At 34.4% G+C, this 121,896-nt stretch overlaps 1 protein-coding gene and 2 long non-coding RNA genes across 3 annotated transcripts in view; all 3 read left to right on the top strand.

Moving 5' to 3' along the window:
• Positions 1 to 574: 574 nt before the first annotated feature.
• LOC138706745 (uncharacterized) lies at positions 575 to 13,217 on the top strand. Its single transcript, XR_011334068.1, has 3 exons — positions 575 to 731; positions 8,643 to 8,716; positions 13,128 to 13,217. It is a non-coding gene; the product is annotated as an uncharacterized lncRNA (long non-coding RNA).
• A 12,786-nt stretch (positions 13,218 to 26,003) lies between these two features.
• Positions 26,004 to 59,359, top strand: LOC138705622 (trypsin-7-like). The gene is made up of 3 exons (XM_069834223.1): positions 26,004 to 26,019; positions 29,646 to 29,839; positions 57,658 to 59,359. The coding sequence occupies exons 1-3, from the start codon at positions 26,004 to 26,006 to the stop codon at positions 57,802 to 57,804; spliced, it is 357 nt and encodes a 118-aa protein (XP_069690324.1). The 3' UTR covers positions 57,805 to 59,359.
• Positions 59,360 to 87,263: 27,904 nt separating this feature from the next.
• Positions 87,264 to 121,896, top strand: part of LOC138705706 (uncharacterized) — a 347,007-nt gene continuing 312,374 nt past the window's right edge. Inside the window, exon 1 of the long non-coding RNA XR_011333736.1 lies at positions 87,264 to 88,155. This is a non-coding gene — a long non-coding RNA (uncharacterized lncRNA). The remainder of the gene's footprint in view (positions 88,156 to 121,896) is intronic.

Below are 121,896 nucleotides of genomic sequence, written 5' to 3'. Positions count from 1 at the left end.
TATTATTATTATTATTATTATTACAGAAGAGAAAGACGACCACATGAAAGAAAAAATTAATTCAGTAGTTTTTCCAAAATATGTTACGAAATGTTTCATATAAAATAATTTTTATCTCGAAAAGGAAGCAAAAACAAGAAAAATTCTATTAAATTTTTGTTAGGATTACCTCAAAGAATAACCCCTTGAAATTAATGATATTACTTATGGATCGCTCTGTAAACCCATAGAAAGGACTTACAATAAACAGTGAAACAAAATTTGTTACGTCAGTGGGAGACTCAGTGGTGATCTCAAAGGCGATAACTTGTAGAATCAGAACGCAATTTAAGCATTCATATTAGGACTATTTGTCCCCAATAAAACAAAAACTGATTTATCCTGCATGTATTGGAGAGAGTACACCGCACTTTGTTCGCTGCAAAGTGTTTGATCCGATTGCAGTATTTGAATCGCTTCGTTCGATGTTTGGGAATCACCGTGTTACGTAATTTTTGGAATTTTTCCCCCAGCTGGGCTTCACGGTGAGAGATCTCAGGTTCAATTTGGGCCATAAAACTGTTTACAGAGTCCTTGGGGCACGGAAGGCAGTGTGACGTAACTCGGGAGTAGACCCCAGGTCCTCAGGAAGCTTGCGGCTAGTTAGCTGCAAATTATCCGGAAAGCCAGAGCGGAGCGAGGCCTCGCCATGGACACATCCGCCTGGACCATCCTCTGGGTCACCCTGCAAGGTAGGCCATGACTGTCGCCATGGATACAGCAGTCTCTTGTTTCTGGAAATAAATTAAACAGTGCCGTGTAAATGTTATACCACGCATAGTTAAGAAAAGCTGCTTTGTGTTAATTTAACAGTGGATCTTGTAGCATGCATTTCTTGTACTTATAGAAATTAAACAGAAATCAGGCAATATCTTTATTATTAAAAACGTTAGAATGTTATGCTCTCAATTTTAACGTATATGTACTCCTATCTTTCTATTTATATGGATACCTATGCATTATTGAGTTTGGCATGTAAAAAATCTTAAAATCTCTCACAGGCCTATTTATATAAAATGCTACCACCATCAGACAATATGTTATAAAGTTGTATACTTTGTTTTAAGAATAATAGATTTTTTAGGCTTCATGAATGGAAATTGAACATGATGTCTGGTAGCGTGCCCGTGGTAATCTTTATGTAAGGAATCGGAAATTAATTTCTTGTATCATATAACAAGCACCATAAATGTACAAAGATGGAATGCATTCTAATAAACAATGGCTTACAGTGTGCTACTTCTGAAATTCTAACAACCTTCTTTTCTCATATAAAATTTCATTAAAGCGGGTACAATTTTTCCAGAATCAAATATAATTTAAATGATAACGGAATATTGCATATACATTTTAACCGACATATTTTGTACAAGCTTCAAGAACGTATAGTTGTTTGGTAACTTACTGGATAACTCTTTAATATGTTTGTTCTAGTTTAAACTTACTATCAAAAGTAAGACCAACTTCTTTCATTCCCCATTAGACAAATTGTTGTGATGATACAAACATTTTTGAAATCTTGACAGAAGACATATTTATTTATTTATTTGTTTAACCAGGTAGAGATAAGGCCATCAGGCCTTCTCTTCCCCTCTGCCAGGGGATTACAACTACAATATTAAGAATACAATTACAATTAATATTAAATGTACAAATACAATAAAAATCAAAGTACTAAAAGATTAACTGATTAATAAAAGCTAGACAGTTTATTGTAAAAGTTAAGAAGAGAGAAGCATTTCTTTTATTAACTAAGTAAAAATTAAACCTACTCTACGCAGTAAGAAAATGCTTAATAAGTTTGCATTTGAACGCTACTAAATTCCGACAGTCTCTGATGTCACATTCCTTGTGAAAACGGACAGAAAAAAATTTTACATTGAAGTAATATACTGGGGCATTCGAAAATTAACGCCAACATAGTTACTGTTTCACACTAAATTTATTTAGATTACTTTTGGCATTACATACTTCAAATATAGTCTGTTGGCATGTCAACAATATGTTGCGAAATTCTTAAAAGACGGTGGACTCCATCTGCAGCATCATTTCTGGATATCTCTCTCACTGATCGATCTAAAGCTCTTCGGATGTCAACTCTTGATTGAAAGCGAATGCCTCGCTACCACCCATCTTGCAATAGTTCAGTATGGTAGGACTTGTCTACCACAGGCTTCTTGTAATGCCCTAATCAGAGTGCTGCATTGGAGTTAAATCGCTCGCTTGAACTCGGTCGAATGTCGCATCCTCGAGTGAGATAAGATAGGTCGTGATACGCTCGTAATAAATAGAACTTCAGTACAAGGTCATCTCACCGACAAGTCTTATCTTGTATGGAAGGCGACAGACAAGATACACATATGTTTTGCTCACACGGTAAAAATAAGGCTTTATTTTCTGCGTTTATGACAAACGTTTAATGGAACAGTCAATGGAACGTACCAAAACAGGAACATGAAGTTATAAATAAAATAGTATGAAAAACTTCGATATACAGTTATTATTGCTAATTAATAATTATTCATTGTTTGATTTACCACATAATATGATAGATCCATACATAGTGTTCCGCCTATATACTGCGACAATGTAGAAACGTTTTACAAAATATTATTGATATAGCAGTAGATTAATAACAATATTAGTACAGAGATAACGTCACAGAAAATATAATAAAACGAATAATCATACTGCACAACTGTTACAGATGCAAAGATTGATACACTAATTATTACAGATTATTATTATTATTATTATTATTATTATTATTATTATTATTATTATTATTATTATTATTATTAAAACAAAGTAGTGTAGAAAGTAGACAGATATATACGCCTACACCTCTGTAAAATAATGTAATTGATAAAAGAGTTCTATTCAGTCAATACTTAACTTATGTTAAGTATTGACTGAATAGAACTCTTTTATCAATTAACATTGTACTTAACGGAACCAATATGCCTTTAAAATTAATGTAACTAATATTTTTGTTAAGTGCATTTTATGAGTTTTACTGGTGTTCCTATCCTTTTTGTGAAATAGTCCTCAAGAAAGCCATTCTGGGCTCCTCTCGCAGCTGTACAATTTATCATTAGTCTCTGACACCCTCGTGGTATCACCTGTGATAAGCTCCTTTGCCTGAACCCTCGATTGAACTCTTGACCTTACGGTTTGTTTCTACAAACTGGAATATCTGCTTCTGTTTATAGCTCAATAAATCATGTTATAAGTGGAGAGGCAGTAACCCCCACCCCTGACACATTATTCCAGAGCACAATTGTTATCAATGGCCTCCTGCAAATTGCCAAGGAGGGCGAGCGCAAGTTGCCCCGTAATCCAGTTAGTGTTTTGAAACTGGGGGTTAATTAATGCCCTGGTAAACAGAAGCTGAATTTACTGAGAATATTGCTTGTAAATTGACTGTTTGTGTGGTCAACGCCTTAGAACACCTGCTGATTTACTGTGCGTCCCACTACATCACAGTGTGCCTACCTGCGTTACGAGCAAGGAGTTCAATTCGGCATTTAAACTACAATTAACTGTCTACCATACTATATGGATGTAACTTCAAATACGTGAAATTCTAACCTGAATCACCGTGAAGAACTTGTGTAGCTAGCTTAAGGCAATAAAAATTAATGAGTGAATAATTAAATGGATAAATGAATGAATGATTGAATTAATAAATAGATAGATAAATAAATGCATAATTAAATAAAAATAAATAAGTAGATAAATAAATAAATGAAAAAAATAAACAAGTAGATAAGTAGTAGCAGTAGCTAGGACAGGAGATAATGGGGTAGGGTGGGCAGTTTCTTTCTCCCTCCATTGCATATATCGCTGCACAGATACATGTTCCACTAATTAGACTTCAGACGTAGGCTATACAAACAATTAGAAAAAAGTTTTGTTGCACAGATAAGTACTTTATAAGTCCCAGAAAGGAGGCAGTGCGCATGATCAAAGGACAAGCGCCCTGGTTCATAAGAGAAGGACTAGTTGTTGAAGTAATACAATTAGTTTTGTTTCCTTGTACTGTATGTCCGATCATACGCACTGTCTCCTTTCTGGGATTTATAAAGTACGTATCTGTGTGACAAATCTTTTTTATAACACTGTACATATCAGCCAGCGCCTCAGTTAGAAGTTCTACATAAATCGATAAATAAATAACAAACGATTGAATGAATAAATAAATCAGCAAATAAATAAATCAGAAAATAAATAAATAAATAAACAAATAAACAAATAAATAAATAAATGATTGAATGAATGAATGAGTAAATAAATAAATAAATCCGAAAATAAAAATTAAATAAATAAGCCAATAAATTAATTACAAATCAGGAAATAAATAAATAAATAAGTAAATAAATAAATAAATAAATAAATAAATAAATAAATAAATAAATAAATAAATAAATAAATAAATAAGCAAAAAAGCAAATAAATTAGTAAATAAATGAATTAATTAAGTTAGTAAACAAAAATAAACAAATAGACAAGTTAATTAATTAGCAAATCAGCAAATAAATAAATCACAAAATAAATAAATAAATTAAGTTAATAAACTTAATTAAATAAATAGGCAAATTAATTAATTAGCAAATCAGCAAATAAATAAATCACAAAATAAATAAATAATTAAATAAATAAATAAGCAAATTAATTAATTAATAAATCAGCAAATAAATATGTATTTAAATAAATATGTAAATTAATTAATTAGTAAATTAGCAAATAAATAAATAAATAAATTCGCAAATTAATTAATTAGTAAATCAGCAAATAAATAAATAGGTAAATTAATTAATTAGAAAAGCAGCAAATAAATAAATAAATAGGTAAATTAATTAATTAGTAAATCAGCAAATAAATAAATAAATAGGCAAATTAATTAATTAGTAAATCAGCAAATAAATAAATAGGTTAATTAATTAATTACTAAATCAATAAATAAATAAATAAATAGGCAAATTAATTAATTAGTAAATCAGCAAATAAATAAATAAATAGGCAAATTAATTAATTAGTAAATCAGCAAATAAATAAATAGGTTAATTAATTAATTACTAAATCAATAAATAAATAAATAAATAGGCAAATTAATTAATTAGTAAATCAGCAAATAAATAAATAAATAGGTAAATTAATTAATTAGTAAATCAACAAATAAATAAATAAATAGGCAAATTAATTAATTAGTAAATCAGCAAATAAATAAATAAATAGGATAATTAATTAATTAGTAAATCAACAAATAAATAAATAAATAAATAGGCAAATTAATTAATTAGTAAATCAGCAAATAAATAGGTAAATTAATTAATTAGTAAATCAACAAATAAATAGATAAATAAATAGGCTAATTAATTAATTAATAAATCAGGAAATAAATTAATAAATAATTAAATAAATAAATAGGCAAATTATTGAATTAGTAAATCATAAAATAAATAAATAAGCAAATAAATAAATAACTCATTACTCTATATACAAAGAAATTAATACAATCCTACAATGTGTAAAAAATATACTATGAGATGAGCTAATTATTGAATTAATTAAACCAGTGCTAAACTAAGTGTTATTATAGTAGCCACGTTCAATTAGTAGGCTAGTGGTGTCAAAGAGGACGGAAGCTTTGTAGTTTCAATAATTTTAATTATGTCGCTGTCCATTGTCGTCGTCAAGTCTTTTGAAGGCCGCTTCAATACTCCAAGCGGAGTTGCAAATTTTAGCAGTGTGTCTTGTTCTAGTTCACAGTGAAAATTAATTATATTACAGTTCAGTGTATAATAGAAATGTGGAGGCCGTGGGAAGCGAGTGAAGTGTCGGGACCGATACCCATGAACGTCAATAACGACGATGGTAATAATAATAATAATAATAATAATAATAATAATAATAATAATAATAATAATTATTATATATCAGAGTTAAACAACAATTCAAATTCAAAAGCTAGACCAAAATTATGTAAGCAGTGTCAAACGTTTGTGTGCAATGCTCACACGTATGTTCTGAAAAACAATTTAGGTCGAGGAAAAATTTCGGAGACATCTAAAATTCTTAAATTAAATAGAAATACTGTAAATAAAATTGTAAAATAGGGTCCTAAGACACCTAAAAAGGTGGACGCAAAGTCACAAAATTTAATAAAGTACGTGGTTTTACGTGTGATTACATTCGCCGTGAAATATATAGTTCTGACAATAAGGGCCAATCCTTAACAATAAAACAATTATTACAAAAAGTCAAACTTTCCGGATTTCCTTATGGAGAAACATTTAATTATTTCTTTAAATAATTAATTTAAAATAAATAATCTAAATAATATAAATAATCTTCAAATTAACTCATGCTTTGAGCAATTAAGCCTAGCCCATATCCATGTTATATTAATATATAGCAGCAACAAACAAGACGTGACAACGTCGCATTTTCATTTTATTATCGGTACATGCAATAAAGACCTACAAATCTTAAAAGGAATGCCGCTGCCTAATAATTGAACGAGGCAACAATACAGATAAAGTCTCTGGAAACAATGTCCGAATATACAGAGTGTTTCAAAAATACGGGGCATAATTTCAGGTATGTATTTCCCACATGTAGACAATCAAAATAGTTCATTACAACATGTGTCCGGAAATGCTTTATTTCCGAGTTATGGCCTTCACAACATTGAAATTCACCGGAACGTTTTTCTTTCCGCAGGTCGTTGCCGTCAAAGGCGACATTAAGAGGGCACTCTGACAGTTCATTCCGAGGCGAAGGTTACATTCAGTGTTGTGTAGGCGTTAGACTGTGCGACATGTCTTCAAATCAAGAGCTGGCAGAGATACACTTCATGTACGGTAAGGCGGACGGCAATGCTGCGCTGGCTCGTCGTTTGTACCAGGAGAGGTACCCACAGCGACAATGTCCAGATCGGAAGACATTTGTACGTCTCCATTACCGTCTGTGCGAGTATGGAAAATTTAACTCTCCTGGTCTGGGAAGGGGACGACCAAGATCTGCAACTCCAGAAGTACAGGAGGAGATTCTGGAGGCTGTGAACATGACTCCTTCTATCAGCACACGAAGGGTAGCGTTGCAAGTCAATGTTCCTCATACGACTGTCTGGAGATTGTTGAAAGAGTATCAATTGTATCCTTATCATTTGCAACGTGTACAGGCAGATTACCCTGCACGAGTTAGGTTCTGTCAGTGGTTCTTGCAGCAGTGTGGTGTAAATCCGAACTTTCCTGCCTTAGTATTATTTACAGATGAAGCACAGTTCACACGAGATGGCATAACAAATTTCCACAATCAGCATGTATGGGCGTATGCAACTGTTCTATCTCATCACCAGGTGCGGTTCTCCCTCAACATGTGAGCCGGTATCATTGGTGATCGATTAGTTGGACCCCATGTACTTGTAAACAGACTTACGGGGCAGGCGTACACAAACTTCCTGGAAAACACCATACCTCATGTTTTAGAAGACACTCCACTGATCAATCGTCAACACATTCACTTCTTGCATGATGGCGCTCCTGCACACTTCAGTCGTACGGCTCGCCGGTACTTGGATCGAAGGTTTCCTGATCGATGCGATGGATAGGTAGAGGTGGCCCAATTGCTTGGCCTCCACGCTCACCTGATCTGAACCCTCTCGATTTCTACTTGTGGGGCCATTTAAAATCATTGGTTTATTCGTCTCCGGTGCCTGATTTGGAATCCCTTCGGAATCGAATTGTGGCATGTTCTGAGGACATACGCAATACTCCTGGAGTTTGGGATCGTGTTCGCAGGTCAATGAGACATCGATGTGAGGTCTGTATTCAAGCAGGAGGTGGACATTTTGAACACCTTCTGTAATGACAACGACCTGCGGAAAGAAAAACGTTCCGGTGAATTTCAATGTTATGAAGGCCATAACTCGGAAATGAAGCATTTCCGGACACATGTTGTAATGAACTATTTTGATTGTCTACATGTGGGAAATACATACCTGAAATTATGCCCCGTATTTTTTTATATATTAGATGGAAAGATTAAGTTAGTCTATTCATATTTAGCCTATACATGACTATTTTCTAATCTACTCTTTATTTCGTTCCCATAACAACCCAAACGATAACTTTATCTTTAGCCTAGCAGAAAATCGAACGTTTTAATTGAATATTAACCAGTTCAATTGACAGTCTCCTTGACAACCAGTACACTACCAGCAATAAAGTTCACAGTCACTCATTTGTTACTCTTCACAACCAACACATTAATAACAGTAAGCCTACAATTCAAAATTATATTTTCCCTACATACTCTGGTTTAGGTACTGGTGTTCCGCAACACGAGAGTAAATCGATTTCATTGTCTTGTGGAAAATATCAACCTTGGCAGCGCGTGGTACGCTGAACTTTCTGTTGACTCTCCCGTACCACGGCTTATGTAACCGTTGTTGTACAGAATGATGGCAAATGCATCTTGTCGCATATTTTTGTTTCTAAATGCTGTGCTTGATGCTATGTTACAATCATTATATTGTGTCCACTGGTACCTGTAAGTACGTAATGATCAAACCAAACTTACTTCGTTTTTTGTTTCAGTTGTGAATGGAAAGGTCTCCGATCCAAGAATCGTAGGTGGAGAAGATGTAGCTATAGAGAAAGTTCCATATCAGGTGTGTACCATTATTACGTATACAGGGACCGTAATGAGGCGCTGAAACTGAATATACAGGGTGTTAAAAACATTCTGCAGTATATTTTGAGAGATTCAAAACAAGAAAACAAAAACTCTAATAGTCATGGGCCCTAATGTCCACCGCTGTGGAGTAACTGTTAGCACGCCTCACCATAAAACGAGCGGGCCCGGGTTCAAATCCCGGTTGGGACAAGTTACCTGGTTGACGTTTTTCCCTCAAGCGATTAAGAGCAAATGCTGTGCAACTTTCGGCGCTGACCCTGGACTCATTTCAACTCACTCAGATGCTAAACAAACATGGCAGTTGATACAACATCGTAAAATAACCAATGGGGCCTAAAATTACATTTTGTATGGAACAAGGGCTTTGAAAATGATATTACAAGAACAGTATAACGTCTAATGTGAGTTTTTTTTTGTTTCTTATTGGGTGTACAGTATTATATCGGAAATGCAGTAAACGAAGGGTAGCAGAGTGTGATTCCTAACATTTAGGGCGGAAGGATGCGTTGTAATGTATGGAAATCACATTGAGCGTCTGCTATGTTGTTGATGAACAAGTATTTACATGTCGGAAGATATTAAGTTTTGGACCCATGTTTACTGGAGTCTTTTTCTTGTTTTGATTAATGCTACCACCTCTCAGCATACAGAATGATTTATTGATTTATTTATTCATTCATTCATTCATTCATTCATTCATTTATTGATTCATTGATTTATTCATTCATTGATTCATTCATTTATTCATTTATTGATTGATTGATTCGTTCATTTATTCATTCATTCGTTCATTTATTCATTCATTCATTTATTCATTTATTCATTCATTCATTTGTTCATTTATTCATTGATTGATTGATTCATTCATTTATTCATTCATTTATTGATTGATTCATTCATTCATTAATTTATTCATTCAGTCATTAATTAATTAATTCATTCATTCATTTAATCATTGATTGATTGATTCATTCATTCATGCATTCACTCATTCATTCATTAATTCATCTATTGATTGATTCATTCATTTATTCATTCATTCATTCATGTATCTATTTATTTATTCATTCATTCATTCATTCATGTATTTATTTATTTATTCATTCATTCATGTATTTATTTATTTATTCATTCATTCATGTATTTATTTATTTATTCATTTATTCATTCATGTATTTATTTATTTATTCATTCATTCATGTATTCATTCATTCATGTATTTATTTATTTATTCATTCATGTATTTATTTATTTATTCATTCATTCATGTATTCATTCATTCATGTATTTATTTATTCATTCATTCATGTATTTATTTATACATTCATTCATTCATGTATTTATTTATTCATTCATTCATGTATTTATTTATTTATTCATTTATTCATTCATGTATTTATTTATTTATTCATTCATTCATGTATTCATTCATTCATGTATTTATTCATTTATTCATTCATTCATGTATTTATTTATTTATTCATTCATTCATGTATTTATTTATTTATTTATTCATTCATTCATGTATTTATTTATTTATTCATTTATTCATTCATGTATTTATTTATTTATATTGTGACGCCCACGTGAGATTCGATCTCACGATCAACGGAGGAGAGGCTAAGTCGGCCTTGTGTTGGGCGGGGTGCGCGCGCATCTGCCTCCTGGGGCATGGCTACGCGCGGTGAAGGAGGGGAGCAGCAGCGTGCGAGATGATTCGAGAATGGAGACACGCGTCGAAATATCGCGAACTATCCAGAACTCGTACTTTCTCGCAACGATAGTTTAGCTATAAAAGAAGAAACGCGAGCGAACTTGAGCAGTTTTCAGTTTATTCAGCCATTCAGTGAGTAAGCCAGAGCAAGCAAGCCAGTTCGACTCGAGTGTGCGTCCACAACTGTGTCAGCATCCGAAGGCCTGAGTTCGAGTGCAGTGGACCGCAGTTGGAGGGACCTGAGTTCGAGTACAGTGAACTGTCTCTGAAGGTCTGTGGTTCGAGATACTGTGAACTCGAGTGACTGAGCTACAGCGTTGCCAACCTGAACACGAGCGATTCGGCTACAAACATCCCGAAATTCAGCTACAAAGACTGAAATTAAGCTACGCTCAAAACTTGAAGAATTTGCGTATGTGTTGTTCAATGTGCTGCGTTTAACGATTGTTTCATTGCCCATTATACTAATTTAATAAAAATAATTCCAAAGAGCTACGAATACAATTATTATTATTATTATTATTATTATTATTATTATTATTATTATTATTATTAATGGGGTTATTAATGTTAATATTTATAATAATCATTATTATTTCTTACAAACCGAAAAATCAATACATAGGCCTAAGCATCAACACACTTCTATAGGTTTGGTAAAGAGTTGCTCAACCCAATCTACAAACCATGCACCAATATAAAAAAGGGAAAGTATCTCACCTAATGAAATCTAGTCGATCCTTCTGATAACACCAGCTAAAATTTTAACTGTAAATATGTACCTATAAATACGTAGACAAATATTTTTAAACACATGGACACTGTGTTTTGGACAAAGTGTCGCAGCAAGTGGACAATGGGATAGATATGCGTGGGAAGGTCAGTTTTTTAAATCTAAGAGGTTTAAGTTTCTTTTTATTTGAAGTCGGAGTACGGTTAATTTTGCGGAGTAGGCGACCCCTAATAAAAACTCTGTTGTGTGCCGGGAAGTTCACAAACAGAGGAACTGTCAGGTTTACTTTTGTTAGGTAGGCGACCCCTAATAAACCGCCTGACGGGTGTCTGCAAATTCACGAGTATAGAAATTGTGAGTTAGGTAATAGGCGCTATTCACATAATAGGAGAATAAAACTGAAAATAGCACTGCTATCCTTGCCATAAATGCGGGTCGCATTGTTCAGAATTCAGTCTGTGACACAAAGTTTCTATTGTATTTTTTTTCATGGAGTGCAGTTTCGTAGAAAGGACTTTGCCGACAGACCTTCTACTGCCCCCTACTAATTGGTTGTCATAAATAAATGTCTTCCTTACTGTGACGGAAATCTTGTCTTCTCCTGTCAGTAACCAATCACAAACCTTGTTCAGAAGAATTGACAGACTCCCGTCTAATCCACGTGGCGGCAGAGTTGCCGCGTCTTTTCCGAATTCCAAGAATCCCGTCGAGGGTCACCAGGATTGTGGCAACTGTGCAATGTTGGGACGAGGGGACAGGATGGAATTGTCAGAGGTGATTATGTAGGAAGCTATAAATCTGTAAGTGGGTGTTCAAAGGAACCACCAACCTGCACTCCTTGAAATAAAATAAGGTATACCGGTATGTTTTCGTAATTTTAATGACGAAGTGAGGAAATTCTGGTGGGTATTAGTATGACAAAATAAATTTGTTAAAAGAAAGTATTTACACATAAAATGTAAGTATTCACAGATGGTCGCTCCATCGAATCTCAATTCGGCTACATTTTGACATTCGGCTACGATCATTCTGCTACAAGCTACATGACTAAAAATTAAGCTACGTTTAGCCGAATTCGGCCACGGTTGGCAACGCTGCTGAGCTAGAAGAACTGTGAACTGAGAACTGATAGTTCTGATTTGTAAATAGTGCTTTGTAAATATTAGTTATGATTAACAGTTCATTGTTGTTCGTAATAGTCCAAGTAAATTGTCATTGTCGTCGGTGGAGTGCTATAACGAATACTGTGTTGAGTGAAAATCCAATTGTTGACGAGAGCGTTTAAGGCGAATTGTAGAAAGGAATTATTGTTGGAAGAATAAAATCCTATTGTTGAGTTGAAATAAAATTTACAATATTCAAATAGCTCTTAATGAATTATTGCCCTACTTAGGACAGTATACATAAATATGTTTTGTTTCCTAATTCAGTATCATATGTGATTATGTACCCAAGTCTAGTATAAATACTTCTTATACAAATTCATGTACATCTACTTAACTTAATGGGAACTTGGCAAGCATAAACCTAAATTTAGTCGATACATTCTTACTAAATGTATTAAAGTTTAATTAGTAAGAACTCGTCAAATCTAGTACTCAATATAGCCTACATATTCTTTAACTTTCTTTTTAAGCTGAGATAATTTTGATATTGTTTTATTTTTATTGATGAGCAGTTGACATTTTGAACCAGTATATAATATTAACATAATGCCATATTTAGTTGAATTTGGTGTTATGAGTTTTATGTTTTTTTTTTCTAGTACAGTAATTTTGAATTTCAGTGTTGAGTTCAAATTTCAAGTTAAAGCACCCTGTATATTCTGCTACTTAAATTACAAGATAATATAATTGTGCAAATAAATCCCTAACATAGTGTTCCTTTATACAGAGTCTTCTCTATTGCAGCAGTCACTTTGTGTGTTTTCATTCACAGGTGTCGATTCGTGTGGCTGGATCGCATTATTGTGGGGCATCCATTCTTAATAGGAACTACATTCTGACAGCGGCACATTGCGCGCAGTAAGTCTGAACACATACTAATGATAAGTGATTAGGGGCACGCATTTCAAACCTACGCAATTCTTAACAACTGTTTCAACTTTTAATTTATCGTTTATTTTATTTTCGAGATGCTTTTAGTATATCAACAGTTATACTACCGGCTGTTCTTTAGACTATCATTTTGAGAGAGGAACAGAGGTTAAGGATGTTCGAGAATAAGGTGCTTAGGAAAATATTTGGGGGTAAGAGGGATGAAGTTACAGGAGAATGGAGAAAGTTACACAACGTAGAACTGCACGCATTGTATTCTTCACCTGACATAATTAGGAACATTAAATCCAAACGTTTGAGATGGGTAGGGCATGTAGCACTTATGGGCGAATACAGAAATGCATATAGAGTGTTAGTTGGGAGGCCAGAGGGAAAAAGACCTTTGGGGAAGCCGAGACGTAGATGGGAAGATAATATTAAAATGGATTTGAGGGAGGTGGGATATAATGATAGAGAATGGATTAATCGTGCTCAGGATAGGGACCAATGGCGGGCTTATGTGAGGGCGGCAATGAATTTCCGGGTTCCTTAAAAGCCAGTAAGCAAGTACTGAAACACCCTGTGTGAAAACAAAAATCTCGTTGCCACACCAAGTGGTTAGCCTTTTTTTTTTTAGTTTGTTGACAATAACAGCGATCATGTATTAGGGCCTTTTCAGAAAGTATTTTGTATATATATATATATATATATATATATATATATATATATTATAATAAACTTTATATTAACCGCCTCCTCGGTCTAGTGCTAGTATTTAGCTTCGCTGGCCGTGGATCGCATGGACACGCGTTCGATACCCTGCTCTGCTATGAATTTAGGGCTGGTTTGGAAAGGAACACGTGTAATCGTGATATTGCAAAATCTGGCTCTTGGATAGGCCTATGATGTGGTGCTCAACATCTCACATTAAGGACTTCGATGTTTCAGACACCGAATCTATTCCTGAGGAACTTCCCTCATTTTATGGTACACCCTGTACATATATTTGTTTTATAAAGATTACATAGTTTGTAATAATTTGATATATTTCTGTATGCGTAGATTGATGTTTTATGTTACTGTTTGTCTTTCCTAGGCAGTCCCAGATCTTGTACAGTGTGTACGCCGGTACAAATGACCTCGAGGCTATGAGGATACCACACGTGGTGATGAGGAAGATAGTTCATGAGAACTACCACACCACCTCTAACGGGGCTCCTGTGAACGATATCGCCGTTTTCAGGGTAGGTTGACAAAAGAATTACCATCAGTTGTTAATTTATGCCATTTAACGTAGGTGTCCCTGATATGGCCATGCTAAGGTTTGAGAATTTTTCTAGCCGCCATTTTGAAAAAAATATATATACCACTTTTTTCTTACTCGTTCTCAGTCTAATGGACTTTCTTAAAACAATTTCCTTTCCCCATAAAAATAGCTTTAATTGTCCAAAAAGTCCCAAATTCCAAAAGTCTACCTAGCGGCCATATCAGGAACATGTGCACATGATATGGCCACCCTTGCTCCATGTTCTACAAATCGTGATTGTTTTCAGGTTGATAGCGTAGTTGTGCTAAAATTAAATAATTTTGGTGTAAAATGAATTAACATGACACTTAATAATCTTTTTTTTTATAATTCAAAAGTGTGCTCAAAACAGGTTTTTCCATAAAAAATGAAGTTGTTTTTCTTAAAATACAAAATTTTTGCTTAATCCCAGCTATAAGGCATGTGAATTTGTCAGATGAAAAATAAAAGTGGAATGAACTTGATATGGCCATATCAGGAGCAGGTAAGCTTTCACGAAAATCGTTTGATTATGAAAAATTCGTAAAAGATACGCCATCAACTACAACACCAATCAACAGATCATTAAAAACTGAATGGAGTACGATGGTTTTCATGAAACAAGTCTTTGAAAAAACATGCATAAAACAAAGGAGACTTACCAGAGAAAAATAAGAAGAGGTCACATGAAAACCGCAAAACAGGCAACTGACGCCATATTGCTCAACCTGACTGGATGGAAAACGACCAAGTGACATACCAGGATGCCCTTTCACTGGATGCTGCTGCAATTTAGCGGATTTTTTGGTTAATTAACTCACAATAGGGGGGTGGCCATATCAGGAACATGGCCATAACAGGAGCACCCGCCTTATATAAGAAACATTTATATAGGTCTACACGGTGAGTGGGACGAATAATTCTGGATGCCTCTACTAGGAATATGATTGTTTCAAGTGCCATAAAAATCCACAACTTTACTTCCATAGACTCAACTCTGGTTGAGACATAGGTTTTTGGGTAGGACCGTGTCATCTGTCGGATGATAGATAATAACAAGCTCCTTTCACAATCACACGAGGGCCAAAATATGTAAATTTATGAAGAATGAGTATTAAAATTAACATCTGTATTCTCGTGAAATTAAAAAGGATACAATTTTAGTACCATCGGAAGTTATGTTCCATCATAAAGACGAAAAAAAAAATAATACACTGAGAAAATAAAAATTAAACAAAATGTTCACTCAATATCCAATTCGTTTTCCATTAAATAATAAAACTAGATGACATGCATATTGTGGTTAAATATATAATTTATCAGAACCCATTTTCCAAGGCAAAAAAAGGAAAACAGTTATCCAAAGGCTTCATTGTATCAAAATGTTTGAGTGAAGGATGTTGCCTTTTCTTAACGCTATTCAAGATATCCATACGTGAGGCATTAAATATCTGGAGAAGAAAATATTCCCAAATGGGAGAGAATTTAGATTGCAAATAATAAATGATTCAAGTACTCTATCTATACCCCAGAGCTTTCCCACAACAGCGTGCGTGCGTGCGTGCGTGTATGCGCGTGCGTGTGCGTGCGTGCGTGCGCGTGCGTGTGTGTATGCGCGTGTGTGTGTGTGCGTGCGTGCGTGTGTGTTTTTAAAGTGACTATTACATTTTTACTACGTCATACTACTTTTGACCGATAAAACGGTACGAAAGGGTGTGTTTCAACCAATCATGGATGTTTATCGCTACAATTTTATCACTTTCCTAGAATTTTAGATTATAAATTTATTTTAAAGTTTTCAATCATATGATTTATCATTTTTTGCAAAATTATTATTTGCTAATACATCTTACAGATGAAAATTTATTAACGTTTTCGCCTGTACGGCATCATCAGATATTCAAAATGTTACAACATGATACCTTATTGGCGAAAACGTTCATAAATTTTCATCTGTAAGATGTATTAGCAAATAATAATTTTGCAAAAAAAAATGATAAATTATATGATTGAAAACTTTAAAATAAATTTATAATCTTGAACTGATTTATCTGGAAAAAAAATGAATTGTAAGATTCCTAGAATTTGTTTTTATCATTTCCTTAGCATTTGTTTCTTTGTTTGCCAACATTTCAAACTGCAAATTTATTTACGGGACTATAAACATGTTTTGCGATCGTCATTTTTTTTCCGCATAGATAGGCAACTAAAAATGGCGGCTCCGTTCAAACGATTTGGTGAAGCTAGCGTTAGTGAAATATAATTTCAGTAAGCCAATTAATATTTTATTGTATTAGAGTACTTTATTTCTTCTAATCTCTACATACTTTCTTCTAATCGTGTAATAGTCAATTAAATCCCACTCGAGTTTTGATTTTCTCTAGATAAATCAACACCTCTAGTGAGATTACTGTTGATAAAAACATTGCTCTGTGTACCATTGGGAGTAATATGAAAAGTACCAATATATATTAATTTTGTTGGTATAAGGCAGTGATGTCAAAGCAAACGCATTTTCTGACCTTGACGTCGTGCGCGGGCATCAAGCGCTAAGTATGGAAAGAGGAAGGGTTGTGTAATGAATAAGCAACCTGTTGGATTAAGAAAACAGTGGTGCACAAACTTCAAAAGGAACGTGAAATTTTATGTCGCTATTTTTATATGGCTTCTTTCTGTTTAATATTATCTATATTGTCTGTAAAACAAAAGTACTAACACTGATTTCTTAATATCGCACTTGTGTTTTAAATCTTAATAACATAATAGAGAGTTAAGAAGGAATATTCACTTAAATTCCATAGTAGTATAATATTATACTGTATTAAGTGGATGAAACACATCATTCATAAAGAAAGTGATATTCTGAAGAAAGAGATTGAGTATGACATGATAAGTTGGAATTTATATTGATGGTATCTTTAGTCTTATAAAAGTAATCAATAAACTAATCAAAACAATATTACAGTACAAAGCAAAGTTACCTAGGTACTGTATCTGTTTTAAGTGTAACTAATATTACATAACAAAACTCTTATCGCATTATGCTTTTAAGGTGATATTTGTGAGCAACTTCCTATTATCAGAATATTAAATTATTTTCTCGAAATCTGCTGAATCTATAGAGCTGACATTTTTACAACACATGGGCACGTATCTTTTGCTTATGATGTAACAGTAGTTGCTTTGTTAATTCATTTCCTTACAAACAATTTCCATGCGAATATTTTCACAATTTTCAATACACTATCTTCAGTAATACGTATATACGGTATATTAGATTTACGAAAACATTCTGTGAGGGTACTAAATAAATAGGCCTATGCCTGAAAATTTCACTTTCCTATACGAAAAGTTGAGAAAACATTTCTTTTGAATAAAAAATATCAAACTTGTGAAAAATGAGCATTAAAATTAAAACTTACATTCTTATAATGCACTTATACTTCTCAGGCAAATCTAAAAATTACCATGGATACAGTTTTAATAAGTTCTCTTCCCTTTATCTATTGAATCAGTGCTGGCCATCCCTGAATATAGCTCGACCAAGCGGCATATACCATCTCTTTCGTTTGTCTCTTTCCTTTCCGCTGTAAAGCGCTCAGGCTCACCTTGGCTCTAAAGCGCGCGCTTATTCCTGTGGGCATCAATTGACGTGACTGGTATAAGGGATACCTGCAATACCGACCGTGCAGTGTAACATGAAATGTGCTTCCGATCTCCACACGAGTGGCATTAACTTTTACTTCTAGTTTCAATAGATTCCCAATCGTGTACCTTGAGGTGAAAGTCTTCTAACGTATTTGTCTGTCGTACAAACTGGGAGGAAGGAATAACCTAGGCATACACAGTGCTCAGCTCTAGAGAGATTAAATTACATCACAGCAGACTCTGAACACAGACGCTGTGTGGGATCGCCTCCACAACAAGGTTGCTTTATGCCGCCCATAAATTCGTGAGTTAGCTTCCGTTTGTAAAGCGGAAGTCTTTGTAATGTCGACCACTTGCTGGGAGGTGAAGAACTACTTCTTGTCGACCAAGTGTATTTTCCGCTTGCGGAAACTGCCGGACCGTCGACCGGAAAATGACTGGCGTGGTGCCAAATCATTCATTTCACAGCACAGAAAGAAACCCTACCTTAGACTGCAGGCAATTCTGCACTAATTCCTAGAAACTGAAAGTTTTGATTCAAGAATGTCACAAGTACCAACACCGGCTTTGACAAAACGGATGTATTCATTTGCTGTTAGATGCTGTTATTTTCAGTTTGGATTGGACATCTGAGCGGTTGTTGCAATTCTTGATTTAATTAACCTACATGCTTAGACGCTATTGTTAGAAAAACGAAGAGAATTTAATGTAGAAACCCATATAGCTTTTATTGATTTTGTGAAAGCATTTGATAAAGTCCGAAGAGACCTTTTATTCGACATATTACAAGATAAAAATATTCCAAATTTGCTATTACAAAATATAATAGAAATCTACACAGACAGCAAAATAAGTGTCAAAATAAATAACTGTATATCCGAAAGGAAGTTAGTTAATAATGGAGTTCGACAAGGTTGTCCAATCACCAACTTTATTTAATATTTATATAAATGAAATTATTTTAAAATGGAACCAAATCTACACATCAGGAATCAAAATAACCAGTGCTGTAACATTAAATACCTTACTCTATGCCGATGATCAAGTCATAATTTCCAATTCAGAGGATAATTTGGAAAGAGGATTATATACATTAAATAAAATAATAAAAGATTTTGGGATGGAAATTTCAGCACAAAAATCAAAAGTAATGGCATTTTTTAGGACAAGACCCAGTCAGAAGTAAGATAATACACAATAACCAATGCCTCGAACAAGTACAACATTTCAATTATGTGGGTTGTGAAATATCATATCAAAATGAAAAAGATGTGAACAAGAAAATTACCAAATTTACACAAATTCTAGGGATAATAAACAATACATTAAAAGCTAAATTAGTACAAAAATCTACAAGAATAAAAATATATAATACACTAGCATTACCCACCCTTTTATACGGAAGCGAGATTTGGACATTAAAGAAAAAAGACATGAACAGAATCAAAGCAACGGAAATGAAATTTTTCAGGAGGACAGCAGGATATACTCTTTTAGACCGAAAAAGGAATGAAGAAATTTTAGAACAATTAGAAGTAGAGTCAGTAGAAGAAAAAATCAGCAGATACAAATTAAATTGGCTACATCATGTAAGAAGAATGGAAAATTCAAGAATCCCAAAAATTATGATGCTGTATAAACCTAGAGGACATCGTCGACCAGGAAGACCTTTAAGAAGACTGCTAGATGGGGCCGAAACAGGTCTACAGAGGCCTAATTCGTGAAGGATGATGATGATGACTTAGACGCAATGTGGTTACAATACTGTGAAAATTTGACAGAGTGGAAAGGAAAGCGAACGAAGAACGGAAGTACTCGTCTGACCCTTATTCAGACACTTTTCCAGCTCAAGAACTCAGATGATAGGGTGGTATTCAAAACCAGGCCCCTATAAGTGAGAAAGTGTCACCTTGTTTAATTATTCACAGTTTTCTGCCCAAGGGCAGGTTTTCCACTGCAAACCCAGCATTCTCCAATTTTTCCTATTGTCTGCCTTTCTTATGTCTTAATGTCATCTGTCATCTGATATCTTCTTCTGCCCCGAACTCTGCTCCCGTTCACCGTTCCTTCCAGTGCATCCTTCAGTAGCCAGTTTCTTCTCAACCAGTGACTCAACCAATTCCTTTTCCTCTTTCTGATCAGTTTCAGCTTCATTCTTGTTTCACCCACTCTTTCCAACACAGCTTCATTTCTTATTCTGTTTGTCCATTTCACACGCTCCATTCTTCTCCATATCCACATTTCAAATGCTTCTATTCGCTTCTCTTCACTTCGTCGTAATGTCCATGTTTCTGCCCCCCATACAATGCTACACTCCACACAAAGCACTTCACTAGTCTCTTCCTTAGTTCTTTTTCCAGAGGTCCGCAGGAGATGCTCATTTTTCTATTAAAAGCTTCCTTTGCCATTGCTATCCTCCTTTTGACTTCCTGGCAGCAGTTCATGTTACTGCTTATAGTACACCCCAAGTATTTGAAGCTGTCCACTTGCTCTACTGCCTCATTTAGAATTCGCAAATTTACCTTTTTTACTTGTCTTCCTATGACCATGGTCTTCGTCTTGTTTGCATTTATCTTCATCCCATACTGCTCACAGCTGTCATTTAGCTCCAATAGCATATCCCTTAGTATACTTAGCAATCTTGATTAGGTTATGATATAATAATAATAAAATAATAATAATAATAATAAACATAATAATAATAATAATAATAATAATAATAATAATAATATTTCTTAAGAATATACAGAGGTGAAATTTTAATTTTTTTTATCAGTTTGGGCTAAAGCTTCGAAAATGTGTACCTGTATCATTCTGTATATAAATGTAGTGCATACTGTACAAAGTTTCATCTCATTTGGCCGAAAATTATTTGAATTGCTAACAATTTTGTAAATTTAAATTGTATTTAAAAATCACTATCGTACCCCTCCTACAAATTTCAAAACTTTTACCTGAAATTTTCTCCAAATACCTTTCAAAGTCCCTGAAACATAACTTTCTATTTCATTATTTACTTTTGTCACATTATTCATCGAGAGCTAAGAAAAAAAAATATTTTATGTAGTCACGTACAAAAACAAGTAAAAATTATGATCTAGCAGAAAAAAGGAAAATCCTGATGGTAAGTTGTGTTAAGTACGCCTACATCTTTAAGAACAAGTACAAAAAACATGCACATCATGTAACATTTTGAGAAGGAGTAGCATTTTTAATGAAGAAATATGTGAAAATAAATGCAAATGGAGAAAATTGAGTTTAAAAGTGTAAATACTTACCCAGAGCGTGCAACCTTTCTTTAAAACATGGCGGCCAAAACAGCTGATTGAAGATTTGTTTGAAAACTTGTGAACAGGTTTTCTTAATTACATACAGTGTTTTAATTTAAACAACGAAAAGTCACATTTTTCAATAAAATTTATAAAATTTCACTTCAGTTTATCCTTTCTAGAAAGAAATTTAAAATTTGAAACGTAAAATCGACGTAATTTACGTCAAGTTCTTATCCCAGGGAACGCTTCAATTTTATTGTAAAGTTATATGTTTTCTTTTTTTTTTTTTTGTTACTTTTGATTTTTAACTGGAAAATCTAATAAATGCACTTATGATAGTGAATTTCTACACCAAACTTTCAGTAAAAAGTTCCATTCCAACGCGCTACAAGATGCTAAATTCTCACATTAAAATTGCTGTGAATGCTAAATTTGATTTTTAAAGTGCTTCACTTTTAATTTTAAGTAGCTAAAATCTACCATTCTTAGCAATTAGACGTAATGAAATTTTCGTGTTATTACTTTTAATTTTAAGTTGCTAAATCTACCATTCTTAGCAATTAAGTGTAATGAAATTTTCGTGTTATTACTTTTAATTTTAAGTAACTAAAAATCTACCATTCTTAGCAATTAGTGTAATGACATTTTCGTGTTATTACTTTTAATTTTAAGTAACTAAAAATCTACCATTCTTAGCAATTAGGCGTAATGGAATTTTCGTGTTATTACTTTTAATTTTAAGTTGCTAAAATCTAAAATTCTTAGCAATTAGGCGTAATGATATTTTCGTGTTATTACTTTTAATTTTAAGTTGCTAAAATCTACTATTCTTAGCAATTAGGCGTAATGGAATTTTCGTGTTATTACTTTTAATTTTAAGTTGCTAAATCTACCATTCCTTAGCAATTAAGCGTAATGGAATTTTCGTGTTATTACTTTTAATTTGAAGTTGCTAAAATCTAAAATTCTTAGCAATTAGGCGTAATGGAATTTTCGTGTTATTACTTTTAATTTTAAGTTGCTAAAATCTACCATTCTTAGCAATTAGGCGTAATGGAATTTTCGTGTTATTACTTTTAATTTTAAGTTGCTAAAATCTAAAATTCTTAGCAATTAGGCGTAATGGAATTTTCGTGTTATTACTTTTAATTTTAAGTTGCTAAAATCTACCATTCTTAGCAATTAGGCGTAATGGAATTTTCGTGTTATTACTTTTAATTTTAAGTTGCTAAAATCTAAAATTCTTAGCAATTAGGCGTAATGATATTTTCGTGTTATTACTTTTAATTTTAAGTTGCTAAATCTACCATTCTTAGCAATTAGGCGTAATGGAATTTTCGTGTTATTACTTTAAATTTTAAGTTGCTAAATCTACCATTCCTTAGCAATTAGGCGTAATGGAATTTTCGTGTTATTACTTTTAATTTTAAGTTGCTAAATCTACCATTCCTTAGCAATTAGGCGTAATGGAATTTTCGTGTTATTACTTTTAATATTAAGTTGCTAAATCTACCATTCCTTAGCAATTAGGCGTAATGGAATTTTCGTGTTATTACTTTTAATTTTAAGTTGCTAAAATCTAAAATTCTTAGCAATTAGGCGTAATGGAATTTTCGTGTTATTACTTTTAATTTTAAGTTGCTAAAATCTAAAATTCTTAGCAATTAGGCGTAATGATATTTTCGTGTTATTACTTTTAATTTTAAGTTGCTAAAATCTACCATTCTTAGCAATTAGGCGTAATGGAATTTTCGTGTTATTACTTTGAATTTTAAGTAACTAAAATCTACCATTCTTAGCAATTAGGCGTAATGATATTTTCGTGTTATTACTTTTAATTTTAAGTTGCTAAAATCTACCATTCTTAGCAATTAGGCGTAATGGAATTTTCGTGTTATTACTTTTAATTTTAAGTTGCTAAAATTTACCATTCTTAGCAATTAGGGGTAATGAAATTTTCGTGTTATTACTTTTAATTTTAAGTTGCTAAAATCTACCATTCTTAGCAATTAGGCGTAATGGAATTTTCGTGTTATTACTTTTAATTTTGAGTAACTAAAATATACCATTCTTAGCAATTAGGCGTAATGGAATTTTCGTGTTATTACTTTTAATTTTAAGTTGCTAAATCTGCCATTCTTAGCAATTAGGCGTAATGAAATTTTCGTGTTATTACTTTTAATTTTAAGTAACTTAAATCTACCATTCTTAGCAGTTAGGCGTAATGGAATTTTCGTGTCATTACTTTTAATTTTAAGTTGCTAAATCTACCATTCTTAGCAATTAGGCGTAATGGAATTTTCGTGTTATTACTTTTAATTTTAAGTTGCTAAAATCTACCATTCCTAGCAATTAGACGTAATGAAATTTTCGTGTTATTACTTTTAATTTTAAGTTGCTAAATCTACCATTCCTTAGCAATTAGGCGTAATGGAATTTTCGTGTTATTACTTTTAATTTTAAGTTGCTAAAATCCAAAAATTCTTAGCAATTAGGCGTAATGATATTTTCGTGTTATTACTTTTAATTTTAAGTTGCTAAAATCTACCATTCTTAGCAATTAGGCGTAATGGAATTTTCGTGTTATTACTTTTAATTTTAAGTTGCTAAAATCTACCATTCTTAGCAATTAGGCGTAATGGAATTTTCGTGTTATTACTTTTAATATTAAGTAACTAAAATCTACCATTCTTAGCAATTAGGCGTAATGATATTTTCGTGTTATTACTTTTAATTTTAAGTTGCTAAAATCTACCATTCTTAGCAATTAGGCGTAATGGAATTTTCGTGTTATTACTTTTAATTTTAAGTTGCTAAAATTTACCATTCTTAGCAATTAGGGGTAATGAAATTTTCGTGTTATTACTTTTAATTTTAAGTTGCTAAAATCTACCATTCTTAGCAATTAGGCGTAATGGAATTTTCGTGTTATTACTTTTAATTTTAAGTAACTGAAATATACCATTCTTAGCAATTAGGCGTAATGGAATTTTCGTGTTATTACTTTTAATTTTAAGTTGATAAATCTACCATTCTTAGCAATTAGGCGTAATGAAATTTTCGTGTTATTACTTTTAATTTTAAGTAACTAAAATCTACCATTCTTAGCAATTAGGCGTAATGGAATTTTCGTGTCATTACTTTTAATTTTAAGTTGCTAAATCTACCATTCTTAGCAATTAGGCGTAATGAAATTTTCGTGTTATTACTTTTAATTTTAAGTAACTAAAATCTACCATTCTTAGCAATTAGGCGTAATGGAATTTTCGTGTTATTACTTTCAATTTTAAGTTGCTAAAATCTACCATTCTTAGCAATTAGGCGTAATGGAATTTTCGTGTTATTACTTTTAATTTTAAGTTGCTAAAATTTACCATTCTTAGCAATTAGGGGTAATGAAATTTTCGTGTTATTACTTTTAATTTTAAGTTGCTAAAATCTACCATTCTTAGCAATTAGGCGTAATGGAATTTTCGTGTTATTACTTTTAATTTTAAGTAACTAAAATATACCATTCTTAGCAATTAGGCGTAATGGAATTTTCGTGTTATTACTTTTAATTTTAAGTTGATAAATCTACCATTCTTAGCAATTAGGCGTAATGAAATTTTCGTGTTATTACTTTTAATTTTAAGTAACTAAAATCTACCATTCTTAGCAATTAGGCGTAATGGAATTTTCGTGTCATTACTTTTAATTTTAAGTTGCTAAATCTACCATTCTTAGCAATTAGGCGTAATGAAATTTTCGTGTTATTACTTTTAATTTTAAGTAACTAAAATCTACCATTCTTAGCAATTAGGCGTAATGGAATTTTCGTGTTATTACTTTCAATTTTAAGTTGCTAAAATCTACCATTCTTAGCAATTAGGCGTAATAAAATTATCTTGTTATTTATGCAAGCTTTAAATTTGTTAGTTTGGCAGCACTGGAAAGAGAACCTTCGTTAATAAAATGTAATATACAGAGTACGTACAATGTGGAGCTACTCTCCTGTTTGTTGTTTAGAAACTTGTTCTTTTTCGGAGCTGCACCAGTTTTGAAGGAAGAATGTTCAGTAATATTTTACATTACACAACATTTCTTATTCTCTTCAATTTGTTCGTTAATGCTTCGTGGTGTATGGGTACAGGCGTGTTGTACCGCTATACAGTACATGTATTTTTGTTTCTGGTTGCAGATATTTCCGCCGCTGACATACAGCGCCACGCAGAAGGCCGTGTCCCTGCCCCGCCAGGGACAGAGCGTGGCGGCGGGCACCTGCGCCATGGTGACGGGTTGGGGTGCCACCCACGTGAGTTACCCCACTATAATATTAACGTACTTTAGGACTCACGTTTGAGAGGAAAGGGTGTTAGCCTAACAGTTTTGCCACGAGCCGGATTCTGATTAGCAGCTGGTTATGAGGACAATCTGCAGTCCACAATGTAACACCGGAAAAGCTGAACCCATTATGCGTGGCCTCTAGATACAACACACCTCTGTGCTCACTTGGCTAGCATCTCGGTTTGTTTACCTTTCACTACCTCGAACCCGGAACTTGTACCTAATACACCGCTGGGGAGTAATTATCATGTCTGATCCTGAAAGTAACAGGCACGGGTTCAAATCCTGTTTGGGACGGGTTACCGGGATGAGATTTTAAGAGCAAATGCTGGGTGACTTTATTATTATTATTATTATTATTATTATTATTATTATTATTATTATTATTATTATTATTATTATCAGGGAAAGGATTTATATGTAAATACATATTTACTTATAAAGCTAATATAATTTATATTTTGCATTATCTTTATGTTTCACAATGTGTAGGGTTGAAAAATCCTACTTTTATTTTCCATATTTTTCCATATTTTAGAGTTTAGTACATATTTTCGTTAATTTCCATATATTTTCCATATTTCATATAAAACAGTCCATATTATATTAGGTTTAACAATAAAACAAAACAAAATTCCATTAACTTTTAAAAATACATTTCAACAATAGAGATTTAAACACATGTTCAGTAATCCCTTTAACATCAGAGTTATTTGAAAATTAGCAGTCCTATCAACAATGGGAAAGTAAGTTACAAAACTGTATTAATTTAATTTAAAATTTTTAACAGACTTCAGTTGTGCAGCTCAACAGTTAAATGCCAGTCAGAGTACACATAGGTTCAGTTTTGTAAATCATACTATAAAGACGGTAAATATGCCAAAAGTACGTCATTCAGTCAATTTAAAATCAAAACTAACAAGTTACATTTCAGAATTTAAAGAAGATGGTTTATCAACTGACAATAAAATATTATTTTGTAATTTGTGTCAGTGTGCAGTATCATCTACACAAAAGTTCCTGGTGCAACAACACATTACAACTAGTAAACATCAGGCCAACAAACAACTAAATTCCAAGCAGAGACAATTGTTTTTAACACAACCAACAACATCGAATGTAAGATCTGAGTTTAACATCGACCTGTGCCGTTCTCTCATCTCTGCTGATATTCCTCTCTACAAACTAAAGAATAAGGTCTTCAGGGAATTCCTTGAAAAATATACTCAACATACAATCCCGGATGAGTCAACACTTAGGAAGACGTATGCTCCATCCATCTACGATGAGACAATACAGAAGATAAGAGATGAAATTAAAGATAGTTCAATTTGGGTTTCCATTGATGAGACTCCCGACAAAGAAGGTAGACTTGTTGGTAATGTAGTTATCGGTTTGTTAAGTGAACAATATTCTGAACGAATTCTTTTACATTGTGATGTTCTAGAAAAGTGCAATAACAAAACTATAGTTAAACTGTTCAACGAAGCTATGGGTATCCTGTGGCCAAAGGGTATTATGTACGATAATGTGTTATTCTTTATTAGCGATGCTGCCCCTTATATGGTCAAAGCTGGACAAGCATTATCTGTTGTATATCCTAAATTGACTCATTTTACTTGTGTGGCGCATGCATTTCATCGTGTGGCAGAAGTGGTCAGAGACAATTTCCCTAAAGTAGATTTGTTGATTTCATCAGTGAAAAAAGTATTTCTCAAAGCTCCCAGTAGAGTTAACGTGTTGAAAGAAATGTACCCTGAAATTCCATTGCCACCAAAGCCAATTTTAACTAGATGGGGTACATGGCTAGAAGCAGTTGAATATTATGCCGAACATATAGACTCTATTAACAATGTTCTCCTTGCATTGGACTCTGAAGATGCAGTCTCAATTGATACTGCGAAAACAGTTACCTGTGACATAAGTGTGAAGAATGACTTAGCTCACATTCAGCATACATTTTCATGCATCATAAAAACGCTCAAAAGTCTCCAAAATAGGCACCTTTCACTATCTGAAAGTTTTGAAATTATAAATAGTACTGTGGAACAACTGAATCGTGGTAGAGGTAAAGTTGCAGATGCAGTAAGAGCTAAGGTGGACACTGTACTTTCAAAAAACCCTGGATATGAAGAACTACAAAAGGTTGTTGCTGTGATGAGTGGTGAATCAACAGTGAAGATTAACTTGGACTTATCCCCAGCAGACATTGTGAAATTGAATTATGTACCAGTTACTTCTTGTGACGTCGAACGCTCTTTTAGTCAGTATAAATCTATCCTCAGAGACAATAGAAGAAGATTCACTTTTCAGCACTTGAAAGAAATGTTTGTAACCTATTGTTATGGTAACAGACAATAAAAATTGTGTTTTGTTGAAACTACATTGGAAGATAAGGTACGTCCATTATATTTTTTGTTTAGTTTGATTAAAATGTACCAATATTTAACGTACATAGTCATTTTTTTATAATTTTAAGTCCATATTTAATTCCATATTTTGGTAAAAATCCATATTTAATTCCATATTTTGGTAAAAATAACTACATATATATTTACATATTTCATATATTTTTAGTCCATATAAATCCGTTCCCTGATTATTATTATAGGAAAGTCCAGGTTAACAGAGAGAGTTTGGAATTGAACGAGTTACATCAGCTGCTTGTCTATGCGGATGACGTGAATATGTAAGGAGAAAATCCACAAACGATTAGGGAAAACACGGGAATTTTACTGGAAGCAAGTAAAGAGATAGGTTTGGAAGTAAGTCCCGAAAAGACAAAGTACATGATTATGTCTCGTGACGAGAATATTGTACGAAATGGAAATATAAAAATTGGAAATTTATCTTTTGAAGAGGTGGTGAAGTTCAAATATCTTGGAGCAACAGTAACAAATATAAATGATACTCGGGAGGAAATTAAACACAGAATAAATATGGGAAATGCCTGTTATTATTCGGTTGAAAAGCTTTTATCATCCAGTCTGCTGTCAAAAAATCTGAAAGTTAGAATTTATAAAACAGTTATATTACCGGTTGTTCTGTATGGTTGTGAAACTTGGACTCTCACTTTGAGAGAGGAACATAGGTTAAGGGTGTTTGAGAATAAGGTGCTTAGGAAAATATTTGGGGCTAAGCGGGATGAAGTTACAGGAGAATGGAGAAAGTTACACAACAAAGAACTGCACGTATTGTATTCTTCACCTGACATAATTAGGAACATTAAATCCAGACGTTTGAGATGGGCAGGGCATGTAGCACGTATGGGCGAATCCAGAAATGCATATAGATTGTTAGTTTGGAGGCGGAGGGAAAAAGACCTTTAGATAGGCCCAGACGTAGATGTGAAGATAATATTAAAATGGGTTTGAGGGAGGTGGGATATGATGATAGAGACTGGATTAACCTTGCTCAGGATAGAGACCAATGGCGGGCTTATGTGAGGGCGGCAATGAACCACCGGGTTCTTTAATAGCCAGTAAGTATTATTATTATTTTTATTATTATTATTATTATTATTATTATTATTATTATTATTATTTTCGTCATCTTGTGAAACCTACCTGCGCCTGAGGGAAAGAAGAAAGTTGACAGGGAAGCTTCCCTTCCTCACTAGATTCCACTTGCGGCTAGCTAGGTAGCTCACTTACCCCCACCATAAGGTTCTTAGTCTACTATAATCTACAGCACACGCTTGCATTTGGTTTCACGAGATAACGACTGACCTATATTTCCTCTTTCTTTTTCCTTTTTCCCTTCGCCCTTTTTTCCTTTCCCAATATCAGTTCTTCTTTCTTCTTTTCTTCCTATATACGGTTATTTCTTATCTTTCCCTTGTTATCACTTCATCTTTATTCCCCTCTTTCTTTGTTTTGATATCTTTCAGTTTTCAGTCCTTCCTTTTCTTTACTCTCCCTGTTCTACTTTGTCCAGGAGGGAGGTCGTGCTTCCCGCATCCTCCAGAAGGTGGAAGTGCCCATCGTGGAAGTCAGCCGTTGCCGCAGTCTCTATAGCGACCAGCTGCCAGAGCACCAGATCTGCGCCGGCTACCCCGAGGAAGGCGGCAAGGACTCCTGTCAGGTCAGTCCCTCAACGTCGCATGCTTCAGCTGGAATAGTATTACTTATGTCTGATTCATGTATGTTGCACCCTATAAATGATTCACTACCGCACATCGCAACAACCTTCTCCTTTCTCTAGTTTCCTTTTCCCTTATTCTCCATCTCCGATTTCCTCTCTTATTCTCCTTTCCTTTCTCCACCATTTTTTATCTTCCTCTACTCTTTATATCGCCTTTTCCGTAACTTTTTCTCCAAGTCCCTTCTATCTAATCTTTCTCTTTTCTATTTCTTCATCACCCTTTCTTTCCTACGTCTGTTCTTTCATCTCCTCTCCCTAACATGCCCCTTCCTCTTCCCCTGTATTCCTCTGAGATGAGGCCTACATGTATATCCAATAACTTAGATATTATGGTGGGGTGCGAACCCACAAGCCTCGTTCAGCACACTGGACGTCGTAAATAAACTTTATGCTATATTCCTTTACACGTTCGCCGATGTCTGAATGCTTTGCAGCATTAATAATAGCTAACGAATTTGGAACACACTGTATATAACTCCAGGCTGTTAGTCTGACAAGCAAAAGAAAAATTAATTTCCCATTTTAATACTAACACATATGCTAATGATACATGCTGAGAAGTTTGAAACACACTGTATATAACTCCAGGCTGTTAGTCTGACAAGCTAAAGAAAAATTAATTTCCCATTTTAATACTAACACATCTGCTAATGATACATGCTGAGAAGTTTGGAACACACTGTATATAACTCCAGGCTGTTAGTCTGACAAGCAAAAGAAAAATTAATTTCCCATTTTAATACTAACACATATGCTAATGATACATGCTGAGAAGTTTGGAACATACTGTATATAACTCCAGGCTGTTAGTCTGACAAGCTAAAGAAAAATTAATTTCCCATTTTAATACTAACACATCTGCTAATGATACATGCTAAGAAGTTTGGAACACACTGTATATAACTCCAGGCTGTTAGTCTGACAAGCTAAAGAAAAATTAATTTCCCATTTTAATACTAACACATCTGCTAATGATACATGCTGAGAAGTTTGGAACACACTGTATATAACTCCAGGCTGTTAGTCTGACAAGCAAAAGAAAAATTAATTTCCCATTTTAATACTAACACATATGCTAATGATACATGCTGAGAAGTTTGGAACACACTGTATATAACTCCAGGCTGTTAGTCTGACAAGCTAAAGAAAAATTAATTTCCCATTTTAATACTAACACATCTGCTAATGATACATGCTAAGAAGTTTGGAACACACTGTATATAACTCCAGGCTGTTAGTCTGACAAGCTAAAGAAAAATTAATTTCCCATTTTAATACTAACACATCTGCTAATGATACATGCTGAGAAGTTTGGAACACACTGTATATAACTCCAGGCTGTTACTCTGACAAGCTAAAATTTCAGTTTCCATTTAAATACTAAATAATAGATAACTGATAAACAATAAATGCTACCAGATTTTGAACACACTGTATAAGTATAAACCGAGGGTGTTAGTCTGACAAGCTAGAGAAAAGTGGCATTTCCAGTTTTAATACTACATAATAAATTGTCAGGAATTTAAAACATTCTGTATAATCCGAGACTGTTAGTCTAACAAGCTGCAGAAAACTGTTTTTTTTTTTTGCGATGAATATTGAATAATGAATTTGGAACACACTGTATAACCCGAGGTTGTTAGTTTGAAAAGCTAGAGAAAGCTGATATTCCACATTTGAATACTGGCGTCTCGTGTAGAGGAAATCCCAGCAACATTCTGGCAGCGTATAATTCTCATACAGAGGTTTCTTTTTTACCGTCTGTGTCCATCACAGCACACGCGCTCTTGTTGCTATGGAGAAATGTCGCAATAACGGGGCTTAGATCGAACTGTCTCTGAACACATTCCGTAAATGAACAAACAGTGTTTTGTTTTCCTGTTCAGGTAAACTAACCCAATTCCAGGAGGGAAATGAATCGCCGCATAGTTGTCAGATTGAAAACGTTTCGTCATGGTCGCTAAGACAATGGCGCAGCAAACAACAGAAACACGATTTAAACAAAAGTCTATTTGAAATGCAGGCTTAGATGCACGACTCAGCAGCAATGCTTAGAGAGTGGCAGTTCCTTACTGAATAGATACGATTGGCCTGGGAAGGACCGATGAGGTATAGGCTATGTTATGGAAGTGACTGGAGAAGTATTGATACTGATGTTTCCCACTCCATTATAATTAAGTGTACCATTGATCCACTCTGATTACATTCTTATCGGATCGTCTGTGAAGAGCCTCTGTAGCTAAGAGTAAATCATCACACATCACAACGATGGTCGTGGTAGTAACAGTGATGAAACTAGTCTTGATAATGATTGTTATGGTGATGTATTTTGAGGACTGTTACACTTTTACGCGTACGAAAGGACGTGTTTCAACCAATCATGACTTTTATCCTACAATTTTATCACATGACTTCCCTAGCATTTGTTTGTTTTTATCACTTCCCTACCATTTGTTTCTTTGTTTGCCGACATTTAAAACTGGAAATTCTTTATGGTACTATAAAACATGCTTTGAGATCATCATTTGTCTCCCTGCATAGATAGTCGGCTGAAAATAGCGACTCCGTTTTGGTGAAGGTAACATTAGTGAAATAAAATTTTAGTCAATTAATACCTATTTTATTGTATTAGAGTACTTTATTTCTTCTTATTTTTTATAATTCTTCTGTTTTATCACCTTCCTAGCATTTGTTTCTTTGATTGCCAACATTTCAAACTGCAAATTCTTTATGGTCCTATGAAAGATGCTTTGCGATCGTCATTTGTTTACCGCATAGATAGTCAACTGAAAATGACGGCTCCGTTCAAACGTTTTGGTGAAGGTAACATTAGTGAAATAGAATTTTAGTAAGTCAATTAATATTTTATTGTATAAGAGTACTTTATTTCTTCTAATCTTTATATACTTTCTTCTATTCGTGTAATAGTCAATTAAATCCCACTCGAGTTTTGATTTTCTCTAGATAAATCAACACCTCTAGTGAGATTACTGTTGGTAATGTAGGCCTAGTAAGTTTAGGATAATCGGAAGATAGATAGAATATATATATATATATATATATATATATATATATATATATATATATATATATATAGTGAATAACAGAATTATTCGGACACTTAATATTCCAAATGTTTATGTGTATGTTACTAAACATGTTTGCAGAAACGCAGAAATTACGCTTTCGGTTACGTAAAATAAACCAATTTGCATAACATGAGCATAAAACGAGCTTGCTAATGGAATGATATGTTAATATATTTATATAAAAATAAATAAATATACAATTTACTGCGCAACAAAAATATTCGGACAGTCCTGTTAGTCCTATTCTGTACACCCCTGTTGATCACTTACATTACAAAGTAGGTGGAGGTACCGAGTTTCAATAACATGCGAGAGTACTTAGTCTTACTTGTGCTGTCATTTGAGCAAGACGGAACACAAAATGGGGCGTAAAGGTAAGCAAACAATATTTAATCAGATGCAGTTAGTGATATTCCATCACGAAAAAGGGAAAACCATTTGAAACATTGCAGATTTACTTCAGATGAAGAGAATTACAGTGTCTGACATAATTCAGAGGACAGAATAGAGCTGAGAAAGCAAGCAGGTCGCCGAAAAGTCCTCACAGACAGAGAAGAATCTCTTATTATCAGACAGATTAAAAAGAATCCTCGTATAAGTGCCCCGAAGTTAGCTTCTGAAATTGAATCGGCTACGGGTATAAAAGTGCATGCCCAAACAATTAAGAGGGCAATAGGCTACATAAACGGGGCTACAACGGAAGAATAGCACGAAAAAAGCCTTATGTTTGTGAAAGGAACAGAGTAAACGACTTCAGTTTCCTAAGGAATATGAAAATAAATGCCAAGATGGGTGGGAAAAAGCTCTTTGTTCTGATGAGAACAAATTCAATGTTTTTGGCAGCGATGGTAAACAAATGGTCTGGAGAAAGTCTAAGGAAGGAAATGAAAATCAAGAATTTGAGACCTACTGTTAAACACGGTGGAGGAAATATGATGAGATGGGGGTGCATGTCAGCTTCTGGGATTGGTGAATTGGTGTTCATCGAGGATATCATGAAGAAGGAAGACTACCTACACCTCCTGCAACACAATTTAGTGAAAAGTGCAGAAAAGCTTGGAATTGAAAAGGAGTTTATATTTTACCAGGACAACGATCCCAAGCATAACTCCTATATTGTACAAGAATTTCTGCTCTACAAATGCCCTAAAGTGCTTCATCCTCCTCCAGAATCGCCGGATGAGAAGAACTTGACAGGAGGGTTCGATCAAGGCCTATTTCTTCTAAAGAAGAGCTGAAAGCAAGACTTAAAGAAGAATGGGTGAAAATTCCTATAGACATAACAAAAAAAATAGTACATAGCATGCCACGCCGTCTGAAAGAGGTTATTAAACAGAAGGGTGGACCTACAAGGTTCTAATAATATCGAGCTAAATAAATAAATGTTTCCGAATATTTTTGTTAGTATTAGAAATCAAATGTTTTCCTTTACGTTTTAATAAATAGAAGAAAATTAAGTTAATTGGAATTGTGTTTTGAAAATGTTTATATGAAATGGGACACTTTTAGGGGAAAAATAAGAAAAGCTTATTTTTATATATTTATATGTAAATATTTGTCATTGAAATGTTAGTTGACGGATGTCCGAATATTTTCGTTACTCACTGTACTTCGGTATCCTCGCTAGACAAGAGCTTGAGCTCTTAGATGCATAAAACCCAAGACATGTGTTCCATCATTTATTTGTACCACTGTAAGTCTGTGCCCGTTTCTGAAAGGAAATCAATTACATCAATCAAACTGCTTGCATTCGATAACTCACCTTAAACTTGGCCACTGTATATTGTGTTACCAGCTTGATTTTGAGCAAACTTAGTGACTTTGAACGTCAATTTAGCTACAAGAATTACTGTTTTATTACTGCTGATAATATAGAAATTTATGGACTCACGGCACGAAAACGTAACAGTCATCATCGATGATACAGGTGTTTAATGACTTGCCCACAGTTTCTATAAATTCTTCCATGAATAAATTCTGTGTTGTTTGGGTAAAGGGAGATGTCATAAAAATGAGTATGGAGATAAATGAAAATTAAACTTCGAACCCTTATTGCAAATAATTTTCTACAAACAAAACACATCAACTGGTAGTAGGCTATTCTTTTGATTTTTGCACTCTCGTATAATGTAACTTGTGTGTTCATCTGGGAAACAAAATTCCATCTGAACAAAAAAAATTACTTGTCCCCCTTTACCCGAACACCACAGAATTGGAGTTGCCAACACTGGTATGTAATAATAATAATAATAATAATAATAATAATAATAATAATAATAATAATAATAATAATAATTTTATTTTCCCTGGCAGAGTTAAGGTCTTCAGGCCTTTTCTTCCACTCAACCAGGATCAAATCACATACAGAAAAATACATACCGGTATACAAATATTAACTTAAAAATAATAATAAACGTAATTAAGTAAAAAAGAGAGATTGAATACATATACACAATCAGTATTAACTTTAAAATAATAATAATTTATTTATTTATTTATTTATTTTATTTATTTAGAATATTAATGTGCGAAACAACAGCACAAGGCCAATTACAGTTTAGCACGATACAAAACGAAACAAAACAACAAATGATGATGAGAATGAATGATAGAAAATGGCAATGAGATGAAAATACAATCAATATAATAGTATACATTACTCAATTGACCAAAATGCAACAAAATAAATAGCACAAATAATATTATTAAAATTAGTTCAGTGAGATAATTAAAATGATGGCAATTAAATAAAATGTATTATAAATGAATTAATGAAACCATATAAATGAAGACAGGAATCATATAATTAATATTGTAAGTTATGCAAATGACGAGAATAGTGTGATACATATCTAACAATGGCATAAATAATAAAACTGACATAAAACTCGAAAAGTATATACTACACATTAAATGGATCCAAGTTCAATCCATGCAAATTAGCATATTTAATACATCTGCAGACCGGAGACAGAGATTTAGAATTCCTATTATAAAACAATTTATGAAATCTTAAACCCTTAGCAGGAATACGAAGACTGATATTGCTTATGAAAGATTCACAATCAATATCACCCTTAATGACTTTACAAAAAAATAAATAATCAAGATCCTGACATCTGGTGAACAAACTACCGCAATTGAAATATTCGCAATTAGTCTCATAGTTATAATCGAAATTTGGTAAAAATCTATAAGAACACAGGGAAATAAATTTTCTTTGAATATTCTCCAATTTAGCCGAGTCAGTGGAAGTAATGGAGTTCGATACAACAGATGCATATTCAAGCTTGGATCTAACCACTGTATAGTATAAAATTAATAAACACATAGGAGTAGAAAAAGAATAAGTTATAGACCTAATTAGACCAAGCATTCTTAATGAATGGGTATAAATATATTGCACATGATCATGAAAATATAATTTTGAATCAAGTAGAACACCAAGATCTCTAATACAATCTCTCTTAGTAATTACGACATTACTAAGAGAATAATTAAATTTTTGGGAAATAGTTTTCCGTGAGAAGGAAATAACAAAAGTTTTGGATTGATTAATTTTCATTCCATTTTCAACAGACCTTTGTAAAATTGAATTAATGTCATTTTGAAGAATTTGACAATCAGCCGAACTATTAATTTTACGAAAGATTTTGAGATCATCCGCAAATAAAAGGCAGCTAGAACTTATTCTCTTACTTATATCATTTATAAATAATAAAAATAGGAGAGGTCCCAATGTAGACCCTTGAGGAACTCCACATAAACTATTAAATGGAACCGAGAGAGAATTACCTAGTCGAACACAAGACTGTCTATCTGTTAAATAATTTTCAAACCAATTAACGTAGCTAGTGGAGAGACCAAAATTACTTAATTTATTTAATAAAATTTTGTGAGGAACAACATCAAATGCTTTGCTAAAATCAAAATAAATCGAGTCAATTTGACCTTGAGTTTCGACAACAGGCATAACGAGATTGAGATAGGAAACTAAATTAGTAGTAGTAGATTTCCCTCTAGTAAATCCATGTTGAGCCGAATTTATCTTATTTTTGACATAAAATGAAATGTGTTTGTGAATAATTTTTTCAAAAATTTTAGAAAAATTGTTTAGGATAGAAATGGGTCTATAATTAGTAACACTGTTTTTATTACCATTTTTGAAAACTGGAATAATGGATGCTTCCTTCCAAAGTGACGGGTAAATTCCTGTTTTTAAGCTAAGATTGAACAAAAAAGTTAAAACAGGCAAGAAAATATTAGAGCAACCCTTGATTATAAAATTAGGAATGCTATCTGTACCTTTAGATTTATTAGGCTTTAGCTTTTTAATGGCTTTAGTTACATCATCGGATGTAATTTTAGGCAGGGGCAAACAGTCAGTAATGTTAGAATCATAAGTAATGAAATTGAAGTTACAATTTTGTTGAACAGATTTAAATTGGCTAGCAAATGCATTTGCAATTTCTTTTTCATCTGTGATGTGAACGCCATTTATTATTAGTTCTGTGGGATAGCCATTAGTTTTTCGAAACGTTTCTACATATTTCCAAAATTTATTTGGTTCATGCTTTAGGTTATCATCAATTGATTGTAACCATTTGAATTTATTGGATTTAATCATGGCTTTGACTTGTTTTCTAAAATTAGAAAAGATTTGATAATGATGATCAGTTTTATATTTTTTGTAATTTTTATGAGCTTTATTTTTTTTCTTAATAAGCTGACGTAATTCGTTTGAAAACCATTTAGGATAGTGCGATTTTTTAACAAAGGTGACAGGGACACAAAGAGATATAGCATTGTTTATAATTTGAGACAAGGAATTTGCAGCAGTGTTTACATCAGTAGTCTGATATATGCTAGTCCAATCATAATTGTATAGAATAGAATAAAGATTCAGATAATCACCTTGAGATTAATTTAAGTATGAACTGATATGACAGTGTTCTGGTAACGATAAATTTACTTCAATATAAATAGAGATAGATGGATGATAAATATCCTCTAAAACTAGAGAGTGATCGGCAAGTTTAACTGTACTGTTATTGACATTAGTAAAAACCAAATCAAGAAGATTTTTACTCGTAACTGTAGAGTTAATTTGATTTAATCCAAGAAGGCAGGACGAGGAATATAAATCCTTAGCCTTAATTTTAGAGTAATAATGAGTATCATTAAGATTAAAACCAGTTGACCAGTTCATACCCGGAGTATTGAAATCACCAAGGATTACTATTCTAAAATTTTGAGTGTCAAGATTTTTTTCAAGAAAATTAAGATAAGATTTTAAGTGACTGTGATCTGTATCAGGAGAGAAATAATGGTTACCAATTAACAGATTAAAACCATCAGCAATTCTAATTTCAACCCATACGCATTCACTAATAATTTCTAAGTCAAAACGCCTTCTCGTAAAAGGTAACTGGTTGCTAATCGCTGTTAGGACACCACCACCTCTTTTTTTGTTAGTGTCTTCAAACAGCCTGTCTGCACGAAACACAGTATAATTATTAGGAAATAAATTCGAATTAATAACTGACTCAGATAACCATGTTTCAGTGAGACAGATAATGAGATCATTATTACTCACTACATTTTGAAAAATTTCATCAACTTTAGTATTAAGTCCACGAACATTTTGGTAGAAAATCTCAAGATGATTAATAGAACTGAACATTGAAAGTGAGAGCGAGCGAGACTAAGACTAAGAGGCATTTCCCTGAGAATTAACTGAGTTCAAATTGGCAGAATGCGCAAAATGCTGCTCAGGCTTTAGTTTACCATAAAAAGGTGCAATTAGGCAACCTGCAGGCCAAACTTCAGGATTATTAATGGAATCGAAATCCCTCACGTCAACAGTGATGTGAAAGGAAGAATATGATTGATATTTAGTTTTTAGTCTAGTTACAGCGAGAGATCTTAGTTGAAGTTGATTCTTCAGAGAGTCCTCTATATTGCTTGTGCTGACTTTTGAACTAAATCTCGAAACAAATAGAGATTTAGTTTTTATTCTCTCAGGGGCCATTTCAATAATAATAATAATAATAATAATAATAATAATAATAATAAAAATACATAGACTATAATACTAAAAAAAAAAGAGACTGAATACATAATCACAAACAGGAAAATACATTCCGTATACAAATATTAACTTAAAAAAAATAATTAATACATATGAATATAATCTCACAACTACAGGAATAGTACAATTAGTATGATCAGCACAGCACGTGTTACATTGACACAATGACAATTACCTAGATATTAGTGTTAATGGAAAAATAAAGTAATGACTGTGTAAAATAATAATAATAATAATAATAATAATAATAATAATAATAATAAATAAATAAAAATTATACCTAAAACTAGTTCTGTGCATTTAAAATATTTCTAAACAACCTAATTTTAAACAACTGAGGACTAAGACTACCCCTGATTTCCAGCGGCAGCGAATTCCATGGGCGGGCCATGGCTATTGAGAAAGAACTTGAGTACAGAGATATCTGATCACGTGATATTGATAGCAACAGATTGTGCTGTGAACGTGTATTACGATTATGATGTGAAGCTAGGAGAGTAAACCGAGAGGCAAGGTAGTTGGGTAACTATACGCTGTAGAAACAACAAAAAAACGTGGAAGAAATTTCGACGATTCAGAAAAGAATATATATATATATATATATATATATATATATATATATATTGGCGCAAGTGGCACTTTACTTTCCTTATATGTCAAGAATTCTTGTAGGATAACACTGCAGTATTTTCATGTGCTCAAGTTTACAGTTTGCATTCACAAGATATCGTGTCTCCAAGATATGACAGTGATAAAATGAATAGCCTATAAGAATAAAGAGGGCTGACAAAAACATATGAGGATAAACTATAAAAGAATATAGTGAAAAAGAACTATAAAAAGACACAAGAAGGAGATGAGTGTACTTGACCCAGTAACCTCAGAATTACTTTTATACTGTACAATAGTACCTTATCTAACACACTACGGAACTATTTGCATCGACAGTTCCTTACGTAAGAAATTACAGACTTGCAAGTTGTTGTTACAATATTACTATTTTTACAAATTTTTACAATATTTAATAATTTTTACAGTTTTACAATGTAGTAATTTTATACAATGATGAGGTGAGGTCCGAGGATTCACCAAAAGATTACCCGGCATTTGCCTTTTGGTTGGGGAAAACCTTGTAAATCAAGGGGGAAATGAGTGATGTCGAGGACTCGCCATAGACCATCCGGCTTCAGTCCCACGGCTGGGGAAAACCTCGGAAGAAACCATTCGATGAGACCAAAGGGGGATCCAACCCAAGCCCGAACGCAGCTCCGGATCAGATGTTTCTGTCGCTTCTCTTCACTTCGTCGTAATGTCATAATAGATGTATGAGAATAAAATTCGAAAGCTAAAATTGTGAGAATTAATGCAAATTCGAGAGGGTTTTCAGGTGAACATTTATTTTTCTGTTTATCTAAAAGTAAAATTTAACTTATTTCAAGATAATTCCTCAAAATAAACTTGTTCCTATCCAACATTTTCCTTCAATTTTATTGCAATAAATTATAATTGATTTTATGAAATTATTGTGAAAGTCAACATAAGTATGAAAAATGTGATTTTTCCTTTCCACTCAACTATGCATTAATAACAATAGTTCTCCGGGCTGCATTCCTTTGGACATCATCAATTTGCATTATACGACTTTCTGGCACTGGTACCAGTTCATTCATTCGCCGTATTGTGTATTATTTATCCAATACATATAAAGTTATCTAGTCATTTAGCTTCGGATAACTTGTGGATTAAGGAATATTTCGTAAACTGTGTCTGTCGTCACATCAGTAATTTATTTGTTACTGTTCCTTCTTTAATTTATTTCCGTTACAACACTTGATAGTACTTTCCTCTTATAATGAATAACTTATACAGTTGATGAAAAGTCTGCTACTGTAACCAGTAGACGAATATATGTGAAGATATTTTTACTTGTACTTATAATAGAACGCAAAAATGTCAAGGCTGGGTTAGTACGGAATTTCACAAACTCCAGCATAACCTCCCGCAACGACCTCTTCACGGAGGTGAAGAAAACCACTCCTACGTCATAAAAGAAGGTCATTGGGTTGTATATATTTAGGCACCACGTGACGGAGATTCATCTTGATACAATAAACAGAAGAGGAAGCGTTTAAACTTCCAAGAACTCACGTGCTAAGTGCAGCAAAAATATATTAAGAAAAGAACAGAAGCTAGAAGGGAGCTAACGGTGTCAGATTGCCTCTTAACGTCTATTCCTCTACAACTTCTTGTTCAACAGCAACTGTGACAGAGTTCACTCGAGTAAACACGTGTCCGTCCGTTGACTCTTTTCCTACCTTGCAGTAGAAAGTAAAAAAAAAAATAATTTATACTCGGTAATTTTTATAGCAAACGGTACTAATGAGCTTAAACCTTCATTTGTTCTTAATCCCTTATGATTATTTCCTTGTAGCTCCATCTAATGGATTAAACGTTCATTTGTTATTAAATTTCAGTCGCTCGTTTAATTTGTTACCTAGCAACGCTGTTTTAGTTAAGTTATTAAAACGTTATTGTTTTTAATCCGCTTTTAGATTTTTGTAGTACCGCATGTATCAGCCACCAGTGTGGGTAGTTATGGTTCGAAACTGCAGCTGAGCGCATGTTCGAATCCCGGCTATGCTTATTGCCTGCTTCAGATTTTTCCTAGGTTTCCCCAACTGCACAATAAATTTCATGTCGAATCCTAGGGACCCATCTCGTTAAAATACCATTTTGTTAATACGAATTGTACAAGAGTTAGTAGTTGATACAGCGTAAGTGAATAACTGTTCATGATTAAAGTGAAAAAGTATGGAGTCTGTTGAATTTAACTATTATGAAATAAAAATGCGATTAGCCCAATGTATAAAAATCAGTCTAATCTATACTAATAATAAAACTACAGGGACATCATTTTATTTTTACTTCAATTTTTATCGTACCTGAGTTTTTGAATGTACTTCACTCCCACTCCTTCTACTAATGAAGTTCAACCGTCCTCCACACAGATCCAAGACCGCATATACAGTCATAGTAGCCTTACGGTCATAGTAAACAGTACGTTCCAAAAATATGTTCGCGTTTTCCAGTGAAGAAAGAGCTTTCAATACTGAATCATTTTCGCACAGGTACTGCCGTCCATTTGCCTACGTCGTATCCCGGTTTCCCCCACCAGCTTTTATTCGCCAGCTAGTGGCTGGGCTGTCTTAGCTCTTTTCTGAAAACATTAATTTCTGTTAGGAATTGGACATCTACGTAATAATATACACTGTTTAAAATACTTAAATAAAAGGGCCTCGCTAAGTAATTAACTGTCACGTGATTTCCTCCCTTTCTACGACCCTGCGACATAACCACTTGGACGGACAGTAGATAGCATGTCTGAGTAATTTTATATTTTCGGGTAGGGCAGAAGTGAAGATTGAATTTACAGTACGTAATGTACTCTTTTATAGAGTAGGTACAGAATTATTTCAACATGAAAGGACGAAGGAGGAAACTGGTAATTGGGATTAGATACAATAGTCTATAGTGCGATAATATGCACATTAGAACTGAAGCCTGTATCGAAATGAACGGCCACCATTTTAAAAAATGTGTTTAAATATCCATATTATGATTATTTTTCAATTTAACTTCATTCTCTATATTGTACGCTAATGTGCTGTAGACAGTATAATATACACTGCATAATGAATACGTCCACATGGACAGCTCAGGTCGTGAGTAAAAACACGCATTGTTAATACAGTACTGTATTTTGATTAAACAAAAACCTAATGAAAATTATCAAACTCAAAATCGCGATATTTCCTAGTTTACGTAAATGGATGAACTAATTTTCTTCCCTTCTATACCTAGTAAAGTGATTTGTTTGTACATTTCGCCAGTATCATCGAATTCCAGTCGTGGAAGGGGGTAGCAAACGGCGTTGATCGAGAGGTATAAGTAAGTTAATATTAAAAATCTTAGTAAAAATAAAATGATGTCCCTTTATAATCTAATGGCAATTTTTACTTCTGAAAAAAAAAAAACAATTTGTTTATAATGAACTATCCTGAGAACGAAAATCGCATTATTTTTTTAATTTTGTTTGTATGTCTATCTGTATGTTTGCTACATTTCCACTCGATAATGGCTAGTAGGATATTTTAGTAACAGAAAAAGTTTAAAGATGAAGTTTAGAATTCAGCATTAAAGAATTCAGACTTCTGTCCCAAAACAATACAAATTAATACAGCTGCATGATAGATTAGACTTCAATTGTTCTTAAATGTTTAGTGGCATTCATTTTTTCTTCCAATGGTCATTAGAGAATTACGCATGTACCCCTTTCGGAAGGCTAAGCCTCATTTTTATAACCGAACAGAAAAAAAGAATAAAAACATGATATGAATAGGTATAAAATCAAATGGAAATAAAATTAATGACGTTTTCAGAGAAAAAGTATTCTATAGGGTTTTTCAAAAGTAATAGCTAACTTTAATTGTTAATATTTTCTTCATTTTATACAAAATTTAAAAAAAATCTGTCATTGACATATTACATAAGAAATGTGTGTTTTTTTTTTTTTTTTTTTTTTTTCACATGTTGTGTGTGTCCACCATTTTGTTCTTGTACAAGTAACAGCCCTCTATTCTATATAGATCGAGAATTTTATATTTTGGATACTTAAATGACAAAATGACACAAACTAAATAAAAATCATTCTTTATGTTCCTAAGAATTTTTGCTTAAGACAAATTGAAAGAATGAAAATACACATAGAATCAGAACTTCCTATTTTGGGCCCGAAAATGTTTCCACTCAAGAATATATGTCAAGTAGCTTCTAGAGCATGAATATTTGATAATTGAAGAGTCCACTGCAAGAATGATGGATGTCACTTTCTTGTCGAAAATGAACCAAGACTGTCAATGCATAGCTTAAGACATATAGAATGTACATACAGAGTTATATGGCATTAACACTGATAGTCATTGTCCAGTAATGATCGGAAAATCACAGTTAAGCTTCGAGCGCTAAGCATTTCAAACTTTCAATCGCTTCTCCTGAAAAATGTATTCCAAATGACATCCATCATTCTTGCAGTGGACTCTTCATATTGGCGCCACTTTACAAAGTCGCGTCTTTGTGTTTAATGACATGGGTTACACTTCCCCCAAATTGACACTTACCCCGGTTCACCTTCTGTATATATGCGGACTCCTCTTGTGTATAGGAATGAACTCGTCCACAATGTTGAATTTTCGGATATGACATAAGAATTTCCATAGCGACCAGCGTAATTTTTGCTCTCCTAAATCCTTTCATTTTTTACATTAATGTAGATAGAATATACATGTTAGACATCAAATCGTAGTGTGAGAATAAACTACACATGCCAAAAACAAAAGAAGATGATATAGTTGGTATATTGTAATTAGTAATTAAATATTAATTTAGTCTTAATCTTCCTTAGATTGTTCTTTGTTTAGGAGTGTTGTATTTAATATTTAAATTTTAAGTACAGTAATTTTAATAATAACAATAATAATAATATCAATAACAATAATAATAATAATAATAATAATAATAATATAATATTGTTAATTCATCATTACTAGGGACCGGATTTTTATGTAATTACATATTATATTCCTTTCAACCTAACCGTATATAAATAACAAAACTTTGCGAATCTTGTAATTACCATTAATATATTAAAATTTGATACCATATATTTTTACATATTTACCCCACATTACATATTATGGCTTGGTATTACATAAATCTACATATTTAGTGGTTTTATTCATTTTTACTTCTCTAAAAGGGGGGGGGGAACTTCTGCTGGGGAAGTTTACAATTTGAAATACACAGATTTAAAAAGCCTTTTTACCTACCCAAGAAAGGATATATGTCATGACCAAACATAACGTCCTTAGTTCCAGAAAGTAATAGAGGCACTCACCCCATACCGCCCACTGTAAATATGAGTGAACAAAAGGCAACCTTTCTCATACAACTACCTTGTATTGTAAAATTCACTCAGAAAGTAGCGTTGCCTTCATGCGGTGCAGTGGGACGAGGACGACATGATTTGTCTCGAACTATAATTGTTCTGCACACGTCTTAACAAGTCGTTCCCATGCAATTTGCAACCTTACCCACCCTCTTCCTAATCCTTCCAGGGAAAACCCGTGTCAAGTCTGGCATGAGCCGCAATAAAGTAGCCGACTTTTGAAAAGAAGCTGAAGTGAAGGAACAAACTGGAAAGATGTTGAAAAATTAAAATAAATAGCTTTTCAGGTTATGCTTGACCTCTTTACTTTAAATTTAGTAGACCTATACGGAAAGTATGGTTCTCGGCTGGAATAATCCTACCCTTTTGAATGAGACAGGAATGCCACTTTTCAAACAACAATTTGTAAATGCCTATAGTTTGAGGTTTTAGTAGGCACTTTGTTTCTTACAGGGAGCAGCTAAAATGTGTATGTCCCACATCTCCTATTTTCTCCTAATCCAGTAAAGCGAAACAGTTCTTGCAGTACTGTTGTGTCATTCATTTCACTCAGTTCTTTAGTTTTAGTACTTACAGTATAAAGTGCAAGTGAGTTTATCTACTGCTTTTAACTAACTAAAATGGCCCCTGTATCTTCAACACTAACGACAAAAATAAACTCATGGATTGCGATGGACGAAGCTTTCACTACAGATGGAAAAATAGTAATGTGTCAAGTGTGCGGTAAAAAAGTCGGGTGCTCTATGAAATCACAACTGGAGAGCCTTACCTATCCGATACCTGCCAGATATTGATATTAAATATTTTCATGATTTTGCATATTTTGGTACATATTCAGCTTATTTTTCTTACATAAATATGTACATATTTCACACCTTGTTATTACATAAAAATCCGGTCCCTAATCATTACCCATTTTTGTTGCCTAGTAACGCTGTATTCGTACAAGAACAATATTCCTGCTATAGACAGAATTGGAACCTAGAACCATGGTCTTAGAGAAGCGCTTAAACTGCGCCTTAAATAGTATTTTGCTTCCTTGTAACCCCAAGCTATGAGTCTGTCTACTGTGAAGTTGATACAGTCTAAATCAATAAATCCAGCATTAAGCGCTGACAGCAACTGAAGTCACTGCATCCAACGTAAAAATTGGACTTTAATGAATTACTTTTTCGAATAGAAGTCCCTTTAAAAGGAAAGTCGCTTTCTGGCAGGGAGTTGATTCTCACGATTAAAATGACTGACGATGAACACAATGGATGGGTTTCTATCCCTACATATGTATAAACTATATATTAAATCATTCATGTAACCTAGCAACACTGTTCTTGTTGCGGTTGGAGTGAAAAAAAGACTGAAATAAACAAAAGGCTCTCGACACTCGTAACAAAGATTTACGCGGGAGGAGTGCGTGGGACATGCAGCTCCATCAATCTCGTGGAGGAGTCGTGACGTCATGCAAAGTGCTCTCCACGGCTTTGGAGCGCGGCACGTTTCATGTTTCCATAAATCGCGCTTGTTGAACGCTGCAAGACACAAAACAGGCCCTCGGCGTTCGATTGCCAAGCCACGTGTAGCTGTCATGGTAGTTAGGCCGAACAAAATGCCATTTATTATTTGTAGCTGCGAATTCAACGGAACTGTGTTTGATTCCCGGTAAGGAATAAGAGGTTTATTTCCATCCCACGTGGACTGAGTTCTGATGTGCTGACACGTGACCAAGCAGCCCCGCTGTTGCCAAGTCAGTGATTTTGTAGCTAAATCTGGCGTTTTTTAAGGACAGCCATTTATTGTTATCAGGTTTTCAGAAGGTTAACGTCGATAGATAAAAGAGAAACGTTTTTTTCCCCCAGTAATTAACATCAGACAAGGGGATGGCAGTTTAAAACTATGCGCCAGAGGTCTGCGTTGGACGTTTTCGCTCGAGCGCCAAATAGTTCATAGCATAATCCGATAAGTAGCGCATATGCATGATGGGTAAAATTGTCACGAGCGATAAATCCTCGAACGGTATAAGCCGAGCGTTAGACATTCGTTCTTGTTACAGTGATGAACTGTGTAGTAACATCATAGATGTTTATCATTTCTAAACTTTGCAGTGTTTAACTAACCTCTCCATAGTACAACTACAAAACTTGCTTTAAAATGTAATATAAATGTTGTAGGTAAATGTCCCCCCCCCCACAGGAGTGATTTTGTTTTTGCCACATCTGATAGATGTTATTGGATGTAAATGTAATTATTATAAACGGAGAACACAATCACGATAATGCAAGAACTGTGTCAAGTTTTCTAGTAATAATAATAATAATAATAATAATAATAATAATAATAATAATAATAATAATAATCTCTAATTGGTGTATCAATCTTTGCGTCTGTAACAGTTGTGCAGCATGATTATTCGTTTTATTATATTTTCTGTGAAGTTATCTCTGTACTAATATTGTTATTAATCTACTGCTATAGCAATAATATTTTGTAAAACGTTTCTACATTGTCGCAGTATATAGGCGGAACACTATATATGGACCTATCATACTATATATGTGGTAAATCAAATATTGAATAATTATTAATTAGCAATAATAACTGTATATCGAAGTTTTTCATACTATTTTATTTATAACTTCTTGTTCCTGTTTTGGTACGTTCCATTGACTGTTCCATTAAACGTTTGTCATAAACGCATGTAAAAAAGCCTTACTTTTACCATACAAGATAAGACATGTCGGTGAGATGACCTTGTACTGTGCTTCTATTTATTACGAGCGTATCACGACCGATCCATCTCACTCGAGGGTGCGACACTCGACCGAGTTCAAGCGAGCGATTTAAGTCCGATGCAGCACTCTGCTATGCGCTGTTGTCATGTGTCTCTCCTTCATTGTTAAACAACAGAAATGTATGTGCTTCTGATTATACAGGGTGATCCGTAAGTAATGCCATAAATTTCAGGGGCTTATTGTATAGATATTTCAAACAGAAAAGTTTAATACAATTTTGCTCGGTTTTGCTTCTTTTTCGAGATAAAAATTGTTTTATATGAAACATTTCACAGCTTGTTCTGGGAAAGCCATTGCTTTATTTCCCAATATTCTCAGTCAATTTAAGAGAGCAATGTATTATGATAATAAATTATGAAAGAATTTTAGTTTTGTCCTTTAAATGTGCAGAAATTTGATCCGAGCAAATGTAACTTTTCGTTCTGCATACAAAAGCAACGTTTTTGTTTGAACAATAGTAAAATTTGTGGATAAACAAGGCATAGTACAGTATGAAAATGTTAACTGAAGATTCTTACAGCCGGTGTTCAAAATGCTGACCATGCACTTGTAAGTATCCATCTAGTCTTCTCCACAAAGACCCGAGAATGCTCTCGAGCAATCCTGGGTCATTCTTCATTTGCTGGAAGACATCTACAATCCGATGCCGCCATTCTTCAGGTGTGGTGATGTCTGTTGTGTAAACTAGACCTTTGCATAACCCCATACACAAAAATCCACCTATCCACCATTTACCACATCGTCTGTCTAGATATCATCGCACACTTACAAGGAAATGCGATGGGGAGAGTGCAGCATGAACATTGCCGCTTCACCTTATCCAGGCGCTCGGTTCACTGGCGGCCGCAACCTGCAAAACAATGCCATTATCTCGTAAACGGTGAATTTGCGGACTCATGTTTACTGGAACGTTTTTGCTTCTTTTAGTTTTTCTACTACTCATTCCCAAATTTTTTACAATCATTTTTTAAACACCCTGTATAGAAGTAGAAAATTGCAGTGCTAATCCCCGAAACTAGCAAACCAATTGAAGATTTGTGCATGGAATAAGCATTTTGTATTCACGAATTACTTCCTAGCTAGATCTTTGCTTTGATTTCATGGTAACAACGGTTACCATAGCTACAATTGTGTGATCGGAAACAGAAGATTGTGACAATTTTGAGTTTAAAAGGACAGGTCATAAGGATTTCTGTCACAATATTTTCTACTGTTAAAGTTGAGATGACATTAAAAGAAATCGTCTTATTCTTGATTTGCCACTTGTGTGTATACTCGACTTCATCTTAATCTGATATACAGTGTTACTATAAATGATCTTTCCGATTACAAACTTGAATAGCTATCGTTAGGAGACACTTAGAAACATGATATTGGTATCAATGGAAAAAGAAACTCAAATATTTTTTGTTATGTTGGTGAACCTGTCGCGTATTTATTAATTTCGTTCCTAGCAGACGATATAACAGAAAAATGGCTGCAAACGAAGACAGGAGGGCACTTCGTGTGCTAGATTTTCACATATCCCAGTCTATGCTATAAGCCGTGAAAAGGTGTATGGCCCTTTCTTTTTTGTCGAGACGACAGTCACAGGTAATTCGTACCTAGACATATTACAGTTATGGCTTCTTCCACAACTGGAACAGGACATCGAAGGTCTCATTTTTCAGCAGGATGTGGCACCACCCCATTACCACTTAGATGTCAGAAACGAACTGAATACACGACTTCCAAGGAGTTGGATTGGACATGCTGGCCGTAAAGATTTATAATGTTTGCATTGGCCTCCACGTTCCCCCGACCTCACTCCTTGTGATTTTTTTTCTGTGGGGTTTTATAAAACAACAAGTGTATCAGCCACCATTACCACCTACCATTGAGGATCTTCGTGCCCGCATCACAGAGGCCATTGCACTGGTGGATGGTCCAATGCTACAACGTGTATGGCAGGAAATTGACTACTGACTTGATGTGTGTCGTGTGACACAAGGAGCTCATATTGAGCACATGTGACTTACTTACGGTTGTGAATCAAATGTTTCTCTTTCTGTTTCATGTTTTCCAGTGAAAAAATTTTTAAATTGTTGGAATTTCTGTTTCTGTTGATACCAATTTCATGTTTTCTAATTTTTGCTGATTTAAGAGTAGCACATGTGATTTAACCGAATGGATAACAAAGAATATTTGATTTTCTCTTTCCATTGATACCAATATCATGTTTCTAAGTGTCTCCTAACGATAGTTATTCAAGTTTGTAATCGGAAAGATTATTTATAGTAACACTGTATATGTACTCTAGTTGTAAGGTCAAGGACAGCGCCATATCTTTAAGTCGGACTGTGACAATTAAGACATCAGCTTTACAATGAAAATGACTGTCACAAAAGTGACACATACTTTCACTGTTTTACGCGTTATGTAACAAATTACTTGCTTTATCATGTTCCGATAATTTCACTGCCTGTAGTCCATGTTCTTGAACTATTATTAATATGAAATCATATAACTTGCACTTTGACAAGGAAATGAACTTTTGTCATGTAATTGCACACAACAGACATTCCTGAAAATTCCAGAACTAATGCATTTGCCTTTACTAATTGAAGGGTTCAGAATCATAGTGAGCCAAGCGCCATTTACTAAAACCGTAGAAAACAAGGGTTAAAATGAAGTTATCACCATAATTCAATGGAAACATATAGCAAGTAATATAAAGTATGCACATTAAAACTAAATGATATGTCAATCTTCATTATAGTAATAATAATAATAATAATAATAATAATAATAATGATTTATTTAACCTGGCAGAGTTAAGGCCACACGGCCTTCTCTAACACTCAACCAGGAGTAAAGAGTGCGTTACAAAAACACTACAAATTTACAAATTACATTACAATTTTACACACAAAACTGAATAAGATAATAATAATAATAATAAAATATAAACAACAAATAAGAAGAAATCAGACATAATATATAACATACAGAAAGAAAGAAAAAAGGATAATAATATGTGAACAGCAGGTCAAAATAAATGAGGCATACAAAAAAAAGACAATTATTCATAATAATAATAATAATAATAATAATAATAATAATAATAATAAATAATAATAGTAATAATGATGATGATGATAATAATAATAATAATAATAATAATAATAATAATACTAATAGTAGTAATAAAATAGTGCAGTACAAAGTATACAGTGAATACAATATTTCTAAGTACACACAATAAGAAAAATTAAGATTATATATAGCTCAACTTACACATTAGAGATATAGCATTATCGGAAAATATGAAAACAAAAATATAAAATAAGTTGAATATCATTAGAACATAAAAAAAAAATGTGAATACGTGGAAACATGCAATACAACACTTGTCATAATAGTAAGTTAGTTTGGCAACTCGTCATAAGATAATTTTCTAACTTGGATTTGAAAGATTTCAATGTTCGGCAGTCCTTGACTTCAGGCGGCAGAGAGTTCCAGTGACGAGAGGTAGCAACAGTGAAGGATGAGGAATACAGAGACGATGTGTGAAGTGGAATTTCTAGCGTGTTATCGCGTTGTGATCGAGTATTAATATTATGATAGCGAGAGAGAGTATGAAATCGAGCGAATAAATAATAGGGGGATGAAGTGTGCATAATTCGATATAAGAGAGAAAGTGAGTGCAGATTTCTCCTCTCATGTAACCTAAGCCATGATAACTTCTTGAAAGAAGGTGAGATATGATCATAGTATCGAACATTACAAATGAAGCGGACGCACGCTTTATGAACACGCTGTAGTTTCTGAGCGGAATCAATCCTGAGATCACTGAACAAAACGTCGCAATAATCGAAGTGAGGTAGAATGAGTGTCTGTACCAGCGTCTGTTTTAATTTAGATGGATAATGATGCAATCTTTTTAGTGAATGGAGAATAGAGAATGCCTTCTTACATGTATATTTAATATGCGTATGGTATTCACTTAACTTTAACCCTTGCTTTCTCCGTTTTTAATAAATGGCGCTTGGCCCACTATGGTTCTGAACCCTTCAATTTATAACTTGCACTGTTCAAGTAAATGTCCATGAAATGGATATATTGTGTTTTATTCTTCAAAGTCTTCTCTCCAATGGTAGGTCTTTCACTGCAAACCCAGCATTCTCCAATCTTTCCTATTTTCTGCCTTCCTCTTAGTCTCCTCATATGATCCATATATCTTAATGTCGTCTATCATCTGATATCTTCATCTGCCCCGAACTCTTCTCCCGTTCACCATTCCTTCCAGTGCATCCTTCAGTAGGCAGTTTCTTCTCAGCCAGTGACCCAACCAATTCCTTTTTCTCTTCCTGATCAGTTTCAGCATCATTCTTTCTTCATCCACTATTTCCAACACAGCTTCGTTTCTTATTCTGTCTGTCCATTTCACACGCTCCATTCTTCTCCATATCCATATTTCAAATGCTTCTAGTCGCTTCTCTTCACTTCGTGGTAATGTTCAAGTTTCTGTCCCATAGAATGCCACACTCCACACAAAGCATTTCACTAGTTTCTTTCTTTTTTTTCAGAATTCCGCAGAAGATGCTCCTTTTTCTACTAAAAGCTTCCTTTGCCATTGCTATCCTCCTTTTGACTTCCTGGCAGCAGCTCATGTTACTGCTTATAGTACACCCCAAGTATTTGGAGCTGTCCACTTGCTCTACTGCCTCATTTACAATCTACAAGTTTACCTTCTTTATTTTTCTTCCTATGACCATTCTCTCCGTCCTCATTGAATGATCATTGACTATAAGTAGCCATACTGTATATATTTATTAATTTGATAAAAATTCGTGTCCCGCCTATAGCTCATATGGAAAGAGCTCTCAGCGCGCAAAGCCCAGAGGTCCCGGGTTCGATTTACGGTGCCGTAACGAATTTTTCTCAAATTAATAAATTCAATCTACAGTTGAACGTCATTTTACCATGGAAACAAAACCAATTAATTGTATGTTTAGTCAACAGTCCTAACATTGCTTCGAACCTCATAAATGACACCAATAAGGCATCACTCATGAGACAACTAAGTCAGGAGATAACGGGGTAGGATGGCATGTTCCTTTCCTCCTCCATTACATACATCGCTGACTAGCTACATATTACACTAGTCAGACTTCAGATGTATACAAGCAATTGTTCTTCCTCTGACACATATCGTCAAGTGAGATGTACTGCCTGATAATAGATGTACATATCAGCCAGAACCTCAATCAAAGGTACAAGTAATTGTAATGTTTAATAATGTTTTTGTTGAGAATAAACAAATTACGAATGTACGGTTTATTCCATGAAAAAAATATGGTTGAGCTACGCATTTTGTAGCGCGGTAAGTACGCAGGAGGGGATTGTGTTCTGATAATCGCGTTTGTGGATGTGCGTAGAATCTGGATTGGTGAAAATGTGTAAAAAACGAAAAGTGTGGAGAGATACAACGGCAGGGAGAGAGAGTTGGAAAGAGGGAGCTTTGAAGGGTTAATGGAAGCGGTATTTAAATGATGAAAGCTTTTAAATGGCGACTCCAAGGTCGGTAGAAAAGCGTGGGTTGGTTTAATCTAATAGCTAAATATATTGGAGAATGCACTCGTCAAGATTCGCCGAAAATCCAAACGTTGGGATTTCTGACTGAAACTTTCAGTTACTCATAGGCACGGGATGTATAAACTACATTGATTTACCATACTTATAACAGTAATACTTACTTACTGGCTTTTAAGGAACCCGGAGGTTCATTGCCGCCCTCACATAAGCCCGCCAGCGGTCCCTATCCTGAGCAAGATTAATCCATTCTCTATCATTATCCCACCTCCCTCAAATCCATTTTAATATTATCTTCCCATCTACGTCTCGGTCTCCCTAAAGGTCTTTTTCCTCCGGCCTCCCAACTAACACTCTATATGCATTTCTGGATTCGCCCATACGTGCTACATGCCCTGCCCATCTCAAACGTCTGGATTTAATGTTCCTAATTATGTCAGGTGAAGAATACAATGCGTGCAGTTCTGTGTTGTGTAACTTTCTCCATTCTCCTGTAACTTCATTCCTCTTCGCCCCAAATATTTTCCTAAAAACCTTATTCTCAAACACCTTAATCTCTGTTTCTCTCTCAAAATGAGAGTCTAAGTTTCACAGCCATAAAGAACAACCGGTAATATAACTGTTTTATAAATTCTAACTTTCAGATTTTTTGACAGCAGACTGGATGACAAAAGCTTCTCAACCGAATAATAACAGGCATTTCCCATATTTATTCTGCGTTTAATTTCCTCCCGAGTATAATTTATGTTTGTTACTGTTGCTCCAAGATGTTTGAATTTTTCCAATTTTTATAATTTTTATAATTCCATTTCGTACAATATTCTGGTCACGAGACATAATCATATACTTTGTCTTTTCAGGATTTACTTCCAACCCTGTCGCTTCACTTGCTTCAAGTAGAATTTCCGCGTTTTCCCTAATCGTTTGTCGATTTTCTCCTAACATATTCACGTCATCGGCACAGACAAGAAGCTGATGTAACCCGTTCAATTCCAAACCCTCTGTGTTATCCTGGACTTTCCTAATGCATATTCTAGAGAAAAGTTAAAAAGTAAAGGTGATAGTGCATCTACCTGCTTTAGCCCGCAGTGAATTGGAAAAGCATCAGATAGAAACTGACCTATACGGACTCTGCTGTACGTTTCACTGACAAACATTTTAATTAATCGAACTAGTTTCTTGGGAATACCAAATTCAATAAGAATATCATATAATACTTCCCTCTTAACCGAGTCATACGCCTTTTTGAAATCTATGAATAACTGATGTACTGTACCCTTATACTCCCATTTTTTCTCCATTATCTGTCGAATACAAAAAATCTGATCAATAGTCGATCTATTACGCCGAAAACCACACTGATGATCCCCAATAATTTCATCTACGTACGGAGTTAATCTTCACAAAAGAATATTGGACAAAATTTTGCACGCCGTCAACAAAAGTGATATTCCTCGAAAGTTACTACAGTTAGTCTCGTCCCCCTTCTCAAAGATAGGTCGATTATGGACCCCTTCCATTGTTCTGGTACAATTTCCTTTTCCCAAATAGCAAGTACAAGTTTATGAATTTCGCTATGTAATGCACTCCCATCCTCTTGTATTAATTCTGCTGGAATTTGATCGATACCTGGAGACTTGTACTTTTTCAGATTTTCTATAGCAATTTCGACTTCTGAAAATGTGGGTTCGGGTATAAATGGGTCAGCAGTTTGTATTTCAATTTCGTCCCTATCATTTGTTTTTGGCCTATAATAATAATAATAATAATAATAATAATAATAATAATAATGCTGATGATGATATGCGTGATGTCCAAAAAGAGTTACATACTGTATTTCGAGGGTAGATATCATTTAACAAAAGAAGTAAAATAAATTTGTAATAAGCATAGCTACAAAATGCAATACACTCGACATTGAACTTCATTTGTTCATTCATGACCCTGGTTATGCTTACACTACAACGTTGATCAAATGTAATGCTCAACCTAAACTTATTATATTAGCTGATCCATCCTCATCTGTGATTTCGATATCAAATGATCTTGGAAAAGACTCACATGGAAAAGTTTTTTAAATTGTAGAAGCTTAACGAAACATTAAACTAAATTTTAATTTAATAAGAATTAATATATTCGTGCACGAATGGATGTGATTAATAAATACGGGAAGTATTATGATAGAAATACTTCATTTATTTCTAGTTCTAAGGTACTTAAGTGTGGTATTAATTTATAAATGAACCAGCCCTCTGTAATGTAATTATTATTTTCAATGTTTCAAACAACTCATTGGGGTCATATTGATGTGTCAATTATTTCGACTATCAGCTGCATTGTTGTCTGGAGACTAGGCCTCATGGAATGAGGAAACGATTACGAAGTGGTGGTGGTGGTGGTGGTGGCGGCGGCATGAGGTCCTTTTTTCTACCTTCTCAGTAGTATGTGCTGTAATGAATTTTCTACGAAAATATGTAGGTAATAATTATCTTACTTAATTAAAAATGGCTTTTAGAGAACCCGGAGGTTCATTGCCGCCCTCACATAAGCCCGCCATTGGTCCCTATCCTGAGCAAGATTAATCCATTCTCTATCATCATATCACACCTCCCTCAAATCCATTTTAATATTATCCTCCCATCTACGTCTCGACCTCCCCTAAGGTCTTCCCTCCCTCATGTCTTACAACTAACACTCTATATGAATTTTTGGATTCATCCATATTTGCTACATGCCCTGCCCATCTCAAACGTCTGGATTTAATCTTCCTAATTATGTCAGGTGAAGAATACAATGCGTGCAGTTATGTGTTGTGTAACTTTCTCCATTCTCCTGTAACTTCATCCCTCTTAGCACCAAATATTTTCCTAAGCATCTTATTCTCAAACACCCTTAACCTATGTTCCTTTCTCGAAGTGAGAGCCCAAGTTTCACAAACATACAGAACAACCGGTAGTATAATTCTTTTATAAACTCTAACTTTAAGCTTTTTTGAGAACAGACTGGATTACAGAAGTTTCTCAACCGAATAATAACAGGCATTTCACATATTTATTCTGCGTCTAATTTCCTTTCGAGTGTCACATTTGTTACTTTTGCGTAATACTCGTAATTGTCTATGTGCAATAATTATTTGAGAGAAACTTTTCTCAGACGATACAGTTTATTATAATTATTAAGGAATGTAAAAAAAAAAAATCCCGCGAAAAATTTGACCCTAACTAACAGTGAAGATAGGAAAACTGGCACAGTAGAAATGAGACTTTTGCTATATTTGAGTGGATACTCTTTATTGGACCACCATAAGAAGGAGATGCATATCATCAGGAAGGAGAAATGTAGGCAGATCAAATAAGCTCTGGAGAGAGCAACTGCAAACACTTTGTGAAGTCGGACAGGACAGTAGGCTAAATAGTCCGGACGACGATGATGATGATGATGATGATGATGATGATGAAGATGACGATGATGACCATAATGGAAAAGTCGGAAAGAAAGTTGTCTGATGATTCTTGAACTTAAGCGCGTTTGTGTGTTTTGATTTGAAGTAAAGGTTCTTATACTTTGAAGTGCACTATTCTCTGATGAACTGACACTCAGATACGAATATGAACTAAATCCTAGCAATAGTGTACAGACAGACAGACAGACAGACAGACAGACAGACAGACAGACAGACAGACATGCAGCATATCTGAATCCACTTTCTTGGAATTTGAAAATCTCCCTTTCCGCGATAATTTCGAAATATTATTTTACAATATCACGGCACTTTCCTACATTCGCAAAATGAGACAGCAAAAAGGAAAACACAGTGTGTGATAAAACAGAAGAGACGTACAAAGTAGGTTAAGGACATATCAATGGCTGGACTTGAACGATGCAAGTGGTTAAACTGAAACAATTTGAGTGCCAGATGTAAGGTGATAAAATATTTATTTCGGTCAGAACCATGTATACATAGTCTATAGTGAAAATTTTATTTTCTTCTTCTTCTTCTCTACAATCTCTTAGAATTTGTTCAACTCTTCCATTTACATCCTGTATCAAGAAATTATGATAGCAACGCACACAAACTACTACTGCACTCTAGTTGGATAAGGAGTAACTACAGTGTGTCTCCAAACAGCCTCTACAGCTGCAAATGGATTTAAGTTGGATTACTGCTGACTCACGTTCCACATAACTGACGCTACGCTGAACTTATGTTATAGGGTGATTCCGGAGGACCTCTTGTGGTGGGGGGCCGCCAAATAGGGGTAGTTTCCTGGGGGTATGGCTGCGCCGAACCCAGATATCCAGGAGTTTACACAGAGGTGTCCGCATACCGAAGCTGGATCGCAAAGAAGACTGGAGTCTGATGAAGTTTACTGCATGAGTGGAACAAAACATGCTCAAATATATAGGGACATCATTTTATTTTTACTAACATTTCTAATATTAACGTGGCTATACCTTTGGATCAACGATTAAGCACCGGAAGCCCCCTCCCACGACTGGAGTTTGATGATACTGGCGTAATATACAAACAAATCACTTTACTAGGTATAGGAGGGAAGAAAAGTACTTCATCCATTTACGTAAACTAGGAAATATCGCGATTTTGAGTTTGATAATTTTCATTAGGTTTTTGTTTAATCAAAATATAGTACCGTATTAACAATGAGTGTTTTTAGTCACGAACTGAGCTGTCCATGCGGACATATTCATTATGCAGTGTATATTATACTGTCTACAGCACATTAGCGTACAATATAGAGAATGAAGTTAAATTGAAAAATAATCATAATATGGATATTTATACACATTTTGAAAATGGTGGCCGTTCATTTCGATACAGGCTTCAGTTCTAATGTGCATATTATCGCACTATAGACTTTATACGTAATTCCAATTACCAGGTTGAAATAATTCTCTACCTACTCCATAAAAGAGACCTTACGTACTGTAAATTCAATCTTCACTTCTGCCCGATCCGAAAAGATAAAATTACTCAGACATGCTATGTACTGTCCATCCAAGTGGTTACGTCGCAGCGTCGTAGAAAGGGAGGAAATCACGTGACAGTTAATTACTTAACGAGGCCCTTTTATTTAAGTTATTTTAAACAATTGTATGCGTATAATATTACGTTGACGTCCAATTCCTAACAGAAATTAATGTTCCCAGAAAAGAGCTAAGACAGCCCGCCACTAGCCTTTACAGACAGGCGAATAGAAGCAGGTGAAGGAAACCGGGATGCGACGTAGGCAAATGGAAAACGATTCAATATTGAAAGCTCTTTCGTCTCTGGAAAACGCGATCATATTTTTGGAACGTACTGTTACTGTGATCGTAAGGCTACTATGACACTATATGCGGTCTTGGATCTATGTGCAGGACGGTTGGACTTCATTAGTAGAAGGGGTGGGAGTGAAGTACATTCAAAAACTCAGGTACAATAAAAATTGAAGTACAAATAAAATGATGTCCCTGTACAAGTACTCTGTTTGTGTTTGTTGTAAGTTGAACAGTTAGTGGTCCTTGTTTTCATTCAAGTGTAATACTAAGTTTGTGGAATTGACTACGTGTTCTTGAATATATGCTCTTACGGGTTTAACAGACTAACAGACTTTACTGAAGCTAGACTATTAGTTCCATGCGACATTTTAAACCCATCTCATTAATGTAATCTCCGGATAGACCTATGTATGCGAAAAAATGTACCATATAATGACCTCATTATACAGTATGTACCATTATATTACTTACTTACTTACAAACTTACAAATGGCTTTTAAGGAACCCGAAGGTTCATTGCCGCCCTCACATAAGCCCGCCAGCGGTCCCTATCCTGTGCAAGATTCATCCAGTCTCTATCATCATACCCCACCTCCCTCAAATCCATTTTAATATTATCCTCCCATCTACGTCTCGGCCTCCCTAAAGGTCTTTTTCCCTCCGGTCTCCCAACTAACACTCTATATGCATTTCTGGATTCGCCCATACGTGCTACATGCCCTGCCCATTATATTAATATAAAAATGTCTGCGAAATTATTTATAGTCAAATTATTACTGTAACTTTTTAATAATTATGCTACAGAAGTCTTCTATCTGGCTAATGACTACCCCAGGGATCTTCAACACAGACTAATATGGAAGAAGGTAATCTAAAACGGTACGATTTCTTCTCTAGTTTGCTAATTGTGTCTAATGACGGAGATATAGTTCCTATATCGTTTGTATGTAACAATTATCACGTATTCAGTACCCTTTATGAAATACTCAAAGGCCTTTGATAACGACCATCGCTCCGCCCGTCAAACACGCGGTGTAAATTTCAGCAGGAGAATGGGTAGACTTTGTATCTGTTACTACATGAACAGCATTAATCACATATTTCCACAGTTACTGAAAATATTAATTTAAATTAACGAGTTCTTGAACTTTCGTAGGAATCTCTCTTCTAAATCGTCTTTCAAGGTACACTGAGGTGAAATTTCAATATTCTTAACCGTTTCGATGATTTGTTCATACCATGGTGCAACATCTGTACAAAGTTTCATTTCATTTGCTTCGAAATTATAGGAATAATTATTAAAATGTTTTCAAATTTAAGTTATATTTCGAAAAATCGTTATACTACTCATACAGAATTTCCAAATTTTTGCCCGAATATTTTGTCTCACATACTGTTAAAAATCCTTGACACACAACTTACTATTTACTTTTTTCAGATTATTCTTCAGGAACTAAAATATACTTACTTACTGCCTTTTTTTTTTTAGTAGGTTATTTTACGACGCTTTATCAACAGCTTCGGTTATTTAGCGTCTGAATGAGATGAAGATGATAATGCTGGTGAAATGAGTCCGGGGTCCAACACCGAAAGTTACCCAGCATTTGCTCATATTGGGTTGAGGGAAAACCCCGGAAAAAACCTCAACCAGGTAACTTGCCCCGACCGGGAATCGAACCCGGGCCACCTGGTTTCGCGGCTAGACGCTCTAACCGTTACTCCACAGGTGTGGACTTACTGGCTTTTAAGGAACCCGGAGGTTCATTGCCGCCCTCACATAAGCCCGCCATTGGTCCTTATCCTGAGCAAGATTAATCCATTTTCTATCATCATATCCCACCTCCCTCAAATCCATTTTAATATTATCCTCCCATCTACGTCTCGCCCTCCCTAAAGGCCTTTTTCCCTCCGGCCTCTCAACTAACACTCTATATGCATTTCTGGATTCGCCCATACGTGCTACATGCCCTGCCCATGTCAAACGTCTGGATTAGGAACTAATATATATATATATATATATATATATGTTCTACGATAGTGCGTAAATTTGCATTTTACCCACTGTTATCTGTGTGTAAAGTTAGTCTTTAAAACAATAGTGCGTAAAAAAGTAAGTAATCACTGTAGACACTGCTATTGATTTTATGCACTGCGAAGGAAAATGTAATATTCAATGTACAAACTTCATTCAATAAGAAATTAATGCATTACCTCGATATTTCATTACTTAAATATTACACATAACACAAATAAGTAACAAATTTAACATTCATATCTACATTTATGCCCACGTGCATCAACGTCGGTTAGTGTAACCATCGGTTAAAATTGTCACCTAATCCCCGATTAAGCATTTTTATGGTGGATCGACCTCGGTTTACAACTTAAATAGGAAGTTAACACAGTAATCTCTAACCGGCCAAATGTATGTATGTATTTATTTACACTGCAAGTGGGCAAGCACCCGGTGGCAGTGGTATATACAACATTAACAATACACAATAAAATGATTACCAATACACAATAAAAAATAAAATACACAATACAATTTTACAACACATATACTATTTTACACACAATACAATAAGAATACACAATACAATTTAACACAATAATAATAAAACATAAAATAAAATACCTAATTTTACAATACAACCTACATAATTATCTATAGGTCCTACATAAGTTTCAATAGTCTTTCACTTTACTCTCATCTCATTCCCTGTACTGGCACTATGACGCATTTCACTGACACTTTAGCACACATTTCACTGACACTCTGTAACACATTTCACTGACACTATAGAACACATTTCATTGACGCTATAAATTGTCACTGATCGGAACTGTTCACTGCACTGTAAAACCATAACTCCACTGACTCACCTCGCTTCACTGATACAACAGTTCAAATAAGTCAAATAATTACATCCTTATGCATACTTATAAACAGAACTACATTTAAACTAAACATTTCTAGTCTAAGGCCCTCTTACACGCTAGTTTTAAATAATTTACAATTCAAACCAAGGAAGTAAACTCGTCAGCCTAGATAAATACATGTCACCTTAAAAAATTAAATGTTAAATGTCACCTTAATTTTAATTTGCACTGTATATACAACTTTTTAAATTATTCTTGAATCTCCTTAAGGAAGGACAGCCCTGAAAGACCGCTGCAGGTAGGTCATTCCAATCATTTATAGTTCTATTTAAAAATGAGAATTTACCTACATCCGTTTTCTGTTTCCTACATTTGATTTTAAAATCATGATCGTTCCTACCATAGTACGTTGGCTTTTCTAACCGAGCCGTTATGTCTACCCAAAAGCCGTTATGTCTACCCACCGAGCCGTTATGTCTACCCATTGAGCCGTTATGTCTACCCAATATGAGCGGTTAAAGGAGATAACCAGTGATTAGTAGAGCAAGTAAAGCAAAATGGCGGCCAGAACCACAGGTGATTATTTCGAAGACGATTATTATTGTGCAGTACTTGAATTACTTGGATAGAGCGTGAGCGTGAAGGTTCTTTAGTGGAAAGAGAGAATTCTTGCGAGGAATTAGGTGACAGAGAATTTCAGGAGGGATTTCGTTTATCAAAATCTACAAATGGATCAATTGAAATAACACAAGAACAATCATATTTCTCCTACGGATCGGCTGCTTATATTACGATTCTATGTAACTGTTATTTTCTGTATTTTAAGAGGGAATACTCGAATAACGGTATCTCTTTCTCTATGTCACTGGCTGAACAAAGAGAGGTTATGGATGGATCTTAGGATAATGCACAGTTCCCTGGTGTAGTCCAAGATCGTACTCACATTCCTACCAATTTTCTGCATCCTTTTCCTTTATGGATATTCCATCTTTTTATATAATAGGCCTACATTTAAATCTAGTAATTAAGTCTATCGATACTTCAACCTAACATTGGGATATAATCATTTTTGGATTCAATTTTCCATTTTGTACGATTTTAACCTAAAAGTACTGAAAAACAAAGAAATGGAACTCACAAATATAACAGCGCCCAAAGGCAAACAAATGCAACGCAAAAATGTAGGATACGTTCATTTCGATGTAGAACATAGTGAGCGCAGTCGTTTTTAGACGTTGACTATTATCTTTGCAGCGGTATGGATGCTTTCCTTTAGTCATTTTGTAGAAACAATGTACCATCGTACACTTTACTCTGGTTAAATGAGGTGTCAGCTAGCCATGTTTTAGTAATCGGTGATTATAAATGGTGCACATAAATTACATTTTAACTACGGCTACTGTTTAACCGTCGTTTCGTAATCTATGATTACTGCGTTTTTAATCAATGTTGATGCACTTCGCCATTAGCCCTTATTACACCCCATACCATATATGAAGTTAAATGTAGTACTCATTGTAACAATATTTATCATTCAACTGTTTCTAACTCCTTTGTTGATTGTATAGGCGGTTTATACAGCCACTAAATTTGAACATAAATAAAACAGACTGCCATTTCATGGGTTTAATGGTTCTGAGTTTAGACGGCCATGACATTGTCATCTTATAACTTCTCCAACTTGATATATTTATTTAATGTAAATTTGTGCTATCGTAGAAAAACATTGTGTGACACACATTCGTAAAGTTATTTTTTTTTTGCCCTCGTGTGTTTGTGAAATGAGCTTTGCCTCGTTACACAAACTTTACACTCCTACCAAAAAGAAAATCTTTACTGATTTGCATTATAAATAACTTTTATGCTCGATCATGCCGAAATGTAGTAATTATACACCTGGTAGCAGCCCTTTAATGGATCTCATTAAAGTACACCTATTCATTAAAGTTCAGGTGTTCCACCAATCAGAAAATACCATTGTAGCAATGTAGCAATCAATAATATTTTAAATAAAGTCAATTCTGTAACTATAATAATTAGCGTTAATTGTAAATAATATTCAAATAAATTCAATTTGTCATCTCGTTTTTCAATGTCTAATTCAATTTCAAGGTTATATCAAGATTAATGTTTATTTTACTCTATAGATTATATCAAGGTCAATGTCGACATTTGTTTCTCGGAAAAAATCAATACTTTCGCGTCTGCGCACATCTCACAATTTACGAGGTATTGCACAAGGTCAGTTCCGCTCCTTAGTCAGATAAGAATAACATGAATACTTATGAATAATTTCAAGTTAGAAATATGGTCGAGCATAAAAAGTCGTATGAAACTTGACTATAATGGTAATTAAGACGCTCGTATGAAAATTATGAAACTCGCTTGCGCTCGTTTCATAAACATAGTCGCGTCTTAATTACTACCATTATAGGCTCGTTGCATAATGTACTATTATGTAAAAAGGTAAAGGTATCCCCGTAACATGCCATGAAGGCACTTGGGGGGCATGGAGGTAGAGCCCCATGCTTTCCATGACCTCGGTACTAGAATGAGGTGGTGTGGTCGGCACCACGCTCTGACCGCCTTTTACCCCCGGGAAAGACCCGGTACTCAATTTTATAGGAGGCTGAGTGAACCTCGGGGCCGTTCTGAATGTTTGGCAACGAGAATAAATCCTGTCACCACCTGGGATCGAACCCCGGACCTTTCAGTCCGTAGCCAGCTGCTCTACCAACTGAGCTACTATTATGTAGTGAAACAAAAAACAGGTAAAATAATTATGTCTAACAGGAAGAAAAAGGTATTTCCCCCCCAAGAATCTTGAGGTATAAGGAAAATCCTGATAAGTTTAAAGGGATACCCAGATGGTGCAACCTTTTAAAAAGGGCATTCGAAAGGGGCCTATCTGTATAAACATTTGTGGAGAGGTTTAATGAACCACATACAATTGTTTAATGTTAAAAAAGAAAAATTGATTTTTTTCAACACAATTGAAAAAATTTCACCTCAGTTTAAGTTTATCTAAAATGTGGGTATTGTATTTACACAATGTTGTTAAAATTCAGAACAGGTGAATGTCACATGGAATAAAGTCTTGAGTCGGATTATACAGAGTTCTGTTTGTTGGCTGCCGTCCTAATACAACCGCTGCTCCTGTTATCTTTGCACTCCTTCGCATCCCGCTCCTGTTCTCGTGCTTCATGCTGAATGCTGAGATTGCAGATTCGAACCTAGTCGAGGTTCATGGATTTGTAAGGACAATAAAAAACCCTTAGCAAGATTTCTTGAAAAGGGAAGTGAAAATGAATGATCTGTATCTTCAATTTAAGGTACCGGTACGTAAAAGAAAACTGTGCCTAAAAGAGAGGCCCAGGTCACTGGTTCAGAAGAAACTGCCTACTGAAGGATGCACTGGAAGGAATGGTGAACGGGAGAAGAGTTCAGAATAAAAAAACATCGAATGATAGACGACATTAGCAGTCAGGCGGAAAAGAGGGAAGACTTAAAAATGCTGAATTTGCAGTGAAGGATCTGCCTGTGGTCAGAAAACTATGAATGATGTAGATATAATACTAGACCGATACTGGTAATAGGGCTCTAGTAGTATAATGTTATTCAATAGGAATATTGCACTGCTGAATTTGCACTCACAATGGCAATAATCTTACTGAATCATAAGCCAAAAACACTGGGGAACTGCGAGGGGACCTTCCGCATAATATGATAATGTAAATAAGAATAATAAGTGGTACTTGCAGCAGATAGGCCTAAATTATGCAAACCATTTTGGTTGAGACTGTGTACTGGGAGAGGATGGTATTTTTTGGCAAAAATGAGTAAATTAAAAAAACAAATCTTTAAAATACCCTGTGATATGTGTGAAATGCATAGCATAACATTTTGTGGGTATTTGTGCCCTTATCGGATGTTGAGTCGCCATTTTTAAACTTCCTGCGTTATGGATTTTTAAATCACTCGCCCACTTTTATTGTTGTATCCAGTAAATAAAATTGTCAAAAAAAAATTTTTTTTTCTTTAAAATACCCTTTGATATGTGTGGAATGAATTGCATAACATTTTGTGGGTATTTGTGCCCTTATCGAATGTTGAGACGGCATTTTTAAACTTCCTGCGCTATGGATTTTTAAATCACTCGCCCACTTTTATTGTTGTTTCCAGTAAATTAAATTTTCAATTTTTTTTTCTTTAAAATACCCTTTGATATGGGTGGAATGCATTGCATAACATTTCGTGGGTATTTATGCCTTTATCGGGTGTTGAGACGTCATTTTTAAACTTCCTGCGCTATGGATTTTTGAATCACACGCCCGCTTTTATCGGTTTCCAGTAACTTCATTTTTTTGGTACATTGCCAGACAAAAATGGATATAATTTCTGAAATATTAAAGATACATGCATGAAATTCAGAACACACATTCTTTAGACTATTAGGAAACTTTTCTCTGTAACAGAATTTTGGTAATTGATTTCATTTTAAAAATACGTCCGTTTGTTTGCAATAAAGGAAATCAGAAAATTGTTATTAAATTTTAATTGTTTATTTCACAAACGTAGGGACTAATATCAAAATTCTGTTACAGACAGTTTGTAGAACATGCTTTTGCAAATACATTGCAAAAAACTGTTTGAATCTATCTTTAAAAACGGTTTAGATATATCGGTTTTAGTACAATCCTGCATTGGGTACTTTTTTTTTTCAAATATTTTTTTTTTTTCAAAATATTTATATTTGGTTGAGTTTCCACAGCTATGAGCTCTCTACATACAAAAATTAATATTTTACACCAAATAGGAAAAAAGTTTTAAAAAATATCATCCTCTCCCCTTAAAGGAGTCCATAACATTAAAAAATTTGGGAAATTCTGATCATTTTACAATATGTACACTTGGAAATTGTTCTCTGATAGTGAGCCATCGAGAACACTTTGTGATGTTTCACAGAGTTCCACATATTCTCACTGGATGTCGCTAGAGTAATATATTGATTAAATCTGCACTTCCGATTAGAATACAGGAAATGCTTAAATCAGAATTCAGAATTATTTAAATTCAATTGAAAAATGGCTACTAAATTGGAAAGTAAAGATAAATGAAGCAAAAAAAGCCCTGTAATAATCTTCAATAGAAGACAGTCTATAGAGTCATTTCAATTAAAGCTCTTCAATGAACGAATTCCTAAAAGAAATGAAGCAAGATACCTAGACATTCAAACTTACTTTCAAAACCCATATTCTAAAAATAGCAGCTAAAGGTTTCAATATTTTCCAAAGGCTTCATCCAAGCATCAAGTCATCGTCATTAAGTATGTGGAAAAAGAAAACATTGTATATAGTGTTACTAAGATAAAGTATTCTCTATGCATTTGCAGCGTGGGCATCTGTCAACAGAAATCCTATGAACAAGTAAGGGCAATCACAGGAGCGGATTACACACAACAAATATATTTCTTCATTACATTTTAAGCCTAGAATATATGGAAAACTACTCGTATGTCAGTCAACAACAACAATGTTTCAATCAAAATTATTCACTTCATAACAATTCAGTTTTCATCTAAGACCTCAGCAATTCATGATGATATTAAACGTTCTTCTAACCAATGGCGGGTATTTGACTCTACAACCGCGACGAGATGAGATGATGATGGAGATTTGTTGGCTTCCACAGGGCAACCGGAGATCCCGGAGAAAACCCCTGTGTTACCTGGACCACGGGTTGTCCAACGCAAGTTATAAATCGCTGGGTTTCTTTTCATTTATTTATTATTTATTTCTTTTATTTAGCTACTTAATTATTTGTCTTTTTATTTATTTGTTTAGCTATTTATGTATGTAACTCTGTGCATTTATTTGTTCGTTTATTTATTTGTTTTTATTTATATATTTATTTATTTATTTATATCTTCATTACTTTGTCTGTTTATTTATGTATTTAATTATTAAGCTATTTATGTATTTAGCTCTGTATATATTTATCTGTTTTTTATTTATTTATTTAGCTATTTATTTGTTTTTATTTATATATTTAGCTATTTATTTATTTGTGTATTAAATTTGTTCTTTATTTATTTATGTATTTATTTATTTAGCTATTTATGTATTTAGCTCTCTCTCTGTCTCTATATATATGTATATATATATATATATTTGATTTTTATTTATTTATTTAGCTATTTATGTATTTGGCTCTGTAGGCCTATATATTTATTTGTTTTTTAATAATTTATTTAGCTATTTATTTGTATGTTTATTTACTAGCCTTTTCATTTACTTAGCTATTCATGTATTATTTATTTTTTACTTATTTATTTAGCAATTTATTTGTTTGTTTTTTTATTTGTGTTTATATTTATTTATTTATATATGTACGAATTTTGCTCTGTATGTATTTATTTGTTTTTGTTTTACTTATTTATTTAGCTAGTTATTTGTAGGCCTATGTTTATTTATTTGTATTTTTATTTATTTATTTATTTAGCTATTTATGTATTTAGCTCTGTATATATTTCTTTATTTAGCTGTTTATTTATATGTTTATTTATTTGTCTTTTTATTTATTTATTTATTTACCTGTTTAAATATTTGTGTATTCATTTGTTTATGTATTTAATTTATTCACTTAGCTATTCATTTATTTGTTTATTTGTCTTTTTATTTATTTAGCTTTTTATGTATTTAGTTCTGTCTATATTTATTTACTTATTCACTCACTCACTCACTCACTCATTTATCTATTTATTTTTACGAATAAATTAATATTTATTTATTTAATTTGATAAAGTTAAATAAATAAAAGCGCTGTATTTGATAGTTTTAATAATATTTACTCATATGAAGTTCGAAGCAGTCAATCCTTTTTACTTGTCAGTACAAGCGAACGATTACATACAAACATAACTTCGCCTGTGGGATGAGAGCAGCTGATACTACGGTGTCGTCATACGTTGCGTGCTGCAGGGCTGCCTAACTCTTGTTTTTTTATAATAAGTGTTGCAGTGCTCATTGTGTGAACTCTGTTTTCTCCCACTGTGGGAAGAGCATCGGAACTAAAGGACACAGAGAGAATTCTTTAGGCTGCGAGAGTGTTGGGCATTACGTAACAACACATCATAGCACACTTGGCTGGCTGGCGACCAGAGTTTGCTTCCCGGAAGACAGTTCGAGGACTGTGTTTTGACATGGAAACTTTACTTTGTTGTCACTCGAGGCGCCATGAAAATGTGAGTGTTCTCCAGGCGGTCCGTTCCTACTAAATGAGCAACACTCCAGACTAGGTAATCAGCAAAGCAACATCTCGTGGCTTCAAACCCCGACCTTCACCCGTCTGCGCACGAGTCCTTACATACAGTCAGTCTGGTCTGTTGTTATAAATAAAGTCCATTACCAACAGGTGTCTCAGTCATAACAACCCCATAAAATACCATATGGAATATGAAGTAATTGAATAATTGAAGTACGAAAATTTTCCCAAGGGGTGGGGGGGTCTATTTTCGTGGAAGAATAATTCGTCTAACATGTTTCGTAATTACAATTACATTTTTAATAATTAAAATACGATCATTTTGGACCAAGGAGAGTACGTTTTGGTGCAAGGATAATTCGTTTAACCTGCTTCTAAATTAATCTTCAATACATCTATATATATATATATATATATATATATATATATATATATATATATATAATTTGAAATGGTAATGGAAATTACGGGAAAACGGCTGAACGGATTTTAATAAATGACCCCTCATTTTGAAGCTTGGCATCCAAAGATTTTCAGAAAAATAGTAACTTTCAGTGAAGCGTTACTTTTCCTACATAATTTTCCTATTTTCCAAAATCCATCTTTCATAAGCTTTGATAACTAATTGCATTTCACAATAAAACAAAACACACACTACAATAAACAATAGGCTATTACGCGAAGGCCATAACCTGCAGGATTGCTGACATATTTAGAATTCAAATTCAATTGGTTATTAAAAACTTCAAGACTTACTAAATATAATTTAGAGCTCAGATGTGGTGTGTAATTTTCTGAGAACAGCTGTGTATTGGATATTAAAATTTACAAAACTTGAGGTGATTTGATGACTTTATTACCATTAGAAGTGAAATATTATTATAGTTAATGTCATGATGTAAGTATTTTTCAGTAATTATACATATTAATGCTATATTGATGATATGAAAGTGAAACGTTTTGGGGTTTTATAAGTAGCTGTAGAGAATATGTTAAATTAGATCTTCATTTGTATAATTTACTGAGTGGCGGGTATTATATATATAAAACTACAAAACTTACGTAAGATAATAATATTGTTATTAAAAATCAAACATTTTTATAGTTATTAATCAAGTGGGGTTGGGTCTTTTTCATATACTTAATGGCGGTGTGGTGTAGATACTTCTATGCGTCATTCTCTTCGGTATTGTCTCGAGAGAGAGCAAAAATTACAGTTCCTAAGGAAAAACCAAAAGGTATTACTGACTGATAAAATAAGAGGCCTACAAGATTTTGTAGTCTCCCGATCATTTCAGCAAGATCTCTGAGCAGGATAAAATGATTTTTACCCTCTACATTTCAAGCTCTACATGCAGCAGCTATACCAAGATGCTATGTCTATTGTTCGAAAGCATAGCAAACCTGACTTTTTTTTAACTTTCGCCTACAATCCACAAACACCTGAAATAGCTACTGCTTTACTCCCACATGAAAAACCCACTGATTGTCCTGACATTGTTACTTACGTTTTCGCGTTCAAACTAAAAAACTGAAGGTGGATAGGTTCAAGAAAAAGTATTTGGCAAAGAAAAAACCCATTCAGAGGAAGTATGTTTCATTATTATGGAAGCAAATTACTTTCAAAATGTCTGGTATTTTTCATTGAAAATAAATCTGAAAAATTTTTATTTGAACGTCTAATGAACTTAGTTTGCAGCATTTGTTGCACAAGCCACTAGTTTTTTAATAAATCATTCTAAGCAAATGTCATTGTAGTGTAGATTGTGTAGGAAGATACATTTTTTTTTGTTCTCGAGGTTTTTTCCGGGGTTTTCCCTCAACCCATTAAGATCAAATGCTGGGTAACTTTCGACGTTGGACCCTGGACTCATTCCGTTGGTACTAACACCTTCATTTCACTCAGAAACTAGATAACCTTATAAATTGATAAAGCGTAGTAAAGTAACCAATTAAAAACATTTGTGTTGACCCCATTGTATATCACTGTTTAGGCGACAAATAAAATTTAAGATGGCACCTAAAGGTTATTTTAAGAAATAGAGGAAACGTACATGAATAACATTCATCCTCCTTAGTGGACTTGGGATGGAAAATAGTAATGAAAAATGTGTAAAATAGAAGCTACATATCGTGAGGGTGTAATAAATAGTAAGTAGAACATGTAAGCAATAGAGAATGTGTACCTTACGCAATGATTAATACTCTTTTCGCAACCATTGGGATGTCCTTAAATCCCTTCTCAATTTTTAACGTTTCTTTCCTACTTTTAGGCCCCATTTTCGCACCCAAATACTTCCCACTTACCGAGTTACACCTCAGCAACGCCATACAAGGGAGTTACGCTGCCATGGAGATTGTTTCTACGCTACCGCCTATAAACAATAACAATGCACGTCCGATGTGCTGTCAAAACAATTGATTGATCGGAGCCCAGTAACTGGAATTGATACATTTACTGAGGCGGACGAAAGCCTCTGATTACAGAGCCTTAATCAACTGGATAAATAAATAAAAATGTATTTAATCTGACAGCGCTTACTTGATAAATTACACAGTTGACAGAGAAGGAAGATTATTTGCGGGCAAAATGTGTGTCAGGCTGACACAACTACACCGCTCCGCTTGGAATTTAATAAAAACGCAATTTATGGCATTTAATATCTGTTTTAATTGAGTGCAGCGTTTCTGAATTGGTTTCACATAGCAGTGTGATTGTGGAATTTTCAATCTGTCATCACAGGCAATGTAGTTTAAGTATCATACAGCATTACTCAATTTTAGAGAGTTTAAATGCAATAACAGCCAAGTTTTCATGCCCCAGTCTATCTGTGCAGAGAATTGTACCGAAGACGTGAGGCAGTGATGTCAAAGCAAGCGCTTTTTCTGACCTTGATGTCGTGCGCGGGCATTAAGCGCTGGGTATGCTAGGAGGAATAAGCAGCCTGTTGGATTAAGAAAACAGTGGTGCACAAACTTCAAAGGGAACGTGAAATTTTATGTCGTTATTTTTATATGTCTTCTTTCTGTTTGATATTTTCTATATTGTTTGTAAAACAAAAGTACTAACACCTATTTGTTAGCCTAATATTGCAGTTGTGTTTTAAACGTTAATGACATAATAAAGAGTAAAGAAGGAATATTCACACAAATTCCATAATAACTACAACTATACTGTATAAAGTGGATGAAACACATCATTCATAAAGAAAGTGTTATCCCAAAGAAAGACACTGAATATGACATGATAAGTTGAAATTGAATTGATGGTATCTTTAGCCTTATAAAAGTAATCAAAATAATATTATAGTACAAAGCAAACTTGTCAAGGTATATGTTTTAGCTGTAACTAATATTACATAATAAAACTCTTATCGCATTATGCTTTTAAGGTGATATTGGTGCCCAACTTTCTGTTATCAGAATATTAAATTATCTCGAAATCTGCTGAAGCTGTAGAGCTGAAGTTTTACCAACACATAGGCACATATCTTTTGTTTGTGATGTAACAGTTTTTGCTTTGTTAATTCATTTCCTTACAAACATTTTCCATGTGAATATTTTCAAACTTATTAATTTTTTGTATCTTTTATAGTACTTCATACCAGAAACTGTATTACACTACCAAGTCTAAAATTCTATATCATAAGTGTTTCGTGACTAATTAAAACCGTATTGGAATTTACTGAATTGTTTGATGCAATAGTGTATTACGTTACAAGGTTGGAAGTGCTTTTTAAAAATCCGGGAAAAGTTTGAAAAAAGAGCAGACCGAATTTATCAATTTCTGATATTCTGTAATGCACTTCACAAACATGTACGAGTAGTGTCCTACATTTTTTGCACGATCATGTTTTAAAAATTGTAAATACAATATATTTTTCTTTCAGAATTTAGGACAATATTATTTCAAAGCCTTCGAAAAACTGTACTGTAACGGTAACTAAGTAACAATAAGTGCACTGTAACGGTAACTAAGTAACAATAAGTGCACTGTAACGGTAACTAAGTAACAATAAGTGCACTGTAACGGTAACTAAGTAACAATAAGTGCACTGTAATGGTAACTAAGTAACAATAAGTGCACTGTAACGGTAACTAAGTAACAATAAGTGCACTGTAACGGTAACTAAGTAACAATAAGTGCACTGTAACGGTAACTAAGTAACAATAAGTGCACTGTAACGGTAACTAAGTAACAATAAGTGCACTGTAACGGTAACTAAGTAACAATAAGTGCACTCTAATGGTAACTAAGTAACAATAAGTGCACTGTAACGGTAACTAAGTAACAATAAGTGCACTGTAACGGTAACTAAGTAACAATAAGTGCACTGTAACGGTAACTAAGTAACAATAAGTGCACTGTAACGGTAACTAAGTAACAATAAGTGCACTGTAACGGTAACTAAGTAACAATAAGTGCACTGTAATGGTAACTAAGTAACAATAAGTGCACTGTAACGGTAACTAAGTAACAATAAGTGCACTGTAACGGTAACTAAGTAACAATAAGTGCACTGTAACGGTAACTAAGTAACAATAAGTGCACTGTAACGGTAACTAAGTAACAATAAGTGCACTGTAACGGTAACTAAGTAACAATAAGTGCACTGTAACGGTAACTAAGTAACAATAAGTGCACTGTAACGGTAACTAAGTAACAATAAGTGCACTATAATGGTAACTAAGTAACAATAAGTGCACTATAATGGTAACTAAGTAACAAGTGCACTGTAACGGTAACTAAGTAACAATAAGTGCACTGTAACGGTAACTAAGTAACAATAAGTGCACTGTAACGGTAACTAAGTAACAATAAGTGCACTGTAACGGTAACAAAGTAACAATAAGTGCACTGTAACGGTAACTAAGTAACAATAAGTGCACTGTAACGGTAACTAAGTAACAATAAGTGCACTGTAACGGTAACTAAGTAACAATAAGTGCACTGTAACGGTAACTAAGTAACAATAAGTGCACTGTAACGGTAACTAAGTAACAATAAGTGCACTGTAACGGTAACTAAGTAACAATAAGTGCACTGTAACGGTAACTAAGTAACAATAAGTGCACTGTAACGGTAACTAAGTAACAATAAGTGCACTGTAATGGTAAAACTAAGTAACAATAAGTGCACTGTAACGGTAACTAAGTAACAATAAGTGCACTATAACGGTAACTAAGTAACAATAAGTGCACTGTAACGGTAACTAAGTAACAATACGTGCACTGTAACGGTAACTAAGTAACAATAAGTGCACTGTAACGGTAACTAAGTAACAATAAGTGCACTATAATGGTAACTAAGTAACAATACGTGCACTATAATGGTAACTAAGTAACAATAAGTGCACTGTAACGGTAACTAAGTAACAATAAGTGCACTGTAACGGTAACTAAGTAACAATAAGTGCACTGTAACGGTAACTAAGTAACAATAAGTGCACTGTAACGGTAACTAAGTAACAATAAGTGCACTGTAACGGTAACTAAGTAACAATAAATGCACTGTAACGGTAACTAAGTAACAATAAGTGCACTGTAACGGTAACTAAGTAACAATAAGTGCACTGTAACGGTAACTAAGTAACAATAAGTGCACTGTAACGGTAACTAAGTAACAATAAGTGCACTGTAACGGTAACTAAGTAACAATAAGTGCACTATAATGGTAACTAAGTAACAATAAGTGCACTGTAACGGTAACTAAGTAACAATAAGTGCACTGTAACGGTAACTAAGTAACAATAAGTGCACTGTAACGGTAACTAAGTAACAATAAGTGCACTGTAACGGTAACAAAGTAACAATAAGTGCACTGTAACGGTAACTAAGTAACAATAAGTGCACTGTAACGGTAACTAAGTAACAATAAGTGCACTGTAACGGTAACTAAGTAACAATAAGTGCACTGTAACGGTAACTAAGTAACAATAAGTGCACTGTAACGGTAACTAAGTAACAATAAGTGCACTGTAACGGTAACTAAGTAACAATAAGTGCACTGTAATGGTAACTAAGTAACAATAAGTGCACTGTAACGGTAACTAAGTAACAATAAGTGCACTATAATGGTAACTAAGTAACAATAAGTGCACTGTAACGGTAACTAAGTAACAATACGTGCACTGTAACGGTAACTAAGTAACAATAAGTGCACTGTAACGGTAACTAAGTAACAATAAGTGCACTATAATGGTAACTAAGTAACAATACGTGCACTATAATGGTAACTAAGTAACAATAAGTGCACTGTAACGGTAACTAAGTAACAATAAGTGCACTGTAACGGTAACTAAGTAACAATAAGTGCACTGTAACGGTAACTAAGTAACAATAAGTGCACTGTAACGGTAACTAAGTAACAATAAGTGCACTGTAACGGTAACTAAGTAACAATAAGTGCACTGTAACGGTAACTAAGTAACAATAAGTGCACTGTAACGGTAACTAAGTAACAATAAGTGCACTGTAACGGTAACTAAGTAACAATAAGTGCACTATAATGGTAACTAAGTAACAATAAGTGCACTATAATGGTAACTAAGTAACAATAAGTGCACTGTAACGGTAACTAAGTAACAATAAGTGCACTGTAACGGTAACTAAGTAACAATAAGTGCACTGTAACGGTAACTAAGTAACAATAAGTGCACTGTAACGGTAACTAAGTAACAATAAGTGCACTGTAACGGTAACTAAGTAACAATAAGTGCACTGTAACGGTAACTAAGTAACAATAAGTGCACTGTAACGGTAACTAAGTAACAATAAGTGCACTGTAACGGTAACTAAGTAACAATAAGTGCACTGTAACGGTAACTAAGTAACAATAAGTGCACTGTAACGGTAACTAAGTAACAATAAGTGCACTGTAACGGTAGCAAAGTAACAATAAGTGCACTGTAATGGGTCTATTTGAGTTTAGTTTTATATTATGAAGAATGATTTCCATAGCAACAAGTTTCAGTGTGGGAATTCTAACTTTCAAGGCCTAAAAATAGCTGTAAATAAAACAAAAAGACGATCGTGCAAAAAATAGTTTAAATAAATAATAAAATTTAATGAATAATATAATATACTAGTGAGACGTTTTATGGGTAAAATATATCTTAAATGTATTATTGCAAATCCAGTTCTATTTAACTGCAGTTATTGTATCTACAGTAAGTGGTCATTTCCCTATAATAATCTACATTATAAACTTAAACATTTGGTGATTCTTTGTGGTTTTATCATATTCAAACAAAATTAAAAGCAATATCATAATCTAAATTCATGTTTTTAAAATGGAGGGAGAAAGTTTTGTGTATCTTTACAGTAAGTTTATTTTCATAACATCACTTTTTAAATTGCTTAATGACAGCCTTTTGGAATGCCTAGATGTACAGGGACATCATTTTATTTTTACTTCAATTTGTATTGTACCTGAGCTTTAGAATGTACTTCACTCCCACCCTTTCTACTAATGAAGTTCAACCGTCCTCGACACAGATCCAAGACCGTATATACAGTCATAGTAGCCGTACGGTCATTGTAAACAATACGTTCCAAAAATATGTTAACGTTTTCCAGTGACGATAGAGCTTTCATTATTGAATCATTTTCGCACAGATACTGTCGTCCATTTGTCTACGTCACATCCTGGTTTCCCCCACCAGCTTCTATTCGCTAGTGGCTGGGCTGTCTTAGCTCTTTTCTGAGAACATTAATTTCTGTTAGGAATTGGGCGTCTACGTAATATTATACAACTGTTTAAAATAACTTAAATAAAAGGGCCTCGTTAAGTAATTAACTGTCACGTGATTTCCTCCCTTTCTACGACCCTACGACATAACCACTTGGACGGACAGTAGATAGTATGTCTGAGTAATTTTATCTTTTCGGATCGGGCAGAAGTGAAGATTAAATTTACAGTACGTAAGGTACTCTTTTACAGAGTAGGTACAGAAATATTTCAGCATGAGTTACTAGTACGAAGGACGAAACTGGTAATTGGAATTAGGTACAATCGTCTATAGTACGATAAGATACACATTAGAACTGAAGCCTGTATCGAAATGAACTGCCGCCATTTTAAAAAATTGTATTTAAATATCCATATTATGATTATTTTTCAATTTAACTTCATTCTCTATAGTGTACGGTAATGTGCTGTAGACAATATAATATACACTGCATAATGAATACGTCCACATGGATAGCTCAGTTCGTGAGTAAAAACACTCATTGTTAATACTTTACTGTATTTTGATTAAACAAAAACCTAATGAAAATTATCAGACTCAAAATCGCGATATTTCCTAGTTTACGTAAATGGATGAAGTACTTTTCTTCTCTCCTATACCTAGTAAAGTGATTTGTTTGTATTTTACGCCAGTATCATCGAACTTCAGTCGTGGAAGTGGGTAGCAAAGATATAGCCAAGTTAATATTAGAAATGTTAGTAAAAATAAAATGATGTCCCTGTGTAACAGAGTCACATGACAAACTATCGGTCACTCTTACATCCATTTTTGCGATTTTTTAAATGAGATCTTAAGAATTTTAAACATTGCCTCTTTAAAGGTTATAACGTAAAACCATAGAAAGAATTACTATTGCCGTTAAGAATTCATCCCCCCCGTTCGCATTGAACCCACAATCTTTGGATCAAGCAGCAGACGCTTGAATATCGGTGAATGGCTTTGAGAAAATGTTTTTCTTCATATCGCCTTTGTGAAATGTCTGATGGAACCAACACTTTTCTTCTGCTACATGTAGAGTTTTATGTAGCCCCACCCCAGGTGGGGAGAAAGAATTAGACTGATGTTATTTTACAAAAATATCAAATAGTACAGTTACATTGGAAGAATCAATAGAGGGGAAACCCGGTGTGGTATCTAGGAAGAGAAGGGCCTTTATGAGTGGTAAACACACATTTCTTCCATTATGGATGTTAGTGACTTATAAGATGACGTCAAGGAGGGAAATGCGTCGTAAGGCTTAGGGGAGGAAACCACCGAGTGCTGTGAGAAGGGTGGGGGATGGAACGAAAGAGAACAGGGAAGAAAATAATGCATTGTTCTCCGTGGTGCTTTTCTGTGGCGGTATTTACTGAAGACATATGAACCTCTTCTCCATACACTGTACTTTCATGTTGAGTATTGTTGTTGTTGAATATTTTCAAGGGAAAATTGTTGCAGGACCGGATATCGAACCCGGGACTTTTGGCTCACAAGCAAACGTTCTGATGGGGGCAGATAAAAAAAGATTTTTTTTTTTTCCACCGTGTTAATAATTTCAAAAGAAGTGCTTATACAAATTTTGGCCACTCGACCGCAATTACAAGGGCCGTAAAAAATAAGTTTGCTAGGGGCAGCTAACACAAAAAAACACAATTTCATTGGACAAATTTATTGGGACGGACACAGCAACTGTTGAGCTATTTTTCAAAATATTTTCCATCGGATTTGAGGCATTTCTCATATCATGGGATCGGCAGAGAGAGGTGCAGACGCAGTCAAACGTTGGTTCCGATCCCAGGCGGCTGACTTCTACGACACAAAAATTGATACCATGGTATGAAAAATGTCTCAATTCCAATGGGGGATATGTTGACAAATAGCGCAACAATTGCTGTATCTGTTTCAATAAATATTCCTATGCAATTGTGCTTTTTTCTATAAACGGCCCCAGGGAAAATCACTTTCTGGACGGCCTCGTAATTCCGGTCGAGTGGCCAAAATTTGTATAAGCACTTCTTTTGACATTATTAACATGGTGGAAGAAAAAAATTTAACTTTTTTGTCTGCCCCCATCAGAACGTTTGCTTGTGAGAGCGCCAACTCTCTACCGACTGAGCTACCCAGGAACTGTACCAGGCCCCTGTTCAGTTATTCCCCTTCTATCCACATATCTCAAGTGGGTTGACAGAACGTCAAAGCCAGCATTGAGTGCACACTTCCTGTGTGACTTGAATTATACAAATTTTAGGTGTTTTGATGAGACTTAAAAAGTGAACTACATGATTTCTGTCTATGGTTTCATCTCTTCCACACACAACACAATTTTGTGATAAAATATTGCCAGTCTTATGCAGATGTTTTGCCAGTCAGGAAACGAAAAACTGCTACAGCAGAATTCCTTGGATATGTTCTGTTTACAAATGCAGAGTATAGGTCTATGGTAAGAGAAGTGATTAATGGAGTGCTTGCAGTGTATTTTCTCTTCATATGCAGCGATATTCCGAAATCTCTCCCAGCTCACAAAAAACTTTTCACTGTGGTCCACTCAAAATGTATCGTACGTGTATATTATCACTTTAATATTGCAGGACTCGTGATTACAAATCAAAAGAGTGGTCGCACAGGTCCGTACCTGCTCTCGATGCCGAGATATTACTGAGAAATCTCTCGCGGCACGGTTAATTTTATACGAAACTTCGGCCGCCCTCATGCAAATAGCGAGCGGAGGTGACGTCAACGACCTTGGCCACACAAGGTGCACTGAATGATGACCTACTAGTAATGGAATTAGCATTCGGCTATAGCTGATAGTCTTATTTTACAACGCTTTATCAACTGCGATGACTATCTAGCGTCAGAGTGAAATGAAGGTGATAATGCCAGCAAAATGAGTCCAGAATCCAGCGCCGAAAGTTACCCAGCATTTGTTCTTAATGGGTTGAGAGAAAATACAGGAGAAAACTTCAACCAGGAAATTTGTTCCAAGTAGGATTTGAACCCGACTCGCTCGTTTCACGGTCAGACCTGCAAAGCGTTACTCCACAGCGTTGAACCTGTAGTGTTGTTACAGTAAGCATTTCAAGTTGTGTCATTTTTTTGTTTTTACACGGATCTCGAAAATAGTGCCCGTATGTCAAAAACATAAGTAAACCTTTCCAACAATAGCTTATCATCCTTCATTTTAAATTTAGTTTAATCTTTGCTGAACTCGAACCCATGTCTACATTGTTACGATGCATATTTTGATTTGGAAACCAAACTGCTCCAAGGAAACCTATATCTGAACTCTAGGATTCTGTCGAGGATTGCACTGCGGACCTCTAGAAAGAAACCAGTACATTCATTCATTCATTCATTCATTCATTCATTCATTCATTCATTCATTCATTCATTATCTTCCATAGATCGTACATGAGCAATGAAGCTTTAAGATGTGGAACAAGTCAAAATTTTACAATACTACAATTACAATTTTTACAAATTTTTACAATATTTTACAATTTTTACAGTTTTACAATTTAGTAATTTTCTACAATGATGAGATGATGTCCGAGGATTCGCCAAAAGATTACCCGGCATTTGCCTTTTGGTTGAGGAAAACCTCGGAAAAAACCCAACCAGGTAATCAAATCAAAGGGGTTGATGCCGAGGACTCGCCATAGACCATCCGGCTTCAGTCCCACGGCTGGGGAAAACCTCGGAAGAAACCATTCAATGAGACCAAAGGGGGATCCAACCCAAGCCCGAACGCAGCTCCGGATCAGCAGCCCAGCGAGTCTGCCGACTGAGCTACATCGATGGCTCTACTAAAAGTATACAATACATAGCCAATCAGATTATTAAATTTACAAACGCAAACGATCATTCATCAGTTGAGCTATACAGAGTAGTATTCATTTTAAAAGCATATACAATTCATATAAACTAGCCAGACTATAAGAACATGTACAATCAAATTAGTTCAATTTACAAACTTATTTTCGTTATAGCTATACAAAACAGTATAATTCATATGAAGTAGATTAATTCAATTTATAAGCTTAAACAATTCATCAGTTGACCTATACAGTATACTATTCAATTTACAGCACATACAATGCTCAGTTATCCTAGACAAAAATATACAATGCATAGTAACCAGATTAAGTCAATATAAAAACATATTTTAGTTGAGCTATATAAAATTGTACATGTCATTTAAGTAGAATAATTCAATACACTAGCATAAACAATTCATCAGTTGTGTAGAAGGTATGAGTATGTAGAAATTTGGTTAATTCTTTTCTGAACCTTTTCTCGTTGTTCTTCAAATCTTTAAGATAATTAGGCAGTGCATTGAAGACTGTTATACATGAATAGCGAACTCCTTTCTTAAAACAGCTTAGACTAACAGAGGGTAGATGAAGATCTGATTTATGTCTTGTATTAAAATGATGAATGTCTTGTTTAGTACTGAATTTATCTTGGTTCTTAATATTCAGCATCATTAGGGAAAGAATGTATTCACAAGGTAAAGGCAAGATTTCTAAGTTTCGGAAAATATTTTTACATGAGGTCTTTTTATGCACACCGACCATTATTCTTATAGCTTTCTTTTGTAAAACAAAAACGTGTTTAGCTTCAGACTAGTTACCCCAGAATATTAATCCATGTTTCATTACAGAGTGAAAATATGCAAAGTATGACATTTTAAGTAAGTTTATATCACCAATAGTAGATAAGGATCTTAATGCATAACAGGCAGAGCTCAATTTACGAGTAATACATTCTATATGCGTTTTCCAGTTCAAGTGATTATCCAATTCTAAACCAAAAAACTTTGTGCTTATAGATTCTTTGAGATGAATTCCATTTAGTCGAATACTGTAGGAAGATTAACTCCATATGTAGATGAAATTATTGGGGATCATCAGTGTGGTTTCAGGCGTAATAGATCGACTATTGATCAGATTTTTTGTATTCGACAGATATTGGAGAAAAAAATGGGAGTATAAGGGTACAGTACATCAGTTATTCATAGATTTCAAAAAGGCGTATGACTCGGTTAAGAGAGAAGTTTTATATAATATTCCTATTGAATTTGGTATTCCCAAGAAACTAGTTCGATTAATTCAAATGTATCTTAGTGAAACTTACAGCAGAGTCCGTATAGGCCAGTTTCTATCTGATGCTTTTCCAATTCACTGCGGGCTAAAGCAGAGAGATGCACTATCACCTTTACTTTTTAACTTTGCTCTAGAATATGCCATTAGGAAAGTTCAGAATAACACAGAGGGTTTGGAATTGAACGGGTGACATCAGCTTCTTGTCTATGCAGATGACGTGAATATGTTAGGAGAAAATCCACAAACGATTAGGGAAGACGCGGAAATTCTACTTGAAGCAAGTAAAGGGATAGGGTTGGAAGTAAATCCCGAAAAGACTAAGTATATGATTATGTCTCGTGATCAGAATATTGTACGAAATGGAAATATAAAAATTGGAGATTTATCCTTCGAAGACGTGGAAAAATTCAAATATCTTGGAGCAACAGTAACAAATATAATTGACATTCAGGAGAAAATTAAACGCAGAATAAATATGGGAAATGCCTGTTATTATTCGGTTGAGAAGCTTCTGTCATCTAGTCTGCTGTCAAAAAATCTGAAAGTTAGAATTTATAAAACAGTTATATTACCGGTTGTTCTGTATGGCTGTGAAACTTGGACTCTCACTTTGAGAGAGGAACATAGGTTAAGGGTGTTTGAGAATAAGGTTCTTAGGAAAATATTTGGGGTAAAAGGGATGAAGTTACAGGAGAATGGAGAAAGTTACACAACACAGAACTGCACGCATTGTATCCTTCACCTGACATAATTAGGAACATTAAATCCAGACGTTTGAGATGGGCAGGGCATGTAGCACGTATGGGCGAATCCAGAAATGCATATAGAGTGTTAGTTGGGAGGCGAGAGGGGAAAAGACCTTTGGGGAGGCCGAGACGTAGATGGGAAGATAATATTGAAATGGATTTGAGGGAGGTGGGATATGATGATAGAGACTGGATTAATCTTGCTCAGGATAGGAACCAATGGCGGGCTTATGTGAGGGCGGCAATGAACCTCGGGATTCCTTAAAAGCCAGTAAGTAAGTAAGTATTGTAAGAAACCTGAGGACTATTGTGTGTACTAAATTTGACAGCTCTGGTTTCATCAACATTAAGTGCCAATTTATTTGCATATAACCATTCATTCATTAGATTCAGCATAAGACTGATACGGGAAGACAGGTCTACCAACTGAGGTAAACTACTGTGAAATTGCTAGACATGGAAATTGCAACACGGTGAAGATTAAAGTTGCGCTTGTCGTGAGGTAAATTGTTGGGCATTGCGTTTCCTTGGCTAAGACTGGAGCGGAGTTGCTTGGTAACTCATTTACCTACTTGAAATCAAAAAGCTAGCTGTCACTCCAAGAAAGCCTGGAGGGTATGCAACTTCTCGGACAGCTCTTGCTGCCAGCTGACATTGTTTGGAACAACCAGATTCAATTTGCGTCGCAAGCACAGCGGTCAACCTGCGGTCCGCGGTTTGTTAACCACCCCTAGTAAATGCTATTACCATTCGACAGGGGTGTACAACGGTCCGGGTAATGACAACTGCAGCTGGTATTTATATGTAAAATGCATGTTGCTCGAAACAGTCTGGGGCAGTTGCCTCAGCAGTATGATGGCCACCATATTGCTGGCGGGTTCAAAACCGGAGCAGTGCGATGGACTTTAAAAAGATAGCAACCACCGGCAACCGCTGGGTCAGGCGACAGCGAGCTGGGGGCACTTTTGAGCCACTTGCCCTTAATTCAGTTTGATCCACTTTATGATAGGTGAAGGAGACCTTTGTAGGAACATTTCATTTTGTTGCTTTGGCAGTGAAGTTAGGTAACACAATTTTCAGTCATCTTTCATTAGTTTGAATACCTGTAGCCACTTTTCCTCCACTGAACTCACACACAATTGTTCAGTTCTATCTTCCGCAATCGACTTAAAAGGTAAAGTCATAAAATCTGTCAGATTCTTCTATGTTACACTTTGGCAAGAGCTTCTTCGCAATTTCAAGACTGCCAGTAATATCATTCCAGGCATAGAACAGACGTCCTCTTTTATCCGGACATGTCTTCCTTTTTAGGCCTTGTCCGGGGTCCGGGCGGATTTTTTAAACATCAAGAAATGTCCTCTTTTTCGTAACTTGTATGCCTAATATTTTGAAATTATCTGATTTGACGCCATTTTCAAATAATTTCCCTGTAGGTGGGAGCAGCATCGACGGAATATACTCTCTACCAACGATCACAACTCTCTTTGCTCTTCCTTGTTATGGTCGTTGATCACAGGTAGCTAGTAAATCGAGAGATCGAGGTGCGAATAAATCTAATTATTTTATGCTCGACCATGCCGAAATGTAGTAATTATACACCTGGTAGCAGACCTTTAATGCACCTCATTAAAGTACACCTATTCATTAAAGTTCAGGTGTTCCACCAATCAGAAAACACCATTGTAGCAATATGAAAGCGCAAGTATCGATTATTTTCCGATATGTAATCGAAAGACAACTAGCGAAACGTCACGAAAGCTGGAAATCCAATACTGTCGCAGAAGGTTATGTCCTGTTACTATAATAATTAGCGATAATTGTTAATAATATTCAAATAAATACAATTTGCCATCTCTTTTTTCAATGTCTAAATCAATTTCAAGGTTATATCAAGATTAATCTTTATTTTACTCTCTAGATTATATCAAAGTCAATGGCATTGGTTTCTCGGAAAAAATCAATACTTTCGCGTCTGCACACGTCTCACTCCGCAGTCAGATAAGAATAATATGAAAACTTATGAATAATAATTTCAAGTTAGAAATATGGTCGAGCGTAAAAAGTCGTATGAAACTTGCCTATAATGGTAATTAAGATGCTCGTATGAAGATTATGAAACGAGCGCAAGCGAGTTTCATAAACATACTCGCGTCTTAATTACTACCATTATAGGCTCGGTGCATAATGTACTATTATGTCGTCTTTAATAATTATAATTCCCTTAACTTTCATAATATGTAGCTAACTGTAAAATCACTATTATTAAGTTTTTCATAATTATTTTATAATAAAATAGATATTAACATACTTTTAAGTATCATATAAGCCTAAATCTGTACTGTAAATATTTTCTAATAAAATATATAGTGACGCAATTTAAAGTATAATATAGGCCTAAGCCTAAATCTAAGTACATATTCTCTGTCCTCTTTTTTCGAACAATGTCCTCCTTTTTGAAGCTTTGTGTCCTCTTTTTTATCGATGTGAATCTGGTCACCCTAAGAACAGGAAGCAAGCATGTGCAGCAACCTAATTATAGATAGGTATTACGGTATACTGTTGGCACCACTGCTTTCAGAATCGATTTATTCTATTTCGAACGATGTGAAATTTCTCCATGAATCGCGGCGGCTATGTTTGAATTGAGTAATAACGAAATAACGAAAAAACTGGGACTTTTCTCGTCCCGGATCCAGTTTGTCGGGACATCGGGAATCTTTATTATTCAAGTTAAGGAACAGGGAGCAAGCACGACCAGGAGTCTTATTTATTTATTTATTTATTTATTTATTTATTTATTTGTGTATTTATTTATTTGTGCATTTATTTATTTTTTATTTATTTATTAGTGTAGCCTATTTATTTATTTATTATTTATTTAATTATTTATTTATTTGTGTATTTATTTGTGTACTTATTTTTTATTTATTTATTTATTTCTGCATTACTTGTTTATTTATTAGTGTATTTATTTATGTAGTTGTGTATTTTTTATTTATTTATTTATGCATTTATTTATGTATTTATTTATTAGTTATTTATTTATTTGTGTATTATTTATTTATTTATTTATTTGTGTATTGTTTATTTATTTGTGTATTTATTTATTTGTGTACTCATTTATTTATTTTTTATTTATTTATTTATTTATGCATTTATTTATTTATTTGCGTATTTATTTTTTATTTATTTGTGCATTTGTTTATTTATTTATTAGTGTATTTATTTATTTTTGCGTATTTATGTATTTATTTATTTATTTGTGTATTTTTTTATTTTTTATTTATTTATTTATTTATGCATTTATTTATTTATTTGCGTATTTATTTTTTATTTATTTGTGCATTTGTTTATTTATTTATTAGTGTATTTATTTATTTTTGCGTATTTATGTATTTATTTATTTATTTGTGTATTTTTTATTTTTTATTTATTTATTTATTTGTGTATTTATTTTTATTTATTTATTTATTTATTTATTTGTGTATTTATTTAGCTAATAATTATAACAAAAAATATAATATAAACAGAAAAAAACTTTAGCTCACTCCTGAAAGAGTAGAACTCGTGCTCAGGGGCGGATTCCTGAATTTAAATTAAGAAATATGTAATACAATTTGTCTTATGTCTAATTATAGTTAGATATTATACTGTTGGTACCACTGCTCTCAGAATCGATTTATCCTATTTCGAACGAATGAAAATTGATACCGTTGTGTGATTTTTTTCTATGAATCGCGGCGGCTATGTTTGAATTGATTAATAATGAAAAAAGCGAGACTTTTCGCGTCCCGAGTCCAGTTTGTCGGGACATCGAGAATCTTCATTAAAAATCCCGGAAAATCGGGACGAATTGGATCCCCAACCTCAGCAGGGGCGTATTTTGCAGGCTACCGGGGCTACCGGCGGTAGCCCAAGGAAATTACAAAAGAAAAAGTTTATAAAATAACATAATGTAATAATTTTGTATTATTAGTTTTACCATAGTAATTAAAATTAAAGTAATTGTTAGATATATTTTGTGTAATAATAGGGTCAACGGTAGCCCAAACCCTTTAACCAGTATACGCCACTGAACCTCAAACAACATACAGTAGATCACATTGACAATGAGAAAAATATGTATATCGAAGGCAGGATTCGAATCGAAGACCGTGGTACACTATCTCAGACGTACCAACCTACTTTGTGATTTCTTAGGAACCTCAGTGTGAGACGCCTTGTACCTCCTCCTAGCGAATCTAACAAAATTCAGAATTCATCTTGCACTTGAGAGAACCGGGTTTATATCTGCCTCGAAATAGCAGCGAGTCCTGGTGCGGTTCCAGTAATTTCTTCCAGTAGAATGTCGGTTTTAAGTGGTGCAACACCACAATTACATTTCTCTGCAAATTATGCGACATTCCAATTAACCAAGTAGCTGATACAGCGGTACTAAATAAAATGTTCCGGATCGTTATGAGCCATCAAGCAGATTGGACATAGCTCGGCAAGACCGATTTACCCACAATGCTCTTTTCAAGCTTAATCGCCCACAAAATTAAATTCCAGAGCCCTCTAAATTAAATAAGAAAGTGTTCTACAGCGCTACGAAAAGTAGTCCGTCTGCTGCTGCACTCCCATTAAAAGGGTAAACAATGTTTTATAGTTAGCAAAGCGCATGCGCGACAATGGGGAATTCTGTTCAAGTGAAAACAGTGAGGGGAAGGAGAGAGAAAAAAAAAGAGAGAGAGGAAACGTTATATTTATAGTAGTCCAAGTCGCTTCGCGTTGCCATGGATACGACGCCGCCGTGCGGCTTGGTTCGCGACGCCCGTTGCAGCGTCATCAGTGCGTCCGAGACCGCCGCGGAGAGCAGCTGGCGCTCGTCGTGGTGGATTGCAGCAATCCGAGTCGCGTGCGGTACGGCTCAGTGTTTTCATTTGTTTTTTATGTTGTCCATAGCCGCCGTGTTCACTTCCGCTTTGTCATTTGTTTTTGTTGCGTACACAATGGTTCTGGTGCGTTTTTATTGTGGTAATGCCGTGTATTATTTTAATTAGTAGGCTATGTAAAACGTGACGCGGGGTTTGTAATGAAATCGTGTGAAGTTTATTATCTTAATTTAACTTGATTATATTGTTGACATTGTTATTATATCTCCTATTTCATCAAGGATTTTAGAAACCGTAAGTTCATAGCGCTTTTTTTGTTTTATCAGACACTACCAACTGTTATTGTAAATAAAATAAACAAAAGAAGTTTGGCTGATAAACAACTGAGAAATTATTAATAATTGTGAACCAAAATATTTGTAACAGCTAAACATAATAACTAGAGTTCAATGTAAAATAATAACCGGAGTTATAAATTAATAAATAAATCAGTGATTTTGTTTTCGAGGAGGGAATTGCTATTGGATGTCATGGCCTTCTGTTAGTGCTTAGACATAACTATGAATTAAAAAATAACAAACAATTTTATTTAGAATATAATCCCCACCAAAGACTTCAATGTCTTACAAATATCGCGAAAGCTCTCTTGTTATATTCCTCGTGGCTAGCTAAAAAGAATGCGTATAATATTTTAGTATTGCGTGTGTTGATGACGTAACAATTATTATGACGCGTGTGTGAAGATTCTGACAACTTCAATTTACGCTGTTGCCAGTTCAATAGGGTCCCCAGTGGATTAATCGTAGCTCCACGTGGTCTGCAGTAGTTAAGGTAAGTTTGCCTTCAGTTTATATTTTCTGTTTTTGCCCATAATTTATGGCGTTACTAGATATAAGATAACTTACGCAGTAAAAATAAGGTAGCCTATCAGGCGTATAGAAATATGTTCTCGAAATGTAACAGCAGAGGGAGTAGGGACATAGCTTCTAATTCACTCTCCTGTACTGTTCACACTGTACCTACTGTTGTCAGAGACTTTTTAGAAGCACTTACTTACTGACTTTTAAGGAACCCGGAGGTTCATTGCCGCCCTCACATAAGCCCGCCATTGGTCCCTATCCTGAGCAAGATCAATCCAGTCTCTATCATCATATCCCACCTCCCTCAAATCCAGTTTAATATTATCTTCCCATCTACGTCTCGGTCTCCCCAAAGGTCTTTTTCCCTCAGGCCTCCCAACTAACACTCTATATGCACTTCTGGATTTGTCCATACGTGCTACATGCCGTGCCCATCTCAAACGTCTGGATTTAATGTTCCTAATTATATCGGGTGAGGAATACAATGCGTGCAGTTCTGTGTTGTGTAACTTTCTCCATTCTCCTGTAACTTCATCCCTCTTAGCCCCAAATAGTTTTCTAAGCACCTTATTCTCAAACACCCTTAACCTATGTTCCTCTCTCAAAGTGAGAGTCCAAGTTTCACAACCATAAAGAACAACCGGTAATATAACTGTTTCATAAATTCTAACTTTCAGATTTTTTGACAGCAGACTGGATGATAAAAGCTTCTCAACCGAATAATAACAGGCATTTCCCATATTTATTCTGTGTTTAATTTCCTCCTGAGTATCATTTATATTTGTTGCTGTTGCTCCCAAGTATTTGAATTTTTCCACCTCTTCAAAGGATAAACTTCCAATTTTTATATTTCCATTTCGTACAATATTCTCGTCACGAGACATAATCATATACTTTGTCTTTTCGGGATTTACTTCCAAACCGATCGCTTTACTTGCTTCCAGTAAAATTCCCGTGTTTTCCCTAATCGTTTGTGGATTTTCCCCTAACATATTCACGTCATCCGCATAGACAAGCAGCTGATGTAACCCGTTCAATTCCAATCCCTCTCAATCTAGGCGACATAATATTTCCATTCCCATTTTCATAGTTTTTAACATAAAATATAACTAATACGTCTTTCGAAAAACGGCATTCTGAAATTTGCAGCATCCACTAAACGAAATTAATTCGTATGCGAGGAAATACCGTTCAATACGTAATGAAATGTAATGAGACAAGTTATCAGTACTGGAACAGAAAAGTACGGTTAGGAACTTTCATGGTGTCAAAACTAGTAATAAGGAAATTAAATTCATATAAGGGTTCATGTGTAGATAATATTGCCACTGACATTCTTGCAAGTTAGGTAGAATCACAGTCTACTATATACAGTCACGAAGCTTGAGTTTTGAGGGTGCTAAAAACAATAGACTGTGCCGGTACTATTTCGCATTGTCTGTAATGAGGCGATATTAGCGATCCTAGTGGTGAGCAACTATCTAATGTATGCATATTTACTACGTATTGAGCTTCGTGACTGTATATACTAGATTGTGGTAGTATAGTATTTGTTTAACTGATTATCATGTCATCGTTATTAAAATAATTAATATTGATATTCATAGTTTTCTGCCCAAGGGCAGGTCGTTCACTGCAAACCCAGCATTCTCGAATCTTTCTTCCTCGAACCTTTCACCATTCAGTTTCTTTTCAGGCAGTGACCCAACCATTTCCTTTTTATCTTTAGTGAAATTAGTAACATTAATTGCAATATAAGAATAACTAGGACAATAACTTATCATAACATTCAGTTATTTAACTTTTAAAATCAATAAATTGTATTGATGTATACTGTATTACTGATATACATGTCAAATTTCTAATTATGTAGTAAGCATCGGCCAAGCTAAGTTCCCGCAATAGAGGTCCAAATGTTATTAATATTCATTCAACCACTTCATTCACATTTTTCTGACCAAGGTGAGATCTTTCACTGCAAACCCAGCATTCTCCAATCTTCCCTTTTTTTTGCCTCCCCATAGTCTCTGCATACGATTCATATATCTTAATAACGTCTATCATCTGATATCTTCTTTTACCTCGAACAATTATCCCGTTCACCATTCCTTCCAGTGCATCCTTCAGTAGACAGTTTGGATAATTATAAAGATACGATGGAAGAGCCGTAACGTCATTGATGACGTCACGAACGTGTTTTTAACCAATATGACAGCCACATTGGATTAAATATAGTCGCCATTTTCGTAATAAATTTTACGAAAACCACAGGCTATAAAATAGGTAATTTTACCAAATTTTAGGGGGCTACATCCCCTGGACCCCCAAATGTTCACTATACTAACAAAAATTCCAAGCATATATCACAACGTAAAAAATAGATCACACAAGAAAACTCCTGTGGTTTTCATAAAATATCATGCAAAAATGGAGACTATATCAAATTAGTCCAATATAGCCAACGTTTAGGACACAAAAATGTTTTCGGCGTCAATAAAAAAGTCGTGGTTATCCATTTCAGATGCGCAAGAAGTAAGAAAAATTTACTGGGCCAGAATAAAATCACAGACATAATCACAAAATGTACTAATATTTAAATCAACAACGGAGCCATGTATATTTCCACACACAACACAAATAAATGCGTAGGATAATTAATTTCTCAGATCGCTTGCAAATCTTTGCCCTACACTTTGCTCCACAAACTACAAAAGCCTCCAAGAAATAAAACACTCTCTACACTTCTCAAATTATGAGCTAAATCCACAGTCTAGTATGTTATTATTTGCTCCTATTTTTAGATTATTTTTATCTTTATTAGTCTGCTTTATTACTCCTTTTTTTACTGGTTTTGTTTACAGTCATGAAGCTTGAGTTGTGAGGGTACTAGAAACAAAAGACTGTACAGGTACTATTTCGCATTGTCTGTGATAGGCGATAGTAGCGATCCTAGTGGTTAGCAACTATCCATGGATGCATATTTACTACGTATTGAGCTTCGTGACTGTATATACTAGACTGTGCTAAATCCCTGACCGCACATAGTCTATCAGATTGGCCATTCCCATGTTATGAAATGGCGATATATAAAAAAGAACAATAACTGGGAGTCCACAGTCGAAAATGTATCTTTGGTAACGATCGCTAGATGGAAGTACTGGTGCAAGTATTACCCATGCACTTTCTTCAGGACTATAACGTGATTTACTTTGCAGTCGCTAGATGGCAGCATAGTAGAATTTATTAAAGTTGCCCTGAAAGTGCATTAGGCTGGTCAATATGTAATATGTGTTGTCGCACGCCATGTATTCATATGAATTTTCAAATGTCAAAAACGACACGATATATCGCACAACTTCACTTATCGATCTATCGATCACAATACCGCCATCTTGTGACGTAATAACTTGTTACCAATGGTGTCATAATTTCCACGGATCTTTAAAATTACCGCAGTTCTTCTCGGCCAGTGACCTAGCAAATTTGTTTTTCTCCTCTTGATCAGTTTCAGAATTTATTATTATTTTTTGACCGACATTGTATTGTTCATTACTGCACTAACTATAACTTAGGCCTACGTATATTAAAAATTTTTTAATAAATATGCCTCTGTATCAGCTGTCCATAATTACCCCACCAGGGATAGGTATTATCAAGTGTCAGATTGACAAAATCTAAAAATTGGTACAACTCGTTTTCCATTGTATTACTTAAGGGGAGAGGATGGTATTTTTTTTTAATCTTTTTTCCTATTTGGTATAAAATATTAATTTTTTGTATGTAGAGACCTCATAGCTGTAGGAACTCAACCAAATATAAATATTTTGAAAAAAAAAATTATTTGGGGGCCCAAATTTGAAAAAAAAAAAAATATACACAATGAAGGATTGTACTAAAACCGATATATCTAAACCGTTTTTAAAGATAGATTCAAACAGTTTTTTTGCAATGTATTTGCAAAAGCATGCTCTACAAACTGTCTGTAACAGAATTTTGATATTAGTCCCTACGTTTGTAAAATAAACAATTAAAATTTAATAACAATTTTCTGATTTCCTTTCTAGCAAAAAAAGGACGTATTTTTAAAATGAAATCAATTAACAAAATTCTGTTACAGAGAAAAGTTTCCTAACAGTCTAAAGAATGTGTGTTCTAAATTTCATGCATGTATCTTTAATAGTTCAGAAATTATATACATTTTTGTCTGGCAATGTAGCAAAAAAAAAAAAAAAAAAAGAAGTTGCTGGAAACCGATAAAAGTGGGCGTGTAATTTAAAAATCCATAGGGCAGGAAGTTTAAAAATGACGTCCGATAAGGGCACAAATACCCATCTCAAACGTCTGGATTTAATGTTCCTAATTATGTCAGGTGAAGAATACAATGCTTGCAGTTCTGCGTTGTGTAACTTTCTCCATTCTCCTGTAACTTCATCCTTCTTAGCCCCAAATATTTTCCTAAGCACCCTATTCTCGAGCACCGTTAACCTCTGTTTCTCTTTCAAAGTGACAGTCCAAGTTTCACAACCATATAGAACAACCGGTAATATAACTGTTTTATAAATTCTAACTTTATCTTTTTTGACAGCAGACTGGATGATAAAAGCTTCTCAACCGAATAATAACAGGCATTTCCCATATTTAATCTACGTTTAATTTCCTCCCGAGTGTCATTTATATTTGTTCCTATTGCTCCAAGGTATTTCAATTTTTCCACCTCTTCAAAGGATAAATTTCCAATTTTTTATATATTTCCATTTCGTACGATATTCTGGTCACGAGACATAATCATATACTTTGTGTTTTCCTTGTTTATTTCCAAACCTATCTCTTTACTTCCTTCAAGCAAAATTCCCGTGTTTTCCCTAATCGTTTGTGGATTTTCTCCTAATATATTCACGTCATCCGCAAAAACAAGGACCTGATGTAACCCGTTCAATTCCAAACCACCTCTGTTATTGTGGACTTTAATAATGATAATAATAATGATAATAATAATACTATTATTATTATTATTATTATTATTATCATCATCATCATCATCATCATTATGTAACTTTTGGTGCAGCCAATATTTGAACGCTACATTTCTACTATATTTCACCACATTGAACTAATTTTTGTATTTGGAATGTCCCCTCTCAGTGTCCCTAACTCCCCACGCTCATTCTCTAGTGTGTTTTGTTGACTGGCATATACAGTATCCTTCCTCAGTGATCCCGATTTCGGTCTATTCTGCGGTGATATGTTCCTAATTTTTCGGTAAGCTATTAATATTTATTTCCTTACATTATTTCCGCTTAGATCTCCATTTTACCTCGGGGATGTCTTTACCGTGTTCATTGGAATTTCAGTACACTGTTACGTCACTGTCTACATGTCCGTGATCTCAAAACGTCATAGTTACGCGGTGGTATCGTATTACTGTAGGTACAAGATCCAAAAGACTGGAATGTCATACCAGATAAAAATAAGCAATATCAGCTTTCCTAAAGGCTTAATACTTCAGTACTCTGAAGTAGGCATTTGTCTAAACATAGTAGTCATGGTAACGGCTAGATTCTAGAACAATGTAATGGCCACACTGCATTTGACCGATTCTTTACACAACGTACTCACCGGGTGACCATTCTGCACGCGATCTAGAGCAGTGGAAACAAAAACACAGCCGCGGATCTAGTAAGACTGTGTACAAGCAGGTCGGAACTCGTAACAGGGGTGTACAGAATACAAACGCATTTTCCATGTTATCTTTTACCATTTGTTTTGATAGTTTTCTTAAATAATAATATAATGCTAATATTTTTAAATGTTTGGGTCTAAGAGGGATGAAGTTACAGGAGAATGGAGTATTGTATTCTTAACCTAATATAATTATGAACATTAAATCCAGACATTTGGGATGGGCAGACTATGTAGCACGTATGACGTAATCCAGAAATGCATATAGAGCGTTAGTTGGAAAACCAGAGGAGAAAAGACTTTTGGGGAGGCCGAGACGATAATATTGAAATGGATTTGTGGGAGGTGGGATATGATGGTAGAGATTGCATTAATCTTGCTCAGGATAGGAACCAATGGCAGGCTTACGTGACGGCGGCAATGAACCTCCAGGTTTCTTAACAGCAATAATAATAATAATAATAATAATAATAATAATAATAATAATAATAATAATAATTAATAAAACATTTATATTACCGGTTGTTCTTCATGGTTCGCTTTGAGAGAGAAACATAGGTTAAGGGTGTTTGAGAATAAGGTGATTAGAAAAATATTTGGGGCTAAAAGGGATGAAGTTACAGGAGAATGGAGAAAGTTGCACAACACAGAACTGCACGCAGTGTGTTCTTCACCTGACATAATTAGGAACATTAAGTCCAGATTGTTGAGATGGGCAGGACATGTAGCACGTATGGGTGAATCCAGAAATGCATATAGAGTGTTAGTTGGGAGGCCGGAGGGAAAAAGACCTTTGGGGAGGCCGAGACGTAGATGGGAAAATAATATTAAAATGGATTTGAGGGAGGTGGGATATGATGGTAGAGACTGAATTGATCTTGCTCAGGATAGGGACCAATGGCGGCTTTATGTGAGGGCGGCAATGAACCTCCGGGTTCCTTAAAAGGCAGTAAGTAAGTAAGTAAGTAAGTAAGTAAGTAAGTAAGTAAGTAAGTAAATCCAGACATTTGAGATGAGCAGACCATGTAGCACGTATGAGGTAATCCAGAAATGCATATAGAGTGTTAGTTGGAAAGCCAGAGGAGAAAAGACCTTTGGAGAAGCTAAAACGTAGAGGGAGGATAATATTGAAATGGAATTGTGGGAGGTGGGATATGATGATAGAGATTAGATTAATCTTGCTCATGATAGGGACCGATGGCGGGTTTATGTGAGGACGGCAATGAATCTCCGGGTTCCTTAAAAGCCATAAGTAATAATAATAATTTTTACTTGGTTATTTTACGACGCTGTATCGACATCTGAGGTTATTTAGCGTCTGAATGATATGGAGGTGATAATGGCAGTGAAATGAGTCCGGGGTCCAGCACCGAAAATTACCCAGCATTTGCTCGTATTGAGTTAAGGGAAAACCCCGGAAAAACATCAACCAGGTAACTTGTCCCGACCGGGATTCGAACCCGGGCCACCTGGTTTCGCGGCCAGACGCGCTGACCGTTACTCCACAGGTGTGGGCAATAATATAATAATAATAATATTAATAATAATAATAATTTTATTTATTTACTAGCCGTACCCGTGTGCTCCGCTGCACCAGTTAGAAATAAATATAAAGTAATTATATAATTAAAATAGTACATTTGATCCAGGGAACATTCGTGTTTGATAGAAGAATAAATCGTTTATTATGTTACTTAATTGAAATTGAATTAAACAATTAAAATGCGATCATTTTGATCCAGAGACCACTCATTTGGTCATAAAAATTAGTTTAAGAAATACAGGAAACGAATATACAGAATAGCCTATCAAGTTTTCTGTGTATAAGAATCTATTTTTAATCTTACCTGTCCTCGATTCACCCAGAAGTTACTGTAATAACATTATAGCATTATGTCCATCTAGAGAAACTACACTTTCCAATGGTGAAATAATAATTAATTATACAAATCGGTTAATTTAGCTTCCGATATTACTTCATAGAAACGCAGAAACATTATCTGTAGGCTATCTTTCATAGCTTTCGATTGTTGTTAACCAAGGCCCCTTATAGACGAAGTCATTTGTTTTTTAATTCATTACACGGCCTTAGATGGCAGTTATTTTAATTTTAAAGCTCATTTATCTCATTAAATATCAGTCCTATCAAAATTTTTCAAGGAACAAAACTTATCGCAAATTATTTTTAAAGAAACGTTTGTTATGTAACATTTTTCACAAAAATCAATAATAAGTGAAATATTTCGATTTATTTAATTCAGGCCCCCTAATAACCCCTCTTTTAAATAATGTATTTTGAATGCCATATAGCCTAAAATCTAAGTTACAACGAACTTAATTTTATTCCAATTTTAATCGAAATCCGTTCAGCCATTATCGCGTGAAAAGGTAACAAACATACAGACAGACATACAAACAAAAATTTCAAAAAAGCGATTTTCGGTTTCAGGGTGGTTAATTATATATGTTAGGACCAATTATTTTTGGAAAATCGAAAATTACCAGGGAAATTTCGGCTACAGATTTATTATTAGTATAGATCTATTTTGCTCTCCCATACCGAAATGGTTTAGATTATGACATTTTATATTTTGACTGTGACTCATTATGAACCAAAAGACGAAAATAAGGCAGTGGTGAGAACGTAGTGCCTAGCATCAAACTCGCTACAGACTGGCGTACAAAATTATTGGTTTTCACCGTCATTCAGTGGAACATATCTGGGCATGTCAGTGTTTGTTCCAGCATTGTGGGTATTGTAAAAAATCTGTCAAATACGGCTACAGTGTAACCACAGCCTTAAAGCGGTTGTACTGCCCCTTGAGTAGTCCCCTCCCTCTAGCGAAGGGGTGGTGGTTAGATGACTGTGCATCACGAAGTGAATTATCAGTGACATAGGCTGCTATTGCAAAACGAGTTGACGTGCCCTGCTTTCGCTTAATACAGAGTCATGAAAATGCAAGTGGAGAAGATACTAGCGCCTCGAAACTAAAGTTGTGAGTAGGCCAATCTGGAACATTCGACATTTTCACTCTTACGGCATAAACTATTTATTTAAAATACTGGAGAAAAAAGATTATGAAATTATGGTGCTGTAGAGAAAAGTACGACCTCTCATATCTTCAGCTGGGATACCGGCGTAGCTCAGTCGAATGAGGCACTTTCCTGTCGACCAGAGTTGCGCTCGGGCGTGGGTTCAATTCCCGATTGGGCTGATTACCTAGTCGGGGTTTTCCGAAGTTTTGAACAACCGTAAGGTGAATGTCAGGTAATCTATGGAAAATATTCTGCCTCAACTCACCAAATACCATCTTATCACCAATCTCATCGACGTTAAATAACCGAGTAGTTGATACAGTGTCGTTAGATAACCAACTAAAAAAACTGGGATACTTAAGCTAACAATATTAAGAAATAGTTAATAATTTATAAATTTCCGGTCAATCTAGAGCATCCATTGGCCACTGAACGAATATTGCACACTTCTATCATTGCCAATGTGGCGCTATAAACCAATTTTCGATACTTTCATCACAACCACAACACATTTCAAATCTTACCGTCGATATATAGAATTATTACTACATTAACACTTTTAGTACATCACGAAACATGTCGAATGTAATTATTGTGAAAGTCGCACATAGTGTCTTCTTCGAATTAGTAGTACAGGGACATCATTTTATTTTTACTTGCATTTTTATTGTACCTGCATTTCTGAATGTACTTCACTCTCACCCCTTCACTAATGTCCTTGCTCCCGTCACACACACAAACTTATGGCCGCTGTTGCATTCGAAGTCTTCAAGAGTGAAGTAAACACTGCAGTGTATAGTGTGTTTCATAAATATGATTGCGTTTTCTATAGAAGAAAGAACCTATATTAATAATATCGTACTAAAAAATTATATTCAAGAAACGATAAATTCAATTTCATAGAATATGCTTCAAAATGTTTTTAATAATATGCGTACTGAATTGTAATGAACGGCAACCATTTTCAGCAACTTGTTTAAAAATTCAGATTAGCTTTTTTTTTAATTGAGGTGGCTAGAAGCAAAGGAATGCTAGTGACATTTGTAATAACATGAGTTAAGTGCATCCAGTGTAAGCAAAAGTATCTAAAATTTTAGTGGCAAAGGGATATTTTAATCGCATCACACATTAAAATTTAAATAAAAATTTCACCGATTTTACGAAAGCTTAAATATTTAAACCCCATTTTCTCAAAAGTAACTTAAGTGCACTTACAGCCCTTTACTTATGACCACCTCAATTTAAATGCACTCTCTATATTGTATGATAACATCAATAATTAATATGCTAAATAAAGTAGACATTACATAACGAACATAGCCGCCTGAAAAGTTGAGTTTTTTTTTTTAATGTTACTACTCTACTGTATTTTGATAAATTCCGTAAAAGTGATGATCAAACTGAAAATCGTAATATCGTAATATCGTATTTCCCTACAACATAAATGGATACACTACTTTTCTCTTCTCCAATACCAAGTAAAATGATTTGTTTACATATTGCACTAGTAACATCAAACTCCTGTAATGGAAGGGAGCAACAGTGTTTCCGAGTATAGCCAGGTTAATGTTAAAAATGTTGGTAAAAATAAAGTGATGTCCCTGTATTAGTACGATCCACTTCCACTAGATGGAAACCGACACGATTGGCAGAGCCGGCAATACATGAAATCGAAATGATAAGTTACTAAATGTGAGGAATGTTACTACAGGTGTGTAGTATTATGTGACAGGTTAGGTTAGGTTTTATTAGGTGTGTAGTATGTGATAGGTTAGGTTAGGTGTGTAGTATTATAAGAAAGGTTAGGTTAGGTTAGGTGTGTAGTATTATGAGAAAGGTTAGGTTAGGTTTGATTAGAGTGTAGTATTATGCGTCAGGTTAGGTTAGGTGTGTAGTAGTATGAGAAAGGTTTTGTGAGGTTAGGTTAGATGTGTAGTATTATGAGAAAGGTTAGGTTAGGTTTGATTGGGTGTGTAGTATTATGTGAGAGGTTGGGTTAGGTTTGATTATATGTGTAGTATGTGACAGGTGAGGTTAGATGTGTAGTATTATGAGAAAGGTTAGGTTAGATGAGGTTAGGTGTGTAGTATTATGAGAAAGGTTAGGTTAGGTTTGATTGGGTGTGTAGTATTATGTGAGAGGTTAGGTTAGGTTGATTATGTGTGTAGTATGTGACAGGTGAGGTTAGGTGTGTAGTATTATGAGAAAGGTTAGGTTAGGAGTGTAGTATTATGAGAAAGGTTAGGTTAGGTGAGGTTAGGTGTGTAGTATTATGAGAAAGATTAGGTTAGATTTGATTAGGTGTGTAGTATTATGTAACAGGTTAGGTTAGGTTTGATGAGGTGTGTAGCATTTGACAGGTTGGGTTAGGTTAGGTTTGGTTAGGTGTGTAGTATTATGAGAAAGGTTAGGTTAGGTTTGATTAGGTGTGTAGTATTATGAGAAAGGTTAGGTTAGGTTTGATTGGGTGTGTAGTATTATGTGAGAGGTTTGGTTAGGTTTGATTATGTGTGTAGTATGTGACAGGTGAGGTTAGGTGTGTAGTATTATGAGAAAGGTTAGGTTAGGTTTGATTAGGTGTGTAGTATTATGAGAAAGGTTAGGTTAGGTTTGATTGGGTGTGTAGTATTATGTGAGAGGTTTGGTTAGGTTTGATTGTGTGTGTAGTATGTGACAGGTGAGGTTAGGTGTGTAGTATTATGAGAAAGGTTAGGTTAGGTGAGTAGTATTATGAGAAAGGTTAGGTTAGGTGAGGTTAGGTGTGTAGTATTATGAGAAAGGTTAGGTTAGATTTGATTAGGTGTGTAATATTATGTGACAGGTTAGGTTAGGTTTGATGAGGTGTGTAGTATTTGACAGGTTGGGTTAGGTTAGGTTTGGTTAGGTGTGTAGTATTATGAGAAAGGTTAGGTGAGGTTAGGTAAGATGTGTAGTATTATGAGAAAGGTTAGGTTAGGTTTGATTGGGTGTGTAGTATTATGTGAGAGGTTAGGTTAGGTTTGATTATGTGTGTAGTATGTGACAGGTGAGGTTAGGTGTGTAGTATTATGAGAAAGGTTAGGTTAGGTGAGGTTAGGTGTGTAGTATTATGAGAAAGGTTAGGTTAGGTGAGGTTAGGTGTGTAGTGTTATGAGAAAGGTTAGGTTAGATTTGATTAGGTGTGTAGTATTATGTGACAGGTTAGTTTGGTTTGATGAGGTGTGTAGTATTTGACAGGTTGGGTTAGGTTAGGTTTGGTTAGGTGTGTAGTATTGTGAGAAAGGTTAGGTTATGTTTGATTAGGTGTGTAGTATTATTACTATGTTGGCAACACTGAAACCCAGTGTTACATTAAGGAAATATGGCGGTATTCTTCATTCACACACTACGATTTTCGTATATAAGTAAGGTACGTATTTAGGACGGGTTGGATGGGCTTACAGCTCTCCCAGTGATCACATCAATTTCTACTGATCAGTACTATAAATCCAAGGCATTTTCAAGGTATTTTATCAAGTTCCTGTAGTGGCTGAGACATAAGAAAGATTCACCAAATTCCGTTTATATTAGAAGTGGAATAAGCTTCAAAACAACAAGCCAGGAATGTGAAGTGTGTCATTTGAAAAATGGTAACTTTTTCGTGAGTCATTAAGTAGAGAGCTGTGAGAATTGAGTACATGCATTAATTAATTTTATTACTATTGAATATCCAAACAAAAAGGGCCTTATTTAAGTCATTAATTGTATACTGATAGCTTTATTGATTTTAACATTTTAGGTGTAATAATTATGTATTGATATAAGCTAATTACACGCTTACAAAGCCACTATTCAAAAAAGAGGATAAAATATTTTTATGGCAGCGTTCATTATCAACCTTAATATATCCATAATTATTTATACATTATTCAGTTACGCAGCCAACGTGCATATCTGATAGAAAACAAAGGACACTCGAATAATTGATGTGTAACAGCTAGGCTTGCGTCTCTACACCGGCAATTTGAATAATCATAAATATTAAGTTTGTTAAGATATTCACCACCATATCCCACGTTACATTAAATACTGTATTAGTGTCAGTTAAGAGTAACACACTTTCAAGAGACTAGAAGAAATAACATTCATGCAACACCTTCCTTCGCTTTCTGTTGCTGCATTTACTAATAAATAGGGAGCGGATTTTTATGTCCTAAAAATTTTAAATATATTTATTTTTATGTGCTAAAAGTACGGAAATATTTGCTAAAAATAAAAAAATATATATTTTTTTAATATGACAAAAATACCTTACTTAGCTTGGGAAAAAAAAAAATGTTACTAGGTACTCACCAACCACACTTGAGTGCTAGTAGTTGGCCGAGAATTGCAGTGAACAACAAAGGTCATCTCCAAATGCATGCCGATTATCTCTGAACAACGACATTGTGAAAACGATCTTTCCACATCATATGACGTCAGACGTGCATATTTAAAGAGATGAATGTCACAATCTCATACACCGGCAATTTCACCTACAGAGACACCCTCCAATACTTGAGCAACTTTACACATTTTTTTATATCCACTGTTTTTCCCAAACACATTCTGGAATTTGTCCCTTAGTACTTGTACTTCTGAACCTGGTAGCGAGTCTAGTTTAATTCCCACGGCACGCACCTCCCTGTTTCAGACAACAGGTTTTTGGATGTTTCGAGTTTTTTTATGGTGTCGCACAAAAAGCTTAGATTTACTGATAGGAAAGACAAATTGTTTTTTAAACAACCATCTTTCAGTATATCTTGATGGATATCGATTGACGAAGCCCGATAACAGGAAATCACAACAAGATATATTGCCTTACTTGATAGACATGAGCGAGAGGCGAGAGATTTGTTTAAATTAAATAATGTTCATACCCGAGCTCTTATCTGTTGTGTTTCACAAACAAAGCGTGGAATGAAATCATCTTCAACAACAATAAACATTCCTAATTATGTGTTGCAAGATCTCTCCTCCTTGTCCATGTTAATTTATTCTCTAATAATAACACTGATATGCTGCCTAGCAGTTCTCAGAACTTGAGGCGATACTATTACGAAAATGGATCACGGATACACCACACAGCGCTTAGAAACACGAAGCAACCAAGAATTCTTAAAAAGATAACGTACTTCTGAGTGATATAGTTGATTTAGTTTTAAAATATTTAAAAGTTCTTGTAAAGAAATATTTAAGTAAAAAACTCCAAGATTTATGTGTTTATAATAGATTTCCTGAAAATATGTATTTACATAATTTTTTTGTGAAAATCTGTGTTTTTATGTGAAATAAAATTCGGTTTTTAAACTTGAAACTTCATGTCCGGAATTTTTAACTTTGTTAATTGTGTTTTATCACACGCAAAAATAATATTTAATTACATAGGAATCCGCTCCTTACTAATAACATGCTCTCTTTTTCGGTTTTTGAAATACGAGACATAGTGCTCAACAAATCTCGTGTCTCGTGACCAGAATATTGTACGAAATGGAAATATAAAAATTGGAGATTTATCCTTCGAAGAGGTGGAAAAATTCAAATATCTTGGAGCAACAGTAACAAATATAAATGACACTCGGGAGGAAATTAAACGCAGAATAAATATGGGAAATGCGTGTTATTATTCGGTTGAGAAGCTTTTATCATCCAGTCTGCTGTCAAAAATCTGAAAGTTAGAATTTATAAAACAGTTATATTACCGGTTGTTCTGTATGGTTGTGAAACTTGGACTCTAACTCTAAGAGAGGAACATAGGTTAAGGGTGTTTGAGAATAAGGTGCTTAGGAAAATATTTGGGGCTAAGCGGGATGAAGTTACTGGAGAATGGAGAAAGTTACACAACACAGAACTGCACGCATTGTATTCTTCACCTGACATAATTAGGAACTTAAAATCCAGACGTTTGAGATGGGCAGCGCATGTAGCACGTATGGACGAATCCAGAAATGCATATAGAGTGTTAGTTGGGAGACCGGAGGGAAAAAGACCTTTAGGGAGGCCGAGACGTAGATGGGAGGATAATATTAAAATGGATTTGAGGGAGGTGGGGTATGATGATAGAGAATGGATTAATCTTGCTCAGGATAGGGACCGATGGCGGGCTTATGTGAGGGCGGCAATGAACCTCCGGGTTCCTTAAAAGCCATTTGTAAGTAAGTAAGTGCTTAACAAATATGGAGGTTTGGATCAGCTGCGGACTTGGCTTTTTCGTTCCCTGTCTTTCATCGTATCCTTGAACTAAGGAAAAATGAATAATTTTTTTTTCCGAAATTTTTACGTCGAAACTATCACTAGCCTAGTTATTTACTTCAGCTGACGGCCCGTTTTCTGGACAAAATGTATTCAGAACTCCTTGATTTGAATGCATAAAAACTATAGTCGCGACGCTGTTATTCTCGGCGTGACTCCTCCTCTTTGCTTACGTCTTAGGAAGTTAAGGCTCTATAAAGTCTAGGTAGGTAGTATCGTTCGCCACTTTTGTTCTTTCGTTGCCGAGCTACCAGATGAGGAATCTATTTGCCACACCGTTAAACATTATCATGTCGTAGCTCCTATGATAATAAATCAAACGAACTGTAATTCAGCAAATAATTGAGCGGCAAATAACGTCCTTGTGTGCTTTCTGCGAACGCCAACGAAAGAGCCAAAATGGCGGGCGATTATATTAAGTATTTATCGAGCTTTAGGAAATGCATGACGTCATCAACAGCGAATCACAAGACGCACAAGTTTAAATGTAGCCGACCTGCAACGTGATTGGCTGCCGGAAATTAGAGCGACGGGACTATATTAAAATTGGGCGGAATACAATAATTTCATTTTATACAGTTACTAATCACTATTGTGAGCTGGTATATATTCATGGGAGACTTCAGTAGTATTAATAACAATAATGATGATAATAATAATGATAGTAATATCCTCACCAAGATTAATCGAGTCTCTACCATTACATCCCATGTCCCTCAAATCTAGTTTAATATTATACTTCCATCTACATCTCGACCTTCCCAAAGATCTTTTTCCCCCCTCAGGTCTCCCAACTAACACTCTATACGCATTTATGGATTTACTCATACTTACTACATGCCCTGCCCATCTCAAACGTCTGGATTTAATGTTCCTAATTATGTCAGGTGAAGAATACAATGCGTGCAGTTCTGTGTTGTGTAACTTTCTCCATCCTGTTGTAACTTCATCCCTCTTAGACACAAATATTTTCCTATGCACCTTATTCTCGAACACTCTTAATTTCTGTTCCTCTCTCAAAGTGAGAGTCCAAGTTTTACAACCATACAGAACAACCGGTAATATAACTGTTTTATAAATTCTGATTTTTAGCTTTTTTTGACAGCAAATTACAGTAGATGACAAAAGGTTCTCAACCGAGCAATAACAGGCATTCACCCTATTTATTCTGCGTTTAATTCCCTCCGCAGTGTCACTTATATTTGTTACCGTTACTCCAAGATATTTGAAAATAGTAGTGATGATGATAATGATGATGATGATGATGATGATGATTTCTAGCGACCATTTCATTCCACTATCCCCTGAATCCTCCTCATTGTAAAGTATAAACTAAGTGGCACAATATACTTCAGGAGGTAGTGTGTGTGTGTGTGTGTGTGTGTGTGTGTGTGTGTGTGTGAAACAAATTAAAGCAATTCTGGTTCCCATTGTGCTTTCAAAGGACATAAATTGAATGCAAATGGACCGGGAAATGATAAAGAACCGGAGAAACGTTGAGGCGAGCTGTCGCGCGGGGCTCGAAGCCCGGAGTGCAGGATATCGCCCTCCCTGGGGTTCATTTAGCCACTGCCCCTCGTTCATTGATAGATGTGCTATAATAACTCGCTGGACGCACAAAGCATCAATTCATATAAAAATAAAACCCGACACACGTGCTGGGGAATTATGGACGTCCCACTGCAACAACGGCATAACGGACAAGCTGTGATCAAAGTGTCGCCGAATCCATTGATCTGTGTAGGGATCACCCTCTGAATATGAACGTTCTGGCATATGAGTGAAAGCTATTATATCCTGTGTGGTCGTGAGTGCAGACCTGGTCGTAGTAATTATCAGCAAACACCAAATGTTAACAATATTAAACTTAAATCAGTAAAGAATCGAAAGCAGCAATAAAATATTACGTATATGTTTCTACGTCACATTCCAGACATCTTCCAAGATTTCCGGTAGACTGTAGTGGATGTGATAGAGAACTTCGAGTCAATGATGTCGTTGTTCTTGAATTAAAATGTAACGTTATTTTACCATCACTGAATGACCTTTGAACTTCAACACAAACGATAAATGAGGAATATAAATTAATACAGTTACCATTTATCGTATTCCAATATAGTCAACAATGTAAAAGGAAGAAACAACAATGTTACTGTTATCACCTCATCGATTCTTGAGTAACCTCTGTGGTTTAAAAGGAATGTTGAATAATGAACTACAATAAATTATTATAAACATAATCTCATCGTCTATAAAATATAGCCTCTGCAGTTTAAAAGGAACGTTAAATAAATAATTACAATTATAATTATCATCTCATCGCCTATGAATAGCCTCTGCAGTTTAAAAAGAACGTTAAATAAAGAATTACAATTACAATTATCATCTCATCGCCTATGAATAGCCTCTGTAGTTTAAAAGGAACGTTAAATAAATAATTACAATTACAATTATCATCTCATCGTCTATGAATAGCCTCTGTAGTTTAAAAGGAACGTTAAATAAAGAATTACAATTACAATTATCATCTTATCGTCTATGAATAGCCTCTGTAGTTTAAAAGGAACGTTAAATAAAGAATTACAATTACAATTATCATCTCATCGTCTATGAATAGCCTCTGTAGTTTAAAAGGAACGTTAAATAAAGAATTACAATTACAATTATCATCTCATCGTCTATGAATAGCCTCTGTAGTTTAAAAGGAACGTTAAATAAAGAATTACAATTACAATTATCATCTCATCGTCTATGAATAGCCTCTGTAGTTTAAAAAGAACGTTAAATAAAGAATTACAATTACAATTATCATCTCATCGTCTATGAATAGCTTCTGTAGTTTAAAAAGAACGTTAAATAAAGAATTAAAATTACAATTATCATCTCATCGTCTATGAATAGCCTCTGTAGTTTAAAAGGAACGCGAAATAAATAATTACAATTACAATTATCATCTCATCGTCTATGAATAGCCTCTGTAGTTTAAAAGGAACGTTAAATAAATAATTACAATTACAATTATCATCTCATCGTCTATGAATAGCCTCTGTAGTTTAAAAGGAACGCGAAATAAATAATTACAATTACAATTATCATCTCATCGTCTATGAATAGCCTCTGTAGTTTAAAAGGAACGTTAAATAAATAATTACAATTACAATTATCATCTCATCGTCTATGAATAGCCTCTGTAGTTTAAAAGGAACGTTAAATAAAGAATTACAATTACAATTATCATCTCATCGTCTATGAATAGCCTCTGTAGTTTAAAAGGAACGTTAAATAAAGAATTACAATTACAATTATCATCTCATCGTCTATGAATAGCCTCTGTAGTTTAAAAGGAACGTTAAATAAAGAATTACAATTACAATTATCATCTCATCGTCTATGAATAGCCTCTGTAGTTTAAAAGGAACGTTAAATAAATAATTACAATTACAATTATCATCTCATCGTCTATGAATAGCATCTGTAGTTTAAAAGGAACGTTAAATAAATAATTAAAATTACAATTATCATCTCATCGTCTATGAATAGCCTCTGTAGCTTAAAAGTAACGTTAAATAAATAATTAAAATTACAATTATCATCTCATCGTCTATGAATAGCCTCTGTAGTTTAAAAGGAACGTTAAATAAATAATTACAATTACAATTATCATCTCATCGTCTATGAATAGCCTCTGTAGTTTAAAAGGAACGTTAAATAAATAATTACAATTACAATTATCATCTCATCGTCTATGAATAGCCTCTGTAGTTTAAAAGGAACGTTAAATAAATAATTACAATTACAATTATCATCTCATCGTCTATGAATAGCCTCTGTAGTTTAAAAGGAACGTTAAATAAATAATTACAATTACAATTATCATCTCATTGTCTATGAATAGCCTCTGTAGTTTAAAAAAAACGTGAAATAAATAATTACAATTACAATTATCATCTCATTGTCTATGAATAGCCTCTGTAGTTTAAAAAAAACATGAAATAAATAATTACAATTACAATTATAATCTCATCGTCTATGAATAGCCTCTGTAGTTTAGAAGGAACGTTAAATAAATAATTACAATTACAATTATCATCTCATCGTCCATGAATAGCTTCTGTAGTTTAAAAGGAACGTTAAATAAATAATTACAATTACAATTATCATCTCATCGTCTATGAATAGCCTCTGTAGTTTAAAAAAAACGTGAAATAAATAATTACAATTACAATTATCATCTCATCGTCTATGAATAGCTTCTGTAGTTTAAAAGGAACGTTAAATAAATAATTACAATTACAATTATCAACTCATCGTCTATGAATAGCCTCTGTAGTTTAGAAGGAACGTTAAATAAAGAATTACAATTATCATCTCATCGTCTATGAATAGCCTCTGTAGTTTAGAAGGAACGTTAAATAAATAATTACAATTACAATTATCATTTCATCGTCTATGAATAGCTTCTGTAGTTTAAAAGGAACGTTAAATAAATAATTACAATTACAATTATCATCTCATCGTCTATGAATAGCCTCTGTAGTTTAGAAGGAACGTTAAATAAAGAATTACAATTATCATCTCATCGTCTATGAATAGCCTCTGTAGTTTAGAAGGAACGTTAAATAAAGAATTACAATTATCATCTCATCGTCTATGAATAGCCTCTGTAGTTTAGAAGGAACGTTAAATAAATAATTACAATTACAATTATCATCTCGTCGTCTATGAATAGCCTTGTAGCTATTGAGTTAAGAATCGCATTATAATTATCATCTTATCATCGCTGAGGAACTATTATAATTAAAATAATGCATTAAATGAAGTGAAAACTGTATAGGTTCCCGCAAGTTTGTCCACTCAATGCAGACGTAGTCAATGTTATATTAATTCAGTCCAAGTCTAGACAATTCATACGTATCTCACCTCATTTGTTTACAATTCCTCCCTGAAGCTGGAAGTTGTGCAGTGAATCTTCCACAATTCCCGCTGTTTTTATGAGCGGCAAGCATGCTGTTCCGTCCGATTTCTTTGATTGTCCCTGACTTTTCTGTCTACCCATCTTTGAATAGTTTGAAGCAACCCCAAGCAAAGAATTGCACGCATAAGTCCTGTCTGTAGGTTGTAAATGTGATATTATTGTTGAAGTTCTTTAACTCCGAAGTGATCTGTTTGCAGTATGTTCGAAGATGTCTAAATTGCAAAATGACGAAGCTCTGACGAGGTAAAGTATGTACAGGGACATCATTTTATTTTTACTAACATTTTTAATATTAACCTGGCTATACCTTTACAGAACCGGAAACACTGTTTGCTACCCCCCTCCACGACTGTAGTTCGATGATACTGACGTAAAACACAAACAAATCACTTTACTAGGTATAGGAGGGAAGAAAAGTAGTTCATCCATTTACGTAAACTAGGAGATATCGCGATTTTGAGTTTGATAATTTTCATTAGGTTTTTGTTTAATCAAAATGTAGTACTGTATTAAGAATAAGTGTTTTTACTCACGAACTGAGTTATCCACGTGAACGTATTCATTATGCAGTGTATATTATACTGTCTACAGCACATTAACGTACAATAGGCTATAGAGAATGAAGTTAAATTGAAAAATAATCATAATATGGATATTTAAACACATTTTTGAAAGTGGTGGCCGTTCATTTCTATGCAGGCTTCAGTTCTTTTGTGCATATTATCGCACTATAGACTATTGCATCTAATTCCAATTGCCAGTTTCGTCCTTCGTACTAGTAACTCATGTTGAAATAATTCTGTTCCTACTCCATAAAAGAGTACCTTACGTACTGTAAATTCAATCTTCACTTCTGCCCGACCCGCACAGATAAAATTACTCAGACATGCTATCTACTGTCCGTCCAAGTGGTTATGCCGCAGGATCGTAGAAAGGGGGGGGGGAAATCTCGTGACAGTTAATTACTTAACGAGGCCCTTTTATTTAAGTTATTTTAAACAGTTATATAATATTACGTAGACGTCCAATTCCTAACAGAAATTAAAGCTTTCAGAAAAGAACTAAGACAGCCCAGCTTTTACAGAGGGGCAAGCAGGAGGAGGAAATAGGGACTCGACGTAGGCAAACGGACAGTACCTGTGCGAAAATATGATTCAATATTGAAAGCTCTTTCGTCACTGGAAAACGCGAACATATTTCTGAAACGTACTATACTCACTAACTCAGTACTGTTTACTATATGCAGCCTTGGTTCTGTGTGGAGGACAGTTGAACTTCATTAGTAGAGGGGTGGGAGTGAAGTACATTCAAAAACTCAGGTACAATAAAAGTTGAAGTAAAACTAAAATGATGTCTCTGTACAAAGGAGAGTAAGAAAGTAGCTGCAAAATTAACAAAATATAAACCTGCTATCGATGGACTGTTGTCGGACGTGAGTTCGAAACCAAATTGGGCTTGTTAATTGTTGGACTTTTCCTAGATTTTCTCAGAGTATAGGGTGAATGTCTTTAGGTAAATACATGGGTCAATGAAGGAGACGGATGAAAGTTGGAAAGTTTGGAGAAATAATGAATTATACAGGTGTTTCAGAAATACTTTGACAAACCTTGGAGGCATGTTCCTCATACCAAAACACGAAACAAAGTTCATATAAATACATGTCCGAAAATCCTTCGTTTTTTAATTTTTAGACTAATGAAAGAACCTATTGAAACATCTGTTAGATATTGTCAGCTTGATAGCAAGTGTTGCAACTTTAATCAATTCAGAAAATCATAACAAATATTCAAAATGTTCTCATCTTGCATCCACTTTCATTGTTATGAGTTTCTGGCTTGATTAAAGTTGCAACACTTGCTACCAAGTTGACAATATCTAACAGATGTTTCATTACGTTCCTTCATTAATAAGTAAAAAAATTAAGGATTTTCGGATATAATATGTTTATATGAACTTTTTTCTTTTTTTGTGAGGAACATGTCCCCAAGGTTTGTTAAAGTATTTCTGAAACATCCTGTATATACTAAATGAAAGTGGAAACCTGATCAGTTTTATTAAATCGCAAATATTAAGGTGATTCGGCTATATAATTAGAATGTGAAATGAAAGATTAGTCAAGGAAATATTAAGTGGAAACAAATAGGAACAAGAATACAGGGGAGGCCAAAAATCAGATGGGGGGACGATATAATAAACGACCTGAAAGAAATGAAGATTAAAAAGTGGAGGGTATATATGCAAGATAGGAAAGAATGGCCAACAATTGTAGATAAAGTCAAACGTTCAACAATTAGCCTATTGAAGTTGTAGAACTTAAAAAGAAGTAGGATGAATGTCAGGTAATGCCATACCGAATCCTTGAACACCACTATCACCAGTTCCACCAAGAACAGCGCCGTTAAATATCTATAAAAACAATTGCCCATCACTATATCATGCCGTCAGAATTTTAAATAACCTCTTTTTGAAATGAGTCTTTCAACCAATTTTCTGTAGAAGACATGGTAACGTGCGTGAGCTAATAGTGAAGCACGAAGGCCAAGCTTGGAGATCGGTCTAAAAACCCAAGACTGCGGCTTCAATGCAGCGTCAAACGACGGAGAAATGAGAGTCCGTGCATGAAATATAATAAGAGAACTGACAGTTTAATTTTGTTTCGCTCCGACTTAAAGAATGACATAAACGACAGTGAAACACAAATGCACGCGAACCAGAGCAAATCCCTCCCTGTCCGATTTAATGTCCATTTAGACAGGAAATTGGATTCTTTTCCTGGAATCCACAAACTCTTTTCTGAATGTCTAAAAAATAATTTTTCAACCTACGCAGCATTTGAAACTATATACATGTTTCGTTTCAAAATAACAGTTGGTATTCTTTACTTTTTTCGCAGCACTGGTTTAATTAACAATCAAGTCGCAGATTTTTTTCTGTTTCTAATGAACTTACATAATGCAGTGTTACGTACTTCTCTTTCGCAGTAAATTGTGTTGTTACGTTTTTCGCAGTTTTGCAATTATTTTACAAGAAACTGTTCAGAGACGGGAATGAATGCCGTGACAGAGAAAGCTGAAAGTCGAAGTTTTCGAAGAAAGCCTGTTTTATTATAACATTTTATTTGCTTCAGAGTCTCGCATAAGATCCACTGAACCGAATCGGAGACGCATCTTGTAAGAAGTCGTGAATTGTCTAAGCTTCTTCGGGCCTTCATGCGAAGATGCACTGAAAGCATCTCTGGCATAAACGGACAATTAGAAGCAACATTTTGTTGAGTTCAACCACATAATAACACTTTATTTAATATGTGAACAGGGTATGTGCCTGATTTATACCGACAATTAGACGGAACACTTCTCTAATTTTAGCCACAAGGTAACAAAATATTAATTTATCTTTATTACTTTCGAAATGTAAAGAGATATTTCCTGAGTTCCACCAATATTTAGACGGAACATTTCACTGAGTTTAGCCACGAAGTATCAAAATAAATCTATTTATTTCTTTCATTCACTTTGGCCAACAATTAGACGAATCATTTAGCTACAAAGTATCCAGATATATCTCTTTATTTTTTTTTCGCTCAGTTTGGCCAACTATTAGACGAATCATTTAGCTACGAAGTATCCAGATATATCTCTTTACTTTTTTCGCTCAGTTTGGCCAACTATTAGACGAATCATTTAGCTACGAAGTATCCAGATATATCTCTTTACTTTTTTTCGCTCAGTTTGGCCAATTATTAGACGAATCATTTAGCTACGAAGTATCTAGATATATCTCTTTATTTTTTCGCTCAGTTTTGCCAACAATTAGACGAATCACTTAGCTACGAAGTATATATCTTTATTTTTTTTCGCTCAGTTTTGCCAACAATTAGGCAAATCACTTACCTACGAAGTATCCAGATATATCTCTTTATTTTTTCGCTCACTTTGGCCAACAATTAGACGAATCATTTAGCTACGAAATATCCAGATATATCTCTTTATTTTTTTCGCTCAGTTTGGCCAACAATTAGGCAGAACACTTCACTGAGTTTAGCCACAAAATATTACAATATTTCTCTTGACCTCTTTCATTATGTGAAGGGGTATTTCCCTAACTTTCGCCGACAATGAGACGGATTACTTCACCGGGTTTAGTCACAAGATACACGATACTTTGCTTGACCTATTTCGTTGCATGAACGGGATATTTCTCTGAGTTCGACTGATTATTAGACGGAGCAGTTTCTACAGTAGTCACCACTTATATAGATGGAACATTTTCCTCAAATTTGTTATAAATTATATGGGAGATTTTTCTAAACACTGTGTCTAATTAGAAGAAACATTTCTCTAAATCGAGTTTCTATTCGAATGAATTATTTTCATGAATTCAATCTCTAATTAAAGGATTCTTAAAAAAAAAAACAAATATACCCCTTAGTGGACGGAATATTTATTTATACCCATTGTCTAACAAGACGGATGATTTTCCGTCAATTGAATTGCAAATTAAATGGAATATTTCTCTGATGGAAAACATTAATTCTGTAAACGAAATTATTTAATTATACGAGAAATTTTCCTAAATTCAGTTTTGATTTAAGAGGAATAATTCTGTAAATCCAATATCAAATTGAAATAAATATTTCTTCAAAATCAGTTATTTCATTAGAGGAAAGATTGTCTAAATTAATCTATGATTTAGGGGGAATATTTCTCTAAATCCAATATCAAATTGAAATAAACAGTTCTTCAAAATCAATTATTTAATTAGACGAAAGATTTTCAACTTAATTTATGATTTAGGGGGAATATTTCTCTAAATCCAATATAAAATTGAAATAAACAGTTCTTCAAAATCAGTTATTTAATTAGACGAAAGATTTTCTAAATTAATTTATGATTTAGGGGGAATATTTCTCTAAATCCAATATCAAATTGAAATGAACATTTCTTCAAAATCAGTTATTTAATTAGACGAAAGATTTTCTAAATTAATCTATGATTTAGGAGGAATATTTCTCTAAATCCAATATCAAATTGAAATAAATATTTCTGCAAAATCAGTTATTTAATTAGACGAAAGATTTTCTAAATTATTTTATGATTTAGGGGGAATATTTCTCTAAATCCAATATCAAATTAAAATAAACATTTCTTCAAAATCAGTTATTTAATTAGAAGGAACATTTTCGTAAATTCATTTATGATTTAGGAGGAATAGTTCTCTAAATCCGATATCAAAGTGAAAGAAATATTTCTTCAAAATTAGTTATTTAATTAGACGCAATTTTTTTAAATTTAACCTAGACTGAAGTTTTTCCAGCATACAGTAATTGGCGTGAAGTTACTCCCAGAATAAACTCCCACACAATGGAACATGTACTCGAGACCCCTGCTAAATAGAGGACGTATTTCTCAGGATCCAGTCTTCAACCAACAGGACACTCCAAACGTCTATAAAACGAACTACTGCATAGAACTGTAATGTTTAATCAGTGACTGGCAAGCCATGATTTGCTGCAGTTTAGCTGGTTCGTTAGTTTTAAAATGCGCTTCGAGTCTCGGGTAGGAATTATGTGGCCGGTTGGATTTGTCTGTTTATTGACAGATATTGGAAATGTGTTGTACAGATTACCTGCCTGCCTGTGTGTGTGTGTGTGTGTGTGTGTGTGTGTGTGTTGCAAACATTACCCGCACACAGGGGATAATTGTAAACAGCTGAAGTGCATCGAAAAATAAAATAATAATAATCCCAATTTTACGTAATCAACGATTAAAACTGGATCATGTGATACATTTTAATTGATCTTTCAATTACTGAACATAAGGGCCTTTTATCCATTGCTGTATAGAGTAACGAAATAATGTGTTGTTATGGAAACCGTCACCATTGCAACCTGATAGTCTTGCATGCAGGAAAAACAAACGAGGCAATACAAACTGGTGATGAAGGTATTTTGCGCTCTTTGAAACAGATGAAGCAAGGGAGGGTAAAAAATGAAGGCTATTTGGAGTAAGTCAGAGGGGAGATTAGGTTGAAGCAATCCTAACGTTTGTTTTCAAAGAGTCTTGAAGGAAGATTACAACAAGAAAACGTACAGCCTAAAATGTATATCAGGAACCTTCTAAAGTCATGTACACATGTTGCGTTATATTTAGCGATTTTGTTGCTATATCTGGCAACTTTTACCTGTTTTTTTGGCAACAGTTTCTTTGAACTTTTCTATTATTTAAATAGAGACATGTATGTATTTATTTTCACTGCAAGTGGGCAAGCACCCGGTGGCAGTGGTATACACAATGTAAACAATACACAATAAAATTGCAATACACGGTACAATTATACAATACACAATACAATTATATACACAATACAATAAGAATACAGAATACAATTTAACACAACAATTACAATTAATAATAAAACATAAAATACCTAATTTTACAATACAACCTACATATGTATAGCCCCTACATAAGTTTCAATAGTCTTTCACTTTACTCTCATCTCACTCACTGTAGTGGCGCTATGACGCATTTCACTGACACTCTAGGACACATTTCACTGACACTATAGAACACATTTCATTGACGCTATAAATTATCACTGATCGGAACTATTCACTGCACTGTAAAACCATGACTTCACTGACTCATCTCGCTTCACTGATACTACAGTTCAAATAAGTCAAATAATTACACCCTTATGCATACTTATAAACAGAACTACATTTAAACTAAACATTTCTAGTCTAAGGCCCTCTTACATGCTATTTTTAAATAATTTACAATTCAAACTAAGGAAGTAACTCGTCAGGCTAGATAAATACATGTCACCTTAAAAAATTAAATGTTAAATGTCACCTTAATTTTAATTTGCACTTTATACACAACTTTTTAAGTTATTCTTGAATCTCCTTAAGGAAGGACAGCCCTCAAAGACCGCTGCAGGTAGGTCATTCCAATCATTTATAGTTCTATTTAAAAATGAGAATTTACCTACATCCGTTTTCTGTTTCCTACATTTGATTTAAAAAAAAATGATCGTTCCTACCATAGTACGTTGGCTTTTCTAACCGAGCCGTTATGTCTACCCATGCTTTCTGACGTAGATGTGCTCTATACAATGATGTTATTCTAGTTTTCCTACGTCTGTTTTCCAAAGTTTCCCATTTAAGTTCTTTTATCATATCGTTTCCATCGTCTCTTTTACCTTTAACAAATTTAGCTGCCCTATACTGGATTCTTTCTAAGGAATTTATCTGATATATTCTATATGGATCCCAACATGTAGTTCCGTGTTCCATTAACGATCGCACTAACGTTAGATATGCTATTTCCCTCGACATAGAGGCAAGTGCACTCTAGGTACAAAAATATAACTTTCTCTATTGGTAATAAGAAGTCTAGCGAATTTTGAGCTACAGTTTGGCGACTTTTGGTACTCTTCAGTTGGCAACACTGTCTTGAGCAATAGCGTCTGTTAAATTGGAAGTAGGTAGCCTACTACGTATGCATTACACTGATTTCTACATTCCAGCTGTAACACATCAATGGTTTTCGATATGCCTTTCCTAAAAAATTGTGATATGCAGAAATGTGAATATTTTCCCACATATGTTAGGGTCTTATGTTACAATCTGAGAAACAGAATCTCATATCTTCATTACCAATCATATAAAGAATTTATTTACAATGTTCAACATTTGCAATCGAAATGAGTCTTAAGATGTATCAATATGATTGTACAGTCACAGAAAAAAGTTCTGTCGCACACCTACTTTATAAGTTCCATGCGTATGATCAGAGGACTTGCGACCTGATTCGCAAGAGGACTAGTTGAGGTAATAAAATTAGTTTTGTTTCGTTGTATGTCTGATCATGCGCACTGCCTCATTTTTATAACTTACAACGTATCTGTACGACAAAACGTTTTTCTAAGACTATGTTACTTTATACAATACAGTGTAATAAGAATCTGGTCAAAATTTGAATCAAATTGGATTTATAATTTATGAGAGAAGGAACATTGAAATTGCAAAACGTCGTTTTGAGAAATCCTCGATAAAAATAAATTTATTATTGGTGCTGTGCAGTGTAACATGCTTCAGAACTGGCATCTGAAGGGCGTGTATTTATATTATCATTCAGAAAAATTGGCAAATGTAATTTATTGTATTAAAATGAAAAACGTTTTTTTCGTTGTTTCAGTCTTAAATTTTTCCTTAATATCGCTATAAGAAACATATGTATAAAAAATAGTAACAAGAATAGGTTATCAGTGGGCCATGTCTAGAAATTAGCAGGCTTTGGCGTCAGACTTTCACTTAGCAACCATAAGTGGCGTTCTTTTGTTTCACAAATTGTCAGAGCCTCGTAATTTCTAAACAAGGCCCTCTGATTAAGTTATTTCTTCATTGTTTTCATACAAATGTTTCTTATATCCTATATCCAGCAAAACACAAGATATTATTATTAATATTATTAAGCAGTAAGTACTAGTAAACTTCCAATCGTCCTCCACACAGAACCAATGCCGCGTATGCAGTCAAAGTGCTTTACGGTAATACTAAACAGTACTGAGTTGGTGAGTATAGTACGTTCCATAAATATGTTCGCGTTTTCCAGTGACGAAAGAGTTTTCAATATTGAATCATATTTTCGTGTAGGTACTGTCGTCCGTTACCCTACGTCGCATCCCGATTTTCCCCATCTACTTCTGCTCGCCCCTCTGTAAAGACTAATGGTTGGGCTGTCTTAGCTCTTTTCTGAAAAAGGTTAATTCTGTTAGGAATTGGGCGTCTACGTAATATTATACAACTATTTAAAATAACTTAAATAAAAGGGCCTCCTTTCTTTCTACGACCCTGCGACGTAACTACTTGGATGGAAAGTAGATAGCATGTCTAAGTAATTTTATCTTTTCGGATCGGGCAGAAGTGAAGATTGAATTTACAGTACGTAAGGTACTCTTTTAACCTTTGGGGAGGCCTAGACGTAGATGGGAGGATAGTATTAAAATGTATTTGAGGGAGGTGAGATATGATGATAGAGACTGAATTAATCTTGCACAGGATAGGGACCGATGGCGGGCTTATGTGAGGGCGGCAATGAACCTTCGGGTTCCTTAAAGGCCATTTGTAAGTAAGTAAGGTACTCTTTTAAAGATTAGGCACAGAATTATTTCCACATGAATTACTAGTACGAAGGACGAAACTGGTAATTGGAATTAGGTACAATAGTCTATAGTGCGATAATATGCACAAAAGAACTGAAGCCTGTATCGAAATGAACGGCCACCATTTTCAAAAATGTGTTTAAATATCCATATTATGATTATTTTTCAATTTAACTTCATTCTCTATATTGTACGCTAATGTGCTGTAGACAGTATAATATACACTGCATAATGAATACGTCCACATGGATATTTATTTATTTATTTATTTATTTATTTAACCTGGTAGAGATAAGGCCATCAGGCCTTCTCTCCCCTTCTACTAGGGGATTACAACTACAATATTAAGAATACAATTACAATCATAATTACAATAAATATTAAATTTACAAATACAATAAAAATCAAAGTACTAAAAGATTAACTGACTAATAAAAGCTAGACAGTTTATTGCAAAAGTTAAGAAGAGAGAAATTTTTTTTAGCTCAGTTCGTGAGTAAAAACACTTATTGTTAATACAGTACTGTATTTTGATTAAACAAAAACCTAATGAAAATTATCAAACTCAAATCGCGATAGTTCCTAGTTTACGTAAATGGACGAACTACTTTTCTTCCCTCCTTTACCTAGTAAAGTGATTTGTTTGTATTTTACGCCAGTATTATCGAACTCCAGTCGTGGAAGGGGGTAGCAAAGGTATAGCCAGCTTAATATTAGAAATTTTAGTTAAAATAAAGTGATGTCTCTGTACAAAATAAGATTTGCCTCCGCGGGCTCGTTACGTAGTGGCAATTGTTTTCTGTTGTACACTCGGGGTTCTGCTGATATTGCAGACGTGTGACGAATAGAGCCAGATCTGCCTTCTGAGTTCTGAGATAAAAATTCTATCCGCAAAAAAAGAAAAATTAAATTCACTTAACAGAAGAAGAGTGAAGCGAAAGCCCCTTCCATCCCCTCTACAACTGGTGGCAGAATGGTATCGGGACAGAAGAAAATGTCTGGATCCAGCTTAATAAAAAGCATAGCAGAGCAGAAGGAATAAAGAACGGGTGTAGGGAAGCAAGGGAGAGAGCTTCCCCGGCACAGAGAGAGAGAGAGAGAGAAGGGAGAGAGAGAGAGGGAGGCATTAATTCAACTGTCGCTATCACACTGTGGAAGTTTTCTGTTCTTAATTATACTTAATTAAAGTTGGCCCGCTCTAGCGGCGCTGCCAGTACTACAGACAAACCAATAAACAAAAGCGAAACGGGGCGCTGCTGTTTGTTCTAGCCGAGACATCTGAACGTGTCAATTTATCGACGATTTTTCATCTTGCCATACAAATTTTGTTATTGTAGTAAATTCTCTGAGAATAAATAGTGCAAATTTAATTACACAGATTTTTGTGTTCAACGTTAGCATTATATTGCATTTGGTAAATTCTTAATGGTAAACATTGTAAATGTAATTGCGGGCGCTTATGCATTATAAATTTCAGTTATACAATTTATTTTTATGACGTCTGCAAATAAAGAGTGTGATTTAATTACATTTTACACGGTGTTCTTAAATTATTGTGACGGTAGATGTCTGAAAATGTAAATGCTGCATGCAAATGGAATTGCATATTAGACTTTATACAATTGAATTTTACAAATTAAGGTATACATCCACTCTACAAATGTCAGATTTCTTCAAAATTTTGGAAAATAATGTTTTTGTCTTATCTGGAAGCTCATTTCTTATTTATTTATTTACTTATTTATTTATTTATTTATTTATTCTGGTGTAGTTAAGGCCATCAGGCCATCTCTTCCACAACACCTTACTTACTTACAAATGGCTTTTAAGGAACCCGAAGGTTCATTGTCGCCCTCACATAAGCCCGCCATCGGTGCCTATCCTGTGCAAGATTAACCCAGTCCCTATCATCATATCCCACCTCCCTCAAATCCATTTTAATATTATCTTCCCATCTACGTCTCGGCCTCCCCAAAGGTCTTTTTCCCTCCGGTCTCCCAACTAACACTCTATATGCATTTCTGGATTCGCCCATACGTGCTACATGCCCTGCCCATCGCAAACGTCTTGATATAATGTTCCTAATTATGTCACGTGAAGAATACAATGCGTGCAGTTCTGCGTTGTGTAACTTTCTCCATTCTCCTGTAACTTCATCCCTCTTAGCCCCAAATATTTTCCTAAGCACCTTATTCTCAAACACCCTTAACCTATGTTCCTCTCTCAGAGTGAGAGTCCAAGTTTCACAGCCATACACAACAACCGGTAATATAACTGTTTTATAAATTCTAACTTTCAGATTTTTTGACAGCAGACTGGATGATAAAAGCTTCTCAACCGAATAATAACACGCATTTGCCATATTTATTCTGCGTTTAATTTGCTCCCGAGTGTCATTTATATTTGTTACTGTTGCTCCAAGATATTTGAATTTTTCCACCTCTTCGAAGGATAAATCTCCAATTTTTATATTTCCATTTCGTACAGTATTCTGGTCACGACAGGAATACAAATACAATAATAGAAATAAACAGAAAAAAATACACTATATACAAAATAAAGCTACACAAGTATTAAAGAGAAAGAGAGAGAAAAAAAACACTATAAAAAAGTAAAGCCACACAAAAATATACACAGGTTGTAGTCACACAAACTTTAAATGAGTGATTAAGTATCATAATTAATTGTTACCTAATTAATTAACTAACTTAAACAAGAAACTTGCAGTTTTAATCTAGATTGAAAAAGAAAAAAAAACACAAATCAATACTTCTAGCAATACTTAAAAACATTAACTAAGATAAAATTTTCCAATTTAATTTTGAATTGTGATAAAGTCCGGCAGTCCCTGACGTCATTAGGTAACAAATTACAGAGGCGAGGTATTTCTACAGTATAGGAAGATGAGTATAAAGACGTTCTATGATGAGGGATAGAAAGAAGTGCTTGATGTCGGTTTCGAAGAATTGTAAGAAATTGAAAGCGCGATAACAGATAATTCGGAGTAGAAGTATGCATGATTCTAAACAGAAGAGACAGTGAATGTATTGTTCTTCGTTCCTTCAGACGCACCCATGAAAGTAACTGGAGGGAAGGCGTTATACGGTCAAATTTACGAGTACTGCAGATGAATCGTATGCACACATTATGAACACGTTTCTTCTAGTTTTCAAAAAGATATTACTTGTAACCATTATCTCTATATTTGTTACTTTCCGAATCCAATACTAAAGTTAGTTTTTTCAATTTCCTGCTATTTGCCACTGAAAAATGATATTTAAAAAACCTTCTATTTATTGTTGTTTTTAGGCCAAAACCTATTATCTTATACTATATTAATTTTCTTGCATAATATGGATTTATAAGCACAATAAAATTCCTTCAGGACACTAGAAAATTCGTAATTCGTACAAATAATTTATCAGCATATCAATAACAACCTCATAAAATTATTTACAAAAAACACTCCCAAAAATAATATACACTTATGAAAAAAAAAATTATTTGATTAACAATATTTTCACCGTTACAATTACACATATATAAAAACTAAATGTAAACATTTACATAGAGATAATAAATTTTACAGGAGAAAAAGTTCGTCCAAAGGGCTGTAATTTAGAAATTGTAAACCATGAAGCTTTCTAACACATTTAGTACACAGAACGGTATAAAATATCTGTAACATAAGAATAAGCACGCATTTTTAAAATGGCTCGTATATTTCAAAGCCAAAAATTTTTCTCCTTCCTGTAAAAACTATAAACTAAGATTATTATTTTCAATGGAGTATAATTATTTTATCCAAAAAGTATACAAATATGTTGTTGTTTTCTAATGCCAGGCATTTCACAATAAAGTAATTTGACCTCTTGCACTCCAATATTTTTCAAAGATATTATCATGGTCAGGCACTGAAGCACAGATTTTGAGGTGTTCTGAATCCATTTCTTGGTTTGAGTTGCACAATGGGCAGTTAGGGGACTGATATATTCCAATTCTATGCAGGTGTTTGGCCAAACAATCATGGCCTGTTGCCAATCTAAATACAGCTACAGACGATTTTTGTGGTAAATGTATACAAATATACATTATTTTTTTTTTATAAAATGCTTATATACTTTGAAAGAGTAACAGAAGTTAAGGGTGCTTGAGAATAAGGTGCTTAGGAAAATGTTTGGCGCTAAGAGGGATGAAGTTACAGGAGAATGGAGAAAGTTACACAACGCAGAACTGCACGCATTGTATTCTTCACCTGACATAATTAGGAACATTACATCCAGACGTTTGAGATGGACAGGGCATGTAGCACGTATGGACGAATCCAGGAATGCATATAGAGTGTTAGTTGGGAGGCCGAATGAAAAAAAAAGCATTTGGGGAGGCCGAGACGTAGATGGATTTGAGGGAGGTGGGATATGATGGTAGAGAATGGATTAATCTTGTTCAGGATAAGGATCGATGGCGGGCTTATGTGAGGACGGCTATGCACTTCCGGGTTCCTTAAAAGCCGTGAGTAAGTAAGTATAAAGTGAGTATATAATGTGACATATCTTTTGAGTGGTTCAAGGTAAATAAATAATTTTAGTATGTAACATTCTCCAT

This window comes from Periplaneta americana, chromosome 9 (genome assembly GCF_040183065.1).
Source record: "Periplaneta americana isolate PAMFEO1 chromosome 9, P.americana_PAMFEO1_priV1, whole genome shotgun sequence".
In the NCBI taxonomy this organism is placed as follows: domain Eukaryota; kingdom Metazoa; phylum Arthropoda; class Insecta; order Blattodea; family Blattidae; genus Periplaneta; species Periplaneta americana.
The sequence above is the reverse complement of the archived record's forward strand: the minus strand, read 5'-3'. Positions and strand labels throughout refer to the sequence as shown.

What these genes read in the sequence shown, in the direction of transcription:
- LOC138705622 (XM_069834223.1), top strand. An exon ending in GCGGCAAGGACTCCTGTCAG is followed by an intron (nt 29,840 to 57,657) that starts GTCAGTCCCTCA and finishes CTTATGTTATAG; the next exon opens with GGTGATTCCGGAGGACCTCT.